We start from the raw sequence: 125457 nt of genomic DNA on the forward strand, positions 1-125457 counted from the left end.
TCATGGCTGTACCAGTCTCATACTGCTCATAGCGGCACGCATTGCGCTCATTACTTTTGCGCATATGCTCATTCGCTTCTTCATACTGCACGTTGCTTTTCTCATATAAAGACCTCTATGTCTTTTTTTTATCAACAGGGCTACCATGTATCGCCAACTGTAGGACGGGACAAGCGTTAGCTTGCCACATCACGCTTCAAAAATAGACCACAAAACAGCAACCGCCTGAGATCCCTCACAAGCCTTCATTGGGATCGCAAGCGCCACCTATGGCACGTAAGGGCTACCATCAGTGCCCGTGTCGAACCACCTGATAGATCCCCGAAACGACTGAAAAACGACTGAAAAACTAAAGTTCACACTACACCTCGTCGTATTGCCAACTGTAGGATGGATGTAGGATGTAGGATGTTCACACTCCACCTGACGTGTGTATTGTCATCAAGCAGGAGAGCTACCTATGGAGGTAGTCTCCTTTGGACAGACACTAACTTTAAGTTACAGTCCTACAAGCTAGATAACAACACTCTCTAGGAGAGTTTGCTTTTCGTACTGACCATACCAAGCGAACAATCCAAACACGGGAGAGCCGCTGCAGAGTGCAGTACGGTCCTAGCGAGCTGGCTAGAACATGATTTGCCACTCACCCTGAACGTGGCGGAAAAGACGAGTAGACGTCAGCCAGCGGCGAGAGCACTCCACAAGACCATACAGTGCTTGCTCACGTACAATGTGGCTACGAAGCCCTGACCTGACAGCCTGAAATATAGCTGCGTCTCCGAAGTCTGGGCCACCGAAAGCCAGCCGGCAACGACGGATCCAAATTTGAAAGTTGATCTCGGTAATTAATAAAGCCAATTGTTTACGCTGAACGCGCGGAACAGGCAACGGTTCCAGGAACTGTACGGTGGCCGAGGCGACAGTCGACAGCTGAAATATCTGGGTTACTCTGCGCCACAGCAAAAGAGGAACACGACAACGCCGGAAACAGTGCTCTGCGGTTTCACACATCCCGCAAGGCGGGCAACCGTCAGAGCGAGAGATGTGAAAGCGGTGTAGTCGCTCGCGAAGAGGAAGAACGTTGTGGGCCAACTTCCACTGAAGATTGGCGCGGCGTGCATCTAGCCAGCCCGCAGTGATTCCACGCCAAGACAGCTTCGACGGCACCGAAGGAACTGGGGGACCAGACTCCAACTCCCGGATAGCTGTATAAAAATCGCTGACAGCCCATAACTCGAGGTCAGCGTCCGGAAGCTGGAGTCGCAAACGCCGTACAACATCAACACAAGCACTGTATTGATGAGGCAGGACTTCGGACCTAGGCCGAAACCTAGGGCTCTCAACGAACCACCTGGTAGCACATCCCAGAGAGTACTGCACTAATGCGCACGCTGGGTGTTCGGGAGTGTGCAATGCCTCGAAATAAACGCGCGACTGAAGTGCAAGACATTTGTCGAGCACCACCGGCAAGGCTAAGCCGCCCTGGTCACGTGTACGGTGCAAGCGGGATCTCGCGACCCACTCCACCGAACCGCCCCAGAGGAAACGGAACGCGTGCCTCGTGATGGCAGTACGGATTAGTGGTGGCGGCGTGGCAACGACTCCTAAAAACCACAAGCGACTGTAGTACCAGGCCAGTAGCAGACGAGCACGAAACGTGATGGGCAAATCAACAAACTTAAACTGCCGCAGGACAGCTCTGCAACGGTTAAACACTCGTGGCCAATTTACGGTAGATATTCCAGTGCAATCAAAAGTCACGCCAAGAATTTTGACTTCTGGCCTCACTGGAACACAGAAAGGAGCTCCGCAGGAAGGCTGGTGGTTCAAAAACAGTGCTGCACTTTTTGACCTATTCAGTCTTGCCCCTGAAACGGCTCCGTAGTCCTCAAACGCCTTCAAAACGGGCCCTAGGGAACACTCGCGAGAAACGATCACAGAGATGTCATCCGCGAACGCAAAAACAGGTGGGGGGCATCCATTGGGCAGTGGCAATGTAACAGGAAGCGAGCGCAGTCTCTCGAGTAGAGGGATGATGGCAATGGTGTACAAGGCGGGAGAGAGGGGACATCCTTGACGGACCCCACAAGTTACATCAAAGGGGGACGACAGTCCGCCAGCGACAGAGACAACGCTTCTAGCGCCCCTATACAACGTTTACACATACCTGGTCCAAGCAACGGCGAACCCATATGCCCTCGCCGAGAGAACAGGTATGCGTGTCGCACGCGATCGAATGCCTTGGACTGATCGAATGACGCCAGCACAGCGGGGGCATGACCACTGTTAATCCAGTGGATGGCATCACGAAGAGCGATTCTATGAAGGTCTGAGGACCTGCCGGGGACGGAACATGCTTGGCAAGGATGTAACACCTTCTCCAACAGAGGTGAAACGCGCAATAGAAGAGTTTTAGCTATGATCTTATAATCGCTCGTCAGTAAAGTAATCGGACGATAAGCATCTGGGTCCAGTTTTCGAGACTTGTCTTTGCACAGAAGAACAACAACACCATTCTGCATGCTGGGGCATAGCAACCCCTGGGATAAGCAGATGTTAAAAACCCGAGTCATGCAATAACCAATCACACTGTTCTGCAACACGATGACCCGGTTCGTTTCTCAGTTTGCCGATCAGAAAAGGATGACAAGCGTCATGTGTCGTCTAAAGAACGTTCGTTTTAATCATCATCATCGTGCAAACTTCCTCTTCGTCCTTTTCGTTTCAGGACAGTTCCCAAACCCATTCAACACACACAAAGAAGATAAAGTTAGTTTCGATTCCCCAACATCCTCCCCCGCAGTGAGTAGTTGCTCACTTGATTAAACAATCTCTAGTGGACAGAGAAGTTGCACAGGTCGACGTAACAACGTTCCGTCTGGTAGTCGGACTGTGCACGCTGTTACTTTTCCGTCAGCACTGGGAATAATGGTGTCTACCCGACACATCTTCCACAGATGTCTTGGTAAGCGATCTTGCATGAGCAGTACCAAATCTCCGGGCTTCAAAGTTACTGCATTTCCACGTTTCGCTGTGTGATGGGACCGAAGTTGTAGCAAATAGTCCTTCCTCCATCGGGTCCAGAAGGAGGTGAGCAGCTGTTCACGACGTCGGTAACTCTTGTTCAGCGAGCTCCAGTCTGACGCTGTGGACGTCACCTTGTCAGTTGGCAACGTCGTCAGTCTCTTTCCCACCAGGAAATGAGCAGGAGTTAGCACTGAAGAATCCTCTGGTGTATCATGAACAGTGGTGAGCGGTCGAGAATTTACTATGGCTTCAATCTCGGTCAGAATTGTGATCAGTTCGTCATGATGGAGTAAAGCTTTTGATAGTGATCGTCGGAGAGTATTCTTCACTGATCGCACCATCCTCTCCCAAAACCCTCCCCACCATGCTGCTCGCTCGATAATAAATTTCCAGTGGATACATTTTTTGGAAAAGTAGGCGAGTACCTCAGGGCTACGTATATTGTTCCAGAGGATCTTCAAATCCCTAGAAGCTCGCTTAAAGGCAAGCGCATTGTCGGAATAAATAATCTTACATAATCCCCTTCTGGCTACGAACCGGCGAAATGCCATGAGGAATTGGTTTGCTGTGAGACCGTCGACAACTTCTAGGTGTACCGCTCTTGTTACAGCACACGTAAAAAGAGCGATGTAGCATTTCGTTGAGTTGTTGCCTACAGTCTTGTAGAAGAGGGGTCCCGCAAAGTCTGTTCCCGTTACCTCGAAAGGTCCAGTCCTGTTTATCCTATCAGGAGGAAGCGGGGCAACGTCTTGGAACGTCGGTTGAGCGCGTTGCCGCTTGCACCACATGCACTTGTACAGAGCACTTTTCACAGCTTGACGACCCTGGATAATCCAATAATGTTCTCTTAGCTCAACGAGCGTGTCACGAACTCCAGAATGCAGTAAGCGTTGATGCGTCTTTTCGATAAGTAGTCGCGTGTAAGTGTGCTGCTTTGGTAATATCAATGGATGCTTCACTTCTTCGTTTTCGTTGCTTCGTTGTAATCTTCCCTTTATCCGTAGAAGTCCATTCGGGTCCAAATATGGGTGGAAGTCTCTTAGACTTGACGTTGATTTCACTGGTTGTGAGCAATGCAGTGCTTGCAACTCTTCTGAGAACACCTCCTCTTGAACTTCTTTGATCCAGTACCTTTCGGCCTGCTGTAGCTCTTCCGTAGTGAGGGGGCCCCTTTCTTTAGGCTCTCTCTGTCTCGCATTCTGTATAAACCTGTACATCCATGACGTTACCCTGATGATTTTATCCAGCGAACAATAGTCGTTCAGATTTAGAAATGGCTTCAATTGACGAGATGGCAGGAGCATGACCTATGTTGTCTTGACTTCTTCGTCACGGAAGTTTTCTCCTAGCATTCCGCGCACGTCAACCAGCTTCGGCCAGCTCGCTTCTGTTTCCTTCAGCCATGGCGGTCCTTCCCACCAGACACTTCTTGCCTTCAAGTATTCAACGTTTACGCCACGTGTAAGAAGATCTGCTGGATTTTCTTTTCCAGGACAGTGTCGCCAATTTGAAAGATTCCTGGGACTTTGTATTTCAGAGATTCTGTTGGCCACAAAGGGCTTGTAGCGTTGTGCTTGACCCTGTACCCAGTAAAGTACAATCATAGAATCAGTCCAGAGTGTGGCCTTAACAATGTCGCTGAAGCTCTGGTTGACATAGTTGCAAAGGCGAGTCCCTAGCAGAGCCCCGAGCAGTTCCAGACGTGGTAATGTGATGCTTTTCAAAGGAGCAACTCTGGTTTTCGACAACAAAAGTTGAACGGTGCATGATCCGTCGGCATATTGGCTCCTGATGTAGGCGACCGCTCCGTATGCCTGTAAACTGGCGTCGCAGAATACGTGTACGGATTGGCTGAGTACTTGCGCCGTACTTTTAATGCTCCTTGGAATCCATATTTCATCGGCTTTTGGGAGTTCATGACACCATTTTTGCCAGTCTTCCAGAATGTCGTGCGGGAGACTCTCGTCCCATCTTAGTTCCTTTTGCCAGACACGTTGGAACAAGATCTTGGCTTTTATAACGAATGGTGCGAGAATCCCAAGAGGATCGAATATTCGCGCTACCGTTTGAAGCAGGCTACGCTTGGTGACGTTAGCTGTCAGCAAAAAGTCCATCACGGAATTTAGCGCAACTCGTAACGTATCACTTTCCGCGTCCCAAACCAGACCTAACACCTTCCTCACGTGATGTGAGATCAACCTTTCGTCTTCGTAGTGCCGCAGTGTTGCACACAGCTGTTCATCATTGGTTGCCCATTTTCGTAATCTCATGCAGCAATCTTTAAAAATGATGACTGATTCCATCCAAAGCTGTTGTGCTTCTTCAACTGTGTCGACGCTGGTTACCAGGTCATCTACGTAGAAACTCTCTAAGAGGAGTTCGCAAGTCTTCGGGTACTTTTCAGACGATGTTTGTAGATGGTGTCGCACAGTTCCAGCTAAAAGAAAAGGGCTTGAAGTAGCGCCGAATGGGACCCGTGTCATACGCAGAACTTCAACGTCGGGTAATGGTTGTCCCACTCTCGGTGTTGTCGTGTACCACAGGAATCTTAAAGCATCGCGGTCAGCTTCGGCTAATGAAATCTGTAGGAAGGCTTTCTCAATATCAGCGATCAGTGCAACTGTGTTCCTGCGAAAGCGGAGCAGAACGTGAAGGACCTCCGGATTAAGATTTGGTCCAGTATGAAGAACATCGTTGAGAGAAGGTTCGCTAGCGACACTAGACGAAGCATCAAATACAATCCTGATTTTTGTGGTGTCCCTTTCACGTCGAATCACGGCTCGATGAGGAAGGTAGTACTGAGTGTTAGTCGAGTTGTCGTCCGCTGGTATCTTTTCCGCATGTCTGTTTTGTTCATAGAGGCGAATAGCAGCATCGTACTCTTCAATTACCCCACTGTCTCTCATGAGGCGTTTCGTTAGCGATCGGAGTCTTGTCTTTGCTACTTCTAGATTTGAAGGTAACTCGTCTTTTTTCGTGGTCCAAGGTAGGGAAACTTCATACCTTCCGTCTTTCTTCGTAATTGTTTTAGTAAAATGATCCATCACTTCATTAGTATGATCTTCTTTGCATTCGGTTTCGTTGTGCTGAATCCCAATGTGTTCAAGTTCCCAAAATCTTCGCAGCTGGGAAGAAGTTTCGTCTTCAAAGCTTTCCGCTGTTACTCTAAGCACACCTACATTGGTGTCCAAGTTGTCAGACGGCGATGAGGAAGTAGGGCCTTGAACTGTCCAGCCGAATATCGTTTTAATCGCGAAGAGCTTGTCTGTGATTGGTTCCGTCTCGCCTGTCACTACTGCCCAGTAGGAATCTGCACCAATGAGGATCTGGACCTCGCTATTACAGGTTATGCCCGTAAGTACAACGTCGGCCACCTGCATGCCTCTCTCGGCTAGAGTTCGTGTTAGATTACAATCAGGTGGGTGTAGCACATTAGCTGAAATATCAGGTGTTTCCAGTGCTTCAACACACACTTCTTTGCGGGAATATTGGCTGCGAAGCCAAACTTTAACACGACGACACCTTCTTTTCAACGGTCTACAACCGAAGGCGCATATCGTCAACATCTCCTCCCCTACTGATTCGCAGTCAAGCAGATGTGAAAGGGACTCCTTAATAAATGTCCTTTGACTTCCTCCGTCAAGCATTATCCTCACAAACTGTCGCTTTGCGTTAGTTTCTGCCCATACCCGAGCTGTCAGTAGAAGGATCGTGCCGCTGTCTCTGTTGATTTCGGACTCTGACATGGTAGATGACAACACACCCAATCGAGAATTCCTGGGTTCTTCATTGCCTTGTCTCTTCAAGGGCTGTTCACATACCGTGAAATGATGCCCACCACAGTGTGAGCATTTTAGACGAGGAGCGGTTCTGCAGTCTCTTGATCGGTGATACCGCTTTCCGCACTTGAAGCAGCGACCTTCTCGCGAAAGTAAAGCTTTCTTGTCTTCAACCGCGAGGTTGCCGTTGCAGTTTTCTAGGGTGTGATCAGTTGCTTTGCATAAAACACAGTCTGTCTGTCGAACTGTCACTCCAGTCGCCAAGGCTCCGGTCGTTTGCCGCTCGAAAGGTCGCCTTGTGTCCCTTCGTTCCATGCTATGACGTCCGCCTTCCATGCGCTTGTCGATTGACGACATGTCCTTCTCTCGACTTTCCACTTCGACTTTGAGAAAGTCTAGAAAATTCTCAATTTCTTCTTTGCCTTCGGGGGTAGCTCCCGCGTACTTGCGATTGTAGTCTAAAGTCACCTCTTTTGGTATGACCTTCCGTAACACAGTCATCAGCATGACTCCGTAATCTTTCGGGTCGACATCAAGAGCCCGTAGACTTCGTATCCTTACTTGGATCTCATCATATAGTTCCCGAAGTCGTACGGAATTATGTGCATCGTTAACCTTTGGCAGATTCAACAACCGGTCTAGATGTTGGTCGACAATAAGTTGCTTCTGGTTGAAACGTTGTTTCAAAATGTCTATCGCAGCATCGTAGTTCTCGTTGGTAAGAGGCAGCCCGCTAATAGCGGTAGCTGCTTTGCCAGTCAAGTAGCTCTTAAGGTACTTGAACTTGTAAACTTTGTGCAAAGTTCCGTTTGTATGAATACTGGATTCGAACTGATCCCAAAACGTCGTCCAAAGCGTAAGTTCTCCGTTGAACTTCGGTACTTCTAACTTTGGTAGTTTCACCCTGGTATCAGTGGGGTTTCTTGCCCGTGTTTGTTGCGTGCCCGTTGTGGACTCCGGTTGTACTTCAGGTGGTCTCTCATGCACATTCAGTTTCTGACAAATTTTTGATTTCGTTACACATATTTTTTCTTCGTAAGAAAAGACTGTCTGAATCTCATCAGCGAAGTCTTCATCCACCACAAGAGCCTCGATAGAGTTGTCTAAAGACCTCAGAGTCTCTTCTTTTAACTTCAAAAGATCAAGTTTTGTGCAAAGCTCACCCGTCGTTGTAGTAGGTGCTTCCAGTAACACGTCGATTTCGTTGATAAGCTTCGTCACTGCTGTACGTATAACTCCTCGTTTTTGCTTTAGACGATCCATCGTTGTTGATGCTCAATCCACCCTCTCTAGTCGGTATCTCAGTGGAATTCCCGGGTTTCGGCACCATAAATTTGTGTTCTGCAACACGATGACCCGGTTCGTTTCTCAGTTTGCCGATCAGAAAAGGATGACAAGCGTCATGTGTCGTCTAAAGAACGTTCGTTTTAATCATCATCATCGTGCAAACTTCCTCTTCGTCCTTTTCGTTTCAGGACAGTTCCCAAACCCATTCAACACACACAAAGAAGATAAAGTTAGTTTCGATTCCCCAACACACACTCCAGAAGCGCTTGTAAAACTCAACTGGGAGGCCATCAATGCCAGGGCACTTTCCGCTCGCCATTGAGGAGACAGACGTAAAAACTTCATTTTGCGTGAGCGGCCCTGAGTCAACATGCTCCATTTGTTTCGCCGGCAGTGGGCACTCTCGGCTGACAACAGGCTCGTCGTGAGGTGACTCCTGATAAAGGGCCGCGCAATGCTCACGCATTGCTTCCTGAATATCACCGCGATCAGTCAGAATTGAGCCATCAGCTGACCGGAGCTCAGTAATTCCGAAGTCCGGATTTTCTGCCACATAGCGCTTGAGCAACACACGGGAGCAATATGACTCCCGGCACCATCGCACCACATTGCGTTGCGCAACAAATTTGCGCCAGGACTGCATTCGCAGAGAGGCTAGGCGCCTCCGCACGTCCTCGATATCGGACGCAGATTCAGGACTGCGTGAGTCAGGGTGGCGAAGCACAGCTAACACCTGCCCGAGTGCATCTCTACACTGCCGGTGTTCACGCGCGCGCTGTCTGCCCCAATGCCGAAAACGGTGTGCTGCATCCAGCTTTAGAGCCTCCCAGTGACTAGGCCCGAAATCGGGCGCGGAACAAACATCCGCAAGCCAATTTTTTACGTCGTTTTTAACTTCGGGGTCGTTGAACAAAGACATGTCCAGGCGCCAAAAACTGGAGCCAGAGCGAAAATTTAACAGGCCAGATAAAGATAATAGAACACCAACATGATCCGTGAGATCCCCAGCAGGTCGCGTCATACAGCGGGTGATGAAACCCAACAGCCCTGGCGAGACGTAAAATCTGTCCAATCGGCCGTGGCGACCCCGGGAATCAACCCAGGTGAATTCATAGGCATTCCCGTTGACGTGCGACCAAGCATCAATGAAACCAACAGAATTTACTAAGCGCTCAAGTTCTCTATTCGCTTGTCTGCCGTGCTGTCGGTCTATCGTGCAGTTGAAGTCGCCCGCAAAGAGTAGATTTTGGTTACCATAGAAAAAAGGATCAATTGTGCGAAAGAAATCGGAGCGCTCACTGCGACGGGTAGGGGCGTAAACATTAACAATCCGAAAAGCACAACTGCCGTACTCTAACTCCACCGCCACAACCCTACCTTCGGTGTCTGTGTCGAACCACCGGACGGTACCCCGGAATGACGGCAACACTAGAACACCCACGCCTGCTCTGTGTGGCGAGCCAGGACTGAAAAAAGCTCTGAGCCCATGTGAATCTTCAAGGGACTTGATCGCACGCCCGGAAAGACAACCAGTCTCTTGAAGAAGGATAATGTCCGCACCCGCCAACTTTGCCCAATCGACAACCTCCACCTGCTTGGCCTCCCTGCTAAACCCCCGGACGTTTAAGGTTGCAAGACTGAACAGAGACATTAAAAGGGAAGGAAATGCAGCGAGTTGAACACTAGGACTCATCGTCCATTTGAGAGTCATCATGCACTTCGGAGCCGTCCGAGGCCACACGCATACGTTTAGCGACAGAGGCCGGAAAATCCCTATCACCCACGTGCACTATCTTGGGGTCCTCATCAATTACCAAGCGCTCGGAGTCTGAGGACGCAACACTGTCATCGTCCTCACCGATAGCCTCGGTAATATGGGAGTTACACCCTGCCACAACGGCACCAACGACAGCACCCGTGCGCTCAACTGGAGAAGCATCTGTTGCATCAAGAGCACCGCCACTGACTACGGCTACTGCTACGGCTGCAACACTAACAGCACAGGCAGAACTTGTAACGGCGCTAACAGCAGAGACACCTGCAACGGTGTCATCGGTATCTGCTCCGTCACCACTAACTACGTCTCCACTACCATTATCGCTGCCAGCACTAACAGCGAAAGGCTCTTCCGCCACACTAACGGTATCGTGAGGCACTCCCACTGAACGCACTCCCACCTCAGCCGTCGCACTCTCGTTCGCGAGCGCCTGCTCGGGAGGCGCTCCATCTGGAGCAATTGATAGCACACCGCTACCAGAAACACGGGACGCCCAAGTTGTGGCCAAACATTCGGACAAAGCATGATCCCCGCCACAGCGCTTACACGAAGCATCACACCTCTCGTGCCCAAAGTCACCACAGCGAGCACACACTGGGACCACGCAGTCTTTTTAGAAGTGGCCCTCAAACTCATTTCGACGACGACTGCAAACGCAGCTTGGGTTCTGATGACAGCTACCCCTCACCTGTGCCAGCTAAACAAGTTTGCTGGTGTGGCGGAAGCGGCAACAATCTAAGTGGCCGCCTCCCGGGCTCCATAGCGGTATCCAACAACGACGACGACGATTGAGACAGTGACGTGGTCTGGCTGAAGCTATCCCCAGTGATTTTTTATTGTTGCTGGGATGCCCCCTGTGCCCGATGTCCTTAGGTATCATCGAACATTTGCGGGAACCTTAGGTGCAGGGAAAAAAAATGAAAAGGTTTGTACTGCTTGGCGTACTGCCAAACGTGTGGAAAATGCGACGCCATTATACAGCTACAGGATGCGACTTCTTTTCGGATGTAAAAGATACACACTACCGCTTGCCTTTGCAGATCAGCTATATTCTAGTTTGACAGTACGATAAAGAATGCCTAGAAATGAAAAGCTTACAACGTCATAGCCACTTCGAGGCAATTGAGAGATTCACTTACCAAATTTTCCGAAGAGTTGCAGCTAAGACCTTCTGGTGTGCTAAAAATTTGTATTTGTTTCTAAGGCAATGAAGCTGAACGCATGAGTGTCAGCGTCGACCACCGCTCGGACGATTCCTGTTCGTCCGTGTCGTCCTAAATTCCTGTAACGCAGAGCATAAGGTTTGTGAATTCTGTAGCAGTTTGTGTTGTCCATTGGTTCACACTGCGACGTTTCATCGCGTGCAGACAAAAGTGTGCGTACACGTACGACAGCAGCGATCACCTAGTGGTGGTGGTGATTGTAAAAGATCTCGCCGTTGTCGGCCTCACAGAGCTGGGAAAGATCACGGCTAACGACTGCGGACAATGTTCATCCTGGGCCGACTTCTAAAGAAAGCGCCGGAATAAATCCAGACAGCGCAGCCGGCACCTGGGTTAATATTAGGGCTCTTCTCGTACATGCGTGGTGCCGCAACTGTCACCCCACACATGCGTTTCACGAAATGTTGTGACGTCAAGTTTAATGTACACACTTCAGTTCGTCGTTTCGCAAACTCCAGTTAGTTTGGGCGCAACTCAAGTGTTAACGTGTGATTAATCCTGAATAGTTCTATCTTGCTACGTCCATGCATTCCATGTTTACTACGGCCATGTTGAAACACGTATTGTCACATATAGGGACAACGACTAATAGGAAAATCACCTCTCGTGCTGCTCCGAATGAACAGCTACATCCATCATTTCCCGTCGTATTCGACGTTGCAGGGCACGAGAGGTGAACTTCCCCGTCACCGTTGTCCCCGTATGTGACAATATCACACAGAGCAGGAGAAGTTATTCGGCACGCACGCATAGAAGGCAGCGATTGGTTCCCGCATGTGGCTCGATGCGTTCGTTGGAGAAAAATAAATTGGAGAAAAACAAATGCTATGGAAAGCGGAGGAGAGGCGTCCCCGTGGAACGTAATAACACAGGATACCAGACGCTCTTGCTGCTAGGGACAAACAGAAGCTTTAAAAATATTAAGATAGGGAGCTACAAGTGCTTCACGCATAAAAAGGAGGAATACATTGCGACTAGAAAGTGGTTAACAGCTACCTCCCGCGCAGCACACAATATTGGTCCCATATTGACTTGCCATTGGCGATACGGGTCCAATATGGGGCCCGTTTCGCCAAGATTTCCCTCATATTGGATGAAATTGGGCAATACTGGCCCAGTTTGAGCCAATATTGGGAAACATGCTTGGAATATGGGTCCTATATTGTCATATTCATTGCGAATACAGGAAGCAGTACGTACCCGTCTTGCAGAAATGCCCAAGCAGCACGGCAAGATTGGACGTTGAAATGTGTGAAATGATCAATTCAGTACGTCGTTACATCCAACAAATTCCCGCAGATAATCCACATTGTTCGAAAGAGTCAACATAGTGGAAATCCCATTGTAATGTTCACTAGAACTCGACAAATCAACTTTCCACGTTCTGGAAGCCGACGTCATCTTGCTTCGCGATGCCCAAGCCACTCGGTCGAACAGACTGAGAGCGAGCGTGGTCGTCCTACAACAATGTGCACGCGTGATAGTCGGATCGGACGTTTCATCCCGGCTGAAATGTCGCTGGTTCTTGTAATGATAAGGAATTGCGGCAAGTCAAGCGAAAAACACAATGTTTGATAGGAAGGGATAGCTCTTCTGTAAAGTCAGGTGCTTTCAAGTTGCTGCAAGCAGTGTGAGTTGCTCTGGCGTCACGAAAATGATTCTGCGCCTTGTACTCTCGGAGCGCGTCGGAAACATTTGGTTCTTCGAATATTGCCAACCCAATGAACGTTTCTGAGGGATGTTTGGCATTGGCTGTTCCGTGGGGCTGCTTGTGTCCTTCAACAAGACGGGCGTAGCAGCCATTCCTCGTTTTGGGGGCGAAGCAGTGTTTTCTTTTTACTTTTGTAATTGTATGCAATGTGGAACAATAGAATCTGCAGAATTGAAAAAGCAAAAAGAAGAGAGATGAAATATCAGTGCTGGATATTAAACCGGATAATGCTTTATTATTACACGGACTCCCCGTTGGCGTTAGCAGACAAGTATTGCCAGTATTGGCACGAAATGACAGACATGGAGGGATGATGGGGTACTCCCTACCAACCAAAATATGTCGCAGACTAGCAGCCTACTTGGCAGCAATCCTGAGCTGAGACCTCACATTCTCCCACACGTTTTTACCATCATCCCACCCTGGCAGTTTCATGATTTATTTTCTTCTTTTCCACTGTGATAAATAGAGAATAATAAAGCGTTGTATAGTTCAAATCGTTTGTTTTTCAACTTTTTAGAAGCGTATGTATCGTTTAACGGCTGCTAAAAAAATAGCTTCAGTCTTCATTGGTGGGGATAATTGTCGCGTTATGCCAGTAATGGCTTCCATGACCGAATATTTGACTATCTTAGATGCTGTGACTGATTCTGTCGGCATTTGTGTGGTTCAGGGTTTCGAAGAAAAGATGAATTAAGGGGGCGAACTCCTTGCTGCTCGTTATCTGCACAGAACACCACCAGCAGGCGTACACAAACCACCATATTCCACAAACCCTTGTCCAGCGTTGTACCACATTAGCTGTAAGATTAGCTATTGTGAAGAAGACGAGCAACGGGCAGCCGCTTCGCTATCGTTGGGTTAGCACCCGCCGCTTTCGAATATTGAGCGTCGCTGAGTAAACGGTCTCTTGCCCTCCTATCCTGCCTCTACTGTCCTGCTTACATTTGGTGGAGGTGCGGCCGCTCCCATCCTCGAGACGATTTTATCGTTGCTCCCCTCGCCTACTGACTGACCTGGAACTTCGCTCCGGACGAGTTTTGCGAGCAGTCGCCATGCTACAAAATCATGCTGAGAGATCTTCTCCTCCTGCTGGGGATGCCCAGCCATCCTCCTCTCCTCGGCCCGCCCCTGCGCTCCGCCAACGCGATCCTCCATTCTTTTCTGGGGCTGACTCTTGTGACATAGAGGACTGGCTAGCCGCTTTCGACCGCGTGAGCAAACACAACCTGTGGGATGACACCATGAAAATCACCAATGTCGCGTTCTATCTTACCGACCTCGCGAAAACTTGGTTCCTGAACCACGAAGCTGATCTTGCCACCTGGCCTGTGTTCTGCCAACGCGCTCGGGAGCTCTTCGGCCGCCCGGCATACAAGAAAGCGGACGCCCAGCACAAACTCTCGCAGCGGATGCAGCACTCCCAAGAATCATACACGTCCTACATCGAAGACGTGTTATGCTTGTGTTGCAAGGTCGACCCGCATATGCCCGACTCAGACAAGATCAAGCACATCATGCGCGGTATTGCGGAAGACGCATTTCAACTGCTCGTCACGAAATCGCCAGCGACCGTGGAAGATGCCGTTCAGCTATGCCGTCAGCTACAGGATGCCCGCAGCTCCCGCATCTAGCATATCCTTCCGGCACCGGCGAGCGCAACAGTGTCATATGCTGACCCTCTGTTCCAGGACAACTTACGGGCCATGATACGCGATATCATCCGCGAAGAACTTGCCGAGGTTCATCGCTATTCAGTCGATCCAACGCCAGACCGGCTGCAACTTCACACGCCGGTGCCCCCTGTTCTACCATCGCCTCTGCACGATATTGTACGTCAGGAGGTGGCGTCAGTCCTCAGCCTTCCGTCTACGCCGGCCCCCAAGCCCACTTACGCTGATATGGTGCGTCGTACGTCGCCCCAAACGACCTGTGATGGCCCTCCTCCCTGTGCTCCAGTGGCCCCTACGTGCGACCACGCGTGCGCCGCTGTTGCATACCGGCCGCCTCGTGCTCTGGATTCCCGCACCTGTTTTTACTGTGGAATACGTGGCCACATAGCGAGATTCTGTCGTCGTCGCAGACGGGACGCCGAGACACTCCAGGAGCCATTTGCCCCTTTCTCTTTTCGTGGTCGTCAGTTTCCGGCCAACTTTCCACCAACCTCTCCCTACCGAACGGACGGCTATTACATCGATGATCCTAATCCCCGGACACGCTCGCCTCCTCCCCGACGTCGTTCGCCGTCTCCCGCCATGAGCCGCTCACCACAGCGACGGTCTATTTCCCACCAGTCCCCTGCCTCACAGGGAAACCGGTAGGCGCGGTCATAGACCGAGGAGGGCAGGCTGCGCGTTCACCCCCCACTGACACTCCTCCTCGAAACATCGTCGTCGTAACTATTGACGGAGTATCTGTGCACGCCCTTGTTGATACGGGAGCCGTTTGTTCCGTGATGTCCTTGCCATTTTCTCGTCGTTTGCGCAAAGTAATTACGCCATTTGCAGGTGGCATACTTAAGTCGGCCTGCAACGACCTCCTCCTACCTATTGGACAATGCACTGCACGTCTCACAGTTCATGAGGTTCATTATCCGGTTGAGTTCACGGTACTTCCTTCTTGCTGTAATGACATCATATTGGGTTGGGATTTCCTTCATGAGAATGCTGCTCTCATTGACTGCGCCGGAGAACACGTACTGCTTGCCGAGTTACCCTCCTACAGCGCTTCTACTTCGGAACAGTCGCCGCCCTTCAAGCTCCACGTTGTTCAAGACACTTCGCTTCCCGCACGCGCTACCTCATTTGTCCCCCTCGCAACGCCTCCTGGTACTCGCGGATACCCATCCGAAGTTCTCGTCATTCCTCAACCCGCACCCCTCGCTCGCAAAGGCCTTATTGCACCGTGTACTTTGTCCACTATCAAGGATGGAGAAACCTGTATTCCCATCACCAATACATTGGGAGCGCCTGTTTGGCTGCCGGCTGGGTTCGTTGCCGCATTGCTCGACTCGCCCAGTTCTCCTGCCGTTACGCCTCTTGAGCCGCCGCAACTACCTTTTGATCGCATCGGTCTCGACTTGTTTGGTCCTCTTCCCACATCGTCTACTGGAAAGCGTTGGGTAATCGTTGCAATCGACCACAGCACACGGTATGTCGAGACTGCAGCCCTCGCTTCTGGTACATCTCAGGAAATAGCTGCCTTTTTCATATCTCACATTCTACTTCGCCACGGCGCCCCTCGCGTCCTCATCAGCGACCGTGGTCGCTCCTTCCTCGCCACTTTACTGCGCGACATCTTCCGTGCCTGCGCGGTCGTCCACAAGCCTACCACCGCTTACCATCCTCAGACGAACGGTCTCACGGAACGTTTCAACCGCACTCTCGCCGACATGATCGCCTTTTATGTGTCGGCGCAACATGACAATTGGGATGCCATTCTCCCTTACATCACGTTCGCTTACAATACGGCGGTCCAGTCCACGACACGCTACAGCCCATTTTACCTCCTTTACGGCCGAAACCCCGTTTGTACCATCGACACCATGTTTCCGTATCCCCCTTGTAGCGCCAACAACCCGACACTTGAAGAGGCGACCTCATGCTCCGAGGAATGCCGTCAAATCGCCCGCTGCCGTACCTACGACTCCCAAGCTGCAGCGAAACAGCGCTACGATGAGACGCACCGTGTTGTGTCTCACAAAGTTGGCGATCTGGTCTGGCTTTGGGTACCTCGACGGAAGCCCGGATTCTCCCCCAAATTTTCATGCCGCTACACCGGCCCTTACAGAATCGTGCAGCGGGTTTCTGATGTCAATTACGCCGTTGAGCCTGTGCACTCCCCGCCCGACGCCCGACACCGCGGCTCCGACGTCATCCACGTCTCCCGGCTAAAACCGTGTGTCCTCCCGTCCCCAAACACCGGAGCGATCGCCAGGATGGCTCCCTCTTTGCCCCGGGGGAGATGTGAAGAAGACGAGCAACGGGCAGCCGCTTCGCTATCGTTGGGTTAGCACCCGCCGCTTTCGAATATTGAGCGTCGCTGAGTAAACGGTCTCTTGCCCTCCTATCCTGCCTCTACTGTCCTGCTTACACTATGAAGGATCTTGCAAGACAATGTAAATCTGTAAAATCTGACAATGTAAATTTATACAGTTTTCAGCATCATTGCTTATGCCCCCTCGAAATGGTCTTCAAATTCAGATTTTTATCCATCTCACTCTCTCGAGGTATACGCGTAGACGCTCCAACAGGCTTTTGAGGTCCTCCGGCGAAGTACACCTTAAGGATGACATCCAATTGTTGCGTCGGGCCCCTTGGACAACACAGGAAGAGAGTGCGCGGAACTAAAATAATATAGTCAACTCTATCAAAGAACACAGCAAGGCTTCGGCTAGATTTTGCCCCAAATTTTACATGATGTGCATGAAGAACCTGTTTGATACTTCTAGTGGGACGGAGCCGGTGTCCAACCCAGGTCGTGACCTGCCGATCGCAGATCAGGACACACTGCAGTCGTTCAACGTGTCACTGGAACTTCTTGGTGAAACTGTTGAGACGGAAAAGGGCTCTACCCCCGAGACAGAAGTATGGACAGGAGAAGCTCCGTAGGATAGAGTGCAAAGCCAAGAAAGCCCTGGAAACTTCGTTGAGCATACCGATGGCACCCGCTTCAGGAGAGTCCTGTCCTATAACCGCGGAATATTATAAATCCCTGCTTCAGGAGCTGAGGAAGAAATATTCCGCTGAACAGAGCCAATCAAAAAACCTCATGATCCTAACGTTGGTCCCATCGTCGTGGTCGAAGCAATAAACAATGCAGTTTTTTTAGCTTCGGAACGTCTTGTTCGCCGAGCACGAGAAATTATAAGCACGATGGGCGTCCTGAACGAGCCATCTTCAGCGAAATGGAGGGCTCTGCTGTCTCTTCTGACCAAGGAATCAATTGAGAAGTTTTACCAAGATGACTTCATATCCTACTGCATGCCAGGACAAAAGGAATTTCTCAAGGGTCATCAGGAGAGGCTCATGCTTAAGGGCTTGAAGGAAGCCATATGGAAGACAAGCAACCCAACAACTAGAAGCTGAATTTTCTACATTTCCGTCCCTGAGGCGTCCCTGGTGAGTGCTTGCTGGAGACCCAGGAACGCATTGGTCTGCGTGTGCTCTTATCATCAAAACGTGAAGATGACCCTTCATGCTACGGGAATCCAGGAAAAGTACAAATACCTTTTGCGGCTAATGGTCTGTGCCATCGACAAGGGAGACTGCATGCTTGGACGATGCACCCATTGCCCGGGGTTGGAACCTCTACGCCCCAAACTCACTGATAAGCTCGGTCATGTTGACGTGTTTCAGGACACCATCACATTTCAGCAGCGGGTACCTGGCCATAGAGCATCACTTCAAACAGTACTTCTTCTCATAGAGGAATTTTCAGAGAAGTTGATTCTTGAACTAAATTCACTAAAGGGACATCACGTCGTCAGCTCGTCGCAGTCGGTTTACTTGCGACAGCGCAAGGCTGACCTTCCCGTCAGTGAAGCGATTGGTCAACTGGATTATTCAGAAAACAACTGCTTTCTGGCACAAAATTCATCACAGTCGTTCTACTGGAACACTTCCCAGGCAACTGTGCATCCCATAGTGGTGTATTTTTTCTGCCAATCTGACCCAACCCTGCAGCATTTGTCTTATGTCATTATATCTGCATCCCTGACTCACGACAACGCTTCTGTACTATTGTACCAAAAGAAGTTCCTCCAGCATTTCCTACCCGCTCACGCACACATCAAAAAGTTGCACTGTTTCTCGGACGGCGCTGCTTCTCAATATCAGAACAAAAAGAATTTTGTGAACATTTCCTTTCATGAAGAGCATTTTGGAATATCGGCAACATTGGACTTTTTTGGTATGTCCCACGGGAAAGGAGGATGCGATGGCACTGTTAAGCGGATGGCGGCAAAGGCTAATCTGCAGAGGCATTTTGATCGCCAGATATTAAATCCACGGGATTTATTCCTTTGGGTTTAAGAAAGCCTTCAGAACATATTGCCCATACGGGTGTCCTTTGGAGATGTATAGGCGGAGCAGGCTGCGTTGCAGGATCGCTATGAAATGGCTCGAGCCATTCCTTGAACACGAGGACTTCAATACTTTGAATCCGTCTCAACTAACACAGTGAAGGTACATGTGATATCAGCATCCACAGAAGAAAAACTTCACACGTCACTGCGCCAAGTACAAGCGAGCGCACCTTAGTACGTCAGGAAACACTATATCACACGTGCTGGTTGTTCATTGACTGTGCATTTGCAAATGTCAATGTTTTCCGTGTACTTTGTATGTGACATAACACTGTGTGTGTTCTGTGTCCCATATTATATCAAGAGTACTTTGAATCTGGCACAGTTTGCGTGCCCACATGCTCAGACAATATCAAAATCAGCGCGTCTCGCTCAAATAAACAAACACCGATAGCGTTTCAAGTATCTCAAGTTGAAGAGGGGCGGCGCCTGCTTGCATCTGGGACAGAGATTTGAAAAATTACTTATAAAATAAAAAAATGCCCTGGAGATTTTTTATATCGTTACCATATATTTCGTATTTTGAAGTGGACAGGCTGAGCTTCATTTTAGCATTGACGGCATGTCTGTACCACGAAGGCAACTTCACCTTTTATTCCTTCGAATATTGGCAATTTTCGAAAATCTGCATATTGCCCATCACATTCCGCAGCCTTCCCCTTTAACTGAAGGAATGAAATTTCTTCTACATTTTAACCTAGTGCACATCTATCAGGACACCAAATTTCGCACTTGTGCGTGCTTCCAGTGAACAAGGAAAAATGCCAAACATGCGACAAAAACGCAACATTATAGCCTGTGGTGCGCCTTAAATATACGTTGTCATCCCAATTCTTTTTTTTTTTTCACTTAGAACTAAGGGGCAGTGCTTCCTGATCAGTCTGGAAGTGACAAATCTCAAATATCTTGAACCGTTCGCTGCGAAGAAGCCATTCAACGCACCCTACTCTTTGGCCCTCCCGCAGACTTTGTGCGCCGCCTCGCGTGAAAGCCGCGTGGAATTCGTCTAAAATATTTTTTCTGACATTCATAATTCAATGATACGAACTATTACAAAAGAAAGACAAAGTCCGTGGGGGTGGGGCCACGATTTTGGGACAGTTCTTGTGGAATGACCCACCTCCAAGAAAAAACGCACATGCTCTGGTCGGTGGGGTATTGGAGTATCAAATAAATCTGATGTGAGTGGTCGTATCAGTGGTGCAGTTAGTGTCACTGCAAAGGGAACTAGCTGCATAGGTAGTACGCCTGCTTGGTGACAATACATACACTGGACGGCTATACAATACAGTACAATACAATACATATACAACAGAGGGGCCCACTGATAACGCGGACGGCCCCCGCACGGGCGGTGTCCTTGAATGAGCGCCTCATAAAACGGTCGTGGGGGCAGTATCGCTTCCGGTGCTGTTCGGGGAAGATCTTTTCTTGTATCTCATCGGCTTTTAGGTGACCATATAGAGTGTGGCGTTGTCACGTACGCAACTTTCCGCGACTCTTCGTTTGCTGCATGGTGAAGGACGTCCAGCGCACATATTAATCGAGCTCATATCGCTCTAGAGTTGGGATCCACGTAGTCCTAGTCTATTCCGTGTCAAACGCTAGGAAGAGCTAGTCTGTATGGCTGCTCTTCCTCTCCGATGCAATACAGTCTGGTCTCCCTTCAAATCCACGTATGTAAGCGGTGGAGTTGAGGCAAATGGGAGCAGTTCCCTCATATGGCGGAGAGGGGCCCATTGATAACTCGGCCCGCCGCCTGTTGGGCTGTGTCTTGGAATGTGCGGTCCATAAAAAGGTCGTCGGAGCAGTTCCGCTTGCGGTGCTATGATGCGGCGCTTAGGGTTATTGATTTCCCCATCACTTTTGCGCTGCGGCGCAAAAGTCACGGGCAAATCAAGAAGCTTAAGTTGCCGCAGGACTGCTCTGCAACAATGAAACACTCGTGGCCAATTTACGCTAGATATGCCAGTGTCATCAAAAGTCATACAAATTGGTGTTACCAACTGTAGGATGGGACAAGCGTAAGTGTGTATTGTCATCAAGCAGGAGAGCCACCTATGGAGGTAGTCCTCTTTGGACAGACAATAACATTACAGTCATAAGTGTTACCAATGCGATCACTGCAAACGCGACAAACGAGTTTTGAGTGATACATATCATCAGTGCCATTTATCCAACTTTGCTGGTGTGGAAGATACGTTTAGAATAAAAATATTCGTCACCGCTGCTCGCTTCGCAGTACCCCATGACGACGACGCTTGAGTTAACTGATGCTGGTGGCGCCGTTCTGTGAAACATTGTATCGAGCGAGAAAGGCCCCCTTTGCCCGAAATCAAATTGATGAAAGGATAAGATACCAATATCATAAATTACCTATGACGGTAATTTGCCACAATCACGTGCCAATTTTAAACCTGGCGATTGATCATATTTTTAAGAAAATGATTTTTCGCAAGAAATGTTCATTGAAAAGAAGCAAACCCCCAAAACATGTGTATTTGCATCAAAGAAAAGGAGGCCAACCTCACGGGCTGGCTTTCTGTGGCATCTCAAACGTACTTGAGCCCAAAGCATCACTTCAGTTTCGAAAACTGAAATGCCAATGTTGATTATAGTGATAAGAGGGGTGTTCAATCTGTCATGTGCCGCAGTATGAACTACTAAATCGTCGTAGCAGTATATTTAAACACTAAGACACTAAGACGATGATTATGGAACAGCTTCTCAGTCAAGCGGCATGAGAGTCGACATAGACTGAATGTATATCACGCAAAATGTAGAAACCACCAGACACCAGTGTAGATGATGTCCTAAAAACTGGCACACTCTGACAATACATACAGAAACGCATCTTCGCCATGTCAATGGGCTGAATGAACATGTAAATAGTACGCACAAAATTCAACAAAGGGACGCATACAATAAGTTTCGTCTATTTGACAGGTTCTAAGAATAAACACGAGGAAGAGAAGATTGTCTCTGGCAACATCACCTATTATCGTATTGAACAGAAGCACGGCATATTGGGACCAGCGTGTGTTCTTTTTTTTTTCAATTTCTTTCTTTTTTTTTTGAAGCGCGGCTATTACTGAAAAAAAAAAACACATAAAAGTATATATGCAACATTCTATCGCCAACGTTTCAAACACATTGTTGTATTGTGCTTGTCCATATCGGGAGAAAAAAACAGAGACTTCAGAAATGCGGCTTTCAGCTTGGATATACCGGATGTCCCACCAATATCTCTCGGGTCCATAAGTGGGTCAAAATTTGCGCTATTCAAGGGTTTTCTTTTGAGTGAGCATCCTTGACAGATCGGGCAAGTGTTGAGAAGCGAGTGGCTTACCTACCTATGTTCATTCACAACATAGAGTTCGTAACTTCTAACTTCTGCATCAGAAGCTTTCGGAAGCTCGGGGGGGGGGGGGGGGGTCGCCATGTCACATTGGCCACGCGCCAACCCACAAAAGCCGTGCGACTTCCAGGGTTACTAAATAATGCAACACGGCGATCAATTGGGCTAGTTGGTGCGAATGCATCATGAAGTAAACACGACGCAAAAGAGAAAGGGACGAAGGAACAGACATATAATAAATAATGAGTGGGAGAGGTCAAGTGCGATGACCGCGAAATATGCAGTTTTGATTTGATCCCATTCAAGTACTCCCTGTGTTTTCTATCTTTCAGATTTATAAATAGGTGAGGATACATTTACGAACGTCTCCACCAACCTTTCTGCGACGGAAAGTAAACGAAAGCTGCAAGAGCACTGATGCGAGCGAGTTGGTTTGGATCAAACGTAGCCATGATACGGAAAGAAGAGAGCACGCTACGCAGACAACGGCTTTTTGTGCTTTGGGTACTCCACAATGCGAGTTAGCGCACGCACATCCGTCCATATACCTGGTGTATGCCCTCATATGGTCGCAGAGACACGTTCTGAAACTGTGCAAATGAAGACGTGCAACCTGAAGTTTTTCAGTCCAGGATTATGCTGGAAAATGCAGGGAGACATTGTATTCCGGTCTGCATTGTCCAACTTCCTGTAACTTTATTATACACAGTTCTTATCCTGACACAACAGTGACGCTAACGCAGCAAATTTCGGAATTGCACTCGTAGAAGTAATGATAATAAAGCTGGAATGAAAGAGAAATGGAATGCATGTGATAAAAGAATCATGGCGAACGCAGCCGCAGCCCATGGGGCTTGCCGAACTCCACCGTTATCAGTGAAGCTCCAGCCAAGAAAAGCCACCAGTCATCCGCAGCGCATGCGCAGAATTGTGGATTCCCCTGAGTCAGCCGCAATGTCTCAGGTGAACTCGTAACCTATCGATGTTGGTGAAACAGTGCGAATTATCCCCGTGAATTAAGTTTTAGCTGCCTCCACGTGTATGCACTGAAACTTGAAAAAAAAAGCAAAAAAAGTAACATAAATAACAGAAGCGACACGAAAGAGACTCCTACACCCACATTCTTGGCTGTAGGAGGACAAATGTTATCGCTTCACAGAACCCTTTCTTTCTCCCGTAATGCTACGTGACACAATGGCCTGTTTGGCGAACGTACAGAGTGACACGTGGTGAGAATCTCACAAACAACACCTTGGCAGGCTGGTAGATACTCCTTTGCGTACGACGCTGCTAAGAGAGTGCACGAGGGTGATAGGGATATTCGCGCTTCTATCGCTTAACGTGTGCATGTATCCTCCGACGGACGCTGAGGACATGAGTCCTAGTGTTAAATTCGCTGCATTTCCTTTCTCTTTAATGCCGACGAATGCGTAGGGACATCAAAAATAAAGGAAATCCAGCGAATTTAACACTGGGACTCAACGTCCTCAGCGTCCGTCGGAGGACACACGCAGACGTTTAGCGACAGAAGCGCGAATATCCCTATCAACCACGTGCACTGTCTTAGGGTCCTCATCGATCACGAAGCGCTCGGAGTCGAAGGACGCAATCCTCGTCACCGGTAGCTTCGGTAATCCGGGAGTTACACCCTGCCACAGTGCCACCAACAATTGCACATGACGAAGGTTATACTACACACAACGGAATGATTTTATTACATGTTCGGGACGTTATTTACGGATATATAGCAAAGAGGCCGAGAACTTCACTGTAGCACTTCTAAAATGTTATTGCGACGATCGCAAGAAACACGCAATTTTGAGTCTAATCATCAGCGCCAGTTATCCAAGTTTGCCGGTGTGGCGTGTGCACGCAGAACTAAAGCGTTCGCCTGTCCTTCCTCTTAGCCGTACACAATGACGACGACGTCTCAGTTTAGAAAGTAATAAAGATCACAAATTAAGTAGTAAGTAAATCATATATTTCTGAAGGCCTGATGCAATCAACTGATTTTTTCGAATTAAAGTTCGTCAGATTTTCAATACATGGGAGTCTATGGGAGATGTACCAAAATCGCTTCTCACGGCACGGCCGCCCACGATATTTGGGCCAATATGATGCAATTCCCTACAGAAACAGTCGAGGAATTGATTGCAATAAAGAAATTCCAGAAGCTTACTGCAGTTTTTTCAGATCCCTGCGCACGAAAATAATGGCTTCGTTTTTTCTTTCGTGTTGTGCTTGCTGGCGCCGATTCCATTGCTTTCTTAAAGAGCGGGAGGAAATAAAAGCGACGAAAATAATTCTGCGACGGTGCAACCATCTCTCCGGAAGCGAACGTTAACTGGACAGCATGAGTCTGCCATAAAGAACCTTAAAGGTCAGCTATGCCGATATCCCAAATAGTCGAAAATGGTTGTGATATTCTGAAAGCCCACATCGAGCTCTCCCCAAAATGCACCTTCATTATCTCAGTTCGGTACAGTACCATGTCAAAAAAATAGATAATTCATTCCGAAGCACACATGGGCGCAGCCATTTTTATGACGTAGGTGCACCAGAACGGGCATTGTGACGTGTACGCGCCTTCGTACTTGTCAGTGGATTTCAGCTACGGCTTCTCGCGGCTTCACGTACCTGTGCTTGAAGATGGAGGACAGCCGGGTTCCACCGTTCCGCGATAAGTAAACAGTGCAGCAGCTGCGAACTCATTCGCGAACCCACCTCTGTGCGATGTTGTGACTGGAATTCGACGTTTGTGTTTTGTTAGCACGTACGATTTGTATCAAGTCCCGTCTGCGTTAGCCCCTTTACAGCACTTGCCCACTGTAGGGACTGACTTTTCGACAGCCGTGTTAGCAAGGAAATGCCGACAGCGTTTTATTCCTGCAGGAAACAATTGTACTATGTATTTGAGAAACCGCATACTGCTCTGGGACAAATTTTACGTACGATTTATCAATGTGCAACAGCGTTGACGATGGTATGTAACGACGAGAGGCGTAAAACGAAATACAAATCACATTTTAAACTTTTTCTGGGATTCTGTGCATTTTCCAGAAGCTTTTTTTGAATGACACCCCCACGCTGAGTTGTGTGGCACGCTACAAACTACTGCATTTTATGTCTAAGATCTGGATATTGTTTGTAATGAGCACCGTCGCACAAAAGCATGCACACGAAAGCTTCAGTAGCTATGTGGTTGCACACTATGCAGACGCAAAAGAAGTACCAGAGCACATATTGCCACTTAGAAATGGTGTTTTTAGAAATGTGGTGTCTGAAGTATTAGGGCATAGCATAGATCCTAGAAATCAGGTGCACCTTATCCTTCTGTAGAGTGCTCTTTCAATTCACAACTCTGCCCATGGGGTGTAAAAGTGTTAAAGGCAATATGACTTGTCGTCCTGTATGACATCACTGGCCAGCCTCGGAATTAATTCCGTGCTCAGGAATTATTGTACAAATCACTTTGTATGTAGCACATGATAAGCAATATGTAAGTTGCAACCTTGTCTGCAGCATTCTCGATGGCCTCTTACCTTTACAGTTAGAGACACGTTACCAAACCATTTAAAAAGGGCACTCTTACAGGGGCCGTGTAACTTGAGTTGTTAATTTATAAAAATATAAGCATACAATATGTAATATGAAATTCATATAAAATAAAAAATAACATTTATAAAAATAATTTGTAAAAAATAAATATAAAGGCTTAATGGAAGCAATCCATTAGCATACCCATTGCACATGAAGCACAATTATATATGCTTGGTCATCATCTAATTAATCTTCTGAACCATATGTGTGGATGCATATGAAATTTTTTATGCGCATGCTCTACCTTCCTATTCCTACATGTGCACACGAAACACAGTAAATATATGTGAAGTGGCAAAAAGCAACGCTAGACTCTACCATCATTGTGCCCCTTTAACTTTTCCACATTTATGTCTGGTGAACAGGGAATATCTCACTAGAAAAGAAGACATTTGTGCATTGTTTGGCAAGCAAATAAATATATTTATTTACATTTTCCATCAATCAACAATGTTGTGACCTGGTGCAAATATTAATGTCAACAAGGAAAGTACTTACAAATTATTCCTATGTGCTCAAATGCAGATATGACAATTCCGTTTTTGTACTTCAGCACAGTACAGTTTCAAAATTAACAAACTGCACAGCATCAGCAATCTTAAAGTATCTCAAGAGGTGAACCACATAAAGCTCCAATAACAGACTGTGCAAACAAAGCTAAAAAAAACAAAGTACTTCAAGAAAAATCGGAATAATCGGTTGTCGTTTTGATATGTACTACTATGCACAGTTCATGAATGGAACATGTTACCTCATTGCATTGCCTCCATGTGAGCACTAGAACAGGCAGCTTTTTAGGTCGCTCTTTTCGTGTTTTTCTATTGTCTTTTTTGTTGTCTGTTTTTGCAATAACAAGCATGGCCATAGTGAAACACAAGCCGCCAAGGACAGGATGAGACATCTGCAATGCGACTGCAATGCGACTTATTAGCAGACTCTGGAATATACACATATATGCTGCTAAGCAAATGACAGTTTAAGCAATAGAATAACAGACAAGAAAAAAGAGTTATATATCTTCCCCTCTCCTCATTCTATTTCATAGGCTGCCCTAGTATCATTCTGAGTGTGTCCGTGTATAATAATCACGTGTTTGAGATAACGTATCTCAGACAGAAGCAAATCCAACAGCAAACTGCTTACACATGCAACTGTCTTGGATTTCTCTAACCACTTGTTATTTAAACGCCGCCTTGAGCTGTGTGCTCTGGAAATTTAGGCAGCATCCAGAGTCCCTGCAATGTGTTGCCATGTTTCACGAGGGCATCAAAAGTCTGTCCTTGGCTGCCTGTGTTTCACTACGGCTCTCAGATAGAAACTACCCCATTTCAACACAGTAGAAAACACAGATTTGTAAATAGCATCTGTTGATTGCACTGTACATACCCCCCATATAAACGATCATAGTGGATACTACATCTTGTGCGATAATGTCAGGAACATAAAAAAGCTAGATTTGAAACCACTCTTACGTAGTAGTAGTAGTAGTAGTAGTATTTGTGTGAGGCTACGCAATTTCTGTCCTACAAATAATTTAAACCATATCTTTCATCTGCCAGCGTGATGATCCCCTGAAAAGCAATTCACACCTGGCCGGAACTACCAGTGCTGAAACCTATCCCTGACATGTGTAGCCATCAGGGAGGAAACTCAAGGGCTGCGGTGGAAAAGCCAAACATACACGGGCTATGTTCTCACTGTGTATCAGCTGCTCTGGCTACTAAGAAGAACATGTTCCAAATTAATATAACATGGCTTGACATGATACTCCGGCGAAAGCTAACCAATAAAATTAGTAGTTAAATGACAGTTTCCTTCCTGCATTCATGCGCTACCATTCAACCCACATAAACAGTGTACTGAATTTTTTTATAGCATTACACGTCGTTCGACAGAACTTGAACAAGATTATATAGCACACGATAAAAGTAGAGTGAACATAATGTGCAGAAAAAAAGGCTAGGAAGCAAGCGAGCTGGTGAAGATGATGCATATGTAAAAACCCTGAGACTAGGGAACACAAAGGGACGTGTTTGTGTCTGTCCCTTCGTGTTCCCTAGTCTTGGGGTTTTACATCATGCATAATGTGCAGCTTTCCAATCACGCTTAATGGCCGTAGCAGTAATGCACGAAGGCCACTGCTAAGTTGTGTTAAGAAACACCACTTTATGTTTGCCATGTCTAAATGAAACGTACCTGACCTGATCCATTAACCGTTCTGAGTCTGGAACACACAAAGAGAAAAACGCAACACACGCCACAACATTAACAGATAGGCAAATGAGCTGTGGCGAGTTGCACCTTGGGACAAAGTCAACAAGTAATTCACCAAAAGACAATGAGCGCCTGAAATGTAACATCTCTGACTGGTAGCAGGACGGTCCACGTTCAATTCCTGGTGCTAGCACTGACTGGCTTTTTCATGAATTATTTGTTGAAGTTTCGATGTACTTGAGAACCATTCGTCAACCATTGTATCCTCATGAGGTGATGAGGGTTTGTCATCCCAAAGAGACTCCCTTTCTGGCATGTGTCCTTATGGATGCTCATCACTGCAGAAAAAAAAAAAAAGAAGAAAAAAAAAGCATTTAATGACAAGAAATGGATAGTCGTAGTTACTGTATAATGATTGTGCACAACAGAAAGAAGACTTTCGCACAGAAGGCTGTACCTCTTGAGGTCTAACATCAAGTTACAAAATTCCAGAATATGTGACATGTTGTGAGGTAGTGAATAAGTAGAGTTATTGAGATGTCGAGTTGAGTTGAGGGGGGAGTTGTACCCCCTTTTTATTTTATTGTATATGATTGTATAATTATTTTTATGCCTGTACCAACCCTCGCTCTCTACATTACAACATGTTTTATATATTCTGGGATTTTGTAACTTCATGTTAGACATTAACAAGAGCAGCCTTGTGCACGAAAGTCTCGTCTCATTAAAATTTAGATGCTCTCAACAGTCTTCTTTATGTTGTGAATCTCTATCGCATCATACCTGCATTGCTGTTCTACATACTGTGACTTTGCAGTAAGAGTATGGACTTTGGGTAAAAAGACTACACAGGACTACTCAGGTATTTTTGCCTATCGAACAGTATGTATGTATGCAGTATGCACACAGTATTTGAGCACCGGACCCACTAAAAATGTAGTGAATGTGGCATTGCCCACCGTAATGCACCGAGTTCAACACAATTATTGTAGAATCCAGGTATTTTAGCTTACATGTCAAGCCAGTACCACATCCAGTGTGAAGTTGTGACAAATAAATAGTTTCCATTCTTCTTAGCTCTCGGAACACAGACAGCGAATTAATAAGAGCAGACAATGTTAACATGAATTCTGGGCTATTCTTCAATTAAACATTCACAGGTAGTAAAGGCACCTTCCTCAATGGACGTTGATGACACTGAAAATTCTAAAACGTTATCAGAGGCGACATCAGCTTCGGTGTGTCAAAGGATTGTATGTCCAACAGTAATCCAGCTAACAGTAACAAAAATGTGCAAAAGACAAATTAATTGAACTAATGTAACGTAGCTTCTATATCAGACAGTGAAGCTTGGGTACACCCCATCCACAGGAACCAGTGTCCAGACAGGAAAAGTGCTTGAACTGGGAGATAGCAGCTAATCGGAATGACGACCTTTGTTTTTCACCCTGAAAGCACAGGTTGTAACTTTGAGGGCAGATTTAAAAGTGGTGTCAAGATGTCTGCATGCGAGTGCACATGAAAAGTTGAACATAGGCGAATACTCAAATTATAACATCACATCGTCATACCTGTTGATGGAGGTAGACTGCAACTAATGTGTCAGCAATTTCTTCATGCACCAGATGCAAGCCAGATCATACTTCATTTCCGCCTTCAGCATGCACCTGTGATAATTCAGAAGTTAGATTATCAATACTATTGTGTTGTTTATCGTGGTTATATATATCAGAGTAAGCGCAGTAGGACTCCTGCACAATCGATTCACTAAGCTTGCTATTTTTTATATCTGAACCTCGACTTACCTTTTTTGCTCTCGTTTTCTGCCTTGATCCTCCGTGGCACGTTCAAAATGTTGTGCGTCGGGCACCTCAGATTTGCATCAGACGATTTCGTGCCGAGATTCCAAATTGCCTCTGGAGTCGCGCGTAACCAGTGATAACATTCGTGGACGAAATCCTTGCAGTGGAAATTAGCAGGCACCACGGTCAGCCAAGAGCTTCGCACTGCTTGGTCTTTTGGCAGCTTATAATAGGTAACACTTGAATGCTCCGATGAGTTGTTCTAACAGCGTAGCACCGTCGCATCTTCGACAACTTCGCCGTGGCATATCACTATCATATCGCTCCAGCACATAAAAGGCAAGGTCAGAACAAGGAAGTGCACTTTGCACACCATGCCGTGCCAAAAAAAATAATCACATGCTTTGTTTCCGGCTTCGCAACAACAACAACAGCTGTTCGCTTATGTACGATGCACAGAGGACGAAACGAAAGAAGCCAAGCGGCCAAGCCAAGAGTCCATGCCAAGCCAAAGACAGATAAACCGAGAGCAGTGACGTCGGTGCGCCCTTGCGCAGGGTTTCCCGACGGTCTGACGGCCGGGCGTGGGAAATAAAAAAAATGTTTTCTAAAATCTACGAACAGTTGGAGCAAGATTTTTCGCACCCATATTCAGTGTTCGGTAATGGACACACAGCGCGAGTATCGCTCAGTTCTGCGGCACTTCAAAATCGGCATATCTGACCTTTAGCACCCTTCGCCGTGGATGATCTCATGAGAGGTTGCAATCATGGTACAACAGCTCGGTATCCTCTCTGGTCTATGATATATTTTTCAATAGGAGGCTGATTTCACATCAGATCAGCCATTGGGATCCCATCGTCCGCATATATGTTCGGTTATTTCTACGTATTTCCAAGCCCATCATCAATGACGATGCCTGCAGGTAGATATAATGATCTTGGCCGAGCAGTTCCTGTGCAAAAACGAAATTGGAACAGGATGGCTCCAAATCTAAGGATTTCACTTTGGCCGTTTATGCACACGCATATCTTGCGGAATTTGAATTATGTGTTCCTGAGTCTACAACACAGTAGACACTGAGTGTTTTTCAGACGATATGCTTGTTCAAACCTACTGTTCGCGCATTACAACAATTCATCTTTAGGAGATCGGCTGCTATGTGTTGTTCCGTCACATGGCTTGACAACGCAATGATATGCTAGGTGGTATGCAAACAGTGACTCCTTTTTTCAACAGTGTGCTTATTGAAGCATATGCTTGGCAAGACATGCTGCTCTGTACTATGGAAAGCGTTCGAAATGCAAACAAAAGACGGTATAGTGTTTGCAAGCATAGATGCCTCAAAGCACGAGAGTCTGCGGAACATCAGCTTGAAAGACACAGAAACATTCAATTGCGACAACAACAAAACAAAAACAAAAAAGCAACACATGGCTGTTCTGGTCTCCCTTCAAATCACTACCCTACACTACACTGCCCTACTATATCTACGGTGGCCGACCGGATGAACTGCTGTCCGTATCAGTTACGACGCCCCCGTATATGTGATCTCGCATTTGCCGGTGTCATATGTGTGTACGAGTGTGTATGCCTCATCTTTTTCATCGTCATCCCACTCATATATTAACCCACAAGGCCCGGAGGTATGGTACCGCAATTCTTGCGGTGAATCACCTCATGCCATCGTCATTCATGTAATAGTTGTTGTTGTTCCTTTCAAATTGGCGCACGGGTTTGAGGAAGGGAAATGGGAGCAGGATACCCTTACATATTGCAGGAGGGCCCCTTGGTAACGCATTTCGCCCACGGGTGAGCCGTGTCTTTGAATGTGCGGCATATAAAACTGTCGTCGAGGAATACCCTTTGCGGTGGAGTTCCAGGAAGGTTTCTCTTAAAATCCTCCAGTTTGCAGTACAAACATAGAGGAGTTCTCAAATCGTGTGAAATCCTTGTAGAAGGAATAAAGCAATATGTGTATTATTTTCATCGGCGAACCTCCCGCGCACAACAATAACGTTGCATCAGAGACGGCTAGTAATCAGTTAAAATGATTCGGCCTAGCAAATGCGAATAATATATTAAACGAACAAAATTAGTCACATGACTCTCCGCGGAAGAATTGATTGTTCTCCGTGATTAGATATGTGTCGGTCTCTGTGTAGTTACGGTGCTCACATGTTCTCTGCGTAGTTAAGGACTTGTCACCCCAATGCTATCTCTCGATTTTATCGGTTACCAAAACCCGAAATTCAAGCACGTTTTCACTTTATGTGGGAAGAAGTCTTCCGATCGGAAGATCATTTGCACGAAGCAGCTTATCGTGAGAGCGAGTTTCAGTACATCGTAGGATTTAAAAAGAAATATGAAAGCCGATACGTTAAAGGAAGTTATCGAATCAAATCTTGTCAATGTGATGTCACTCACTTCGGAGATGGAGGATGATTGCCTTATCGAACGCCTTTGGATGTACTAAAACTTATTAACATGAGACGATAAATACAAAAGCGTTACTTTAACCACAAGAACGTAATTAATGCGGCCTGCACTCTAAGTGAAGTATGCGTGAAAAAAAGTTATATTCGACGTCTCTCGTTTTCCTTTTCCTTTTTTTCAGAGTAAGGCCTCGTAACCCATTTGAGGATAGAAATGAGCACAGGCAGTTGACAATTACTCCCTACAATACACATCTTCCACTCATGAAATGACACATGACCTCCTAGACATTGTGGGATCCTCCGCCCTGAATCTCACTCGAAGGTAGATCCCGACCCGTCAGACTACCAACCGGCTCGCAGAGTAACACGGAGACCAACCGCAACGCACAACACAGCTTTTAATGTGCACAACTATAAAAATGCAATAACAAAAAGGAACTTACACCTCATACAGGCAGGCCGACGAGTACGGTACAGAAAGCAGTATAGCGGCCAGGATCGAATCCCGAGTAACCAGTCCAGCAGCCAGAAAACGACTGCTCCATCGCGTTCCAATCTGTCCTTTCTATCTCGCGCCATCTGCGGTAATGATAAGACACGAGACAGGAGCGCCCTAAACCGACAATGCACAAGCGGCAACCTTGGCATTTATAAGAAATAATAGCTACTAATGTTCTCTCCGACATCGTTATGCCGAGACCAGCGCAGTTAAAAGTTGGATCGCCTGCGCAGTTATGTGCTCTGCCATTAGCAAGTCCTCTCACCACTCAGTCCCAGAGGGTTCTAGCATCAGGTCGACAGGCTGGAACATGTCAGTTATCCACAGCCACGGCCGGGGAACGGGCGAAGAAGTACATTCTGGAATGCGGGCTAGTAATCAAAGAAGAGATGAAAGGGTAAGCCTCTTTACAAGTGCCTTACTTACGTCGGATCTACCATAATAAAAGAAAAGTTGTTGCCTATCACGATGTGCAACTTGTCTTATCTTGCGAGGTTCGCGTGTGCACAGCTTTCTTAGAAAGGCCAATTTGCCACAGAGCCATATGACGTAAGACATACGAAAACAAATCTGCCTGTCCGTGGCAGTCTTCAGTGCAGGACAGAGTGAGCTGTTCTTTGTCGACGATATTAGGTAACACACAACGCAGGGGGAAAAAAATCCGCGTGAGTTTGCATAACGGATTGCTAATGTGCTTCATTATATCAGTAGACACATATCATTATCAGGGAAAAATTGAACAGGGACGAAAAACTACTGAAGAGTGACCAGTAGAGGCGAAGGGTTGCGGAACTCCAGTGGTAAGTTGTCTCGGATAAATTGTTTGGCGAGGGCCTAAATTGTTGTCTGGGCGTCTACTGTTCGGAAGAGCATGTTTCGAGTGGAAAATAAAATCTGTTCTTCGAGGCGGTTCCCGTAGTTGTCATCGCACTCCGCCAAGTTGTCTCTCCCTTTGTCTCCTTCAGCACCAATTAGAGCCGCACTTATACGTGGGTTTGGCATTCATCCAGTGACGTCATGCCAGTCTTTTAAAAGTGACTGCTAGACAGACTGGGTTGTGCTGTGTTGGTTGTACACCATTTTTGCAGCCACCGTGGACGCTGCGCCGACGGGCTTAGCGGAAGTCGATAACGGTGAGTCTGCTATTGTTTACATAGAAGTGAAGTCAGAAAGCCACTATAAGGCTCGCGTAACTACGTCACTAACTACGTTTGACAATTTATCAACTGGTTCTTCGAGAATGTAGAATATACTGGGTGTTTTACGAAAACCTTCGGGCTGAATAATTCGTGAACAGGTGGCGCCATCGAAGAAATTTCTTTTTAATAAAGATCCTTGGGACATCGCCTATGAACTGAGTAGTGAGCGGCTCATTTCCATACGCTCACTAATTAAATAAACATCCTAACTTGTCGCTGGTACACCCTTAAAAATTAACTACACCACATAGCACGCTCCTAGCCAACCATCATCCCGAATGACAACGTTCTCGTCCAATTTGTTAAAAACGGGAGGCGAACCCTGTAGTGAATGTGTAGATAAGCGTCTCCTGCGGTCTTGCGGCTTATCCTTATCCTTATCTTCCGTCAACCCCGCGTGTCAACCAGGCGCATGAACACGAAATTAACAGCCGGACAGCTGATTCAAAGAGCGCATTGGTGCACTGCTCCGCGCAAGAAATATGTACACCGAAACAGATTAATTACTCGGAAAAATCAGTAACTGTCGATGCGTTTTTTCTTGCAATATCTTTCGCTGAAGGTCTCGATGCCTACACAGAGGTTCCGTAAGCGTGCGAAGTAAAATTTAAACGTTAGGATGTTTATTTAATTAGCATGCAAATTAGTACGCAAATTTTTAATTTAATTAGTATGCAGATTAGTATGCAAATGAGCCGCTCAGTTTATAGCCGATGTCCCAAGAATATCTACCCAAACGAAATTTTTCACCTGTTCACAAATTATTCAGGCGGGGGATTTTCGTGAAATACCCTGTACAAGAAGTCGGATACCCAAGTGCCGTATCAGGAATTCGATGGATGAACGGGACCCACGGGAAGCAAAATCAGCGGTTCACTGACGATCGAGCTGTTCGTCCCGTGCTCTGGCTTTCCGCATCACGAACATGATCCACCAACTTGTCTGTGCGCGTGCCGTTTCACTTACAGCATTTGCATTTTACATGATGACTCTTTGTGTGTCGTTGCTTTATAAAGCAAAACGAGAAAAAAAAAAGTCTCCAGTGTCAGTTTGACGAAGACTCAGATGAGGTATTTAAAGGGGGACCCCGAAACAATCCGAAACTGTTACAATGGTTGCGCCAAATAAGTTCGTATACATTCTTCCGAAATGAGAAATAATGTTGGTTTGGCATTCGGGGGACTCGTTGGCACTTGGGACTCGTTTGGCACTCGGGTCTCAAACTGAAACTGAAACTTCCGAATGTTTCCTCTGATAGGTCTCGTACGATGCGTGACGTCACCGATTGGCCCGTGCGGGCCTCCGGCTGTTTCTCCTACACGCGCCATGTATCTGCTTCGTGCCACATGGATGACCAGTCGTCTACTTCGCCGATTTCGCCGAAAGATATTCGCCGGCAGTAAACACGAAACCTGCAGAAAGCAGTACAGGACGAATACCGGTGAGGTGAACCCCAGGGTTGCCGAAGTGCTTTTCAGTGCAGGAGCGCCTAACTACTCAAAGGAAAACGTTTCATTTTCTAATTCCCGATGCGACTTGGGTGTGAGAAATTGTATTCACTGAAATATCATAGGGTATCAGTTGCTGTTGGACTGTTACCTCAACGTATTTTTGGTGCGGAGTCAACTATGCAGAATCGGGGCTAGTTAGAAGTGGTTTCATCACGAGTAACAGAGCAATTCACAGCAGGGAATGCGTCTGCAGCCGCGGCTCTAAATGGGTGATCGCATTCGTCCCAGTCAATTTCAAAAATACGATGTCATTTTGTTCCCGTTGGCCACTGACCGCGGTATCGAAACTCCGTCGTGGTGGTGGTGGTGGTGGTGGTGATGATAGGGCTTGCCGTTGTCGGCCTCACGTACGTGGGCAACGTCACGACTCACGCCCTGGGGGAATGTGCGTCCTGGGCCGACTTCTAAGGGAACTGTGCCGACATATGTCTGAAAGCGTCTGAGGAAAACCCAGGAAGAACCCCAGACAGCACAGCCGGCACCAGGATTCGAACCCGGGTACCTCCCAGTCTCGACGTGACATGGCCAGAACTCCGTCGTGAAATAGTTGCGCAGCTCGTCTTCCTCCAATGGTGGCGTAGTTAGATTTCTTCCAATGAAATACATGACAAGAGCATGCTCAACCTCTTAGGGCCAGATCTCACCTGGCGACGCCGAACGCTGCCAATATAGACGCTCATTTCCGGCACTGAGAGAGGAGAGACGTCGAGCTAAAAAAAATGCCAAGCCGAACTTCTTTCACGACGCCGACGAGAGCGATAATAGAGAGAACGATATACTGGTGACCAATAAATGACACAGAGAGTAGGTTTAACGTCTTGAACGCTTTCCAACATATAATTCTAAAACGCACCGCAGTAATTACCATCATCATGTGACCGGACGCTTCGAACTGAAGCACTTGAAAAAAGACCCGCGGGAAGGACAATGTTGGAAGTTGATCAACTGAAATTATGTAGGGTGATGCACCGTGATCTGCTGCGTGTGTGCACAGCTTCAAGCGAGTCTTTACTGGACGACATATTTAATATTTCAACGTAATCGATTTTTTTCTGTTCCAGCGCATCGCGGTCGTCGTGACTACACGGAAGCCGAATTGATGAAATTTCTTCATCTCTTGAAGGAGTCCAACAACCGTAAGCAGATGCCCACAGAAGACCCGGGAGCCTACTTCAGGAAGCTCAAGTAAGTTGCCGTCGCTAACAGCACTCATCAATTTCAGCATGAGCAAATCGTCACCGACGACAGCGCCATTTAATTTACCCGTTTAGATTTCCTGGCATCTGAGGAAGACCTAGGAATAATCCCAGACAGCACGGCGGGCACTGGGATTCGAACCCGGGTACCTCCCACTCGCGACGTGACATGGCCAGCACGTAACGACTCAGCCACGCGAGCTGGCCGAGTACTCCAATCACGACCATCGCTCTAAAGTACGTTGCCCAATGACGTCCAATGACAGCTGTTTTTCTTGCGCGCCCACTGGCGGTTTTCCGGTTTCGGGTAGGGGAATATGTTGATTAAGAAAGGAACGGTCAGTCAAAGACAGAGGAGATCGGCTTGCTATTCAAAAAAGGAAAATGGTTGAAGAAATAAAGGAAAAGAGAAAGAAGAAAACAAAAGGGAAAGGAAAGGCTGAAGAAAAAGAAGAAAAGAAAGAGGAAGGAAAGAAAAGGAAAATAAACGGAGACAAAAATCCGGTTTCAGTTTGTTTGCAACGCTGTTGGGCGATGAATACTTCACGGTGCACGCTCGGTTGAGGGTATTAAAATATAGAATGGCTTTCAACGAAGGATGTCTCACGCTTAGGCTGTCCTGCTTTCACCGGAAATTTCGTAAATAAGCAGTTAATTAATTAAATTGGGTAATTAGTCCTCGGTAGTCACAACCTCGCCTGCCGCGTAACTTAACTTGGAAAACAGCATGTATGCTGCCCATAGAGTTATTTTTATTTTGTTTTAAATACTTTGCCGATAGAAGAACATCCAGTATCGACATTACGTCGGCGTTTACGTTACCACTAGACAGTTCTTTGCTCGAGAACCGCGCTTTTCAGTGACGAAGACTATTTTTAGCTTTTGAGCGGAGCGTTACATTTCGCGACTCAAGATGTCATTTTTTTTAAACAGGGAGAGGTCAAGTCGAACGTGCATCGTGACTCTCATAGGGAAGCGCACCGGCTTGTGCTTGTCTGAAACGAACACCGAACACATCCAAGACTCAGGATCAGTTATGTTGGTGATAATGCAAAAATGTCGTTGGGCGCGGCGTACACGAATGGCAACTTGGGCATGGTAGTGCTCTCTTCGGAATGGCCGACGTTAGAAGTCCTACCCCCCTTGCACGAAATCTTAAAACGAAATCCTTAAATAATATTTTGTGTATATCTTAGAGTCAGAATCAGGTTTGCGTTACGTGCAACTCAATGCGGGCCAGCTACCACTGTGTGCAGAAAGTGTCGCTTACCCTTGTTGCACGGTCATCCTTAACTGTGGTTAGACAAACCGCGGTTACAGATAACTGCCGTTCGCCACAGTTACACGGACGACCTAACTGCAGTTACGCCGCTAACGGCGGTTAGAGTACACGGACCTGGGCAACCTCGGTTTAGGCTGCCAAACGGAGAATATGGCGGCGAGCATGTGGACGGAACCGTGCGGTAAGAAGTCTCCCCAGAAGCGTATTAATTGTCCTGTCGCAACGATAGAGACACTAATACGCATCTGGGAAGACAATTTATCTGCCCTATGTTCCAACAACTCCCCTATTTACGCGGCCACGTTGAACTCCCGCGGATATTTGGCTATGTAGTTTAAAAACAAGGTCGATACAGAGAAAGTATGTTAGGAATAGATTATTCGATCATTTTATATGTAGCTGTAATTCTTAATTTTATTTCGAAGTGCTCAATTTAGTAAATATTAATCCGCGGGATTGAAACCACGTCACCACACCAAACTGTGATGATACACGCCGTGCAACAACAACAACAACAACAACTTTATTTTTGACCTTGGAGAGTGGGGAGTTTCATCGCCACAGGCGATACTCTACCCCATTGCTGGTTGGAATGGGGGGAATAAAACAACGAGCCCCTTCACAATAACGATCGAAGTCCGACGGTGTCCAGAAATGTCAGAAGAGCTTTGAGCGCAGTTCGTGCAACAGCAGCGAACGGTGGTTTAGCATAACCGCGTTTAGGTAGGGTAACGGCAAGAATGACCGCGTACCAAGGGTATTACTCACGCGCGTAATTTTCTTGTTGCGGTATTTATGAAATTACGCCGAGTGACGTGTTATGGCAGTGTATGTAAGAAAATTCATGGGAGGAAATGCTGTCTGATAATACGCTCTTCGGCACTCGTAAATCACCTGTGTGCACTATCTTTTCTTAATATCTATGCAGTGTCTACCCATTTTCTCCATCACCATCGTTACTTTTTCTCAGGTTCACATGAGACGCTGTTGAGCTGATGGAAATTATTATACCTGATCGTCATTTTATTTCCTCGCCAACCACAACGCTCTCGCATTCGGACAACCCTGCGCAAAACAACAGAAATAACAAAAACTATATATATATATATGAAATTAAAACATATACACTGAAACGCTTGCTGTGTTCATAAATCGAGGGTTGAGTGTACACCGATCAAATATGGCACAAATTCCGAACTAAACTGGTGGTACTTTTGGTAATCTCAGAGCGTTCGGTATTCATAAATAGATGGTTGATTTTGCAGTGATGGACAAAACTTTAGGAACACGCTCCGGCGTATTCGTTTCACGGAGTGACACTCTAGCAGCGAATGGCACCGTACCGAGTTACGAAATGGTTTCTAGGGTTCCTGCTCGTACACGCAAATGTCTGTAAATCCATTCGGTACTTGTCCAGCACCGTACACTGTTAAAAATATTGCCATAACTTCCGAACAAAACTCATGTCGCAACGTTTCTGCGCTTTCAGAAACCGCGGAAACCACCACTGAAACCATCGGGGACAAACAGCGACGTGCCATTTGCTGGATATTTAAGGAAATTTGCACTTACTAACAGTGCGAGCTATTTCTGCCAGCTGCAATGAAACAACTCTGTTAAAACCAGAGGAAAAATAGCACAGTGCACGTTCCGCTCACATAATGTTTCTATGCACTCTAAGAAAAAATGGAGTCACGAGGCGTCAAATGCGCGTCTGACTTCCCGTCGCCGTTTCTCTCACACTCCTGGAGTAGAGTGGGAACTGGAGGAGAGTGGACTCGTGCAGCCGCTGCCAGTGCCCTCAAAACGTGGGGCTGCGTGAAATGGCTGCTCGCATGCAGTAAAACGCGTAGGGGGAAAATTTGCCCTGCTAATGTGTCGTGTACAAACAATGATTGTGCACCGCTTAGACAACTAAAAAGTAAAACTAAAAGCTGAAACCATACACATAATGCGACTCCCAACTTATATTTGACGTTCCGGTATTAGCCGCTCCACGTTTGGGATCCCGTCAACGGATTTGAAATATGCGGAAGCGCGCGAGGGTGCTTCATATGTTACTTCTAGTTGTGTAACTTTTCGTTCTTCATTTTCGCGGGACGTTTGCGTGAGGATAGCACGAGTGTCACTGTATTTGTGAAATACAAGCCGTCGACGAAGCAAAATCTGAGTGGGACGCTTTTGGGCGATCACCGTACGGATAACGTGAAGTAAGCATTACGGGGCTGAAGCTTTTGATACCGTAACGGACAAACTGCTGATACAGGTAAATGGACCTCTGATTTCGTTGTATTGCATGCGTTTTCTGCGCTTCTTTGCACAATGAATACAGGGACAGTTGTGCTGTGTGAGGAAGAGTCTGTGTCAAAGGGTACACGCAAAAGGCGATTGTACAAACGCACATGCTTAGATGATCTTGAAACAGTGTCGCGTCTGCCTGCATGTTGCTGTGTAATTGGGCATACAAATCAGTTGTTTTTTCTCTCCCCGTTTTTCGAATGTGCTTGCCTGCCTGTGGTCTGCCTGGGGAATTTGCGCAGTTCAACGCAGGACGAAATTTTCACATAATGTCTGATTTTTATATAATGCAGTTGCTAGATATATTACGATTTTGTGCACGTTTTGTTCTTATGGAAAGCTTTTTTTGTGTGTCTGTGTGTGTGTGAAGCATGTATGTCTGCGCAGTATACAGCTTCATCTCTGCTGTGCTTCAGAACACCGCATGAGCTGAGATTGCGTTTTATATCTTCATGCATGACTTATTCTCTGTCTTTTTCCAGCTCCTTGCCTTTGAAATAGAAGTAAGCGTGTGCCAACACCCATACATGGGAGGAGACAGCTGGAGCCATGGTTTTATTGTTGTTGACCTTTGCACCTGCTTTGCAGAACTTAGATGCATATGTAATCCTCACCTCATCACCTTTCTACTCTAGCAGCTCAGATAATTCTTCGGTACACCAGAAAACCTGCTTCTGCGGTATGCGAATACCTGCTTCTCCCCAGTGGTACACCTTCTGGTGTGGTTATTTATGAAGGTGTCTGCTGGTGAGAAAGCAATGGCTCTGTGTTGAAGGTATGACAGGGCAAAATCTCAATTTTTTGAATAATACAGGTCTGTCACATATTTAGTCGCTGTTATAATTTACTCATCGCATGAGGTGCCCCGGTAAGTGCTATGTTCTGCTTCTTGCCACTACTGCTAAGAGAGAAGACAGATGAGAAGGGGTGGGTGAGTCTCCAAGATATGTGGAATATTTACTTATACACCTATTTGAGCCATCATGCAACTTTTGTCATATTGAACATAAAGGCTCATACAAAGATTATGTGTAAACATGCATACATTAGGTTAATATCATATGCGCCGACTGCGAGGGGGGTCTTGCCCCCGGAACATGAACTAGGGGGCGCCGCCTCCCCAGGGAAGCCCGCTAACAGACTGACACCAACCTTTGGGGCTTGGCGCGCCCGGGTCAAAAGAGTACAATGATAAGATAAAATAATTTTATTTTAAGTATATTCTATCACTGCCCCTAGGTTACTGGCATTGAACCCTACAGGTGGAGCTGTTCGACATCGGAGTTAGTCAATTTGCTAAATGTTTGAATTATTCATTTTAGAAGTAGGTAAACTTTGGCTAGAGTTGGAGCACGCAGTTAGTCTCACTGCATTTAATATGCACGTTCGGAGGTCATGCTAGTAGTTTGTTTGTGCTACAGTACACATTTATGTTTTAATATATATTGCATATACAGGGTGTTTAATGTAAAGTGATAAAAAACTTGGAACTGGCGATGTAGGCGCTGGAGCATTGCGGGACTTTCGGTAATTACCAGTTCTCAAAAACATTTGCCACCATCGAGGAAGGCTTTGGACAATTTTTAATTGCAGGAAATTTATTTTTAGTCAATTGAACTTGGAAAATTGCCACGTGAACCTCACTTTCATTTTACAGCAATGCGAAGTCCTGCACGGATAGCGACCAAGAGGCTAACGAAACTATGCGAAAATAACTAAGTGTGTAGAGCAAACATAGTAGTACGTTTTCAACAGTAAGCCAGCTTTTGCATTTTCTTTGACTATTTCGTTAATATTTGGTACTGTGGCTGCAACATACGGCAGGAAATGACTAATGGGAAATTACTAGCAGTTACCTATATTCTATTGTGTACTGTACTTCACCTGGAATTTGCAGAATGCAGTAGAGTTTGTAGTTTGTTGAATGCAGCAAGAAACACACAAGGAAGAACGAAGTTGACTCCACGGCTGCTTTTTCTTGCTGTTTCTTGCTGCATTCAACAGTATGTCAAGACGAACTACCCCAACTTGGTACACTTGTGGAATTTTCGAATTTTCACACCGCTCTGGTCGAACACTGGTCAAATTTTTGTAATTACAGGTAACCTACTTCAACTGATTCCTGTACATGATAGTCGCTTCACAGAAATGGACTTCGGGTTCGATGACCACATGTACGTCCCTTTTTTGAAAGTATATTAAAAAAAGTACATAGTCTGTACGTGATGACGTAGCATATCTGCTCAAAAGCACCACTTTTTTTTTGCTTGAAAAGTTTTTTTTTCCTCCTGCAGTAGGTTCTCAAAAATGGCTTGGGTCAATCACATCACTACACTGCTGATGAGAAACATCATATTTTTACATTGTTTCATTCAAATACCAAAAGCACACACCAACTCAATTTTAAGCCCTGAATTGTTACATGGACTTTCTGTGGAAGAGATAGACTTATGAAATTATATTATTATCTGACAATGTGGCACTGTTTTTCTGGCACTCTTCATAATTTCGCTCTTGAAATACTTTACTTGCAGAAGCCGGGAGAGGCCCATGTGTGTCCTACCATCATCCATCGCACAACAGATGACATGCAAGCTTCTGCATCATTCTCTGTTTTGACCGAAGGGTTCATGGTCGGGTATCCAGCATGCTACCGTCTTTACCGTTAACGTTGTGTACAATACTAGAGCTTAACTAATTAACTGTTACGTTAACGCAGGATCACTGTTTGGAGCATATACAGATTGACGCTGTGCGCAAATTTCATAATGTACATCGATTAAGTACTACTAGTTGCCATAACTAGTTGCTGTGAATAATTGATTTTCATGTAACCCTCGATTGTAGAGGGGATTCCCTTGGAAAGCCCACCCTTATTTAGTTTTCCGTGCTACAGCTGAGTGACAAACGCCTGTGAGATTGGAAGGACACAGCACATGTTGTTGTTATCAGGGGACAAACTGGGAGTTAATCTGGAATAGCAGTAAAATGATGTATAATATATATGTATAAAATAAACTCGGATGTATGAAACAGGATACGAAAAGATTTTGAAGACAGCACACTAGCAGACTTATTATTCAGTCACAATGGCAGTATCAACGGAAAGTATGCAAGTATTACTTGAATTCTGGTGGCATCATCACCAGCCGACACATCAGTAAGATGTCCGTGCTGTTGCCAGAAACCTTTTTGCATTCTATGTTGCGCATTTTTTAGGCAACTTTTGATATCGAATCACATCCGAATTGTTCTCTCAGGTAATGAGAACTCGTTCTCTCTCAGTTCGGAAATCTGCAGGTACCATTTCCGTATCTGCAGTACAGGAAATATCACGCTGGTGGGTTTTCGAAGGCACCGCCGTGTAGGTGACATTTGGTCTCACATCAAGTGAAAAAAGAACGAGAACAAAAGCATTCATCCTGGTAAAAAAAAAATTCAGCTGTTCACTCTAACTGTATGAAACTGGTTTAAAGTAGTACAGGACAGTCAATGGCCACTACGCTCAGGAAGTGCTAGTTCTTAAATCGATGTTGATCATCAGATTTGCGCAGGGCTGTGAACAACGTCAAAGTTGAGCAGGCGGTTCAGGTGTTTCAGTTTAAAGAGCAAAACATGTGTAACTTAGTCAGCTAGCCTGTTGCTGCTATCTTGTCTCAAAGGAGTGCTAATTGTCAAAGCAACAAAAATCTCTTATGTTAAGCCTATAGTCTGGAACCATTCAGTAGATTGTTAAACATGTTGAATACCATTTGCAACAAATTATGTAGTTCTGCTGTATGTTCGCCTAATACGCAAGTACATCTTGATGTAAGTGACCAAACTAAAATCATATTTGTACGTTCTGGCCAGGAACTGGTGCGGTTAGCGAGTACTGCAGGGAAACAGAATTTATTGCAACGGTGCTTCGTTTTGGCGCATTTTTTATGTGGGGGTGGAAGGTCCCCCACTCCCGGGGGCGTCAAGTGACTCCCGGGCCGTGCTGAAGAAGCTTCCAGACATATCGCCTGCTCTCTGGCAAACGCACCTGCCACGCGCGACGCTTAAATGCTTGTGCGCTCCAGGCTGGAGCATTCAGGCTTTGCATGCAGTTGTTATCAGAGAGCTATCACTCTTGTGCTTTTATATTGCCAACTGTAGGATGGGACAAGCGTAAGCTTGCCCACATCACGGTTCAAAAATAGTACTGCCCTCGCCTTAAAAACGAAGAGCAGGCATGCACTACATTGTCTCCCTCCACGGCGATCATTAGAACGCCGATCTGAAGGGAGACTGCCGTTTCGAGCTTCTTGGCTCTCATCAGCACAGCGTAATTTTCCTGCAGTTTTCATGCAGTTGTGTAAGGAGAGCTATTACTCTCGTTTGGCGTTTATTCGATGACTCGCCGGCCCATATACATATATATGTATTGGCATCACCAAGGAAGACCAGCCATATTGGCTGGCTCACTTTAACGCAACAAACGCACTAGTCTACAACAATCGCAATGCCAACACCCGAAGACGAGCTCACGGTAGGTCTGGGATTGATATACGTGCTAGATGCCAACTCGCAACAAACCAAAACTGACGGAGAGTTGCTCGTGGGACAGCAGCAGGAAGGATATTAGAAGCGGATGACATACCTACCATTGCTTTCTTCGAAGAGGGTCGCTGATGTTTGCCACCGCCTACCCAACTGGACGGCCCCAAGAACTGCTCTCTTCCTGTATAACACTCTACGGATGCCCGCTCTGACCCTGTTCAGTATCTCAACGGCGGTGCGAGCACGGCCACCGCGCACAGCTATGCAGCGTGCTATCCAGACCTGGTAGTTTATTTCTACCGCCAGGACTACAAACTGGCGTCTATCGCCGACCGGAACTGGGAGCGAGCTTAGTAACTGGACCGTGCCCCACCGAATGAACGGAATGCCGTAAAGCACCTCAGCCTTGTGCCACAAAAAATCTGGGAGTAGACAGTTGCGAAAAGCGTGCTCCGACGTTTCAAAGGTATAGGGCAGAAAGGGCAAAAAGGCCTGGTCAAACCGAAGCGGGACAACCTGTCACTGAAAGGTAAAACGTCGTGCGCAAGACGCCACTGCAAGCTTGCACGGCGCGTATCCAACCAGCCGGCCGTAATATGAAGCCACGCGATAGGGCGAGGAACAGCCGAGCTCGCCGTCGGAAGGAGCTCCAGAAGAGCGGCATAAAACTGTTTGACGGACCAGACAAAGAAATCCTCCGACGGGAATGATGCGCGTAGGCGACGGACGTTCAAAATGTACTCCCTCAAGTGCGAGGCCACAAACTCAGAGCGCGGTCTATTCTGCACAAGCGGGTGAAACAGACGTACGTCTGGACCTAAGCAGTATTGCAGGAGATCGTGGACGCGGTGGCCAGGGTCACTAAGGCCGTCAAAAATTGCCTTTATCCCGAGCGCAAGACACTTGATTTTTACGTGCGGAACCCGCAAACCGCAAACCGCTCTCGGATGGTACATTCGTGCACGGGATACCCACTCAGCTCCGTTGCCCCAGATGAACCGAAAGGCCGTACGAGTTGCTGCAAGGAAAACCTGACGAGGAGGAAGGCAAGCTGTCCCGTGATACCAGTATTTGCTCAGGAACCACGACGCAGCCAGGCGAGCTCTACAGGTGATAGGGAGCACTAGGCCCCTTAAATCCGTGAGAATCGAGACGCTGCGCTCGTGAAAACGCAACCAAGAAAGAGAAGAGACCCCAGTCCTGTTATAGTGAATACCGAGAATCCGCACTTCATTCCTAACAGGGATCCCGAATGGAGACGGGCAGGAGGGAGTGACATTAATGAACAGCGCAGCGCTTTTTTCTCTGTTGATTCGCGCATTCGATACTCGACGATATCTCTCTAAAATAACGAGAACACGACCTATCGAGTCCTCGTTACTGAGGATTAAGGAGAGGTCATCTGCATACGCGAAAAGAGAGAGGTTCTACGAACCCGGCAACGGAAACATAACAGGTCGAAGGCAGGTTACTAAGGTTTCTAAGAGAGGACTAAACATCATGGCATACAACGCCGGGGACAAAGGACAGCCTTGCCGCACACCGGTCATGATGGGGAACCTACCGGAAACGCCCCTCTTCACGCCGACAACGGCAGAGGAATCTCTGTGTAGGGCCTTAATCCAGCCCACCACTACGGGAGGAAAGCCAGCCACCACCAGTACACGGAACATATACCCATGATGCACCCTGTCAAACGCCTTATTCTGGTCGAAAGACACCAGTACTGCGGGTTGCTGACGGCTATGCGCCCAGTAGATAGCGTCACGCACGGCCTGTGTGTGCAAGTTGATTGACCGTCCAGGAACAGCACAGACCAGACAGGGGGGAACTACAAGACCCAGGACTAAGGAAACTCTTCGCAGAATTGCGGTCGAAACTATCTTGTAGTCCGTATTAAGTAGGGAAACAGGCCGATACGCATTCGGGTCCCGCTTCCTAGACGGGTCTTTGCATAGAAACGTTACCACACCCTCTCGCATGGACGGGCAGAGGAGGCCGTCCGCCAAGCAGCCATTGAATAACGCCGTCAGCGGGTCAGAGAGCGTACGCCAGAATACCTTATAGAATTCGGCTGGGAAACCATCGTGCCGGGAGACCTTCCAGTTCGCAGGGCCTTAACGGCGGCCGTATACTCGCCCAGAGTAAACGGGTCTGCGCTAAGGACGAAGTGCTTGTGAGTTGGCAGAAAGCTTTGCGCTTCGGCATCAGCAGGCACGACTGCGCCGTACAAGGCGGCGAAGTAGTCGCGAAAAATTGAACAGACCTGCCAGAGGTCACCAGCTCCGCAACAGCATTTGGAGGGCGACGAAAAAAGCGGCCAAGAAGAAGGCGTGAGCAGCAGGACTCCTGTGACCAGCGCTCAGCTGCCTGCAACGCCGCAAAGTGTTCCCAGGCACGCATCTTTAGAGAGGCAAGACGCATCAGAACGTCCTGGATATCATCGTCGTTGCCAGGGCCCCTCGACCCCGGATGACGCAAAATTGACAGCACTTGCCGAAGGTGTTGCATTTCCTCTCGGCTCTCCCGCGCCCGCCGAGCCCGCCACTGTCGAAAAAGCCTCCCGCTTCCAATATCCCAAATGTTACTGCGAATATCGCTATAAGGACTGTGTTGCAAAGTGACCACGGCTCCATATAATCATTGGCAGTTATCCAAATTTGCCGGTGCGACACAAGCTTTAAGAAGGGAAGCGTTAGCCAGTCCCCCAGCTTAGCCACACGCTGCGACGACGACGATTCAGTTTTAAAACCCTAATACCCGGCTTGCTTATTCAAAGTTTGCTGAGGACCTCCGGAGTCGACTGGACATTGCAGCTCGGACGGCTCGGGAGAACATAGCAGATAGGCGGGATGGCCCCTTCCAGGTAAGTGCGTGCTCCTCCGGCCTCACTTACAGGCGTCGTCGTCGTGACGCGGGCGAAGAGAGTGGGCGAGGACACATCTGGGACCTGAAGTCTTACCACCTCCGAGACTCGGAGGGAGATGAGCCCGATTTGCAACCTGCCTCCCTACAGGACTTAGACCCGGATCTCTTTCCCGGACCTCCTCCAGCCGCTATGGCTTGCGTCCCCGCAGGCGGCGCACATAGCTGCCACTATCTCTATCGCAAAGCATAGTGCTTGTGATCTAGTGCTTCATTAGTGTGATTTCTGTTTCACAGTTTTCTGCTATGTTCCATTTAGGGAGTGCCTCTTCAGGCATTCACGGCTTGGGGTTTTTCCCCCTTACCGTTTCCCTTTTCTCCTCTCGCAGATGCAACGTCGTCTACTACACCACAAGTCTCGCCGTATTTCTCCGGAACCCCACTGTACACCCTTCCGCTCTCGCTCTCGTGGAGGTCATCGCCCAGATCCGGGTCCGCCCCAGCACCACTCGGTACCCACTTGGACGGTGGTGTCCCAGGGCCAGCCGGTATCCAGGGCATCCCGCTCACGGTGGGCTACCCAGCCAAGGCCTCTCCGGGGGGACAACTCCACACACACCCCGGCCTCGTTTCCGGGAACTAACTCTCTCCGAACGGCACCCGGCCGACCCCGTTGATCCCCTGACAGCAGAAGAGAGGCGACTACTGTGTCCGGTGTTCCAGGTCCCGGACGTGCATCGAACCATCCACCGGCAGGGACCCCTCCTTCTGGACCATACTGAAGCTGTCCTCACGACCACACGTCAACACTGCACTGGCCACACTGAGGCGCCTCTGTCTTAAGGGGGATGTGATATATCCAATCAGCCAAGGCAGGGCACGCAGTGCCGCGGCGACCAGGAAGGGGGCGTGGCAGATGAACCGGCTATAAAAGCGCGCGGGGTCTCGATAAACGAGGTTCAGAATCGTCTCGACTTGGATTTGAAATTTATCTTGCTAGAATCTGGGTTCCGCACCGACACTAAACGTAAGAATAGAGAGTCCTACTTGGTTTCTCAATTCGAGTGTCTCACACCAAGTGGTCTGAATCTTAGTCCTGGCTTGTTATATCAGCTTAAATAAATACATAAAGTAAACGTAAATACGTAAATACATCAGCTAAAACGCATAACGTAAGCATAACGTAAATACATAAGCTGAAAATATTTATATACATATATACATAATTTAATAATTTATACATAAGTAGTGCAGTCTCGTGCACGAAAGTCTTGTTTACCATGTGTGAATAAATAAGTTGTTCCTACCGTTTAACATCACTCTTTGATTTACTCACCACAGGCAACTTGACATCGCCTGTTTTTTCTGCCTTCGTATCTACATAATATCAGTTAGATTATCCGTGACCTTCCCTTTTGCCATTCTAAGCCACTCGTTTCCCATACTCCTGACCTCCCTTTCCGCGAAACTGGGTTGGCTAGCCTTTTTGTTCACAATAACACCTTTTACTGTTCTTAAACTGTTAGAGGTCACTTATCCGTCTGCCCAGCAATTCACTGTACACAGACATGTGGCACCAAATATCCTTTCCCATTCCCTTTCTTTGTACAGCACTGTGTTTAGTCGTGTATACGTCTATACTATATATACTTATGCGTGTAACCACTTCACTTTGTACCTGAGGAAGCGTGGACCTAAACGCGAAAGGTTGTACAAATTTAACTTACACAAAAAATTATTCAGTGTCGGTTCCTGAATTTTGTTTATGTAATCTATAGGACTTGACTTCCCTCTTCGTATACGCTCCTTTTAGCTTAGAAATATTAGGGACCCGGCATCACCAGCCTTAGTTGCTGAGCATGCAGTTATTTCCGTTGAGCGCTGCAGTTTCGTATTTGTTTCTCTGGGCAAGCAAGCCCGGGCTTCCCCATTTTGATAAGGGTATTTCAGCTTTGACGGGGCATTTGTGCACAAGGAAAACATTTGGACTCTGTGTATTTTGCTACGAAGTGCACTGTACAAGGCAGAAAACAGCATCAACCATTTCCACCAAGGTTATTAAATTTGTGATAAAGTACATATACCTTTTGTCACTGACTAATTTGGTGGCAAAGTTACTTAAGTGGCAGTTGTGGAATTTTAAGCACATGCTTAAAAAATAGGGTATGGGAAGTGCTGCCTGGTTGAACATGTGGGGTACACAATACAATAATTGGGGGTTTACGTCACGAGAAACGGAGTGTGGAATACAGAGCACAGCGTAGTGTTCCTTATTCCGGCAATGTTAGCATGGTTCAAGAAGTGCGAAATGTTGCACTGCCCTTAATAGCATCTGTTGGGCCCAGCAAACAGGATACATATACCCTGATTTGAAGACATTATGCCTAACTCAAAAGTAGTATGCGATCGACCCGTACGTGTTTATTTGCGAAACTATTATGAATGAAATATGGCCTGTGTGGTATAGAACAATGCGCACACTCAAGTAAGCATGCAAAAAATACGTATAACGGCTCTCGATCTGCATGCCGCGATGCGCTCCACGAGATAAACAACACACTACAAAACTACATCCAACAATTTATGTGCGGGGCAACTCCAGTGACCAACTTTCATTTAACCGACGAATGGTTGAACGAATGCAGTTCGAATGGTCACGATACATTCCTACGTCGTTCATGCTGTTGTTACTGCGTCACTGCGTCACTCGTCACTGCGTTGTTCACGCTATGATGCTTCACAATATGTGTATCTCGTGTAACAAGCCTGGCAATAGCACGATTTGCATGGACAGTAATACGGTCTCTGTACGGACTCTGTACGGACCAGTACTCTGCAGGTATATACTCAAAGGACCACCACCAAGTTGTGGTCCAAAGGACCAAGGCTCACGTTGTTGCTCAATCGCTCCCATCCCTGCACTTGTAGTAAAAACAGAAAACGGGTCGACGTGAATGGCAGCTGAACGGTTGAACTGCGAAGTTCTCGAGCACACAATCACAATTTCACGCCGAAAATGCTGTTGAGGTGAGTTCGCAGTTGTTGTTCACATCGTTCAATAGTTCTCGGGAATACCAGGGACGAAACGCTCATCGTAGCCGGCGGCCATAATTGGATTTCCTCGCAAACGGGAGAAGACGCCAGGGAAGTCGGAGAAAGCCTCAGCTTTCATCCAATCAGACGCACGATTCTCTATCTACGCAGACGGATCAGGTTTGTCTCATCTACGTCACAAAAATGGCTGCGCCCATGGCTTGTTTTGGTTTCGTTGACTAATCATTTTTCGTAATAGGAAGACAAAATTGCGAAACCAAGGTGCGTTTCGTGGGCAGTTGTATGTGCTCGTTCTGAATATCACAACCGTTTTAACACAACGGGGGATCGGCGTAGCTGACCTTTAAAGGAGGTAATATCTCCTATGTACAGCTATTGAGCTAAAGGGGTTGTGCGAACGCATGAAGCCGATACGGGTAATGATGGCTGCCTCTTCACAGTCAAATTGGTCAAGTTTAGCTTGCGAAAAGAGCACACATATTAAAGGGGCAAGTTTGAAAGGTTTGCGCTCTACCCCTGCTGGAAACTGTCTCATTCAAAATCCTATGAAAACCTCATTGAACCTATTGGATATCATGTACACAAATCTCATCCAGTGGCTGTGAAAATTCTCATCCCCAATAGAGGATTTGGGACAAATATTACATTGAAAATGGTACAATATTCAATGAGTCTTAATGAGAAATCACAGTAAGTGATATTAACTGGTAGAGGCAATTTTTAACTCTTTATTTACACATGGTGACAGGACTTTCGTGCACGAGACTGCATTTCTTCAGGTTACAAAATATGAACATGGTACAGGAACATATATACAGTCGACGAAGGAGTTTTCGTACGAGAGGGTCACAAGCTGATGGAAATGATGTAAATACAGGTAGAAATGAAAAGAACATCAATACGAACGAAGGGATATCAGAAGCACAACATAACGCGAGTCCAATGGCTTTTACACGGGAAATGAGAGCGTATGTAGGTGACGTTTAACGAATTAATGATAAAACTGACCGTGAGAACGTGAAGAACAAAGATGGGTCTCAGGATAGAGTCAAACCAAGAGAATATGGAAGGAAAAATAGGGAGTTATTTTAGAGTTTGCGTGTGTTGCGTGTTTATTATTATTTTATTTTATTTGATGTGTGAAATGATAATTACGGGTTAAGTAATTGTAGTGGGCGTGCGAGGATGTTCAAACCGTGCGGCTTCAGAGACTGGAATGTTGCGATTAAAAAGGATTCGCGATTTTTGCGCTTCATGTCGCTGTTATAACCCGATTCAACTATAACGATTTTGAGGTACGTACCCAAGACCTGTCCCGTTTCACCCGTTTCTACACATTTTAACCTCCCTGGACACGCTTTGGATACGTACCTCAAAATCATTATCCTTGAATCGGGTTATAACAGTGACATGAAGCGCAAAAATTGCGAAGACATTTTAATCGCAAAATTCCAGTCTCTGAAGCCGCACGGTTTGAACGTCCACGCAGGCCCACAACAGTTATTCAACCCGTAAATAGTATTTCTCGTATAAAATACAATAATCATAAACACCCAACACACGCAAACTGTAAAACAACTCAACATTTCTCTTTCCATTTTTGTTTCCATATTTTCTTCGTTTGACTCTCTCCTGAGACCACCTCTGTCTTCACGTTTTCACGGTCCACTGGTCACCTTTGTACTCCGCACCTGCGTCTTCATTCCGTCGCCATAACCCCCCTTTTTATTCCTAATTCCTCGAATGTCACCTGCATGCGTTCTCGTTTCCCGTGTAAAAGCCTTTGGACTCGCGTTATGTTGCGCTTCTGATATCCCTTCGTTTGTATTTATGTTCTTTCCATTTTTACCTGTATTTACATGCTTCCCATCACCCTGTTACCCTTTCATACGAAAACTCCTTCGTCAACTGCATATATGTTCCTGTACGATGTTCATATTTTTGTTACCTGAAGAAGTGCAGTCTCGTGCACGAAAGTCTCGTTACCATGTGTAAATAAAGGAGTTGCTCCTACCGTTTAATATCACTCTTTGATCTACTCATCACCGGCAACTTGACATCGCCTATTTTTCTGGCGCCGTATCTTCTTGTTTCACCATGTCAAGCCCGAACGGAGTGGAGCATCTTCCCCGAATCGCCATAATCGGTAACTCCCTAATCAAGCTGGTACCCAAGTTCCTCAGCTCTCAAGACATCATCATCAATGCCTTCCCAGGAAGAAAGACTTTGGATTTCATCGCCGTCGTGGTTTGACGTAATTATTCTTCAGGCTGGATCCATCGATGTATCGGTGAAGCGTCAGTGTTCTCGTGTGTGGAGCATTTTGACCTGCTACTTTCGCACATCCAATCTTCCCGACCACACCTCTTCGTGGTATTATCAAGCATCCCTCCTCCGCTCCCATCGTGGTACGTCCACCAGGACCAACGAGCCTTTATCATTGTTGCCAACTAAAAAATCCGACTCCTGAACCAACATTTTTGGTACCTGTCGATTGTAAATAACCACGTAGGCTTCATCCGACACCGCAGCTTGGATTAGTCCCCATGGCATCTACTTGCGCTGGACAGCCATCTTCTGAATGTTCGAGGCGCGAAAGTCCTAGCTTCCCACTATAGGAGTGTAATGAAGCTGCAATTTCATACCACCGCTGTCGCCTCTGCAAGCCCAAATCGCAACTTGAACAGTTCCAGCGGCTCTCACCACCGTCCCGAAGACTTCCCTCCCATCGGTCAGGCGTCTGCTGCCCCTGCTACCCCAAATGGGAGCTCCAACCCTAGTCAACCATCCTTCTTCTGATACCCCTTCGTTTGTTGTGTATGTTCTTTTCATTTTTACCTGTATTTTCACCCTTTCCACCACCTTGTTACCTTCTCATACGAAAACTCCTTCGTCAACTGTATAAGTGTTCCTGTACGATGTTCATATTTTTGTTACCTGAAGAAGCGTAGTCTCGTGCACGAAAGTCTTGTTACCATGTGTAAATAAATAAGTTGTTCCTACCGTTTAATATCACTCTTTGATCTACTCATCACCGGCAACTTGACATCTCCAATTTTTCTGTCGTCGTATCTTTTAAGACCTTAGCTTATTTCAATTCTGCGGGGAAAGTTCCTGCTTGGAGGGATAAATCATAAATGTGTCGCAGAGCAGGAGCAATCAAGTCTATACCATATTTAATTTCGGGAGTCTTTAGTGCAAATTTATCTGCCTCGTCTCGGGTTCATGGTAGTCTCGCCACGTAAAGCCACGAATCTATCAAGTATGCCGACGAAGGCTATGCGAAACTAAGGAAGCTCGCCGGATGCACAGAAAGTGCCCAGACATCCGTTGTTCTGATATCGAATCCGCTTGAACGTTGCTCGTTTTTTCACGGAATTGGGCGCCTATTTTAGGGCTGCTCATTCTCATAAGCTGGGTTGAGGGCTTATCGATACAGCCGGAACGTTGTAGTCTGTGTTCTGGACGGCTACTCTGGTTCCTGCTGCTGAGGTCGTAGCAGGTAAATTTTGCCCAGTTAGTGGTTACTATGCAGGGTCGCTATAACGAGGGCGGTATGTTAGAATCAGTAAGAGAAAAATAAACACTGTGTCCGAGCTCAGTGTCAGCGGCCGCCTTCATTAACAGGAATATCAGGCCTGGCATGCGAGAGGCATTGTTGTACCCGATAAAAAAGAATGGTATCGAGTTACTGATGCTCGTTACTTGTTTAACAAAAAAGCGAAATACCGATGTCGATACTGTCGAGTAACCTAACGATATATCGCTACCGTTATATAACATGAAGTAACCCGGTACTATGCAAGACACTTTCGCTAAAATACAAAGAAGTTCCGAAAACACGAGAAACCGAAAACACAACACTGAAACGACGCTCCACTGAAAGGGATCGTTGTGTTCATTTGTTTTCAGGACTAGGTGGAAGTTCGGTACACTGTCAGAAATATTTATACCTTTTTAGGGTATAAATCGCCCGTGCAATAACTCGTGCCTTTTAGGGTATAACTTTATACCCTCCGGAATATACCCTGGTGGAGGTACATAATTTATACCTTTTCTTCACATAAACTGTACCTCTGGAGATGTATATTCTAATCCAGTTTGCGACAAAATTTCAGGAGAGGGAGTTGTTCAACATTTGATGAGAAGAAAAGCTTTGATTTTTCTTTCTCACCACACTCACACATGCAAACTATTCGAGAGCAACGCCCAAGTTCGCCATTCGAGTTCCCCATATAACAAGAAATATAAAATAAAACAATATAAAAGATAAAAGGTTCAAAGAGGAATACCCGTTCCGCGAGTTTGGCAGTTTGGGTCGACGAAATTCAGACATCGACATCTGATGGACAACAAATACTGATATACGACTGGCGACTTGGCAAACTGTCGAGCATCATTCGCCTGGCGGGCAACCATACGGGTGAGAACGGCAAGATTTAATTATTTCAGATACAGATATAACGCAGTTATAAACTCAAGCTACAGGTTGTAGATGCAACTCTAACGAAGTCTGTGATTCTTAAACAAATTACTGTTTATTTTAAATGACACCGTTTCACCAAAAGAAAATTTATGTAATCCAACACGTGGTGCAAGTAAAGGCATAAAAACGATGAAGGTATAAACAGCCTGCAGTTATATCTTAGGAGGTATAGCCTCGGTTGTATGTTATACATGAGGTATAAACACGTGATGATGAGGTATAAATATGTTACGTTATCCCTGCTTCATACCTCTTTTATACCCTTGTGCATGGTTGGAGCTATAAATCGGCACTTTGTACCCTTTCTATACCCTCCAAAGGTATATATCTGCAACAGAAGGTATAAAAAAGGGTACAACAGCCCATTATTATACCTTCTTTATACCTTTTTTTCTATCAGTGTAGGCTGTCTTCGTCACTCTCCGCAAACGAATATATAACAGGCGGGAGATCAGAGAATGGTCGTTTACCTATTACCACTTAAAGGAAGGCTTCGGAAGGACGCCAAAAAAAAAAAAAAAAAAAGGTGAGCATCATACCGAACAGGAACCGCTCCCTTGGTACCGAATACAACATTCGCATTCATTTTGTGCGAGCAAATAATTCGTGAATGATGAAAATACCGGCCCCTTCACACAAGGAGCGGTCCCTTCGGCAGTTTTCCAGAGAGATGTGCGCCGATGCTGTTTTTATCGGCGACGCTGGACCCATTTTTGGTCGTCGTCGGCGGTGTGAATAGGCGCAATTCGGCGTTACGCTGGTATCGGCGGCGGCCGCGGCAGCATGATCATAACTCCTGCGCTTTTCGAAAATTACATTTTCTGCGAAACGCCCGAAATATCAGTGGGCCTCATGACGGTGTCTGTTTCAGTTTCTTGATAGAGTGCTTAGAAAGGACCTTGTGGAATAAAGCCAAGGAGCCACAGAGGTGACAGGAGAGATGTCCGTTTAATGCAACAAACTGAAGTGGAATGAAAACCCTCGCTCAAGCGCAATCACGAGGATGGTGTGTAGTGACGTCATTGTGTCATCTTCCTCAACACACTCCCCCGCGAAACAATTCCGAAGCTTACGCAGTGTCGCCCTCCACCCTGTAAAGCAGCTGAATTGGTCGGGTTAACATCCTCCCGTCCGCCAACCTTACACGGCATGACCGTACTCTGCCGTCTGCACTGACGAATACCTCTTCGACTCGACCCAGAGGCCATGCTACTCGGGATACATTTTCTTTAGCGAGGAGTACGGTATGCCCAACCTTGATGCCAGTCGAAGAGCATGGCGGACAGATATTCGCCGATCGCAAGCACAAGATGTATTCCCTGGTCCATTTCGCCCAAAGAACGGCGGTCAGGTTTTCTTGGTAGGCCCAGCGTCTTCGGAGATCACCCGACGTCGAGTTGCCCGCATCCAATGGGCGGGGTACTGGAAGAGCTGTGAGTCTTTTCCCCACCAAGAAGTGAGCAGGTGAAAGCGCCTCGGAGTCGCTTGGATCTTCAGAGATGTAGGTGAGGGGTCTCGAATTGATGACAGCTTCCACCTGAGTGACAACCGTAGCTAAATCCTCGAACCTCAGCGTGCTCTTTCCCAAAACCTTGCGGAGGGAGGTCTTGACGCTGCGGATCAACCTTTCCCAAAACCCTCCCCACCAGGCAGCACGCTCCGCAATGAAACGCCAAGTGACTCGGTTCGATGTAAGGAGCCCGGTGACTTGCGAGTCCTGGGACAGCCGTGCCAATGTGAGGTCTCGGCGAACACGTTTAAATGTGAGGAAGTTGTCAGAATAGATCTTCAGCGGAACGCCACGTCTCGCGATGAATCTTTTGAACGCTTGCATGAAATGCTCGGCCGACATTGACCTCGTGAGCTCAAGGTGAATGGCCCTCGTGACGGCGCATGTAAAAATGAGTATGTAGGACTTGCATGCTCCACCAGTGGATGACTTGTAATAAAGTGGTCCTGCATAATCCGTGCCAATTACCTCAAATGGTGGTGAGGGAGATACCCGATCGCGCGGCAAAGGGGCCATTGGCTCAGTACAGACGCGAGCCTTGGCGCGTTTACAAACAAGACACTGATGGAGGACTCTTTTGACGACCTGTCGACCTCTAATGACCCAATATTCTTCTCTGAGTTCGGCTAGAGTCTCTTGAACACCTGCGTGGAGAAGCCTTGTATGCGTGCTCATCACTAGAAAAGCGGTGACTGGGTGATCCGTAGGGATGATTATGGGGTGCTTAAGTGAATCTGCGTATCCTCCATACTGCAGGCGGCCCTTCATGCGGAGTATACCATGCTCGTCGCGGAAGACGGATGTATTCTGAAGAGACTTATGCTCGGTAGGTTGATGGCCGAAAGACTGCTGCTGTGCCACCACTATCCAGTATCTCCTCGCAGCTTCTACTTCTGTGGTAGTTAGAGCTCCCGTTTTGTTGGTTTGCTGATAACGAGAGTTGTGTAAGAACCTCTGTACCCACGCCGTGACACGCAGCAGCCTAGAAAATGAACTGTAGTTGAGTACCTCAAAAGGGGGACTCTTCACGGTAGCGTGACCGAGGCAAACGTGTACAGGTCTTGCTTCGTGGTGTACATCAGGCGAAACTTCGGTGGGCGTGTGCCAAGCGGGAGGCCACGCAGTCTTGTCACACAACCACTCCGGTCCGTTCCACCAGCAAGGACTGTCCACGATGTGAAGACAAGACGTTCCCCTTGTAAGAAGATCAGCGGGATTGTCCCGTCCCGGACAGTGTCTCCATTGGTCAGGAGACGTAATCGACTGAATCTCTGCGACTCTATGCGCCACAAACGGCTTCCATGTAGTGGGTGCCCCATAAATCCAGTGCAGAGTAATCTCTGAGTCTGTCCAAAAGAGGACTCTTGCCTCACGAAGCGATACGGCGTTTGTCACGAAGCTGGAAAGACGCGCGGCTAAGATTGCGCCCATCAATTCGAGCCGTGGCAATGAAGTTGTCTTCGTCGGGGCTACTCTAGTCTTCGCGAGCACAAGTGTTGCTTCCGCATGCCCGGTGCTGTTGCATGATACGAGGTAGATGACAGCGCCATAGGCTTGCGTGCTGGCATCGCAAAAGACATGCAATGTCTTTGCCGCCGTAGAAAAGCCATCGTAGCAATGAATCTTCGCGGAATCCTGATACGAGAAAGTGTATGCGCTTCATTGCACCACTTGTGCCAAACATGCAGCAACTCCTCCGGGAGCTTTTCATCCCATGACAGCTTTGCGAGCCACAGACGCTGAAGCAGTATCTTAGCGGTGATGACATAAGGAGCGATGTACCCTAAGGGGTCGTATACACGAGATACCGCTTGCAGAACGTAACGCTTGGTATCAGAACGTTTCTCAAGGAACTCGAAAAATGACTTCAACGAGTACAACACCTCTTCGGAATCAGTGTCCCAGGACAGACCGAGGACTTTCTTCATGATTGCGCTCTTCGCAGGCGCGACACGATCAGCTTCAAACCTGGCTTGCAGAGTAGAATCATTGGTAGACCACTTAACTAATTTCATTCCGCCTTCTTGCAAAATGGCTTTAGCTTCACAGTAGAGAGATGCAGCGTGTTCAACAGTGTCCGCCCCGACAACAAGATCGTCGACGTAGAAGTTACTGGCAAGCAACGGGGCCGTTTCAGGGTGAGAGCCTGCGGCCGAATGCAAGTGCTGTCTGAGTGTTGCCGCCAAGAGGAATGGGCTAGACCTTGCGCCGAAGGGAACACGAGTCATTCGCCAGGTCTCTAATGGAGGTAAAGGCTCTTTCACGTGGAGGGTTGAAGCGTACCAGAAAAATCTTAAACAGTCCCGGTCGTGCTTATCCAATACAATTTGTAGAAAAGCCTTCTCCACGTCTGCTATAAGGGCTACCGGGTAAGTGCGGAAGCGCGAGAGTAGCTCCAGCACATCCGGGTTCAGATTAGGTCCAGAATGGAGAGCTTCATTAAGCGAAACGCAACCAGATGCCTTCGATGAAGCATCGAAGACGATGCGGACTTTGGTGGTTTCCCGGTCTCTTCTAATTACAGCGTGATGCGGCATGTAGTAGACCGGTCCCGAATTGACTTCAGGGTCTGTAACGCGCTCTGCATGACCATTGTTCAAATACTCCCGTATATTCTGATCGTACTCCTTTAGCAGTGACTCGTCCCGCAACAACTTCTTTGTGATGGCCTGGAGGCGCTGCACTGCTAAGGCCTTGTTGTCACCTAGCGAATGCAGTTTCTCTTCATCCCATGGCAGACGTACGACGTACCGACCATCTTCGAACGATGCCGAGGAACGAAATCGCTGGAGCACAGCGTCGTCATCTGGGTTAGACTCTTCGCGGTGGACAATGCCCATATGCTCTAGTTCCCAGAAAGCACGCAGCTGGGAGTCAATATCGCTGACGGTGTCTCCAGATTGTACCCCAACCTGCATTACTCCAATAGAACCGTCTTGCTTGGAGGCGTTCGCAGACAGGCCTTGTAGCGTCCACCCGAAGAGAGTTTCAACAGCTACCAGCTGTTCTGATAACCGAACGAAAGCGCCGGTGACGATCTTCCAGTAAAAATCACTGCCGATTAACAGCGAAACGTCACAGATGGCTTTCGTGGGTTCGTCAGCAATGTCAAGACCCATGGTTTTCAGCTGCCTTGAGAGATCTTCATTAAGGGCTGGTAGCTTGTTCGAACATATTTGCTCGTATTCAAGTGCCTCGATCGTAACTGCAGGGTCCCGGTCAGGAGAAGCGAATTGGCTACACAGTACTACTTGTACGCAACGGTATGTAGTACGGGAGGGAGCGACATTTCCAAGGGTGTGAATATGCAAGTCCTCAGTACGCAACGCAGTGCATCCAATCTTGGCCGAGATATCCTTGCGGATAAAACTGCGCTGGCTGCCGCCATCGAGCAGAACTCGCACCAGGCGTCGTTGGCCATTCTCGCCCTGTACCCATACCTTTGCTGTTTGCAAAAGAATTTCCCGTTCAGGCTGCACTTTGGGAGCATGTGGGGCAGAGGACATGGTCGTGACGATGTCCTGAACCACTGCCGCGCTCGACGACGGAGCAGGAGATGTCGTAACGATGTCTGGAGTAACAGCGACATTGGACGACGAAGCGGAAAGGCCCTCCAGACACAACTGTGTGAGATGCCGCCTATTGCAATTTTGGCAACGAAGTCTGTAGCAGACGCGACAATCCTTCGACAAATGTGACCGCTTGCCACACAGAAAGCAACGTCCTTCCCGACGCAATAGGCTCCTCTTGTCCGCTGCGCTCAGTGGGGCTGTACAAGCTTCGAGCGAATGCTCCTTAGACTTGCAGAGTACACACACCGCTGCCGTCGCGCTGGCTGCTAAAGAAGCAGCAGAAGGGTAAAGGGGTGTCTTGCGGCGATCAGCAGTATCCTCCTTAGACGAAGCTGTCGGCCTGCGGACCCGTTCTCGAAACTCAATTTCTTTTTCAAGGAAATCCAAAAGTGATGACAGATCATCGGCCGTCGACGTGGCTGCCGAGGCGGTTGCAGAGTCGGTTCTGTTCACACGGTAGTATTCCAACTCAAGTGGTGAAGGTATCTTCCGAAGAATTGTCCGGAAAATGGTAATCGAATATTGGTTTCGTGATACACCCAGACTCTGAAGATTCCGAATTCGAACCGTAACGGCTTCATGGAACTTTCTCAAACTTCTGATATCATCAATAGACTTCACAGGAGGCAAGTCGAACAAAGAATCCAAGTGGTCGCTCACCAAAAGCTCAGTCTTGCCAAACCGTGCCTTGAGGATGTCGACGGCCGTAACGTAGTTCTCGTCCCTGAGTGATAGCCCCTCTATCGCTCGAGCAGCGGGTCCGGTGACGAGTGAGATCAAATATTTGAACTTGTTGACGTTAGAAAGTCTGGGGTTCTCATGAATACTGACACGAAACTGATCCCAGAAACGCCCACGCCTTGAGATGTAGCAGACGAAGGCTGTGGAGCACCGCCGACCTGAGCGGATGCCAGTCTCGTGACACCGAGAGCGGTGTTCAGAGCTTCACGGACTTGAACCGAGATAGTGATAATAGACTCGGAGTACTGATCGCAGGCCTCGCATTCTGCTTCCAAAGATGCTTCGTCGATAAGGGCCTGGATCTCTTGGTTGAGCTGAATCAAGGTTGATGCTTTTGTTTCGAGAAACGTAAGCTTCGCAGTAAGCTGAGCAGGATCGTGGGGCGATGTAGCTATGAGGGTCTTCAAATCGTTGATGATACGCGTCACTGTCGCTCGGCTGGAAGCTCGCATCTTCTTCAGTCGTTCCAAGTTATCCATGACAACCTATGGCAGTCAGTAATCCTTGCACAAAATCGCCTCCCGGGTTTCGGCACCAGATGTGGAATAAAGCCAAGGAGCCACAGAGGTGACAGAAGAGATGTCCGTTTAATGCAACAAACTGAAGTGGAATGAAAACCCTCGCTCAAGCGCAATCACGAGGATGGTGTGTAGTGACGTCATTGTGTCATCTTCCTCAACAGACCTATTAGTATCATTCCTACAGACAGAAAAACCGGGTCTGTGAGCTGGAAAGCACAAACAACAAGACATTGTTTGTCCGCGTCCTTCTTATGTTGACGTGCGTTCTCACGATGGAAGGTACGCAACTTCAGCGTGAATACTGTCGACACTGAACCTTACGTTTGAAAAACATTTACGTCTACTATCCAAATTACGGCTTTGCTATGCAAGCATGGTAGGTGGCTGAAGTTAATTAACATTTCACGGCAGAGGGATATGTTAGTAATCATGTAAAAAATAAAGAGAACATATTCATCTTGAGAGAAGTTTCGCCATAGAGTTCGTTTTATTCGTTTTAACGAATCCCTTCAAGCACGTCAACTCAACTCCGAAGTGTGTAACGTGAATGTTACGTTTTTCTGATAAACAGAAAGCGCATTTAACATTTATCTCATCCTACTGGGCTATTCCCGACTTCACCTGATATAATGGTAATCGCTGAACAAAATCGTCGGACACAGAGAAACCCGCAGATTCGGTAAAGATACAGACAAATTACCATTGTAGTTATCTTTGTATTACCAACTTCAATACCATTGTAGTAGGGAATGTACTTAGCAATGAAATGGGGCAAATTTGACACGAAATATTTCCCCTTTCTGGCAAACAACGTTACGTCACCTTGGCAAATTTCGTAGTTACATTCAAGAAATTAAATTTCTTTCAAGTAAGACGTCATAAAATGAATTATAGTACATGGCAAAAGCTCTCTACGAATAAATGTCGCTGATCGGACAGCGGAAATAAAACGAAAAGGGCGTGTGGGTTGAAACATACTGGCTGTATTGAAACATACCTAATCACAGAAACGCGGAAAAACACAGGATTTTCCGTAGTGTACCTTCATCTCATTTCTTTTCTCACAGTTACCAGTCTCCACCAGTTACCACAGTTTCTACAGTCTCACCCTGCATTCAGTACACTCCCCGTATGAATTCCAGATGTACACGAACTACTCACGCGTTCACATAGAAACAACCAAAACCAGAACGTTTTCTAAAAAGTGGTAAAAATAAACGGTGTAATGCACTAGTGAACAATGGATTGATTCGGAGAGGTTTTAGAAGAGTTTCACATGACGCAAATTGACATCTGGACGTGTGACACATTGACTCAAGCACACCAACACACAATATCCCAAAGCAAGGAACAACCGTCTATCAGCATTACACCCCCAATGAAAGCACAATACTCCTGAGGCAGTAAGTTAATGTTAACCAGTTCGAGTAATTCCGTTATTTTATCCGTACCGAAACGTATAATTTTGTGACAGAAGAGCAGATTACAAAATATCAAACAATGCAACAAAATCACATAAAATGAGGGTAAAGTGATTAATCAATGTTTAGAATGAAGTTTTTGAGGTTACTTTTCGTCATTAAAAATGATTCGGCGTAACTTTAACGTGTTGATTAAAAATTGAAGCGGACGTGTATTGTACTGATTCTTTCTCGTAGTTTGTTCTACACAAAGGTGTACACCACTGCTCACTACGAAACGAATAATTACATACGGGTTTATTTAAGTTACATAATTTTAGGAAGCTTACGTTATTATTACGAGTACATGCTGAGTGCATCAGTGTTAATCTCTACTTATAGAAGTTAGATATAGAAATGACACTGTAATATTTAAATACATCTGCATTACTCAAATCACAACCGATGGCAGCAACCATTCTCAAGGCTCTCTTCTGTACTGCTTGCATTTCGTTTATATTTGCGGCAGTAGTTGTACAACAATCTAGGAAAGAGTAGTTACATCTCGAGAAAAATAAAGAATTAAGTATCTGGAATTTTAGGTTTTCTGGTAGTAAATAACGATACCTGCTTAACATTCCATTTACGTCAGCTAGTTTCATTATACAGTCGACCCCCGTTTATCCGGACGGTGCCGTTCCCGGCGAAATCGTCCGGATACCGGGGCATCCGGATAAATGAAACGACCGAACAGAAACGTCCTACAGAGCAAGGTTTAATTAAAACACAGAAATCTCGTCAATGACAGCTGTTACATAGTAGTGTAGGCACTCGATTCCTGCAAACTTTTGCTAATTGCATGGAGTTGAGCCACGCTGTTGCGCTGCTCGAAGAATGTCAGTGCAGACGCAAAGTGTCAATGTCGGAGCCTTGTTTCTCACTGATGTCATCGGCACCGTCTTGCTGCACATTATCGGAGGCAACAGCATCAATCACACCGTCATCAGTCATAGCTGCACACGCGTCATCATCCTTATCAACGTCAACATAGTCAGAAATCGCAGCATCATGTACGGCAGTCGCAGTGAGCCTCTGCATCAGGGATCGCAGCTCAGCTAGGGGAATGTCTTCATCCGCCAACGGGCCGTAAGCAGCAGGCCCTCGGGTTGGAGTTTTCCCCTCTAGAACCGGACAGTTGCTCGAGATATTTCCAAATGACTGGACTGGTCAACGTGACCCAACGCACACAAAGAGGAAAGGGGGTCATCGTCCACAGTTGTCTCCCCTACGGAGGAATGTAGGTCCCTGACGTGTAACAGGAACAACCCCAACACAGCGAAAAGGGTGACGAAGCGGGGTCAGCGTCTCCTCTTACTCACCGTAGTCCGGATAACTGAAGCTGGATTACAAGAATTTCCGACTTTCGTTCCCTGGAATTCTTGTCCGAGTCCGGAAGCTGAAGTCCGGATAAACGAGAACAAAATACATGGAGGAAAATCCGTTCCCGTGCCTTTTGTCCGGATACCGCGGGATCCGGATAAATGAAGTCCGGATAAACGGGGGTCGACTGTAGTGTATTTTATGTGCATATCCCAACTTTAATTGTCTAAAATATCACCCCTAAAGTTTTAAAGGAAGATACTTTACTTCGAAGAAGTTTTATAAAATCATCTACAACTTGGAGTATACGTATTTGGGATGCCGGAGATAATGGTCGGTGTTCTATACGGGAGTTGTGAAAAATTTCTACAATTAGCCAATAAAATGCCTTAGGTGCGACACTCTGAAGCTTACGTCCACATTTTTTTTCCGTATATTCATTCAACCGAGGTTTCTGTCGATGTTACATAAACCGGCGCAGTGTTCCCAAGCGTATCAGTATAAGGATATATGTAGGAGTTGATCCTCTCTAACCAATCAGCTCAGCGTATGCAAACTTCCTCCCGGATGTATGGAAGGTTTATAAACGACAGCCTGGCATAACAGAAGCAATAGTCGTCTGCAAAACTTGCGTTGTCGTCTGCTAACTGTAAGTCATATTCTGCTCCTTGTCTACATTTCTAGTGTAAGTTGGCAATAATCCTTGGGAATTACCAACGTACAAGTCCTATCCAATGTACCGCAAGAGTCACTTGTTCGAAAATTCAAATTAACCTTCACCTAACCGATCTTGCGGTACGCCTGAAAATTTCCCGACCGTGCCCCTTGCACAAAACGTATTACCACGATGAATCACTGCGGACTAGCCTTATCCGTCCTGCCACATACATCTCCCACCGTACCAATCCTCGCCAAAAAGTGCACATACCTATTTCGCATACAGCATGTTTCGCAAATTCCTTTGTTCCGGTACAAGCCAGGATTGGAACCACCTTCCTGGTCCATCTTCCACCATCCGTCAGTTTATTTAAAACCGCTGTCTGTTTTTAGGTTACCCAAGTGTGAAATTTACTAACGCAGTATGTTCTTACTACTATCATGTTGCCATATTACTATCATGTTGTTGTAACCTATTCCAGTCCACTCCCCTCTGTAACGCTTCTTGTCCTGAGGGCAAATAAATAAAATCGGTTTGGCTATGGATGTGGCTATCTGAATAAAAAGATATCCCTGCTGGTGGAACGTGGAGTAATTCCAATTAGCAATCGTCTAACTTGTAAGAAAATGCGTGGATGATATTTTAAATTGCGCGTGACGCTTAGCAGATATGAGCCGAATGGGGGAGCATAAGAGCAACGCGTTATGAATGTATCGTCGGATAAGATAGCGAGCTCTTTTATTTGGCGTGAAAAGCTTCTGCAAGTGGCAATGGAAAGGAAGTACAGAGTGCCATCTAAAAAAATTTCAGACGTCTGATGAAAGTGTGTATGTTATTGTACCGAATAGCACGAAAGGTTTTGATGTGTGCAATGTGTTGCCCAGAAAAAAAAAAGAAAAAGAAAACTGAAGTAAACGTGGCTCCGGGAGTTCGCCCTTAACTCGCCACTCCAGCTATAACGAGGATGAGGAGGTATGATGCTACGTCACCGATGACACTATAAGGAGAACTCGTTCTGATTCGCCGGTCAGTGGGAGTCAGCGCCTTTTCCCATTGCCGCCGTAAACCAGTTCTGCAGTTCTCCCGGAGAATTGGGGGTGGAAGGAGCGGCCGAATCATTACCGAGCCAGGAGAAAGGCTTTTTCAGAACCCCGAACAGCCGATTAGCAGACGACAGCAGAGTAGCAGACAACATGTCTCTGGACCAATCAGCGAGCGTTCTCCTTATAGCGTCAGCGTGAGGTTCCAGGTAGATCACAGGCTGGTACTGCTCTTGGCCACCTCTCTGATCTCTTCGGTCACCAGATACCAAAACCGTTTTCAGAACAAAAATCCGTTCGGTAGATCGTCCGCAAAAAAATCGTGAAGGAACGCCATTTTTTTCTTTATTTGGTTTATTGCGCATCTTCAAAGAAGCGGCTTTCCTTTACCCCCAGTGTGAGAGAGTGAAAGAGCACAGTGCCGCCTCATGCGTCGAAGATTAGCTTTAACTTGCGGAAACAAAACAAAAACACAAATCTATCGGGTGACTCTATCGCGACTGCCCTTATCTTGGGCTGCATTTTCTGTTTTCTTTTAATCTTTTTCCAGGACGCAAGAGGCGATAGTGTGCTCTTTCATCCTCTCGTATTGGGGGCGAAAGAAAGACGCGTCTCTAGAGATGCGCAATGAATAAAATAAAGAAAAAAATGGCGTTCCTTCACGAATTTTTTGCGGACGACCTACCGAACGGATTTTTGTTCTGAAAACGGCTTTGGTATCTGGTGACCGTAGAGATCAGATGTTCTCATTGGAGCAACTTCGTAGCTTTTATAATTAACAAGTTAATTATTGAAAGTTAATCAAGACATTGTCTTAGGAGTCTGTGCTAATAGTAATGTGCTAGCATTTATGCTTGTGTAATTTTATGTGTTGTTATATAGTGTGTGTAACTATATCTAATGTGTGTAAGTGTGTGCTCGAGGATCTTACATGGAATGCTAGTTAGGGGTATAGGACGATAGCTATTTGAGGATGAACGGTCACCGGACCTGTGGATAGGAATGACCTTTACTAGCTTCCAGTCCGCAGGCAGGGTCCCTTGGACAAAATGACAAAGGACAAAATGACAGAGGACAAAATGATGCTCGAGATGTTATTTGTACCAGAGAGGATTTTATCATTAATGGAGTTGGCTCGTGGAAAGTTTTAAAGAGACAGTGACCTTGGTAATTCCGTTGGGCGTGATGGTTATGCTGGTTCTAGGAGCACAGTTTTTCGGCGACATGCAGGGATGGATAGCTGAGCAAGGTGTGGAGAAAAGTGACGAGAAAAAGCAAAAGCGGAGGCAAAATGCTCGGTGGAATGAAAACCCCTGATTCGTTTTTAATGCTAATTCAGCTTTCTCTGGGAGGTTTCAAGCAGTTCCAAAATTTCGTGGGTTTGTTTACTACTAAAGAAGGCAAATCGGTGTTAAAGTACTTATGCTTTGTGAATTTTAATCCTGATGTATATTAACGGTTGGCTTCCGTGTGCTTAGACCAAGCTTGAGTTATTTTACTTTATCTAGCAGTTCTAAACGGACTTTTTTTGTTGTTTAGCAGTTAGCCGAGACGATATGTGAACCAAGGTGCAATACAGAAATACTTAATGCGGACTTTGGGCACGTACAACTCCTCGGGGTGACGAAGTGCATCACTGAACAAAGCCCAGTTTTCCCCAACTGAGCGAGATGTGTACTCACGAAGGAACTATGTGTTGTACAGGGAAGTGAGGCCGCAGTTTATAGCGGGAAAGTTGGCTCTGTTACAGGCATTTATTAGTTTAGTGCTGTGTTTGCGTGGAAGAGGCGATGAGAAGATATATTTAAAAAAAATGTTTTGTGGCAGCTAAGGCCATCGAATACTGATAACTGAGATGTATCATCAGGGTGTCCCGGCGTCGGGATCTTGGCGCCCCCATCGCCCGGCAGCAGCCACAGTAGCCCCCTCCTGCACTCACGGTTGGGTCGCCGCGGGAGGGAGACCCCCACGTATAGCTGTGTGTGGCTGTCCCGTGTCTGGGGAAAGGGGGATCCTGGTGGTTGAGTGGACCCGGAGGTTGTCTAGGACCCTTCGGGGCCCCTCAGGGAAAGTAACACACCGTTTTGGCCCCTGCTTCCCATAGTCGGGTGGTCCTGGAAGCCCCGGCCAGGATTATTCAGCTAGTCGCCATCTCACTTTTTATTGGTTTCTTTTTATCTTCGCTCCTCCTCGCTTCCTTCCTCTTTTCACATTCTTTGGCGGCAAGGGTCAACCTTGGGCAGTTTTTTTTTTACTCTCCAGAAAGCCGCACTTGGGTATCATGCAGAGGTACCTGCTACTGCGTTGTGTGCGATCCCCTGGTTGGGCTCCGTGGTGTGCGGCAGGACATCTGCACCGAATGCCATTCATTCTTCTCATGGACAAAATCAGCTTAAGAAATCCGATCGGCGCCTGAAGAGGAGCCGCACCGAAGAACAAATGTTGAATTTATTTGATCTAAGTTGTCCGGAACCTTGGTTTGCCAAGTTCCTGGTTCTCCACTCCGATGACAAGGCTAGACAACTGTCTAAAGTATCTCCTTTCCTTGTTGCTAGGGCACTAGATCACGAAATAGGAAAGTCCTTTGATGTCAAGAAACTCAGCTCAGGAGACATTCAGATAGAGGTCAACAACAACAAAGTATAGCACTGCAATCTCTAAAGAGTTACAACACACCGAACACTGAACACCGTTAAGGGAGTCTTTTCCGAAGAAGAGTTAATCGAGTGCAGCGAAACTGAAATCGAAGAGGGCTTGAAATAGCAAGGCGTCGTCTATGCGGAGAGATGGCAAGGAGATCCCGACAAAGCGTATCAATTAGAATGGAGCGTGGAAGAAAACCCACTTGGAGAGATCACTTTCCAGTGGTCTTGAAATATATCTGTGCAGTCAATAGTCTGACAGCATGCACCCCCCCCCCCCCCCTAGATGGAAGCTCAAACATGCTGACTGGAATGCTTTCTCTAAAAAATGTGACCTGTCGTTAATCCCTGCGGAGAGGATGACGATTGAAGAGGCCAACAATGTAATTACTAATGTCATCCTCGATGCAGCAACGCAATCCATTCCCCAGACTTCCGGTCGTCTACCGAAACGACCCAAGTCACGGTGGAACAGCGAGTGCAAGGAAACTCGTAAACTTAAAAATCGTGCGTTGGGTACATTTCAGAGGTACCCCACATCACAAAATCTTCTTTTGTTTAAAAAGGCGAGAGCCAAGGCCAGATGGACGAGGAAACAAGCAAAGCGGTCATCTTGGCACAACTTCGTGTCTTCCCTATCTCACAGTACCCCATCCAAAGTGGTGGGGGACAGACTTTGCAAAATCAGAGGAGAACGCCGTAGTGATACAATCCTTCTTTTAGAAGTCAACGGGCAGGTGTGCGGAAGCCTACAAGAACAGGCGGATGCGCTCGGACAACATTTTGAACGCATATCTGATTCATCCCATTACAATCCCGAATTTCTTAGAGTAAAAACAAACGCTGAGAAACGAAAAATTCCAATGAGTGGTGGCGATGAGTACGTATACAATCAGTCGTTCACGATAGTGGAGCTCCAACGATCTCTATTCGCTGCTAAGGCCACTGCCCCGTGCCCAGACAGAGTAACATACTCTATGCTGTGACCAATGCTGTACTCTGTGACCAATGTCATCCCACCCTCCATATCTTTCTGCTTGTATGTGGATGACATTCAAATTTCTTGTTGTTCCACGAACCTGTCAATATGCGAACGGCAGATGCAGGTGGCCATCAATAACATGGCCAGGTGGTCTTCATCAAATTGATTTAAATTTTCTGCTGAGAAAACCGTGTGCGTCGATTTCTCGAGGATTAGAGGTCTGTTTTCACCACCCACGCTGCAGCTTAACCGACAAGATATCCTTGTTAAACCAGAAGCCAAATTTCTTGGCATCACTTTCGACTCAAAGCTGACCTTCAAGGCTCATGTCCAAAACCTAAAGATAAAGTGTGTCAAGTCATTAAACATTCTAAAAATCATTTCTCACGGATCTTGGGGTGCAGACCAGGAAACACTGCACCAAGTGTATGCTGCATGTATTCGCTTGAAACTTGATTATGGGTCCTTTGTCTACGGCTCTGCTCGCGAGTCGGTGTTGAAGGCCCTGGACCCTGTCCATCACCAGGGGCTCAGGCTCGTGCTTGGCGCCTTCCGAACGTCTCCAGTACAGAGTCTGTATGTTGAATCGAATGAATGTTCCTTAAAAAGACGACATTCTTACCTCGCTACGCCGTACGGACTTAAATTAAGTAGTCTACCTCAAAATCCTGCCTCGACTTGCGTCAAGCACACACGCTTTAAACAGCTGTTTATTAACAAGCCCTCTGTTGCCCCTCCATTCTCTTTGCCAATTGCATCAGAGTTTGATTGCCATGGTTTCTCGCCCTGTGACCTACAAGTTGTAGAGTGTAGCAGAAAGCTCCCACCCTGGGGACCACCTTCGAGGTCTGACATCTCTTTGGCAAAATACAAGAAACAAGACAGTGCCTCATCAGTACTTCGACAAGAGTTTGCACACTTGAAAGACAGCTTTGATAACCATACTGAGATTTACACAGATGGGTCCAAGTCTAGTGCAGGAGTGACTTGTGCCATGATTTGTGGCGCGCACACAAGGTCTCATCGTACAAAAACATTTGCATGAATTTTTACTGCCGAGGTTTACGCGATTATCTTGGCTCTCAACTACATCCTTCAAAATTCCATAAAGTCCTCTGTTATATATACAGACTCCTTGAGTTCCATTAACGCAATTTGTAGTCAGCACACAACAAATAACTTTCTTGTGCAGCGAGCAAGATATTTAGCCAGTTTGATAAGAACAAAGGGGTACTCCCTCATCCTATGCTGGGTGCCCAGCCACGTGGCCATCAAAGGCAATGAGTTACCAGATCAAGCAGCTGCAGCTGCTCTCCAAAATGACATCACACCTTTTGAGATGTCTGTGCAAGACATGAGATCGGCACTCAAGAAATCACTGCACAGAATGTGGCAAGCCTTTTGGAACACACAAGCAAATAACAAGCTCCACTTAATTAAACCTCACATTCATGATACAGGAGACCGGCTGGAAAACCGCCTGTTGTGCATTTTACGAGCGATGTTACGTATAGGTCATACGTACCTTACACATGGGTTCTTACTACGAGGAGAGGAGCCACCTCAGTGTGCGCACTGTGGTCAGCTCCTGTCTGTTGTACACATACTCATCACATGCACACATCATGAAATACATCGCAAACATCATTTCAAGGAATTTTATAAACACTTCTTACCTCTTCACCCAGCCCTATTCCCGGTGACGAGGCTCTCGTCCCTTCTACAAGCGTCTTTGATTTCCTGAGAGATGTTGGCGTTGTTAGCCTTTTGTAGTCTTACACGTATACACTCATCTTTTATTAGTCATCGTGTTTACTGTTAAATAACCATAACATCACCACTGTCTCAACCATTCCTCAGTTTATGGCGCATTACGATATTTGTTGTCAATGCGCCATGAAACTCCCAATCATCATCATCATCATCATCATCATCATCATCAGGGTGTGTTGTTAGTACAAGGTCCAAAAGGGATTCAGTGTTTGATGCAACTCTGATGGGGATGACAGGCAATAATACGTATATGAATAAAAATACGTAATTATACGTAATACTTGAATTCTGGTCACACTTGTGCCCTACATGGGCAACATATTCCACATGTCTTCAGTGCTGATCACTTTGCGTAGCCCTGTGCTAAATCAATATTTTTTTTAGTATTTCAGTGTAGGGAATAGAAGTTGTTAGTATGATAAATGCCCAATATGCGGAACACTGCATGATATGGATAAACGGTCTCGGTAGTTCTGGTGCCAACGTGTAGGCTTTTGCTGAGCACCCCAAGTGCTGAAAATTGTCCATAACCATATTCCTGGCTGCACATGCAGCATGTAACTAGCCATACTGCAGACACCCCTTTACGTTAGCCAGATGTAGGACTCGAACCCACATCTTCTGCATTACCGATCCAGGGCTCTACCAATTGAGCTAAGCTAACGTGCCTCACCAGCGACTTCCAAGGGTGCGTCATCTGAAGGGACAAGCCAGCCACACTCTCTCTCATTCATCCTCCTTTCACTCTTACATTTTCGCTCACTACACACATTCATACGACGCGATCGACGCAAGCGGCAACTGTTGAACATGAGAGAACTGATGTTCCGAGGCTGGAACAACATAGAAGGGACAAATATATACAAAGCCTGAAATTGCCTAAGAAATTACCGATGAAAGATGAAAATCACCGAAAAATTTACCCAGCTGTAGGACTGGAACCCACATCATCCAGAAGATGTGGGTTCCAGTCCTACAGCTGGGTAAATTTTTCAGTGACTTTCATCTTTCGGACCTGGGCATGAATTGGTGGTGGCTGTGGTGGATGAAAGGGGGCGCAGGTTGGAATCTAGAAGCCCCCGCAATCAGGACGTTGCGCCGCCCCTGGCAAAGACCGCGCTTTCTTTGCTGCGATCTTATCGCATTGCACGCGCACTGTGCACTTAGTCGTGGGGTACAGTGGGTGTTATGTCTGGTTCTCTGTCTCGTCCATCTACGTGCTATTTTCTTTAAAGATGTCATCTGACCAACTACACCTTTCTGCAGATGCTCGACGTTCCCGCGAATAGTGGCACGTTCCCCCATGAAGTGTGCCGCAGGGCGTACGATCCGAGGCGAGCAAACACCAGCAACAGTATTTTCCCACCGCAACCAACACGGGAACAACGTTCGATCCAATCACTAAGTATTCACACAGTGCAAGACGCATGTCGCCGCGAGCAGAGCATGTCACTCTAAGGCAAGAAAGCCATTCCAGACTAATCACTTTCAAGTTCATTTATTTATGTCAGCCGGTTCACAAGAAGGATCGTTGCTCTGGTTTAACCAATGATTTTTTTAAAGTACTGTGCCATGTGACCAATCACTTCCAGGTTTGGTATTACATCATGGAAGCAGAGCTGAAAGAAAATACAAACAGACGCTTTATTTACAAGCCCGCCACTGAAGTGTTGCTCATGATCACAGTTGTCTTCGGGACTTAACGTCATGAATTCTAACTATTGTGGGGAAGACTCATCGCCATCACCTGCCTCGAGCGTGAAATTCATTTGAGTTGTACGCTACCACCGCCATCACCGGAATGAACCTTAGAAGTGCAGTTCATTTCCAGTCGAAAAAATACACCAGGCAGGGTCTGTTGTGTTTTTGTCTTTCACACCAGATATGGGAATTCAGACACTGGTCTGGTCTCGTGTTTCCGTTGTGGTGTGTTTCCGGCTCGGATGTGTTACCTCTCTGGCGTGTTCACGCCAGTGTCACATGAGTGCCAGAGAAATGAAAGACAAGATGTAACCTTGATATGCCGGATGTCTTTTTTTAGGCGATACAGATTTTTCCTCAAAAAACTATAAGAACTATAAATATGCTGTTTTCACTTCTATCATCTCTGGGCCGGCGGACGTTCTTGGCCATATGTTCCTCGAGCGTCAAATCACTTTTAATTGGAAGGAAAGGCTCGTTTCGTAAAGTGTAGCTTATTTTTGAAAAATCTGTATCGCCTAAAAAAGACCCTCTATAAAGTTTGGTGACTTAGCCGTTTATTCAGCTCTCCTCTGTTACAGCGTCTGGCAACTCGAGCACCAGGTCACGTACTGTGCCGGTCGTGGTCTTCGATCCGTTGCTGCCATTCCGTAACAAATATATTATCAAAGAGCTAAAAATGAAACCAACATACTCGTTCCGTGTGGATGTAAGGAAGACACAATTTACCTGTGTTTTTGTGTTGTTTGCTTGATTCCAGAAATAGACACATGCCCCAACAGGCAAATACGAACTTCATTGTTGGTTGAGGTCCTCACCTACAATTCGTACCAGTTTTTCAAAGCAACGACAACGTCGCCATGCCAAAATCGGAATGTCCGTTAGGAAAGCACAGACACAGCACGACGTCAATGCGTACCCGGCTCTCCGGTTACAGACTGCAGCCGGCGTGCTGGCGCAGTCCTGCTCGCGTGGTCGTTCTTGCTGTCGATGGGATGACCGTGTTACGTGTCCGGGGCAGCGGGCACCGGTTCGTCGTCGCAAGTTTCGCTTTTAAATGCGTTCCAATATTGCTGTCGTATCATGTAGTGTCTTATGGTGTTCAGCAACAATGTAAGGCATATGGATTCCCACATCAGCTGCACTCTAAATCTTTTCACACCTTTCAAGGTGTAATAGCGTGCATGGCGCACGCCTTTTTAGGTGTAATTTTCGTAACACCATAATGGAGCACGGTTTCGCACAAATTTTCTTTACTCGAGTGTTGTCTGTCCTCCAAAAATTCAGTCTTGCAACATCTCAACATTGTTCAACAGTATTGTAGACACTTGCGCTTGTTCTATTATCGATAGCGATGCATATATGCATTAGCTCGTACCTACGATATCCAAGACATAATGAAAGCAAGATTTCCACTGACACTTGATCTTTAGTAATGCTTTCCAAATTTTGTAAAATATCACCCTGGAGATGCAATGTTACGCAACCAGGTTGAATGTTCATAGCGCACACCTTTAAAGGTGTGAAAAAGTTTACAGTGTGCATATATTAAGATGTGATATATAGATACATCCCAGCGGGCTATAATGCTGGTGTGTGCACTACGGGACACCACACCAGGCTGGTGTGTACGCCAGGGCACACCACAACATTGTAAATGCATCGCACACCACAACGGTGTAAATGTGTTGCGATATTGCTGGCGGCGTATTTCTGCTGAGTGGTATATGGGGCCTTATGGCGTTCCGTAATGATGTGATACGCCATATGGATTCCGATATCACTCGCATATACGCAATAAAATTGGATATATAACTATGTCCCACCAGACTAGTGCTGGCGTGAACGCTAGAGCACACCACACAAGGCTGGTGTGTACGCAAGAGCTCGCTACACCAGGCTGGTATGTACCACAGGCACACCACAACAGTATCAGGGTCACGCCGGAGCACATCACAACAGGCTGGCGCGTACGCCAGGACACATCAAGGAGTCTGATGTGTACACCAGGACACACTGGGAAACACCAGACCAGCCTGGTGTTTTTTTTTTCCAACTGGGGTATAGCTACACACGTTGCCATATCATGAAGTGACACATTTAGACCTATTCGGACCCCATATTTGAAAGCGTATCGTAATTAAAATAAATGTTACTCTTAATGCATGAATAATAATAATAGGGTGTACATTGACACGTAAGGTGACTTCACCAACATATGTGTGGCTACATGGTGCACGTCCCATAGAGTAGGACTACGGATAATTTCGACCACCTAGTTTTCTTATTCGTACGCCGGAAATCTCCGAAACATTGCATATTGTGGTATATTTACTTGTATGGCACTTCACATTGCTTCGAACTCCTCATGCTTGGTGAGAGAAGGAGCTTGTCGCCAACCGACGTAGTCGGCGGGCTAGCTTGGTAGAGCTCATAGCTCCTTTAATGCAAAACCATAGAATATACAAGAAAAATGATGGCACATATGTATGACTGCACTAAAGCACACAAGTTTATAACTCCAAAGTAGGCGTATGAGGAGGAAGGTGATGTCATACATCCCTTTGTTGATATAATTTCGAACTAAAAGACAGAGCACCTGTTTGGAGTGATGAAGCAGGCTTTGTTGGCATTGATGGCGTTGGATACACGCAGAGGTTTCGGTTTCAAGGTGACCTAAGCAAGATCTATTGGCTCACAATGTGTCTAGCAAGTTGCAGTCATTAAATTGTTTGACTGATCGAGGTCTTCACTGGCTATTTGAAGCGAATTCCCTGACAAAAATAAAAGGGAACTTGGTTCCTGCTGCTGCATTTTGATACGGATACTTCGTAATAAACGGGTCATTCATTAAGCGGTGAGCAAATTAGAGAGGTGCAGGCGACCCCGTGTACTCTATAAAGTGATAACATTTCCTTGAGTTTCAGGAACACGTACTACGAGGAGGACAACATGTAGGAGACGACTGATCAGACCAGGGCGATAGGCAGAACTGCTAGTTTATTGCTGAGCGCGAGGAGATCCCGCGCAGTAGTGTCGCGCGGATATGGCCGCTACAGGGCTCCCCCAGAAGCAACAAGGTCGCTCCAGGATTACCGACTGGGGGTTTGGGAGGTAGGTGTAGCTGACAAGTGAGGTTGGAGCCGGAAGCTGTAAAGAAGGGCGGCTGAGTGTCTGATTCGGTGGAAGCAGCTTTCAACCGATCGATGGACACCGTTTCCCGACGACCACCGTGGTCGATGACAAAGTATTTGGGATGGCGTTCGGTCGCGTGTTGTGGTCTTCTTCGACCATGGGCATTTGATGGTATTTTTGAAAATGTTGTTGCCCCTGAAAGGCCGGCGGTGAAGTCCGAGATGTGGAGAAGAGGGTAGCGGTAGGGAAGTGCTGCCATGTGTAAGGCACGATAGTCCCCGCATGGCCTCCAGTCTCCAGTATTTTTTATTTTTTTTTGGGGGGGAAGGTGCTGACCAGGTGCTGGAAGACGGTCTGACGATACCGACCGCGAGCATATGGACGAATTCCTGCCGCCCAATAGCCAGCTTCTCGGGACTCAGACGACGTGCTTTGGCAAAGAGCGGTTGACCCCGCGTGGGTATGCGGTGCAGGACAGGATGCTTGACGGGTTTCGTCCAGTCGCAGGGGGAAGTCAAGGATGGAAACTCGCGTAAGAGCTCCGCAGATGTGGTGTCTTGGGGGCGGGGCTTAGTAACACCAGCTGGTGGTATGCACGTCGAAACGCTGTTCACAGAGAGGCCTGTAAGGTTGTCAAGCAGCATACACCTAGCAACATTGACCAAAAAAATTATTGTGCGCCAGGAAGTCGCTTCCTAAGATGCAGTGCGTAGAGTCAGCTACCAGAAATACACAATGGAAGACGCGGCGTAGCTCAAAATCCAGAGGGAAGGAGCGGCGGTAGTACACTGCAATACGGGAACCGTTTACTGCGGTCAAGTACATGATAGGTGTACGTCGTCGATCTTGGTTAGAGGCTGGGAGAGCACTAACTTCAGCACCAGTATCGACAAGGAAATTCTGGCTTCGGGACAGATTTTTTAGATAGAAGAAGCGACCTTGCCGCGTTGAGTGAGGCTTCTTGGTCGCCGTTAGGAATCCCCGGGGAAGTTTCCCTGCCATCGGCATTGTGATTCGCAACGTCGTGCCCTGTGGCCGAAACGATGGTGAAACCAGGAGACTGGACGAAGTTTGGATGACGCTGGAGGTGTTGGAGAGCGTACTGTTGTGCGGGACTGTCCATCACGGCTAGGAGAGTGGCTGCCGCGGCGCGTGGACCTGTTGAAGGCGTCAGCGAGCCACCTTAATCCGTAATGCGACGAGTTCCGAGTTTTCCGAGGACGCCGGTGGAGAGCTGAAGGTACCGCAGGGTTCGTGTGAGGATTGCGGATGGGTGGTGTCAACCGGAGAGAGAGTGCGTGCAGAAGCTTGCAAGGAAGCAATTTTCGTTACCTCGTCGGCACGTGCTGCGAGGGTCGCTGTTGTCCGAAGCGGATAAGACCGGCTGTACGGACGGACGCAGTCGAGAAAGAAAAAGCTCGCGGAGGAGCTTGGGGTCCAAGTTGGAGCTTCAGATAAAATGCTGCATTTGCCGCAAAACTTGAGAGGGCTTGCAGTCGCCAAGAGGCTCGTTCAGCACAAAATCTTGCAAGCGCTGGCGGTCAGAGGAAGAGGTTCGCTCGACGACGGCAATCTTCAAGGCGTCGTACGAAGCGCCAGCGGAGGAACTGCATGATGATGTCTGCTACCTCGACGAGAGTGTCTTCGGGAAGGGCGGACAAGGCATGGTGAAATTTCGTTGCTTGGGATGTGGTGTGTGCCAAGGTGAACTATGATTCTGCTTGCCGAAACCATATGTCCGGTCGTGAATGGGTAAAAGGCGGCAGTCGTACGGCGAAGGAGGAAACCAAGGATTGCGTTGCGTTCCTGTCCATGATCACGTTCGGCTCACCAGTGTAGGAGACGGCTGATCAGACCAGGGCGGTAGACAGAATTGCTAGTTTATTTCTGAGCGCGAGGAGATCCTGCGCAGTACTGTCGCGTGGATATGGCGCTACAAAGACATGATTCAGCCTTGTGTTATCCTCTTCGTATTATGCGTTCCTTAAACGCAAGGAAATGTTACCTCTCTCTATTAAGTAGTATTGACCATGCACTAGTTTTCTACATTCAAGCTTGTCGTCTTGACAAAGTGCTGCATTAATTCATCGAATGCGACTCGATGTGGCTTTGCAGCTCAGTGGCTTGTCGTAGACAAGTTGACTCTCCCAGATGCTGTCACTGCCGTGCTGTAGAGCATCAGGGGCACATTCTTCTTCATTCCTCACACAACCAAACTTCCTGAACTACACTCTGGGGTCTCTTAGTCAGCTGGACTCTCCCCCATTCTCTCTCGCAAAATTGCTTGCTTCCTGGGCGAATTCAGCCCACCAACGCATATTCAACCTCATTTGACCTTTTTGGACACAATATGACTTCTATCCTTATTGTGAAGGGGCTCATTATTTCATTCACCACATCTCCACTAGCAAATAGGTAGAGTAGCACCCCTGGTGATGAAACTCCCCATTCATCATCTTAAAGTAAAGTTGTTCTACTCGCGACAATCTCATCACCTGAACGACACTCCTTCTTGCTGTTCATCGCAACAACACACGTCTGTGATTTTCCCTCACTTTAGGTGCTTTTTTGCAAATTCCCTGATATTTCTCGGCCTTCGAGGTTGGTAGGCACACTGCATGGACACTGTGCAACTCAGAAAACTGTGCCACCAACACAAAGTAACAAAGCTCACTGAGGACCGTATTGAGATATGGTTAAACATAACAAGAAAATTTTGCTTCCAGTACGTGGTTTGATTGCTTGCCAAAACAGGAACGTGATGTGAATGACACACACAGCACCGCTGTCTCTAAAATTCAACTTTAAACAATTTGTTGCTCATTAACATGTTTAGGGGGATGACTCGAGGTACCATGAGAAAGTAGTTTAGTTTCGGATTGGGGGAGGGGACTGTGTGCTCAATCTATTGCCTGTATATTAATTGGTTCACTTACCCCAGCTTTGACAAACAATTTTTTGTCATAGTCATCCAATTCTGCCATTCTCGTCTGCAAAATAACGTAGTGCCAATTATTTCAACGTATCAGCGAACATACTGACATTGAGGTACAATGCAGATCAAATGTCCTGCTAAGGCTCTAATGTTTTATTGCTCATGTTATTACGGCAGAAGTTTCAGAAGATGTAGAGCATCATTGCAAGACCAATAATGTGAACTCGCGAATGTGGACTACCCATGGAGAGCACAAAAAAGATGAACGCAACTCACATCATGGTAGTCACACTTGTTCAAGCAAATTTGACGCTGCTCTATGCGTCTACTAGATCCCAGTCTATTGGGCTTGATCAGTTGTCGTGGGTGGGCAGTGCGTGTTCCCAACCCAACTTAACCTAACCTCACCTAACCTACCTGTGGCGGCCTCCTATCGGCGAAGAAGACGACTACCGCAACAGCGGGCACGCGCTATGCGCCCGAATAAACAGTTGACCTGTGGGCTTCCTCCTGTGTGGCTGTCTGCTAGCTAGTTCCCGCAGTTGGTGACCCGAACATTCGAACACCTCGGACAATTCGGCCTTCCTACCACCCTAAATTATCCATCTTCTGCACCAAGCTTCCCAGGCCCACTCAACATCATTCCCAGGAGGAAGCTGCCTTTTCCACCCGGCAACAGAGGTCACTCACCGCACGGCACACCACCACCATGCGCCAATTCCACCTTCGGCAGCCATCGCCGTCAGCACCGCGTCATCAGGTCAGCTTGGAAGGTTCGCACGAACGCCACCTCATTACCACCGCATTACCATCACCTGCCGGCGGTGACACCAGAGCCTCGTACTCGCCGAGCGGTCGCGTTCGTCACGGCAGCCGACGTCACCCTCCCTGCAGCCGACATCTCGGCAGCTCATAAGCGCGGCGAACAACGCCACACACGCGCAGCCAACACGGCTTTCAACCTCTCTTCACGGCCCCGCAAATCTATCTTCACGGCCTCGCAAACCTTCTGGCGCACATCGCCAAGCTCTTCTAAAGCGACTCAAAGCGCCTCTACCGCGACTCAAAGCGCCCTTCAGCCCCGCACCTGCCACCCTTCATCGCATCATCCATCTGCGTCCCATGCTGCGTCATCACCAGCTTACTCGCCCACAGCTCGCATTACCACAGCTGCCGCTGTGTCTGGGCGGGGGAGTATCTGTGGCGGCCTCCTATCGGCGAAGACGACGACTACCGTAACAGCGGGCACGCGCTATGCGCCCGAATAAACAGTTGACCTCTGGGCTTCCTCCTGTGTGGCTGTCTGCTAGCTAGTTCCCACATACCCTTATCTACCATACTGATGCGAGACTACTTCTTCTTCACCTATTGGTGCGTTTAAACACCGCACCAAATGCGCACTGCGATGTTGCAACACTGAAGGATGAGCAAAAGGCCCCTGGTTAGAAAATATATATTCGACATTGTACCTCCCAGGGGGACTACATCTTTTTTGTTTGTCTCCATTTACATTTGTTGTGTCTTGTGTACTGCTTCCGTTACATGCACAAACACTATAAACTGCAGGCAACATGTACGGACACATGTTGAACAATATACTCACCCAGTTGGATAAGTACAGTTCCATGATACACTTTGCATACTGTGAGGAAAAATCAAATGTCAATCATTATAAAGTTCAACAACAAAAGAAAAGAACGCTACTGAATTAGTTGTAGGTTTCAAGTGTGTTAATCGATGTACAAAGTGAAGTCATGTCCAAAGCAGAGACTCTGAGGACGAAGCTGGACATATACTCCAAGGATTGCATTCTGTTTCCAAGTTTCCTATCGGATATTTAAATGAAGGTTGGTCAGCACTTGTCATGTCTAGCTAGACGCGAGAAGCGACATTAAGTTGGCAGAATCACCTTAAAGGAAAGGTGTTACTAGAAAAAAAAAACAACAACAAAGAAATAAGATGTATTACTGCTTCACGACGATGTTAATTAAGGGAACAGAGAATCATCAGTTGACCCTCAATTTACCTTGAAAAAAAGGATAGAAGTATTCATGCAAGAGTATTAATTTAATAATCCCGGGGCTTGTGACGCGATACAACTGCGATCATGAGCGACGCCGCTGTGGTCGGGCCTGTCGATTAGTATAGACCTCCTGAAAGCTCTTTAACGTGCAGCGAAATCTCGACACACGGTACACCACATTTAATGTCGGCTACGGGTGACAGCAACCTGTACCCTTCAGCCAAGATGCCGCCGTTCTCGACAGGGCTTCAACTCGCTATCTTCGGATCACCTACGTGGTGATCACCTACCCAGGAAGCCTTCCATGTACCAGTACAGCACCAGCCACGATAAGGGACAATATCATGCCATATAAAGCACATGTTCGAGTGAAGAACCTATATTCGTAATTTGAAGGCGTCGTAGACGTCACCCACCAGTAATGCGATTTGTATTGCAGGAATACGCAAATTGTAAAGCAGAACGTGCCTCTGAAGCATGGCTCTCACTAAAGCTCACAGAAGCTTTCACACTTCCTACTTACATTCACACTTAAGTTGTGCATGAACAAGGGCGCATTGTTCGTCATGTACGACTACTAAGCTACATTGTGGACAACATTATGGAAAACACTGGATGTGAATTGCTCGTGAAATACTGCTGCTAAACTACATTGGGGACAACAGTTGCGAAGTCGCCACAAACAACGCAACTCTACGCTACAGTGCATGCGACTAGGTGTCGGCTACGTAGTCATCATATGTAGCAAGCCAGCCGGGAACATAGATCACTGTTGCCTGACAAATTGGGGATTTTTCGCATTCAGACGTCGCTTCCAGCGGTTTTACTGCAACTTTACTGCTACAAATCAATTAAAAATAATTCGCGTCCTCTGTCACATGTATGACTTCCTGAGTGCACTTTACAAACGACAAGCTCTTATACCCAAAACGCACTGTCACAGACAATCGGGCTCGGTCCGCAATCCTGCTGGGCACGCCGTACCGTCCGCACTTCACGTTCATGATCTTGGTTTTCATGTGCAGCCGTCTGGTGGAGGCTTTGTACAATACTCCCAGAAGTTTCAAATAAAAAAAAACACTGGTCCAGGACGTCTACTTTAAAGAAATTCCAATTAATACATACATATGGGATTTCATCTGTTTCGGTGTTTCTCGGTGTTGTTTTCTTCGTCCGGGCCACTGTGATCGCCGCCATCTTGCCAACCCGGAAGCGGCAGTGCGAGTAGCGAGAAGGTGAGGGAGAAAGGAAGCCACTGCTCCTGCGCCAACCCTCCTCGGAGTGTGTAATCTAATCATGTACGCGAACGGGGACAAGTGTCTGCGTTGTTGATCTCTGTCGCCGAGACTCGTTTTGTCCGCACCTGAGAACCATCACAATTGCTGCATAATCACGATTGCGCACGATGTCGATCCTGTATCAGTGCGTTTCGGGTATTAGACTACGCCAGCAACACAACCTGTCTGTCTGCCACTTCACAACACATTTAGTAGAGAGTTTTAGTATACCGGCCATAGGCTACCGGTGGGGCCGGTATTGACGTCATGCCTTCTCTGCGCAAGCGCGAGCGGAATACCGGCCTCCCGGTCCTACCGGTCGGAGGGGCGAAATACCGCACAGCCTACCGCTCGCTTCACCGGCGAGATCGACAGCAGCGCCGCCGCTCTCCTTCCCGTCTCCGTGCGTCGCTACCGGTGAAATGTCGCGGTAGAGTCGCGCTATACTACGACCCTGTTATACCGGAGCCGGGGACTGCGGTAAGCAAGTCCACCGGTAGCCGCGGTAGCCTACCGGGCACCGGTAGCGGTATACTAAAACTCTCTAATAAAGCATGGCTGTGCGTTCTATCTTTTGTATTTGTCGCTCTTCCAATCTATTCAACGTATAAGTATCAAGTGTCACCTTCGGCATTTCTTCTCCCACCTTCTCGATGCAGCGAAGAGCATTGGCACAGCCGAATATGACGGCCTGAAGAAGGAACATGAAACATGTGTACAGATTTATCGTGTAATCTTTTTGTAAATACAGGTACACGTCCTAACACATCATTCAACGAAAACATGTTTCCTTTGTAGCGCTTGCAGTTCCGTGATTGTGTGACATGCGCGATTCCTTTAGGTATCGATGGGTAGAGTTCGCACGCGGCATCGCCGAAAGGAGATTTGTCCGCCATGGGTTGGAGGTTTTACACAACCTGACCTAAACCGTACTTCTCTACGAGGACACTGAGATCACATCCCAGCATAGTGAGGTACTGGGGTGTCATCGCATGGGTAGCCTCGAGTAAAGGATAACGTCCGCATGCAGGGGACGCACCACGTAGGTGTTTCTTAGTAGCGTAACAGCAGTGCCCTTCCCCATCACCATTGTTTTACAGCAAGGGACAGTTGTGTAAGCCACGAATAACATGCGACAATGGGTAGTGAAAGCGTGGTTCTCCGAAGTTATCGGCGAAAAACCTTTGGCATCAAAAAAGTAACTCATCACTGAAAGAAGACAACTAGATACAGATGAAAGTTACTTCCTTAGAAAGAATAATTACTTACAGTTACTACTTACGTCTGAATAAATTAGTGCGTACTTTTATGCGCGGTTCACCTAAGATGTTTTTTTTTTTTTTTTTATGGCCGTCCTGCTTCACCAACGTGCAGAGTTTCTGGAGCTCTTCTGGAGAGGTGACCACCGCTGCCGGTTTAAATATGAACACCACTCTCCCAATATTACGCAAGACCCTGTGGGTCACCACTCCCTCGCTATTTGCAACTCTCACTGGGGTCCGTCCACCCCCTTCGTATTTATAAGAGATCCGGTGTATTGAAATAATCCCTGCGTCCAGTTCTCCTATCCTATCGTATTTACCCAAAACATCATGTCAAGAACATAAAACATAACTAAGTCAATTAATCAATCGTAAGAATTTTATAGCTACACACTCGGTCCGGCAGCTGCATAACCCTGCTGCGAATATCGCATCTAGGTAGCTGTTGTAAAAAAAAAATATGCTGAAGATCAAAACACCTAGTAGTATATCCTTCAGCACACTCACATCATAAAGGAATTTTGCATCGGGCTTCTTGTGAAAGTCGTCGGCCATTCGAGCACAAACTTTAAAGATGAGGTGCGTAGATCGTCCAATCGCTGTTGCGTGAAACATCGCTGCCAAAGTAAAGGAAACAAGAGTGTCACGAAATGTGCATGCGCCTTTGTTATATTTTTTTGTTCATCGCTGGATGGAGTGAGCAATAAAAATAAATTGTTCAGTACAGCGTCATGAAAGCACAAATGTGCGAAAACATGAAACATGGCTCGCATGCACAACGTCCGGCGACAGTGTGTGCTTCAATCACCGGGGGCGTTTCTCCTCCTCCTCCTTTCATCGTGGAGAACGGGCCGAGCGGGACAGTGTTGCCACTTTAGCTCTGAATGTATCGCTAAATTTTGTCTAAAAATTTGATAAACCTCGCCAAACCTGGACAAAAAGTTGCTAAAAGTCGTCATCAAGTACTGTTATTGGAAGCTTTAGAGAACTAAGTAACTCACTGGTTTATCCAGAGTTTCGAACACTGAGAGGTGGTGGGAAAAATATGGGGTGGGGGGTCATTATTATTGATACGCCATTACATCTTAACTTATCATTACCGACATATGTCTAAAGCTGAAACAGCAAGGGCGGGCACACCGTGTAGGGGGTACACAGGTCAAAAAGTTACGCGGTGTCTCTGAATATTTTTGGGTGTCTTAGAGGGAGTCTGGATAAATCTCTCAACTACCTTTCCAACCATCTTTCTTCCAATTGTTCTTTGAGGTGGAGGGGAGCCTTTCTGGTTGCATGCGATATTCTGCAGAACCAGTTCAACAATTTGACATTACGGTTATTGGCGCGCGCATCACAAAATACGTGCGCTAGGTGCACTGCACTCTGCACTGGCTTTGGAACTTCACACTAGGTCGACTAATGTGAAGCTTTGAAACCCATTCTAATTTGTTCACGACCGTGATATCGGAAAAAGAAAGCTTTATTTACTTCTGCACTGAGTACTGAATGCAGAAACTGCACTGACGGACGGCTTTAAAAGGCAACAAATGAGGAAAAGGGTATATTAAATTAGATTAGATGAGAGCAAAAGAAAGGGAGATCATGAATTCAACAAGTCTCAAGTGGGATTGTAAACACGTAAGAAAGAGCCATATGACAGCAAGAATATGGTCACTAAATAAGGGTACAGAGTATCGCATTCTTTTTTCCCGCCGGAGCCGCCGTTCGGTGGCCGGGATTTGGCTGATCGTGTCACGTGGTTTTTCATTTCAAGAACACGCCGCTCATGTTGAGCCCCCTCCATCGGAAACCGTGTTCTCCGGTTGCGAGCTGACTCGGCTTCATGCTGTTCCCCAGCGCAGAATAGGGAGATTGGCGTCCCATTGCTAGTCGACGCAGCCGTGCTGGGTCCAAGATGGCGCTGTCGCCTGCCGGTGTGGCTCAGTATCGCTACTCTGCTTTCTATTTAGTGACTCTAGGAATAACTGGAAGCTCGTTAACAATCGCACATTCGCCTCTTTCTAACTGTCATGTATGCACGGACACACACACACACACACAAAAACTCCAATCATGTAGCATGTGGAATTTGACGCAGAGCGGGCTATTAGGGACTTGTAACGACTAGAATCGGGAATGCATACCCGGCAACACTCCCTTAGCCCCGTTTGACTTGTCCTTCCACTCACATTCTCTCTCTGGTTCACAGGAATTGAGGTCGTGTTCGATACGCACTTTGACGCGCGCTGGTTACAAGCGCACTGAGCACCACATTCACGAGCGTCTTGCCATTGCACTGCTGGTCGAATTTCCTGTTCCTGTGAGTTCGTCACCGCATGCGCACGGGTAGGCTCAGGGTGCACTGTCATATCTCTCAGTAGTCCACGCCAACGCACCGTTACTCATTTGGAGGAGACACTGATACCTGACTTCCTGGTGGAGCGCACAACAATATTGTTAGCTTTAGCGTTTTCAAGTAGCATACGAACCAGAAATAATTCCCGCCGTTTCTTATTTCCACGTTCTATCAGACTGACGCCATCGAGTGTTCAATGCTCCACGAACCGATTTTTTACCCGCGTTTTCCCATTTCCACTGCCTTTAAAGACCTCATGATCTGCTGGAGGAAGTTGCTAAAAGAGCCGCTAAATCCAGCCTACAAAAAAATAAAAAAGTAAAAAAAGTCGCTAAGCAGAGCTCAACTCAAAAGACGTATGGTTGAAAAAAAAAGTGAGAAGGCGAAACTCAGAAGCGAATTTAGGCATCGAAGGCCAAGAGAGAATGAGCCGCTGCGAAAGGGCGGTGATGGCGACGAATTGGCTTCAAAACTTCCCCCGGGAGGAAGGAAGATTAACCAGGTGGGGTCCTTCAAGAAAGCTAGTCAGGTGCGAAGGTCTTCAGTCGGCTGAGGTGAACCGAATCGGTGCATCGGTGGCGACGGGCAGCAGGGAGTCCAACTAACGCTACTTGGATGGAGAAAGTCTGCTGATGCTTTTTATCTTTTTTTTTTAAATTCCGTGTTAGCGCCGCGAAGCAACTGTGGCTATGAGCGGCGTACAGATGTGGACAGATGGAGAGAGGACATCAGGAAGAAGTGGGGGAAGGGGGTTAGTATGCGTCCTGGGCCTACTTCAGGGGGAACTGTGCCGGCATTCGTCTGCAAAGCCTTTAGAAAACCCAGGGAGAACCTCAGATAGCACAGCCGGTGACAGCATTCGAACCCGTCTCACGTACCAGTCTCGGCGTGGAAGGCGATCATCCTAACTATTATGCATTGGGAGCTGGTAAAAAAAGCTTCCTTAGAGTCAGCTAAGAGTCAGCCAATCAGGACCCCGTTTTCAACGGCGGTAGCCAATCACAAACGATCTTTCAGCGGTCGTAGCCATGGAGGCGAACCACCGTCGTCTGCGACGAGTGACTGAACGTCCCCGCGTACTAAGTGCGAAAACTTTAAAATAAAGCGTAAGACGGCTCTATATATTTCTCAGGATTGGTTTTCTGGAAAGCGTGTTGCTCTTTTTGTCAACAGATTCAGGTCTATAGGTTCCAACTTAGCTGCAATCATTTTCGAGTTCTTGAATTCGCGGAACGCCGATTCGCAGTAGCAGAAGAATTCAAACTTCATATGTCCACATAGCGAAGGAGGGCAATAACCAAGCCTTCTGTATCTAGGCGGCGTTGGTTCAACACATTCGACGACGAAACTGAGGTCTGCACGATGGAAGTGTACACAGGAGCAAAGAGGGCACGGCCACTCACAGCTACTGCCGGCTCGCGCATGTTCCTCTCGTATTACTCCGCGAATGATGGCGCGGAGGCTGTCACGGTTGAATGCCGTGCTGAGAATACCTGGGTACTGAGGCACCAAACGGGGCAAGGACTATACCCGAATATTTCGACGCTCTTGCAGAAAGTGACATAGGAAGCGGTGTCCGTAACATGCTCGCTCCAGGATTAAGAAAACAAAACAAAAAGGGGGATGACTTTCGATATTCGCTGCATCCTCTTCTTCTGTCTCAGACTTACATGAATACTATTGACACAACATTATCATTTTAATGATAAAATTTCGCTAAAGAAGTCGTTTCGTTTCTCAAAGCTTATGAATTTTAGGGGATCATTGGCCAGTTACACAATCTGTTGTGAATATCCGCTTGGCTGTACTACGGTGCTAAAAACGACAAGAAAGCGGCACCTGCATTGCTCTCATATCTTCTTTCGTATAGAAATATAGCTTAAAAACATAACGTAGAAAGAAGAAAGGGAAGAAAAACACCAGCACAACTCGATATCGTCGAAGCAACTCAGGGTCGATGGTGGAAAGAATGGATGCACAGACAGCAAGAACTGCTGCCTCCTCTAACACTGCAAGGAACCCGTAGCTAGGTATGCGATCGGGGAAGGCTGTATTATTAGCATATTCGTAAAGTACAGCCGCCGTGTGAGATGTGTCGGGCGCATAGTTAGCATCGGATCATCACCCATGACGCATATTGCGTATTTCTGGAAGAAAGCGGAAGAGATGGCCAAGACCATTGTCGCCATTTGCGGACCACGCAGCACGGGGAATGAAAACAATTCATTTTTCTGCCCGAGAGACTAGATTGTACTCATGCGTGCGCAGTGGCGTATCTAGGGTGTGGCAGGTGTGGACAGGTGCCATGGGCGCCAGGTGAACAGGGGCGCCATTATGGGGTCGGGTGTGAATGTGCCAGGTCGGGCACTCAACCTGGCACATTCATAAATGATCTGAAGCACCCGCTATTAGAGAGGTTGCAGTGTGAAACCTAGTGCGGACCACACGAAAACGCATCCCCGAGGACATCGTGTTAACCATGTTGCCATGCGCGCAGGTAGCTCTAGATACGCCACTGTGCGTGCGTTTCGTTTCAATAACGTGGAACCACCAAGGTGTCTAAATAATTGTGTCTCAAACTTCCCAGGGAGATCAATCCCAGTTATCTGTGTGCTTTTATGGAAGGGTCACATTCATTGACGACTCGTCATTGTGAAAGTGATCAATTGTGTTATTGTGAACGTGATTGTGGACGTATGTCTGCTAAACCTCTGGGAATCTGCGATCAGTTTCCTCGCTGATAACGGCTCTACACATGGACACGAGTATTACCTGTCTTTTGGTTCACATCGCGCAATTTGCAAGTACCTCCAAGACCCACAATCGAAGACAGAGCCGCAAGTAGAGAGAACCGATATTCTTCAACATGCTGATCAACAGCGAATGAAGGAAATAACATCGAGCCACCAAGGCATCTACAGGGGGCGGCCCTCAAGTGTGCCACATTTCCGTCGCTTCATAACAATAGAAGGTATAGTCTAATTCGCCTGAAATTTTGCACAATGAGGGCCATTTTCCTGAAGTTTTTTAGCATTCCTTGCGGACGTCGTGTGTTCGCGTACACAGGAGATAAACATTGTTCGAGCTTTCGACCCACGCATTTTCTATGGCCTATTCCCGGTTATTTTGGGGACACTCCGTTGGCGAATCGCATTTCACAACGAGTTTCGCCACATCACACAAAGGTGGCGCCAAGCGAAACCGCAACTCTTTGAGCAAGCCCTCCGACACCTGTGTGTGATGTGGCGAAACTCGTTGTGATGCCGTTCGCCAACGAAGTGTCCCCAAAATAACAGGGAATACGCCGTAGAAAATGCATGGGGTCGAAAGTTCGAACAATTTTTATCTCCTGTGTGCCTGAACAAACGACGTCGGCAAGGAAAGCTTTAAAAAATCTTCAGGAAAATGGCTCTCACTGTGAAAAATTTCAGGCAAGTTGGACATTACCTTCTTTTCTGATGAAGTGACGGAAATGTGGCACACTTGAGTGCAGCACCTTGTAGATAACTGTGTCTCAAGCATCCTAGGGAGAACGATTTAATTTAACTGCTACGAGCTCTGATGAGTGTCTTGAGACGCACGTTCAGTTTCAGATGCAGTTAAAGTCTTTCTCGAACTTAAAGTAACAAGCTGGCCATTGTGAACGTGATTTCGGACGTATGCCTCTTAAACTCTTGCGAATCTTTGATAAATTCCATCACTGATAACGTCTCTAAACATTGCCACATGTATTACCTGTCTTTGGGTCCACATCGCACATATTGTGAGGAGCGCCATGGCCCGTACAGCGGCACTGCAAGAGGCACAAGAAGACAGAAGCAATATTCTTCAGCATGCTGAACAATGCAAATGCTGATGAGAAAATGGAGGCAATGCCGTGAAAACAGCAGGGCTCTGATTCACTGAGGTGGCTTTGGCGATATTTCACCCTTGACATAGCTGTGTGGATACACCTGCATAATGAACAAACAATAGAACGTCCGCATGTAGGCGGATGCGTAGCATAACACTGCTGGAACGATGGGGCAAATAAAGTTCGGGTGTTGCTAGGCTGCAATAAAGTATGTAAACCGAAACTAATTAATCACTGCAACAACTGACCCGCTTCGCCTGCAGATTTTTATCGAAAAAAGTGTCCACGGAAGGTTCCAGAAAGGGTAGCACCCATTTTAATGCCGACGGCGCCCCGCTGTAGATGTTACGTTTTTCACGAAACTCGTTTAAATTTTTATTTAAGTAATGAGTGCCTCCCACTCATTCACACAGCGCGCGGCTTTTAGGTGGTATCGGACAGATACTTGTAAAAAAGAAAGTTGGTGCACCCGTTCGCGAGTAATCTAGCTGGGGGATTTAAATCAAAGAGTGATATTAAACGGTAGGAACAACTTATTTATTTACACATGGTAAACAAGACTTTCGTGCACGAGACTGCACTTCTTCAGGTTTAACTGAGACACCCTGCATATATATATTACACCATGCATGTGAGCACACTACCTTCAGAAACCACGCAAATTATTTCCTTTCGGAACTGCGAATTGCCTGAAAGTACATACTTGAGTGAACATGCAGCAAGAGACGCGGACAGGTGGGTTAAAACAGGTGAGTGTCCACGTCTTTTGCTGCATTTTCACTCAAGTATGCACCTTAATCAACCACTCCGGTACAGCTTTCTTATTAATTGCCTGAAAGAAATTGCTTTGCAAGAGAGTGCACACCGGCGACCACCTCGCTCAGCGCCTCCTCCCGTCTCGTGACCTAAGGTTGACAGTGGACTCTTCATTCGCCGCGAAGAATTATCTGGTAGCGAGAGCGACCAGTCCAGAAGCGCGAGGGGCGGCGGAAAAATCGACTGCAAAAAGAACGGAAGGACAATGAAGTCGCTCGTCTGATTATTGGTGAGGAAAAAGACTTTGCAGACTGACAGCCGAGCAGCTGACAGCAGACTGACAGACTTTGCCGGCTGTGCTGTCTGGGGTTTTTCCTGGGTTTTCCTCAGACGCTTTAAGACATATGTCGGCACAGTTCCCTTAGAAGTCGGCCCAGGACGCACATTCCCCCAGGGCGTCGGTCGTGACGTTGCCCACATACGTGAGGCCGACAACGGCAAGCCCTATCGCCATCACCACCACCACCACCGAGGAGAGCAGGTTTTCTGAACCGCGAGACTGAAAGCACTCTTGGGCTACAGGATTACGCGCTGCATGCATATTGTTTGTGCGAATGTGTGTCCCAGGGCTTGGAATTAGTTCTCGTGATATATTTCTTTTCGAATCTTTCCATGAACCTGTAAGTGCTGACTTGTACTCGGAGCTTGTACTAGAAATATCTACTCGTCCTATTTCTCCCAGCCCCTTCATTCTTCTTTAAACTACAACAAGGAAATTGTTCATGCACTCTGAAAAAAGAGTCAGCTAAGGTTTCACCCAATGGGAAGCAAAACGGTGGCTAAAAATGCGGCTAAAAATGTTAATGGCAGCAATGTGGATGACGATGGTCATCCCTTACACGGGCCCGGATTGATGATTACGGGATCTTCTGGAGGGCCTGGTGGCGTGGCCGCTGTCCAGGCGGGCGTCACTGAAACTCCTGTAGAGGAAGACCATCGACCTATATATTTGGTGACCCGAAAAGAGGACATCTTGTATTGCAACCCTCTTCTACCATCCGAAATTCCGCTAGGCAGTGACGCTTCTACACTTCCAAACACCAGGCATTTCACGGCGCCTCACATCTCACACCAGCGAACACCGCAGCAACACCACCACTCATGCGCCAACTCACGAGTTCAGCGTTTCCATCGCACGCTGAAGACCACTTTACGCGCCACTGAAGACCTTTGGGCAAAGCACTTGCTACTAACGCGCATCGGTACTCACGCAGCTTCCAAGGTAGGTTGCTGCGTTGCACCACCTGCCCTCGCCTTCGGGTCCACCTTGTGTCTCTCAAGCCGGTTCTTCGACACAGCGACTCCAACCCAGCCAAGCCGTCTTCACTTAGCCACACGCCTCCAAGAACATGTGGGTAACTTTCGCTCACCAACCCCCACGCCACTCGTCTTGTCGAGCGATTTTCGTGCCCTCTCCACTTCTACATAAGTGTTTCTTCGTCACGGTGCCTTCAGCCGAGAGCTCCTGGCGCCTTCCTGGTACACTCGGGCCAAGAGAAGACAATTGCCCTCAAGTTCCCAGATCGCCTTGAGGTTGTATCCATAGACCCCGTCACGGCTGCGTACCGGGTCTATTACCAAGCACTCGGCAAATGCCTCGGCAAATGCCTCGTCACCTTTCATTCCCGTCCTACCGGCTCCGCGAGCCGTACGTTGGGCTACCGACTCTCCGCAAGTTCGCAGTTTCCCTGCTTTCTACCTATTCGGATGTTCGCGGTGACAACCCCGCCTTTTTCGCAACCGGGCCGATTTCCACCACGCCTTCAAGCCCTGCCTTCATGAAGCTCCGGTCTCGGGGGTGGGGGTGGGAGCTTTTAGCAGCACCTGCTGATAAAGACAACCACTGCCTGACTGCCCTTTTCGTGCTCACTGTTCGTGCGGTACTTTCAACAGTTCGTATGCGGCCCTCACGAAGTAAAAACGTTGTTTCAACCCGTCTCGCTTATTGCCGTGACCTAACCTTGCGATAACGGTAACGTTATCTGGATAAAATGCCTAACCTTACATCGATGGCCGATATCTACAGCGTCGGTGTCTTAGAGTAAATCGAACCTGAAGTGTTACTGAGAGTCAATCCAAGTGGGGAACGGATTGCCTCGTACCGTGCAATAGTATTCCTCTTCTACAGAAGATGGCGACTCATGCCCTCTTTCTAAATAAATCATGGAAAGCATTCAATTTGTCTCAGTTTCCGACAAGAATATCTACTTCACTAAGTTACATTTCTATCACTCATCAGGCCGACTATTACGTCTTAGTATCACACATTTAAATATCAACGGTCATCTCGTATATACCTCGACAACGTCCGCGACAACGAATGGAAACGAGGACGACGAACGCAACGCAAACAAGAGAGTGCACGGAAGTGCACTCTCTTGTGCAGGGATATGCAAGAAGGAAGTGCAGGGATATGCAAGAGGGAGAGTGTAAGCATATATATTTTTTTGTTTCGACTGCTTTTCCCCATTCCTGATAATCACGTGCATGAGAACCGTCGTGTCTTCTGTCGTATAGGGTGTGTTAAGTTATATTATGTGAATATTGAATAAATATACACCGACAGTTTTGCTGACGGGCTTTCTGCGCGGACACATACAGAGTGTGGGGCGGCAGGAGACAGCGAACAATGCACAGTTGCAGGGAAAGCCGTACTGCAGGTCGCCCTCAATTTCTTTCACCTTGCTGGGACAGGATGGCGTTACGTATCTATTCTTCTTAAGTATTGTAATGTTGAAGACAGAATTACCAAATAAACCAATAAGCCAACCAAACAAGTGAGAGCAACAAGAGCCTGTAGTACAAACGTAGTCAATTTTCTCGTCAAAAAGTAGTTGTTAAATACAGCTGACGTGGTGACAGCAGATAGGTCCATACTCATAACGATGGATACTCATAACGGATGTCCGAAGGACATGCATGATTGGATAAATATCCAAGGTCATTTCCTGGATATGACAACGGATGTGCACGGAGTAGTGTTTGTGTTTGGTGCAGTGTTACCTCCAGGAAAACACGGGAAGTAAACTTGTAGAGCATTCGGGCGATGCATGAAGGCGCTGACTCACTGTAAACACGGAAAGATTCAGTGTTGAGACGCATTCTAAAAGTACGCGTATGCTGTGCAAACATGCCGGCGAGCTTCAGAGCGCGTACCGCGAATAGTCCTGGAACAACATGCTCTTTGCTTCAGACGCTGTACCGTGCTCTTGAAGTCCGCGTAGAAACACAGCTGCAAAATGATGAAGCGATATAGGGGCTACTACTTCGCCGTAGTGTCCACCTGCAATAATGACCGTCTGCTTTATGATGCACTATCATTTCTGTCCATAAATCTGAGTCGCCCGAGCGTGGTTCATGTCTGAGTAGGCTGAAAACTTCAGGAAACACATGGTGCGCTAGTATACGTCTAAAAATGGGATAAGTTGAGACTTTAGGGATGCCGATTTAGCTGGGCACGAAAAGTGATGTACCTTCCGATGTCGTGGTCGTTCGAGTCCACGTCTTCAGGTAAACCAGGGGAATGTCCTGAGCATCCTACATACGTTGACTCGTGCACATCCGTACCAGATTTTCTTGTATAATTGTGTTCGGAAGCTGAGGATACCACAAAAGATAAAGTCATGGTATTTTTTGCGCAATTACAGTAAACATCATGAATTGACACTACTGTTTTTGCCCAATGTGTCAGCTACAATGGCTTTTAGCGTGCGTAAACAGCACGAGTCAATTCCATTTTGATCTCAAATTAAAAATCGTGAAAGTTGCAACAAAATTTGTGATATTGATATTTGTCTGGGCTGTGCTCCTCCTATACACGCCACGGAGGCATATGAGGTACGGACGTGTAGGCCAAAACGTGTTCTATAAATTCATGCGAAATTTGTCTCCACCTTGCCGTCTATCGGCTATGCTCTCAAAAAATGGGGTTTTTGCAATCCTGTTTCTCAAAACGCCACCTCCGATTTCCGTCATAGTTTGTACATACAGGGTGTCCACGCTAAGTGTGAACAGATTTTTTAAAGATATATCAATCACTTTTTCCGACACGAAATCAATTGCAATTTAGCATATGCTGAAGGGCACTCCCTTGGGGGACATTAACAGACTCCTAAGGCGATGTCTTAATTAACTTTCAGTAAATAACTTTTTAATTATAAAAGCTATGAAGTTGCTCCAATGAGAACACCTGAACTCTTCGGTTTCCAGATACCAATACCGTTTTCAGAACAAAAATCCGTTCGGTAGATCGTCCGCAAAAAATTCGTGAAGTGCTCGTTCGCGGCGTTTTTCAGTGACTTTTAACCTGTCTCTGGGGGTTGACATTGTAGTTCTGAACTACCATATGGGCATCTTGTTAGAATGCGCGTTTCTGCATGGGAACTGAATGAAAAATGTACGAGAGCTGCCGATGACACCACTCACTTCTGAAAGTCGTCTACTCCCGCCAGTGCACTAGCGCGCGCAGAACCAGACGATTTTTGTAACCTATCTCGAATTTTCGCGGAGGGCGACATCGCCATTCTTATTGTTGCCAACACAGATCGCGGCATGCTCAGCAGTCTTTATATTTTTAATTCGGCCACTTAATAACCGTGACGCGCTTTTTTAGGTCACCTCGCAGTACTCCATTTTCAACGAAGGGCAATCGAATGATAGTCCTGATGAAAGGGCCAGAGGGTAGGAGGCTGTACCTTTAAGCATGCATTTTGTACCTATATTGTAATGATCAAGCTAAAAGAGCAAAGTTCATTTGGGTCATACTTACGCTGCACAAAGCTCACTTTCGTCAGTAAATGTGATAATTATACCTTAAACGACATACGTTAATACGATACGTACTGTGGAGTGCGGCGAGATTTTTACCTTTTGCCTATTTTCTAACCCGCTCATTATATTAAGTTCGTTTCTTTCCTTTCATTGAATTTGATGAGCATATCTTCATTCTGTCCTCTTTTATAATGATGGCACGCCTGACCGTATTATCAGAGTATATCAATTTTTTGGACACGAGGTATCTGATTACATGTTGTTTTTTATCCGCTCAGCCTATGCCGACATACAGTGTGTCTTTTTCGGTGAAATTGTTCATAAGAAAACTAAGAGCTATAGACATCCCGTTATCACTTCTATCACTATCACCTTTGGCGGCGGATGTTCCTGGCCATCTGCTGCTCAGCCGTCGAATGAAGAGTTCCTTAAAACCGTTAATTAACTTATTAATTATAAAAGCTATGAAGTTGTCCCAATGAAAACATCCATTCCTTTCGGTCACGTGATATCGGAGCCGTTATCGGAAGGAAAATACGTATGGTAGATCGTCCGCGAAAATTCGTGAAGAAACACATTTTCTTCTTTATTTTGTTCATTGCGCATCTTCTGGGACTCGCATTTCCTTCACCTTTAATGCGAGAGAGTGAAGGAGCAGAGTGGAGCCGCTTCATGTGTCGAAGATGAGCTTTAACTTGCAGAAACGCAACAAAAACACTTGTATCGAGTGACGCTATCTGACCTCCCCTTACCTTGGGCTTCGCTTTCTGTTTTCTTTTCATCTTTTTTTCCAGAACGCAAGAGGCGACAGTGTGCTCTTTCACCCAGTCACTCTGATGATGCTCAATGAATAAAATTAATAAAAAAAATGTTATCATTCACGAATTTTTTGTGGACAATTTACGGAACACTTTTCTGGTCTGAAAACGGCTATGATATCAGGTGTCCGGAAGGAGCAGACGTTCTCGTTGCACTACTTCGTGGCTTTTATAACTAAATAGTTAAGGAACAATTGTTAGAAATTAGTCATTCGGCGGCTGAGCAACAGATGGCCAAGAACACATGCCGGCCGAGAGACAAGAGAGGTGAAATCATAATGTCTTTATGAAATCATAATGTCTTATGCCATTATAGTCTTTATGAAACATCTGTATAAAAAATACCTTGTATATTTCGCTTTGTTCAGACGCTGTGTAAAGATGGCCGTTCCCCAATCGCTCGATCGCAGGATGGGGGGGATGGATATGTTTGTTATATAAACATGTCTCGATCGCTTTAGAGCATAGCCGGAATATATTTCAGGCGTTTCAATATGTTTCGAAAGAAACGTCGTCGTCGTCATTGAGTACAGCTTAGGGATGGGAGACGCGGACAGTTTCACTCTTAATGCTTCCACGACACCGGCAAACTCGGGGGACGGCGACTGATGATACGGACCAGTTGCCGAACGCTAATTGCGAATTTGTGACCATAGTTGCATTAACTATAACTGTGGCATATCGCGTGGCCGACCTTCCATTTGATGCCAATACACACTCTGTCGCTCTGTCGCCGATACACTGTCGAACTTCGGTTTGTTATTCACTCCTGTCTCAATGAAGGCTACTGAGGGATGGTTGGGATTGGCAGTTCAGTGGGACAGCCTGCTTAGCACTTATTGATTCTGCTCCTCGTTTTTATGGCGAGAGCAGTACTATTTTTGAAACGTGATGTGGGCAAGCTTTGGCTTGTCCCATCCTACAGATGACAATACGAATACACTCTCATGTTGGGAGCATGGCTATTTTCCAAACAGTGACAGCGGTGCTGCGTTCAGATATCATCCGTGAGCAGTCATCATCCGTGAGGGTCTGTTGAGTGCTGTCGCCGCTGGCTTACAGCGACTCGGCTCTTTGATCATGATCACGGTGAGGGGCATATCATGTTCTAGTAAGCCCACTAGGACTGTACCGCCCCCCCCCCCCCCCCACACACACGTAGCGACTCTTCCGGAGTTTCAGGATTGTTTGCGGGGCATGCCACATAGAAAAAGCAATCTACCTTTGGAGCGTTACTGTCTGGTATGTAAGATGGGCTTAGTAGAGTAAGTAGTATTTAGTATACTAACTACTACACTTCTACTATGTAGACTAGTAGTCTAAGTAGTTATCTTGCTTGATGACAGTACAAACTGTGGCTCCGGCTCCTGCTACCAGTGTTGACTCCCCAACCGTATAGTTGTGTCTAGTGAATAAAGCAAATGAGTAAATTAGGGACTGGTAGACTAAAACGATAAGGAAGATGGGCTGAGTATCCTGCTCTAGAAGCTGTTAGCGTGGCAGTTGCGAATGAACGTGATGTTGGTGTCACTATACCTGACACTGTCGTGGCGGCAGCCGAGAATGTTCCTCCCAGTGGTGATTTCATTGTCAGGGGAGATACTGAGGCAGTAGTTGCTATTAGTGACGGGGATGCTAGCGCCCAGTAAACCACAAATGTCCCTGGGATGACTGCAAGACAGCCTTACCAGGATATGTGGACTACCTGTGGATGTCCACAATCATCCGGATGATGTCAGGGTGGACATCCCATGTATGTTAAAACAAGCATCCATATCATGTCACTGGGACGTCTTTCAGAGACATGATCTGGTACCTTGTTGGGACGTTTTTTTTATGTTATGCTAGGTGTACACAGTTTGAGCAATACCATGATGCAAATATGTGGTTCAGCTTCAACGTTTATTGGTGCACTGACTGAGTGCAGTAAGACAGCTTTTCATAAAAAATACTCTCGACCAGAATGCATCAAGAGTAAGATAGGAAACTACAATAGTACCACAGCAGTGAGGAGCTTATACATATGCTGTGTTTATAAGCATTTTGAGCAGAATGCAGACAAAAATATGCAGGGTGTGTAGAGAACAAGGTTAAGCCACATTGTACTACATAGCATGTAACCAGAGTAGCAGAGGCGCAGCCGTGGTAACACACGTTTATGGGTGTGTTCCCTATTGACGAGTGATATCAAGTTTGATGTGATTGGGGACGCTGTCTTGATGCTCATGTGAACACGTGGAGCTGCTCTGATACTAATATTAACAGAGCTGTTCAGGATCATGTTAACACTAGAGCCTCTCTGACGCTGATGCTAACATGAGGGCTGCCTTAATCCTGATGTGGCATTAAGGCAGCATGTGACTGAGTTGCATTGATGCTGGTTATGGCAATATTGAAAATGCTGCTGTGTGGCCAGCAACGGCAAGCTATTCACCGCCCCTCCCCGTCGCTCTCTACGTGCTTTCTGAAATGTTCTGCGAAGTAAGCCGCTCATGTCTGGGGGAGATGAGAACCCGCAAAAACCCACGCGAAACAGTAGATATAGCAGCAAGAAATCACTTTATTCACCACTCACGAGTACGTACCTCTGAAACTATCCCCATTCATCATCAACACACCTGAGCATTCGTCTCACGCAGTCACAAAATTCGCAATGATCGGACGATGAACAACAATGAAAAACAGCACATAGATTCTCACTTCCGGTCCAACGTGTCTTTCTCAAAGCATTTTGAAATCGTGTAATGACGTGCATGAGTCTCCGCCAAATTGAACACAATGCTTGCGTCTTTCTTCCTGGTGGACGTTGCGCCATAACGCCTAATCTGCAACAAATATCTTTCCAGAAAACACAATGACAGCATAGCCATGTGCAGCAGGTGTCAAGACATATACACACCGTCTGCACAAAGTCGCCCACATGCAGTTTCATCTTGCGTTCCATCTCCCCGTCGTTGGTCGCCTGCAAATGGAGTGAAATCTACAATGACAATGCATGGCACAGCCGAACATAATATTTCGCAGTTATATTGATTACACACCTTACACGGCGAAAGTCCTGATGGCGAAGAGCGATTTTGGCTACAGATACAGAGCCCCGTCCTCACTTGACATTTCAAACGAGCCTGACTGGTCTGCTGTGGGTTGGCAGAAACATTTCCCCTTACGGGCTCTTTCTCAGACGGGTTGCTAGAACGACAGCATAAACTGGGAACGACAGCACAATCCTCTAATAGCTGCAGACTTGGCGGAACAATAATACGCTCAAGATCATGCGTATCACTCGCCACGATGAGAAACGTCCGTTAGAGCCAAAGCAAAGCGAACCAGCGTCAAGCGAACAAAACTGCGCATGCGCGACTGACAGCGCCGACTGGTGGCATGGTGAACGGACAAGGACCAGGGAGTTCGTGTTGGCATGCAGCCAATGCAGCCATCGCGGCCCAAGAAGCAAAAATAGAAAACTGTACACAATAATTTTAGTGAATTTAAACTGAAAAATATTGTATCAGGCACGTGCCTGGTGTCATGTCATGCATATCTAATTGCACTGAAGTGACACTCACCCCACATTACGTCCAGAGCAGAATGTCAAAATACAATCCTCAGGATGTCATGCAATTGACAGCCTTTGCGACACTACCTATGGATGTCCAAATGATGTTTAAATTGGACGAGGACGCCTCGACCAGACGAGGACGTTCATGGGCTTTTTATGGTTTATTGGGCGGTGATACTGGAGTTGGCCGTGATGGGGACAGTGTAGTGTCTTCTTGCTTACTGGTTAGTTATTCACCTAGAGTTCACCAGGAAAGAGAAATATTAATTACAACAGACAGGAAACCGAAAGATTAATTACAATAGACCACAAACGGAAGAGGTCGGGCGCGTATCTTTTCCAAGAAAGACTATAATGACTAATAAGGATGACTAATCAATTAAATTCATTAATAAACTCTAATAAGGATGTCTTGAACAAAAGCCAGATACCGATATGGGAGACAGTCCTAGTTAAAATCCACACCACGTTTAAAAATTTTGAAACACGTACGTGTATTAAAATATCCATCCCTGAATTTTGACATGCAAATGGGCCAAAACCGAAACCGTGGCAAGCACTTTTGGGGTGGTGGTCTTCACGGTACGAGATCTGTATGCACTTCTGTATGTCAACTGCGCTCGCAACTATATTGTCTTGGCTCGGAAACCGTATGTTTCTGGAACGTAGAGAGGGAAAAACGAATCACAAAACTTGAATATACTTCAAGTACTCTTCTCCTTAGGGAAGCGAGAGATTTATTGACTCTACGTTGCACTAGTGTCAGCGCGCTGAGCGGTTGAGCTGGAGTTGGAATCAGGGTGTCGAACCGAACCCGAACCCGAACCGAAAACCGTACCCGAACCGTTATTTTTGCCGGAACCGAACCCGAACCCGAACCGAAATTTTCATGACACTGTTGAACCCGAACCGGAGCAGAACCGTAAAAAATAATAGCGGTAACCGGTTCGCAACAAAACGGTTCGGACATAAAAGAAGTCAGCATAAGAGTTCCTCTCTATCCCCGAACGAAGACACATTGGTGTCATCATCACGCGCCTATATCATAAATTTCAGAAATGTTCACCTAGCAGTCAGACGACGACGTACAGCAAGCATACTTTCAGCGTCTTTTTAACATGTTGAAGCGCAGTTGTCCTTGTGAGTGCCGCGGCTAGCGCCCCACGCACGCGGTGCGGCGTCTACTCTTCAGAGACCAGGTGCCACGCGGACGAATGAAACACGAATGGAGTAGGCCAGTTATATAGCTCTACAGGACGAATATGTGATCAAATAAGCGCCCAAGATTTCCCTTTACACGTGAGCAGCACAAATTAAACAAGTCAGAAACAAGAGAAGTGGAGAAGGAGCGTACGCAGAACGGTGCCTGTTTGATTGGTCGTGCTTTGAAAAGTAAATGTGGTTCTGCTTATTGGTAGCGCAGTTGTGTCGTCGTGACACATTGCCGTTGTGTTGTGGATTAACAAGTACACTGCTGTGAGCTCGGACAGAGTAAGGCTTGCAGGCTTATTTTCGACATGCTTCAGTACGGTTTCAGGTCGATTCACGCTGCGAAGGCAGTACTGTCGTCTATGTTACGCTGTCCATCTTATTAGGCTTCCTTTAAGTGTATCTTGCTGGCACTGTGCGTGTGAAAAAAGATATTTTGGGAACTGAAAGTAGCAGGACTACACCGCTTCAACAGCGTGAACTCTAGTTGCAATAAGTGTTCATCCATTTCTCATTTCTCTCACTAAAGGGCTACCTCACCGCTAGAGACGTCAATGCAGACAACAGCAGTAAGCTATTAGCCACGCATTTCCTGATAAAAGCAGTTTTATGGAACATATATAACGGAAGCGTTGAACCGGTTCGCGAACCGGTTCGGGGCTGCGAACCGGTTTGCGAACTGGTTCGATTTCTGGCCTGGCCGAACCGGAACTGAACCGGAACGAAATCAAAACAACGCGAACCCGAACCCGAACCGAACCCGTATTTTTTGCGGTTCGACACTCTGATTGGAATTAGAATTGGAAATGAATCAAAAATAATAATCAATAATACTAAAAAGAAAAAGAATGGAAAAGTGTTATCTGGGTTGGTTCACTCTGGAAATTGTTGCACCGACGACTAGCGCCTCGTTCGAACTTACCTCCTCTGTTGAACTGTCCTTCTCGGCTCGCATGGCCGCGCAATGATATCAGCAATCAGCTGTTCTCGTTTTGTGGAGTGTGCAAAAAGCTGTTTGTAGTTAAAGCTACAGGTACTTAATACGAGTGGGAGAGCTTCGGCAGTCTTCCTGTGGATTCGTGGATCCCGTGGATTGAAATCTGCCCTGATACATATACAGTTATATATACCTTCAATATACGCTGATACATATACGGTCAATAAATTGGGACTTGCTCCACTGCAATCTTTCCCGGAGTTCACAAGAGACACTGTTTGTGGATTAATGCCTTACATTTAATCTGTCGCAGGTCGTTCTACATCCTACCCTAATAACTCATGCCACACAATCCGCCCTTGACTTGGTTTTAACCTCCCATACTGAGCACATCACTTCCCTGCATGTCACTGATGGTCTCAGTGACCACAATGCCATTTTCTTCGATATATCTTCAAGTCTTCCAAATGTTCATAAATTCAACGATAAAACCATATACGACTATGCTCGAGCTAACTTCCAAGCCATCAACGAGGGTCTTGAAGCTCCGTATCAAAATTCCTTTCGTGGCACCTCGCCTTACTCCATTGAGGATAACTGAACCCTCTTTCGTGACAACACAAACTACCTTACCGAGTACCATGTTCCGAAGATAAGAGTGAAATCTTATGGTCACAATCATTGGTTCACAAAAAGTCTTCAACAAATCTTGCTAACCAAGAAAAAGCGTTTATTCAGGAAGGCAAAGCGTTTTGGCGACGACGTATCATGGGCTAAATTTCACTACTGTTAACGTGAATACAGGCGCTCGATCAAGGAAGTGAAACATAAGTTCTTTACCATCGACCTCCCGTCTCTCTTGAAGAATAAACCAAAACAATCTTGGAAAATTTTATCTCCGCCAAAATCCCACCTTGTCGGTCTAACTGACACCCGCCGACAACGACTGCGTCAACGCTTTCGCTTCCTTGTTTTCATCCGTTTTCAACACCGATAACGGGTACACCCAAACTCCATTATCAGTCATCGCCTCCTCACCTATGGTCCCCATTCATATCAGCACTCATGGAATTTGTAAAATCATTGAGTCATTTAAGCTGTGGTCAAGTACTGGTCCGGACTCTATTAACCCGAAGGTTCTATACAACAGGAGAGCTATATCCAGCAAGATTCTATGTTGCATATTTACTCAGTCACTCCAAGATTCTGCTTTACCGCAGGACTGGAAGACTGCGAAGATTGTCCCTATTCACAAATGAGGCAGCTGCCACATCGTTAAAAACTACCGCCCCATTTCACTCACTTCTATGTAAAATTCTCGAACGCATACTCCAAAGTAGTTAAGTACCGTGAAGAAAAATGCTTCTTCTATCCCTTGCAGCACGGGTTTCGAAAGCCCTTTTCGAGTGAAACTCAAGTAGCCAGTATTGTTCACGACATCTTTCTCCACGCGGACAATAATCATCAGACTGACGCCGCTTTCTTAGACTTCCGCAAGGCCTTCGATATGGTGCCGCACTCTAAGCTTCTATACAAACTCTATCTGCTCAACCTCGACCCGTATGCCGTCCGTTGCATAGCTCACTTTCTGACTAATCGTACGTTATTTGTTACTTGCAACAACCACCTGTACCCAGATGTACCTGTGCTTTCTGGCGTCCCTCAGGGTTCAGTGCTCGGCCCTCTCCTTTTCCTTATCTATATAAATGACCTTCCTTCAGGCATATCTTCCACGATTCGTGTCTTTGCGGACGACTGTGTAGTGTACAGGCAAATCCTCTCTCCTTCTGACCAACTAACCTTACAAAGAGATCTTTCACTAATTCGGCGTTGGTGCAATGAGTGGCAAATGCCTCTGAACATTGCAAAGTGTCGCATTTTGTCGTTTCCTCGAAGACGGGTCTCATGTCTTCCTCCCTTCCCCTACACTCCAAGTGATATCACATTAACCCGAGCAGATTCTTACAAATATCTTCGAATCCACCTTTCCTCCAACCTAAATTGGAACGAGCACATCAACCACAAAATAACTAACGCTTCTCGCTCCCTAGGCTTTGTTAGACGCACCCTCAGGTTGGCGCCCTCCATCTTAAGCTCCTAACCTTCACGGCTCTTGTACGAAGCAAGCTGGAATATGGATCACCTATTTGGGACCCTCCCGAAAAGTATCTCTGTGACGCCATAGAAGCCATCCAGAATCGGGCTGCCCGTTTTATTTCCAGCGACTACTAATTCGATACCTCTGGAACCGCATTAAAATCAAATCTTAATCTCGACTCACTCGAACATCGTCGCCGTCTTGCCAAGTTAGCCATCTTCCAGAGGTTATTTTTCATCTTGCCACCGCACCAATCGCCCATCACCCGCCCGAGTGTCATTTTTCCTCGCATCGACCACACTAATAAGGTCACACGCTTTCATTGTAATACCAACGCATTATCCAGATCATTCTGTTGTTCAACTGCCATCCAATGGAACAACCTCCCATCACCTCTCGCAACTATTATCAACCATACAGTATTTTGTAACACCCTCTCCCGTTCGCTCCACCCAAAAGACCACCACGTTTGTATGTCAGTTGCTATGAAATTTTTCTCCTCCCCCTTATCATATTTGTTAATTATCTGTACTTATGTGAACGAACTCCCTGTTTCGCGCTTTAATACTTGTTTTCATACAAGTTTGTACCGTCGCCGTTTCTTTATTTTCCTGTTTACTTACTGCTAATTGTGTTGTTCTTTTTTGCTTGCTTGTTTGTTTCTATCAAGTTGCTGTAAATGTATCTTACGCTCCAGTTCCCACCCCACATGTAATATCCTCCGGACCCTTGGGCTTCTCGAAATAAATAAATATGAATGTTATACTAGTGCATGCAAGTAGCGTCTGATGTAGGCCCACGGTCTCGTCGTGATACAGTGAGGAATACTGCGACACACTTGATTGAAAGCATTGCTGCGAGTTAGCTTGTTTCCCGACTGATTGTTCGTTGAATTGAACTTGCATTTTTGTAAAACAACTTCAATATAATGCAGTCGTAAAGAGATAGTTTCCTTGGTTTTGTGGCATATTTCGCTCACTTCATCTGCTTTCTCTTGGCCCCCTTTGGGCTATCGCGGCCTCAATGGGGGTCCTGACACATGGTTTGGGAAACACTGAGGCATACTCTATATTGTTACATGTGACATGTTCTAGTGTACTGAAGCCAGCTTCACTGTTGTATTGTTTCTTCGCATGGTTACTTCTTCAACGTTACTTGAATGAGGAATGCGGAGAATGAGGAAATGTATGCCTTGCATGTTCTGGATGTTCTCTAATTGCTGACCACTGCTGTTGGGCTAAAATCCAGCAACTACACAAAAAGATTAACAAATGCAGAACAGGAGACAGAAACACGGGCACAATGTCATGATTGAGATCATGATATGCTGTCAATTTTTTTCTGTGTCTCTGGTTCTACATCTTATGAACATGTGCCACATTGCCAGCACCCTTTCCCTCTAGCTACGAAGAGAGCCTCTCAGTAAAAAAAAACGCAGGTTGTCAAATGCACGTAAACAGTGCTTACATTTTTTTGGGGTCTTCGCTCATCTAATGTTTATGGAAGAAAATGCCCCTCTAGTTCACAATGCATACTCAATATGAATGTGCTCCACAGCCACAAACTACATTGTAAATTAGCACTGCAGTATGTTTATCGGCACACATGAAATTACCCTTCATAAGTGCATCATGCAAGCTCATTGATTCTGATGCTAATTGCTCATGAAATAACATGGGGTGGGGTGAAAGACACTGGAATCACATGTTGCGTCACTAGCAGTGCCACTACTTACTCAGCAGTGACATCACAAGCAGTGATTTTTCACTGAAGCCTGCAACTCAACGATGTACCTAATTCACATCTTGATTGCAGGAAAAGTAAGCACATGTTTGTTTACTTACTTGTTTACATTACTTGCTATACAGTTAGTTGAAACTTGTTAATGTGATGACGGTCATTCTCGTTGATTTTGGCAATGAAACCATTTTAGGATAAAAAAACACCTGTCAAGGTGTAAGCTATGAAATGTAGTAAATTGAGTGAGGCATTTTAAATTGCCTTTTTTCCTTTATATTTTCAATGCTGACATACATCAGCCTGTGTAACTGTCAACCTGGGCTATTCCAGCCAAAACCAGCCAGAGATGTAGCTTGACTCTCTTAAATATCAATGAAAAAAATTTTTCGCATTTTTTAGACGATGCGTATATCGAATGTAAATCATCATTTTGTTTTCTTGAACAATGGGGGCACATTAAACTGTGCCGAAATATGAAGTTGTCCCTTACGAGCTTCATTCTGACATCTACATATACATCATTTGTGCGCTTTCCTTGCCTGGTGTTAGAGGGGAAGCACGGGTCTGCCATCCCAAAGGGTATGTAGAACGAGAATAAATCTGGTGAGGTGGTGAGAACTCAAGAACGGAGCCCATTTGGGGTCAAGTTTACAATAAATTTCTGACAAATTGGCATTCTTGAAGGAGCCCCAGATTATTTATGCTTGTAACTGATTGCTTGTGATTAGCTTCACATAAAAATATCAAGCTGATCTATATTCATTGTTTAACCATGTGTTTGAGAATATCAGGCACTTGCAAAAAATTACTTTTTTTCACATAGTATATTCACATATAGGTCGTCTAAAATAAATCTTCCCTTATTTGCATAACTAGTCCTCCCCTGTAACATATTGAAAATCTACAGGTTTATTTTTCTTTTAAAAAACAAAAAAAGAAATTGTCACCATAATGTGCTGCAGCTTGTTCGTCATTTGAGGCCATCGAGGAAGCAAAAAAAAAAAGATGCCTTTCTGGCTTTTTCCTGCGAAAATCGACACTCTGCTTTTCCATTTTGAGAACCTATGTTCTTACGCAAGAAAAATGTTTCGTCAGCTCATTCATATCCCATTTGTATGATGCTATAGCACACTTTGAACAAATTTTGCATTCAACTGTTCTGCCCAGTTCTACAGATTACAGATTGCTTCACAACAGCTTTGTCAACATTTATGATTGTTTTCACATACCTGAAGGCATCTGGAAAGTGAACAATTCTCATCATTTCAAGGGCATACCCTCTCCTATAGCATGTTCAGAATCTGCTGGCATGTGTTTTCTGCAGATCTTATAGCATCAGCTGACCATATTGGCTCAGATCATGTCAGAATGCGACGTAACAGCTTTTGGAAACAATTTATTATAATCTCGTGTGCCCTTCAACCACAACAGAAAAAAAACCCACAGCCTTTCTTTCAGTAGAAATAGATGTTTTTGCTGCATTAACGGAAGGTGGCTCAAATTAATTGTACCTCATTGTGGCCTGGGTGGAGCATGCCTCACTGTGCTTTATGTCCAGTAATTTCTTCTCCGACCGTATCGCTTTGGTAGTGAGCCACAACGTGTGCAGTCTTCAAGCTTTCTTTCACCCGGAAGAACAGCTTACAGATCTGCAGGCATCAGAATATCTGCACACAATAGGGGGCTGCAATCTAGCACTATAGGTGTTGAAGGAGACAAGACAACCTTCATGGTGCGAGAGCTAACGAGAAGTGATTTAATGACATGATCTGGTGGAAGGCTCTGTAGCTCGCGCCAGGTGAAGATGATCGTGGTGACGATGGTGCTACAGTTCCCCCCCCCCCCCCTGGCGAATGGCCGAAGACCATGAGTGAAATTGACACACTTTTAGGCGCCCATGAGACCCGCAGACTGCGCTTGGCGGGCTTCAAGGGGGGGGGGGGGGCTGGCAGGGGAAAAATCATCGGTCTTCAGAAGGTTGACGTCGGTTGATGGCGGCGACTCGGTATAGGCCGGCTTGAGCCTATCGATGCAGATCTCCTCTGCTTTCGCGTTGATCCGGATCGTGAAATGCTTCGGAGAGCGAGCGATGACGAGGTAGGGACCGTTGTATGGGGGTGCAAGGGTTTCCGAACGGCGTCGACGCGCACAAAGACGTGCGTGCACGTGGAGAGGTCCGAATGGTCGTACACCTTGGTGGCGGAGCCCAGGCGCGTGGGTGCGGGACGGACACCGGCGAAGGCGGGAGACATAGTCCGTGGGATCGGGAATGGTCCCGGTGGGATGCGGTGCGAAGAATTCGCCTGGAAGCCGCAAGGTCGTTCCATAGACCAGTTGGGCCGAGGTGCAACCCAAGTCGGGTTTGAAAACGGACCGGAGTCCAAGGAGTATCACCGGCAAGGCTTCCGTCCAGGCGGTGGGGTTGACGTGGGCCTTCAATGCGGCCTTGAGGTGGCGGTGGAATCGCTCCACGAGGCCGTTGGATGACGGATGGTAGGCGGCCGTGCGGATACGTTGCGCGCCGAGGAGAGTGGCGAGGGCAGCAAAAAGAGATGACTCCAATTGCCTTCCTCGGTCTGTCGTTATGGTGGAGGGTACCCCGAAACGTGAAATCCAGGTGGTCACGAATGCCGCCGCCACTGTGGCAGCGGTGATATCCGGAACGGGTGTTGCCTCCGGCCACCGGGTGAAGCGGTCGATGGCTGTTAAGAGATAACGTTGACCTTGAGAGGGTGGTAGGGGGCCGACGATGTCTAAGTGGATCTTGTCGAACCGTGAGTCAGGCGGGAGGAAGGCGGCCACGGGCGCGTAGGTGTGACGATGAATTTTAGCTCGTTGACATTGGAGACAGCAGCGCGCCCATTGCTTGATGTGGGCGAGCATGCGTGGCCACATGTAGCGGGCAGCGATGAGCTTCTGTGTGGCCCGTACTCCGGGATGAGACAATGTGTGGAGCATGTCAAACACTTGCCGACGCAGGGCGACTGGAACGAACGGGCGCGGTGTTCCAACCGACACATCGCAACCTACGGTCGTTGCTGCGCCGGGGAGGAGCAAGTCTTCAAAGCGAAGTCCAGATCGTGCATCAGCACGGAGCTTGGCCAATTCCTCGTCCGTGCGTTGCTCTTCAGCCAACGCGTCCAGTGTGAAACCGGTACCGAGCGGCGGGTGTACGACCTGAGAGAGAGTGTCGACACGGCTGAGGGCGTCGGCTGCCGTGTTGTCTTTGCCGCTAAGATGCCTGATGTCAGTTGAAAACTCTGAGACGTAAGAGAGCTGACGAACTTCCCGAGGGGCGTAGTTGTTACCGGAGGATACGAAGGCATAGGTGAGCGGCTTGTGGTCCGTGAAGATGGTGAACATGCGGCCTTCAAGGAAATGGCGAAAATGCTTCACCGCGAGATAGACTGCTAGGAGCTCGCGGGAAAATGTGCTACAACGCACTTCCCTGTCCTTCAGCTTGCGGGAGAAGAATGCGAGTGGTTGCCATTGGCCGGAGACGTGCTGCTGGAGGACTGCGCCGACGGCAGACGCTGAAGCGTCTACCAGTAGGCTGGTCGGGGCGCCGTGGATAGGATGGGCTAGGAGGGTAGGAGTGGCCAAGTCACGTTTAATCTTCTCGAAGGCATTAAGAGCGACTTGCGTCCAGGTGAGTAGGGCGGTACGGCTTTTGGTGGTAGCAAGCAACGATTCCAAAGGGATGAGAGTTGTTGCACAGTGAGGAACGAACCGCCTGTAAAAGTTAACAAGCCCAAGGAATTCTCGAAGCTTGCGTGCAGACGAAGGTTGTGGGAAGTCCTGGACCGCTTGAACCTTTGAGGGAAGTGGGGTAATGCCGGAGCTGGTGATGACGTGACCGAGGAACTCCAGTTTCTCCACCCCGAATTCGCTCTTGGCGGCATTGACGACGATACCGAAGTCGGTGAGGCGAGTAAAGAGCGCGCGAAGATGGGCGGCATGCTCTTGCGGGGTGGAACTTGCGATCAGCAGGTCGTCAATGTAGGCAAACACAAACGGAAGACCTCTGATGATGGAGTATATGAACCGCTGGAAAGTTTGCGCTGCGTTTCGCAAGCCAAAAGGCATTCGCCGAAACTGAAACAGTCCAAACGGGGTGGTGATCGCGGTGTTCTGCACATCTTCGGGCGCTACCGGTATTTGATGGTATGCGCGTACCAGATCGACCTTCGAGAAAATTTTCGCGCCGTGCAGGTGGCTGGTGAAATCGTGTACCTGAGGAATCGGGTATCGGTCTGGGACTGTGCCGCGGTTGAGGGCTCTGTAATCTCCACATGGCCGCCAGTCGCCAGTCTTCTTGGGGACCATGTGGAGAGCGGATGACCAGTTACTGGATAAAGGTTCGATGATGCCGAGGTCGAGCATGTGCTCGAACTCAGCTCTGGCCACCTTGAGTTTCTCCGGTGCGAGGCGGCGTGGGCGGCCGTGGACAGGTGGGCCGGTGGTGACGATGTGATGGACCACGTCGTGCTGGACAGGTAGTTTCCAGTTTGGCGGCTGGGTGAGCGCCGGGAATTCTTGCAAAATGGCCTCGTATCAGAGGTGGGCACCCTCGCGAGGACTTGTGAGGGTGAGGGAACTTGACAGAATTTGTGACGGAATTTGAGGTGAGGTGAGGTGAGGAGCATCTTTTGGAGCAATGGTTGAGGTGAGGTGACGTGAGGGACATTTTCCTTGGGAAAGACTGAGGTGAGGTGAGGAAAATTTTCTTAAATAATTTTGAGGTGAGGTGAGGAAAATTCTCTGAAAAACTTTTTGAGGTGAGGTGAGGTGAGGAAATTTTTTCTCCGGAAAGCCTGAGGTGAGGTGGGATGAGATACATTTTCTGAAAAAAATTTGAGGTGAGGTGAGGTGAGGGAAATTTTGTTAAAATTTTCTGAGGTGAGGATTCCTTTTTCATGTGAGGTGAGGACTTTTTTTCGTGTGTCGAGAGAAGAAAAGGGAAAATTTGTCCGAAAATTTTTAGGTGATATGAGGCAAGTTGGCAAAAGGTAGTTGTTAGGGCTGTCTTCTTTACTTTATTTGTTTTTTCAGTGACTCCTGTAAACCAAACGACGCGAGCCGTTGCACTTCACTATCAATAATCGCTGCTTATTGGCTGGTCCTGAGTCCTCACGATGGGTCTAGAGACTCTGGCTGCACATCTCACAAAAAGTAGGGGGCACGACATTGGGTGCACTGATGACGTGACACTCATACGATTATGATTCACAAAGCTGCGCTTCGATTCGACCACCACTGTAGCGCTCAACCTATCGGATGCCATGCGAAGGCGGTGAACGAGACAATTAGCAATGCACCTGCCATCCCACTAGCTGATGGCGAGCGGCCATGATATAATGCGTACGACATGATCCGTAAATAATTTTAGCTATCATCGCCATTCATCAGGTACTCACCGCAGTCGTGGCGCTTTCTGGCCTTTGTTGCGCTTGCGCCACAAACACCTACAGTCACAATCTACCGCTGAAGCAGAGAGTCGGGACCTGATGCTTTACTCTCGATACTTGCTCTACGCTGCGTACTTTCGTCATTTAAAAAAGTGAGAAGCGGCGACCTTGAGCAGGGAGGGGCACCCTCCTAACTGCAAGTGAGGTGAGGGCGCCTTGAACCCCCTCACCTCACGGAATTTGAGGTGAGGTGAGGGAAATTTTTTTATGCAAGGCTGAGGTGAGGTGAGGTGAGGGAAATTCTCTGAAAAGGTTTTGAGGTGAGGTGAGGAAAGATTTTTTCAGGAAAGGCTGAGGTGAGGTGAGGTGAGAACATTTTTCGGATAATGTTTTGAGGTGAGGTGAGGCGAGGAAAATTTTCTGAAAAATTATTTGAGGTGAGGGCAGGCGAGGAAAAATCTGAATTTTTTTTTAGGTGAGGTGAGGTGAGGGAACTTCTCCGAAAAGTAGTTGAGGTGAGGTGAGGTGAGGACAAAGCTCCGTCCAGGAAAATCGAGGTGAGGGCAAAGACCGTGAGGAGTTTTGCCCACCTCTGCCTCGTATTCTGTCGTCGGCTCCGACTTGCGGAGGAGTGGCTCAAGTAGGTGTGCCGGTGCTACTGTGCCCTGCACCAGAAGATTGGTAGTGGTATCAATCAACCTGCGATGGCTCATGTCCACGAGAAGGCCGAAGTGCGCCAAAAAGGCCGCTCCGATTATATACCACCACCAATATGAAGGAGACAAGGTCACCAATGAAGGTGAGGTATGAATGAGGTATGAGGGTCACCAATATGAAGGAGACAAGACAACCGTCATGGTGCGAGAGCTAACGAGAAGTGATTTAATGACATGATCTGGTGGAAGGCTCTGCAGCTCGCGCCAGGTGAAGATGATCGTGGTGACGATGGTGCTACAGTGCCAACGTTTTAAATGGTACTGCAGACACAGTCATAGTACCCTTTATCACGGCACAAATCAATTATGTCAAAGTCAGGCTTGTGGAGGCAAAGCCATGCTAGCAAAGTCAAAGAGGCAAAGTGATGCTTATGGAGGGTTTTATTATGCCCTGCTGCTCAGTGTATGGCTTCTGTTTTTAGCTGGAACAAACCAATAAAAAAAATCTGAGGAAAGAAATATGCCACCTTCAGTTGCCATCAACCAAGCAAACTAAGTCAATAATGGTGGTTCTTATTCACTCTGCTATGTGATTGTCTTCATGTAAATTCACCTGTTTGGTACTGTGGTACCAGCTAGCTTCCTTGCAGTGTAACATATATGTGACTGCATGGAGGACAAAGAGGAGAAATTAGCTAGTCTGGCATAGGAGCTCTCACACTGGCATAGCTGGTCAAAAAGAAAATGTGGGCCATACATCACATAAAACACAAATACCAGTATATTTTCAGCAACCACTGGTTAATTTCTAGTAGGTGCGGTGCATGTAGCGTGTCCATGAACTGATTTTTTTTTATTCTCAGAGAAATCATATTTTTGCAGTTATAAGGGATGACAACATGTTCTACATCCGAAGTGGATGTACTAATTAGGTCTCGTTTAATTATTGGAAATAGAATGTGTGGTACAAATGCAACGTCGGTTTCCCTATGTGCCTCTGTAGTTTTCAAAAGCACGCTCGTGACCATTTAGCGTGAGGACATGGCCCCGAAATAATGGTTGTGTGAGAGTAAGTCTCGGAGCGTTCTTTTTGCCTTTTCACTTGAACGTGAGGAAGAAACAACGCTGCAGAATTGCAAGCAGCACATTTAATGTAATGTCGTGCAGGATGCAAGTTTTACAGCGATTTCATATTTCAGCACAATATTTATAAGCTGTAAAAATAGGTGCAAGGGTACCACACTCTTAACTCGGTACCCTTTAGTAAAGGGTAAGAAATCGCAATATTTTACCCTCTGTTTCAGAAGTTACCAAGTACACTCTGAGCAGTTCCTTTTATAAAAGTTACAAAGGCACCCACTAATTAGAGGTTACGGCCTTCAATCCAGCACCTGCCCGTAAAGGTTACGCCAACGTGCGGCATTTTATACAGGATGTTAATTTTTATTCGCAACAGAGTAGCGCTCATTTGGCAGGTGGGTTATGTGAATTTTTGCTAATTAATCGATCCGTAGTTACAAACACATGCGTCAGGAAATGTCGGAAATGTTTGTAACTACGGATGGGTTAATTTGCGAAAATTAACACAGCCCACCTGTCAAATGAGCGCTGCTATGATGCGAATAAAAACAAACACCCTGTGCATGGGATATGAACAGACATTTACAGAACACACCAAGGTACCAAAATGCACGAGCAGAAAAGGAGATCTTGCACATATGTATATTACAAAAACAGAAGTATAGCTAGGGGTGACACATTGTGCACAAGTGCGATTCTGATGTGAGGAGGAACCTTGATCACTTTACCATAGGTATGTGGAAAAACGAACTATCTTCTAAGTGAGAAGCAATGCATGAAAGTGCGAGGAAGCCAGCGAGTCAAAACAACTGACCTATGTTTGCTAAGCTGAACAGACCCAACGAAATGGAGAATTGCAGCAGAAAAAAAAAATTATTCCACAGTCGTGTTGCAGAGGCGAGCGCAAAGGGCAATACAGTATTACATAAAGCGCACACAATCTTGAGGAGTATGAGTGTACAGTAACGCAGGAGACACTACATTAGTGCGTTATCAGCGTTGGAGGCGCTCTGGGACGAGTTTGTGAGCTACTGCATTTTGCGCTGGTTGACGGTATGTGAACCTGCATGTGGGATCCTAGGAACAAAAGTTTGGGCAATGAGAGTAACATTTACGGAACCATTCAAATCCGTACAAAGCACAAGGTACGCTGAGAGAGCAGCATAAATGCGGGAAGGCGTTCACTCCGCGATTGAGTCTTAGAATATCGTAAGAATACAACAAGTAGGAAGCTGCGAATTATATATCTCGACGCATATATCCGCAGCTCGCAAAATGCACGCCGGCTCTTACTTGGCGACCAAGTAAGAGCAGAAAAGTAGCAAGCGTAAGTGCCGTTCATATGCAGGACCGCAAAACGCTTGCCACAACAAACATGCGATAAGAGCTCTTGCTATCAAAATAACGCACGTACCTAGCACAAAATGTACTCTTACCCAGTGTATGAAGTGTGTGAATTAAGGCTGCGGTGTATGACGTTCGTTTTCGGTTATATATTCTTTGCAGTCTTCGCACTCACTACAGTTTCCCCTGAGAACACCGAAAATATCCTTGTTTGCTAGCGACATTTAGCTTTTCCGTTGTTCCTGACGATACTATGATAAACGCGAGGAAAACCACTGATTAAGACAGATTACACTTGTTAACGGACGGACGACGAGCGTTAAGCGTTTCAAGGAAACCGCTCTCAGTGTGGACAGACCTAGACCAGGCTCGGCTACGCAGCGAAATCGGAAATCTTGGTGGTTGTGGCATTGACAATGGTTTTTCACCCTTTAGGAAGAAAGATACTAACAGTATTCCAGACTGCGAACTTATAATCTGTGTGCATACAGCATTGATAACATGCAGTCGACGTATAGATGACGCTGAAACAGATAAAAAATAACAGCGTGGATTCGCAACTGTCGTCTCGAATGGGAGGCTGAAACGCGGCATTATGCTCCAAAACAGAAGGAAAACAAACGATAAGAAACTAACAAAGAAATTATCGTTGGAGATTTCGCTTAGAAGTTACAGTGCCGGAGTAGAGGGTACATTTATAAGTTACAACAAGCTGTTTTTGTTTTTTCCGAGATGTAACTTCTATTCGTGTTGTGAAGACATGACTTTGGTCGGTTTAACCTCTAAATATACGTTACAGTGGTGTAACCTATAAGAAATCTCGAAATCTACGTCTATATAGAAGTTACATGTTTCTAAAAGTTACAATAAAAGGTACGGGTTTAAGAGTGCATACAATGAAGCAGCTGGTACCGTAAATTTTAGACCTCTTCTTGGCGTGGGTGCTTGGCATAAAGAGTGACTGCTAATAAACGTACTTCGGGATTTCTGAATGTGAAGATCAAAGCAGAGAAAGGAAGGCAAACAAATACAACAGAGGGTGCTATTCATTTCTCGCACTTCTGATTTCAGTTACTTATAGCGCTTGGTTTTCTTCATGTTCCGACATTTGATAACCAGAATTTGCACTGTATATTCACGTGAATAAAAAAGATGCAAAAAATTCTGTGAGAAAATTTCATGGTATTTAAGATAATGGCATTCTTAGGTTCTAGAGTATTAAAAATAACAAAGACGGTTAAGAGCATCAGCTGTTTGCTATATACATAAAAACAAGGCTTTCGTGCAGTAGGCTGCACTTCTTCAGGTTTGAGGACCTGTTACAAGTGGTGAAGCATATATCAAAAACCAAGTCACATGGTACAAGAGAAAAGGGTAAGGGTGAAGAGAACTACAAACGCAATACAAATATCAACAAAAATGAAAAACAAAACGCAATCAATAGGAGGTGGCTGGACAAGGTCAGACAGACATACAGAAGAGTAGAAGTTGTACGTGGAGGAAACCAATGAACATCACATGAATAGGCACAGCAGCCAGTTGGCACAAAGAGCTTTAGAATGCGTACGGGGAATTAGGGCTCAAGAGCGAAGGATTGAGGACACACAGCACCTTGATGGCTAAGGGCTTCCAGACTCTGGGAAAGTAATGCGGAGTTGGTGTCTTACTGATTGTGTATCATCGTGTGTGATGTGAAAAATGGCAGACGAGTGATAATACAATAAATAGACTCATAGTATAAAGGACTGTAATGGGCCGCCGTACACGTTGATGCCGTGCGGCTGTAACGTTGCAAATTTTGAAATGAAAAAGGATTCTCGATTTTTGCGTTTGATGTCATTGGCATACCCGGATTCTAAAATGGTGATAAGTATATGTGTATGCAGATCATGTCCCGGAAGATTAAAATGTAGCGATACAGGCGATTGACGTTTATCAACAATATCTGATTTATGGCCATAAAATCTTTCACGGATGGTGTTACGTGTTTCGCCTATATATTGTTTATTGCACAATTTGCATGTAATGAGATAGCAGACATTGAATGAGCTACAGTGAAGAGACTGCCAAATAGAGAAAACGAAACCATTAACAGTGCTACAGGTGGAGGTACATGTTGCAATAAATAAGCAAGTTTGGCAGCGGTTGCTGTTGCAAGGAGCGCAACCGGGACTCTGTTGATTATTGCGGGAGGAAGTGAGTAAGTCGCGTATGTTACGTGATCTCCGAAATGTAATAGCCGGAGCATTAGGGAAAATGTCTTTGAGATATTCATCAGCGTGGAGTATGTTGAAATGGCGTTTGAACACAGATCCTACATTACGGAGTGCGCGGTTGTAAGGTGTAATGAAAGTGCATTTATTATGACATTGTGCCTTATTGGATTCACGAGAAAGCAACCTTTCCCTGTCTAGGGAGGTGGCTCTGGCTAGGGCATTGTCGATGAGTTCGTCGCGATAACTGCGCTCCTTGAAGTCATTGCATATGTCCTTTGCATGCTTCAAAAAATCTTGTGTATTGGAACATATGCGTTTTAAACGTGTGAGTTGTCCAAATGGAATGTTTTGCTTTTGGATATTAGGGTGATGGCTGTTGAAATGACGGTACTGCCGTTTGTCAATCGGCTTCTTATAGAGATCTCTGACGAGTTTACCCGACTCGAGAGAAACAGTGACGTCTAGAAAGCTGATTGAAGTTCGAGAGTAGTTGCACGTGAATTTGATGGAATTGTGCTGTGAGTTAAAATGATCAAAAAATGAGAGTAGAGAGGTTTCGTCACCTGTCCAGATGGCAAAATATATCATCAATATATATGCTTCACCACTTGTAACAGGTCCTCAAACCTGAAGAAGTGCAGCCTACTGCACGAAAGTCTTGTTTTTATGCATATAGTAAACAGTTGATGCTCTTAACCGTGTTTGTTATTTTTGATTCTGCATCACCGGAAACTTGTACATTGTTTTTTCTTCACGTTCTACGTTCCAGAGTATTCAAAGACCAGTGAAAACAAAGTGCTTGAAGTATTATGCCTAGATACATCTTTTGCAGCTTTTGCATGGCAAATCGTTGTCTAGGAAGGTGCGCGAATCAATGTGGATGTTTCTGAAATTATAATCTTATTTCGTTACACTTTAAGATTACCGTATGCTGGTCACAAAAAATTAGGGCACCTCTGCTGACTTAAGTTATTCATCCGAGAGAAAATAGTTTTTTTCTTGCAAACAAACAAACAATTTCTTCACATTGATATGCAGCTTATTTGCAGAAATGCATTTCGAGAGTCTGTCCAGTACCTGTTCCCCGCGTTTATCAGAACGTAGGCTCACAAGGAAAACCACAGGCAGGTTCCGATTTCACGATTCTACGGTTCTGAGGCTGGAACACAAACAAACACATACAGACGGACAAACACAACACATCCACACGGTATCGGAATCAGGCTTTTTTGTCGATCGTCACTTTTCAACTCTACGACTTCACAACCAAGGCAGCCCTGCAGGAGAATGGCGATGTTCGCGATAATGTTCATAATATAGCAGGTGTCCACCATAGCTGGAACACACACCGGGAACTCATTTGGTGACACGACACGAATTCAGAGTTCGACATACTCAAATTTGACAGGCGAGCAGCAGAACAAGTCATTAATAACTGCAGTGTCAACAGAATCTTGATAGCCGGCGGAAAATACAGCAAACGATTCGTCCAGACTCGGTACTCTCGTTCCCAGCCCACCGCAAAGAGCCTCACCCTGCGGGGAACTATTTTGAGACGCGGGAGCCAAAAGCCTTCGCTGCTCTGAGGCTGTCGAGCCTGTCGACCAATCAGAGACGATTTATTTTGAAGGTTTGAATCTGAAGCGTTTGTATCGCAAAAGTTGATTTTTACGGCTTTATCTTTACACTGTGTATTTTTTCGTGATTTATTTCGAGGAGTTTATTCTCGAAGTTTATTTTGCGAAGTGTAAACCAGAGTCATCTCCGGTTTCCTCTCATCGCTGTGTTCGCGTAGCGCTCCTGAAAGCTTAATTTTGAACACCCGGTAGATGAATATATTTGGAAGTGTCATTCATAGTCATAAAGGTAAACTTGAGGTAGTTTGCATTCACAGCAGGGTGTCGTACTCGTTTGCTGCTTGCTTCTTGTCTGTATATGCCCAGACCCTGTTTGGTAATAATATAGAGAAAGAGATAAGGCCACAAAATACAATACTTTTATTTTAAAAATGGCTTATACAAGAAGGTGCATGGAAAGGAACAGGTGCTGTATGCATCAGAGTAAAAGCTGTGTAGCAAAAAAAAAATATTGTGCGGCTACAGTATCACTTCCTCATGCACACACAGCTCAGCTAACGAAACGTCTCACATCATTAATGCGAACCCATCGCCAGATTTTCGTTAAACCCAGAGACGCGCAATCGTTATTCTTCCCATTCAAAACGGGCTCTTCTTGCGAGTGTGCCATCAGTGCGGTGCCGTAACTTGATACACGTTCATATCAGGAGATGTCGTCGAACGCTCTTAATGCTAACAACGAAGACACTATTGCGTACACGGCACAGGGGAAAATACGTTTCGCGAACGCTTTTACCAACATTTCTGCTACAGTTTTATTCACAGGTTTTGTTCCACACATTTTGTATAGAGCAGCGATAATCGATATTTGCCTCATAAATAATGCAAATAGCTAAAATTATATCACCGACGGGCGTACACATGGCCCCATTCGATCAGCGTCGGTAAAAACGAGGTCACGGGTTCGTCGACTGGTAATTGAGACCCAACTCTTTCGACAGTATTGCCAAGCATTTCTGATATAAATCTTGCGTCCCGAAATAACATTATTAATAAGGAACGTGTAAAGGGCACTCAATCTCGGTTGAGCGTTCAATATCGTTAACCAGCATTGGTGAACCCCGGCCTAATTCAAATGTTCACGCTGGTGAACGCACACTCTTTCACTAGTTCCAGAAAGTTACACGTTGCTCATTTTAATGCTTTGAGAGGGAAATTTAAAGAACATGCATGGCTAGGACATGGACAGTGTGACAAATGGGAATACAGCGGAAGGCGACATCTTTTCGTTGAAGAAGGCGCCATGCACTACGTATATGGTAACACACAACAGCGGCGCATGTTTCCTTTTATTCTAAAAAGCTGACAGCATAAAGGGCATAATAAGAGCTCACATACCTTCAAAATCATCTGGCGAAAGCCCACGACGGCAGGCACAGCTTTGAGCTTTGACGGTTTCGACAGTCGGGGCACACTTGCGTTCCTCACACGACAATCGGTTGCTGAGAAGTCCACGCAGATCCAGTGCGCATGCCCAGACCCATCCTCCCCCGCGAAATAGCAGGATACACGTGTGATTCCAAACAGCGGGTTTACGCCCGTTATTCTTGAGGCGATATACCCGTATTTTCCACGGCTATTTTTTTACAGTGTAACTGACAATGTGCTGAAATAAAAAAACAACTGAAGCAAAGTGTGTGACGCAGGAAACACAGACACACGTAGCCTGTACGGCGTCCAGAAGCAAAATAATTCAGGAAATGCAGCAATGGAAAAGGTACCAGCGGTGGGACATCAATCCACCTTTTCAGGGCCAAGTTCCTTTTTCGACAGCTGCATTTCCTGATTTACCTATGCTGTGCTCAGTGAACACACGCAGAACTCAGTACAGCGTTTACGTGGAACAGGCTTATGGATTGTGTAAAATATACCATATGCTCTTGGAAGGGCGGCATGATTGAGATAATATGTTGGGACCCGCAAGGTTTTCAACGCCACACGTATCAATGCACATAAATGTAAAACAGCGAACACGGGTGCATCAACGCGCCTTAAAGCAGCTTGTATCATGGAAAGCAAGGTGCCAATAATCTGAACGCCGAACGCTTTCGCACAATATTGTAAGATATTTCCACTGAGAGAAAGTTGCAAGACAAATGCCGCGTGAGAAAGTGAAACTGACCCTCGGCGGATAATGTCTCCTGAGACGGCGAAACAAACAAACTTGCAGATTTCCCGAACGTACAAGGGTTTGTTGCACGATTGTTGCGTGTTGATTCCTACCGGGAGCAATCTCGCTGCCGTTGCGACGCGGAAGTGAAACTGAAAAGGTGCTTTAAAGTTTATTGTGCTCAAGATGCACGATACGGCCGCACGACAGCATATCTTGGCTAATACCCAGCCACAAGCCATCTTTCATTCCATGTGATGCAACTTTGGCAATCTAAACGAAATCGAAACCTCCCGCAGTCAGCAATAGTCTGCGTCCAGCGCGTCTGCTTCGAGTCTATGGGGCGCGTACTTCAACTTCGAAAAAAAAAGAGAAATACAAAAGAAAAAGCAGAGCGGTGCGGGGAAATAAATAGGAGGCACAGAGACGGTTCATGCCGCGAGTAAGCGGTTGAGCTCCCCGCCGACTGCGAAGAACTGTTCATGAGCAGCAAACCTATTGAAGGAAGCGGCCGTCGAGGCCACGACCGGGCCGTCGACCCCAGGAGCAGGATGTACAGTAGGTGTCGAGAACATAGATTACAACTTTCCGGCCGTACCGATAAACTTTCAATCCAAGTAATGAGAATGAGCAGTCCTAAAATGTGCGCCAACTTCCGTGAAATAACGAGCAACGTTCAAGCGCATTCGATATCAAAACTGCGGATGTCTGTGCATCCTGTTTAACATGCCTTAGTTTCACATAGCGTTCGTCGGCATACTTGATAGATTCGTGGCTTTACGTGAGACAACCATGACCGTGGATATAGGCATATAAATATGCACTAACAACTTCTGAAATCGTATATACATGCAACTACGCACTAACCATATTCAAAATATGCAGTGAAAACTCTGACCATACATATATATATGCAATATTGAATGGTGAGTGACACAAGAAAAGACACCAGTAGTCACCCTCTGATTGTCGGTGGCAGTTGGGTGTTGGGAGGCATCTGTTGTGGTTGCCCTTCATTCACAGGAACGTTATGTGGAATATTTGCCCTTGTTTTTGTTATGAAAGCGATTGAATACAAACCCAAAACCTGAATATTTTACCAGGGATAACCGGTAAAATAAAGCCGCCTTTCTTATAAACACACATTCTACAACCGAACGACTTAGACACCCATGAAAACAACACTGAGGCGATAAATGATGTGGCTTTTCAGAAAAGTTCCCGAATGTATTAGCTACTTTAATATTTTCCCCATATTTGGGCAGTTGGAGTCTGTGACTCGTTGTACGTAGAAGTACCAAGCTTATATCACGGGAAAGCCCATTTCACAACTAACAAAATGGCACATTGCTCATCAGAATTCTTTTTACGGATGCTACGCAGGACGGACTTCAGTATAACAGTAAAGTGAGCGACTGGCGAAGTTTGCCATCTTTTCTTTCTTTTTTTTTTTACATACAGATGGGATTTCGCAGATCTTTTTTGTAGACCTAAGTCCACTTTCCTCTATGTGAACATCAAGCAAAGGAAATGCAAAGGCCTTCGACGGCTTCGCGTCTACGCCACGAGCGGGCAAACTCCGCGAAAATGAAAAGTGCGATGAAAGCGAATTCTACCTAACTTCTCGCTTACTTTTTTTTTCCTTTCTGACAACGGAATGATATACAGACGTGAAAAAGCGGCCTTTCGTCAGCTAGAGATATCGGTTAAGAACATATTAATTTCTCCAGGAAAATGTGAGACCACGTCCGGAGCAGCCTGCCTGACCTTACATGGAATCAAATGCACCCCAAGGCAACAAACACGTAGAATATACAGGTACAACGAGACACAGCTGCTGCTCTCAACTAAAAGATTTAGTTTTGACGGATATATACACACAGTCCTAGTAAATGACACAAACCAGATGCGTCGATTTTTTCATCCTCCAGGCAAGAAGCCATATCGAGAGTGAGAGAAAAAAAAAATGCATTGCACGAAAAATACGCACTCTAGTGATCCGCCACACCACAGTGGTCCGCCTGTGGATTTATTTTGACCACTTCGCGGTTCTCTAACGTGCACTTGAAATGTGAATTCGTAAATGAGAAAGTTCGATCGTGTTTCGGTCTCCATGGAGGCTGCGTGCACAATTTTCACTTCCTGTTCATGCTATGCTTACTGAAAGAAACCACATTATGTTAACAGCATATAACTGGCCTGGATACAAACGATCTACCGACGAGGAAAATGAAGTTTGTGCATCACAAATATCCGAAATAGACCCGTATATTAGCAACCGGTAATGGGATGACAGAATGCGGCGGCCTATATATAAAAGGGGCACGTTGATGTTTGCAGAAGAGGGGTATTTATATGCAGTCCCAGGTAGCACAGAAAGTTGCAGCAACGTTGCCTGAATGTGTCCGATGTGAGAGCAACGTTTCCAACAAAAAAATGACGTTATTGCAACGTTCTCCTGGAAACGTTACATGTTCAACAAAAAGGAGACATTGCTGGTACGTTGCTTTAGAAACGTTACGTTTTCAGCATAACGGAACAACACCGCTACGTTGCATCAGAAACGTTGTCTAGATATTCCCTCAGAACATTACTGTTACGTTTCCCAGAGCTCACACTGCAACATTTTAAAATGGAGGAATTGGCCTATATGTTTCAAAAAGAATGGTATTTCCTATTGATTTAATGGGATCCACCATGTTGCAGAGCCACCATACAGTAAGTGGGATGCCCGATGCTGAAGCAACGAGTGTAATGGCAACCAATTGCACATCATATTCTCAAATTAAATAATAATATGACTGCGAACAATGCCGTATGTCTGTGTGGCAAATTAACTACTTTGAGGAACTCGTTGAATTCTAATGAAATTCCATAATACGCATGGTATCGCAAGTATTGCAAGTGAAAACTGAATGTAAATCTGATATTAAAATTTATTCTGAGTTGAGCAAGGGGCCGTTGGCTGATGTCGTCAAAGGCTGGTCGCGGACGCTCGCCAGGTCCGAACCATCCGAACTCCGAACAGGGCGCGTTGTAACACAACACGTACGTGTGCCGCACCACATAGTGGCTCGTCCGCGTTGAAAATAGTCCGTGTTACTTCAAATGTTCGTGAACATATCTACAAAGGTACATGAACCGTGCTAACGTCGTATTACGCCTCTTAATTTAAGCTATTGTTTCTGCGTTTCGTACAACATTCCTGTGCACGTAAGTGCAGCGTTCGACAGTCATCAACCGTCAGTCTGCTACGAAATGTCGAAGCGTTCGGTAATGCGCTGTGTCTGACAAGCAGTTTGCATCATTCGGGCTTTATTTTGAGGATGTTATCCGTTTCTAAGGTATGTAGTTGATGTCTCAGGCATTCTCGTTGTTTCTACGTCGTTTCTCATGTTCTTACCGCTGCTCGTAGGCAATACGACCGCTGATGGGAGCAGAGCGCGAGGTGTTCTATCAGAGTGCTACGTGCTACCGCCCGCGCTGTGAGAAACGGTATGTAATGTGTTTTGACGCCCACTCACACTGACATGGTGCCGTGCTAACATCTTTTGAAATTCTATTTCTTGAAGGTTATGCTCGTGCGACGCGGCTGGCATAGGTGACTCGGCATTTGTAAGCAGTTTGCCAAAACGGAATCTCGCTGAAGTTTGATGGCGTTAATTTTCACGCAAGAAACGGAAGCTGGATGGGATATCACGAATCACCTACGAAACACAAGAGCACGACAGAACTCAGTGTTTCAAGTCTTCAAGTTCTTTTGTTTTTCGTCAAGACTGTTCAGACATTGGGGACACATATGAATCTGCTGATCGACGTTGTGTGTGTTGGTGATGGACAGTATGCTTTCAGAACATGTAAGTGGTGAACCAGGTTTCTAATGTTGTTGTTCTATGTCTTGCTAGCGATTTTCAACTGCTTGGGGAATATTCCCACATATAAAATTTTGAAACCTGTAAAATCATCTGGAATAGCTTTGACCTTTATATCTACCACTTGTAGTATTTTCACGATTTCTGACACACACACAAACATGATTTCTGCTCGATTTCGTTCCCATTGACATTTCAGTAATTTATTATGGAAACTCACTAAATTCTTGTTTCTTTCAATAGGTATTTGTCCAAGATCGTTGATTGGGAATGGCAAGTTTTGATTACTTTCAATAAGAATTGTGAATGCGATATCCACTTTAACCGAAAGCGAGATATGGGCTATTTTGAATTGGATTATTTTCAGCAGTAAGGCAGCTTTAATAGTGATATACTGTACAGTGGTGTATCACTGTTGAAGCTTTGACTGCTGGAAATAGGCCAATTAAAAATAGCCCAGAAATCTCATTCGGTTAAAGTGGATATCGCATTCACAATTCTCCATTGAAAGTATTCAAAATTTCCCATTCCCAATCGACGATCTTGGACAAATACCATATTGAGGAAATGCTATAAATTCATACATTGTTGTAACGTTGCACACATACATTACTGAAACGTTGCAAAATTTACGTTGAGAGGACGTCACAGATGCATACGTTGCTGTGATGTTTACAATGGATGTTGCGCTAATGTTGCAAATGAACGTTGAAGATAACGTTGAAGTCGCGGACATTAGCAACATCTGAGCAATGTTCCAAGCTGACATTTAGACAACGTTGCTGCAACTTTTTGTGCTACCTGGGGTGGTACTTATGTACAAGTTTATCGATATTGTTGGAACGAAAGATGAATGGTGCATTCCTCTTCTTTCACTCGAATCGTGGAAAACGAAATCATCGTAATAAAAGTTGCTTGTGACAGGGCCACTTGGCATTCTGTACTTCTGAAGTTCTTCAAAGAGAATATTTCAGGAGAATAGAGAGAGAAAGAAGAGAGAGTCCGTCTCGGTGGATTTCGAAGCTATAGAATGCCGATGTACTGCCCGTTCATCAACGGCAATAACGCTGGAAATCCGTCGCGAATTAGTGGAGTAGTTACTATGCAGTTTGCTGTAATGCATTGCAAGAGCAGAAGACTTAGCACTTAGAAGCACGCTGGAATTACGTCTCCTGAAATTTGAGAAGACGTCACCCGGACACGGCCAATCAGGG

At 46.5% G+C, this 125457-nt stretch overlaps 4 protein-coding genes and 1 long non-coding RNA gene across 5 annotated transcripts; 1 reads left to right on the forward strand and 4 right to left on the reverse strand.

Moving 5' to 3' along the window:
- Nucleotides 1–2822: 2822 nt before the first annotated feature.
- LOC135376023 (uncharacterized) lies at nt 2823–4331 on the reverse strand. The gene has a single exon (XM_064608635.1). The coding sequence runs from the start codon at nt 4329–4331 to the stop codon at nt 2823–2825; it is 1509 nt and encodes a 502-aa protein (XP_064464705.1).
- A 3-nt stretch (nt 4332–4334) lies between these two features.
- LOC135376024 (uncharacterized) lies at nt 4335–8069 on the reverse strand. Its single transcript, XM_064608636.1, has one exon. The coding sequence runs from the start codon at nt 8067–8069 to the stop codon at nt 4335–4337; it is 3735 nt and encodes a 1244-aa protein (XP_064464706.1).
- A 25797-nt stretch (nt 8070–33866) lies between these two features.
- LOC135376030 (uncharacterized) lies at nt 33867–36848 on the forward strand. The gene is made up of 4 exons (XR_010417495.1): nt 33867–33933; nt 35258–35440; nt 36634–36695; nt 36782–36848. It is a non-coding gene; the product is annotated as an uncharacterized LOC135376030 (long non-coding RNA).
- Nucleotides 36849–56284: 19436 nt separating this feature from the next.
- Nucleotides 56285–61517, reverse strand: LOC135376025 (uncharacterized). The gene is made up of 3 exons (XM_064608637.1): nt 61197–61517; nt 58408–61134; nt 56285–58360 (listed from the first exon to the last, which is right to left on the reverse strand). The coding sequence occupies exons 1-3, from the start codon at nt 61515–61517 to the stop codon at nt 56285–56287; spliced, it is 5124 nt and encodes a 1707-aa protein (XP_064464707.1).
- Nucleotides 61518–72951: 11434 nt separating this feature from the next.
- LOC135376029 (uncharacterized) lies at nt 72952–119657 on the reverse strand. Its single transcript, XM_064608642.1, has 7 exons — nt 119600–119657; nt 89856–89913; nt 84275–84384; nt 83131–83196; nt 80809–80847; nt 79207–79260; nt 72952–73053 (listed from the first exon to the last, which is right to left on the reverse strand). Exons 1-7 carry the CDS (start codon nt 119609–119611, stop codon nt 72976–72978), a joined length of 417 nt encoding a protein of 138 aa, XP_064464712.1. The 5' UTR covers nt 119612–119657; the 3' UTR covers nt 72952–72975.
- Between the last annotated feature and the right edge of the window lie 5800 nt (nt 119658–125457).

Source organism: Ornithodoros turicata, unplaced genomic scaffold, assembly GCF_037126465.1.
Source record: "Ornithodoros turicata isolate Travis unplaced genomic scaffold, ASM3712646v1 ctg00000979.1, whole genome shotgun sequence".
Taxonomy (NCBI): domain Eukaryota; kingdom Metazoa; phylum Arthropoda; class Arachnida; order Ixodida; family Argasidae; genus Ornithodoros; species Ornithodoros turicata.

Bases quoted from the DNA above. Each gene is read 5' to 3' on its own strand.
- LOC135376023 (XM_064608635.1), bottom strand. From the start codon at position 4,331: ATGCTCCTGCCATCTCGTCAATTGAAGCCATTTCTAAATCTGAACGAC.
- LOC135376024 (XM_064608636.1), bottom strand. From the start codon at position 8,069: ATGGATCGTCTAAAGCAAAAACGAGGAGTTATACGTACAGCAGTGACG.
- LOC135376025 (XM_064608637.1), bottom strand. From the start codon at position 61,517: ATGGATAACTTGGAACGACTGAAGAAGATGCGAGCTTCCAGCCGAGCG. The intron at 61,135-61,196 runs GTCGGCGGTGCT...TTCTGGGATCAG, and splicing joins CGAGACTGGCATCCGCTCAG to TTTCGTGTCAGTATTCATGA. The intron at 58,361-58,407 runs GTTTGGCACAAG...TTCTCGTATCAG, and splicing joins TCCCGGAGGAGTTGCTGCAT to GATTCCGCGAAGATTCATTG.
- LOC135376029 (XM_064608642.1), bottom strand. The intron at 83,197-84,274 runs GTGAGTGTGCTG...TTCCTTCTTCAG, and splicing joins ATGCAAAATTCCTTTATGAT to GCCGTCATATTCGGCTGTGC. The intron at 80,848-83,130 runs GTGACACTTGAT...TTTTCCTCACAG, and splicing joins TGGGAGAAGAAATGCCGAAG to TATGCAAAGTGTATCATGGA.